Source organism: Callithrix jacchus, chromosome 3 (genome assembly GCF_049354715.1).
Source record: "Callithrix jacchus isolate 240 chromosome 3, calJac240_pri, whole genome shotgun sequence".
NCBI lineage: Eukaryota > Metazoa > Chordata > Mammalia > Primates > Cebidae > Callithrix > Callithrix jacchus.
In genome coordinates, this window is record NC_133504.1 from 62,803,502 (window position 1) to 62,947,680 (window position 144,179).

Genomic DNA, 144,179 nt, shown 5'->3' on the forward strand with positions numbered 1-144,179 from the left:
TTATATTACTTGAGAAACTCTCAGCTATAAGAATAAGTGCTTTTTTTTAAAAAAAAAAAGGTGGTACAAACTCATATTAAATTAAAATAATACTATAGCTGAAAATAGATCTATATTATGGTAGAAAAGAAAATTTTGAAATATTTTGCTGTCCAATAATATGGTACAAGTCTAGCTAATACTCAATTAGGGAAAGCCAAGCACAGACAAATTAAAAAGTATTAAACAATAGCAAATACCTCTCCATGCTTTCAGTAATTATTTATTTTGAATCTGGTAATATATCAGCTCATTCTCACACTGCTATAAAGACACTACCTGAGAATGGGTAATTTATAAACAAGCAAAAAAAAGGTTTAACTGACTCACAGTTCTGCATGGGTGGGAAGGCCTCAGAAAACTTACAGTCATGGTGGAATGCAAAGGGGAAGCAAGGTGCATCTTACATGGCATCAGGAGCGAGAGAGATAAGCGGGAAGCGCCAGACACTTATCAAATAACCAGATCTCATGAGAACTCACTCACTAACAACATGAGAGGTACCATCCTCATGATCCAATCAACTGCACCATACCCCTACATGAATATCTACAGATTACAATTCCAGAGAGATGTGGGTAGGACACAGTGAAACCATATAAAGTAAATACCAATTATTACTGTTCATATGCTGGGAGACAAAATAAAATTGTGTCAAGAGCTGAGGTGAGCTGGAGAGAGTTAAGCTGCCAAATATAAGAGTAGCTGATTAAAGCACCATGCCAGCATGGAAGGGAGAAGGAAGCCTTTAATTACTGCCATAAGATGAGCAAGAGGCTACACAGAAAAAGCTCCTCCATCACCATTCCATTTCTCTACATGGACAGGAGGTGAGGACCAGAGGGATATGCACAGACCTAGAGAATGCCTCATTAATTAAAGAGTCAAGAAAAGCATTCTTCTCCTGCCATTTGATAGGCCTAGAGGGGCAGAGGAAGGGGAGGTGAGCTACAAGGATAAACATACTGAAACTGAATGGAGAAAAATGTCTCCACCCCCTCCCACTCCTCCTGTAAGGCGTTCTCAGGAAAGAAACCTAAGCAAGACCTTGGTCTAAGCATGAGGTAGCTGGGCTAGTAATTCAGATATATGTAAATGTATAGCATAGGAGTACAGGACTGCTTGTGTCCTTGACTGCAACTTTCTTCAGAGACTGCACTACATAGTGGTGTACCAAGTCTGGTAGGCAGGTAGCAGCTTTCTCCAGGGAAGGTCTGCCAGGTAAAACTTTTGCAATTGCCTATAGAGGGGCATGAAAACACATACACACACACAAGCACAGTTTCTTGGTCTGGAGCTAGACTACTTACTATCCACAAACAACTCAATAATAATTTTTAAAAGAAAAGTATTTATAATTATTTCATTTATCTTTTAAGCAATATTTGATAATACTTTATCAAAATAAATTTGCACAGATAAATATATAGTTGCAGATGAAATTAAAGCAAAATAAATATAGCTTCTGTAACCTATAAATATTTTGTAAATATTTATAAATTCAGCTTAATAAAATGGACAAAATTACATATGACTATCAATGTTATGATGAAGCCAAAACACTGCCTTGAAAATTATTCAACCAAAAAAATAATCTCTCTGAATGGCGATTTAGAGCCAAAAATAAAATAATATGGCAATATATGCTAAATTCTACTTAACATTCAATAGTTTCACATCACTGCTACTTGATTTGTTTCATAAATAAAAATAAAAGTGCCTGCTGCTTTGATAATTAAGAGATCATCATAAAAAGTAGTGCTCAACCAAGAAGATATTGGGAAATAGCATGTGATGCTTGAAAAAAAATGAAGAGACCATACTGGATAGTAGAAAATTTACATTTGGGGATTATATTGGTTTTAAGGAGAGGGGCATTAAATGACAGAATGAAAAATTTGAATTTTATTTGAAAGACAAGTACAAGACCTGATAAATATTTTGTTTAAAGAAACAAAATAATAAAGTGGATATGTGTATATATAAAAATAGATTCAATATAATATATATATATATTTAAATATACATACTACTTAATAAAACATTTATCTATGTATAATTAAAATGCAATTCACATACCATAAAATTCACTTTTAAAATGTATAATTAGGTGATTTTTAATGTAAATATACAGTTATGCGACCATCACAACTGTCTAATTTCAGAAAATTGTTATCACTATGAAGGAAATATTTTAGAAAAGTTAATCTGGTAGCAGAATACTTAGGCAGAAGAAATTATAGCAGGTGTATTAAAAATAATAGAAATGCAACTGAATGGCCCTTGACATAATTGCTCATGAACTGCAAGGAACAGTTGCACATTCATTGAAAGGGCAGGAATTTACTTGGTTTTAGCAACAACTGGTCTTTACGACTCATACTGCACCAAGACTTTCAGTTCCACTGCTACTTCTCTGTTTAATCAAGTCCCTCTTTTCTCACTGCTTTTCCATGTCTTCCTTCATTTGTTAAGAATAGGACTGCAGAAAGGACACACATTATATACCTTAAATTCTAGTAGAAAGAGAGACCTATGATTTTCTTTGTTGTAGTTAAAATCTGTCAGTGAGAAGATGCACTTTGGGAGATGTCCTAGTGATGAATGCACTTGTCCACTATAGGCAAGGGTACAGGATGGATAACGAGTAATATAATGTAAGAAAGTGGCAGAATTCACAAAACTCACAGACTGTAGTGAGAAAAGGCATATTTTCTGTAAAAAGAATGTTGCTAATTAAAGAAAGGTGCATGTTTCTGGGGGTGGAAGGGTGAAGAACAGCTTTGACATAAAACGGTAGGTAGACAATAGCTTAAATAAATTAATAAACTGTATTCATGTCATGAAATCATGACATTGTGAAATCCATATGCAAATACAGAAAATGTTAATACAAGGGTTATTATTACCTGTTACAACTTTTCATTTGATTGGTAGTTTTTGTATTTTTTTAAATTTTTTATTGGATTTTAGGTTTTGGGGTACATGAGCAGAGCATGCAAGACAGTTGCATAGGAACACACATGGCAGTGTGCTTTCCTTTCCTTCTCCCCTTCACCCACATTTGGCATTTCTCCCCAGGCTATCCCTCCCCACCTCCCCCTCCCACTGGCCCTCCCCTTTTCCCCCAATAGACCCCAGTGTTTAGTACTCCCCTTTCTGTGTCCATGTGTTCTCATTTTTCATCACCCGCCTATGAGTGAGAATATGCGGTGTTTCATTTTCTGTTCTTGTGTCAGTTTGCTGAGGATGACGTTCTCCAGATTCATCCATGTCCCTACAAACGACACAAACTCATCATTTCTGATTGCTGCATAATATTCCATGGTGTATATGTGCCACATTTTTCCAATCCAGTCTATTTTCAATGGGTATTTTGGTTGATTCCAGGTCTTTGCTATTGTAAACAGTGCTGCAATGAACATTCGTGTACATGTGTCCTTGTAGTAGAACGATTTATAGTCTTTTGGATATATACCCATTGGCAACAAAAGCCAAAATAGACAAATGGGACCTAATGAAACTCCACATCTTCTGCACGGCAAAAGAAACAGTCACTAGAGTGGATCGGCAACCAACAGAATGGGAAAAAATTGTTGCAGTTTACCCATCTGACAAAGGGCTGATATCCAGAATTTACAAAGAACTCAAATGGATTTACAGGAAAAAAACAAACAAGCCCATTCAAAAGTGGGCAAAGGATATGAACAGACACTTTACGAAAGAAGACATATATGAGGCCAACAATCATATGAAAAAATGCTCATCGTCACTGGTCATCAGAGAGATGCAAATCAAAACCACATTGAGATACCATCTCACGCCAGTTAGAATGGCGATCATTAAAAAATCTGGAGACAACAGATGCTGGAGAGGATGTGGAGAAAAAGGAACACTTTTACACTGTTGGTGGGAGTGTAAATTAGTTCAACCATTGTGGGAGACAGTGTGGCGATTCCTCAAGGCCTTAGAAATAGAAATTCCATTTGACCCAGCAATCCCATTACTAGTTTTTGTATTTTTATGTAAAGAAAACTGGTTGGCAAGTGAATTTCTAGAGCATTAAAAGAAAGTCTGGCCACTGAGTTTGGTTCTTTGACTAATCCCTAGGATTTTGGAGAGCATGAAGTTACAAAGTTCAAAAAGAATGGTGCTGAGATAGGACCAAGTGAATACTAAATCTAATAATGGTACAGAAAACAGAAACAAAATTACAGTCATAAAGTTGCATGCTGGTAAGTGAATTCCATTCAGCAGCGTTATGTAGTTGTACCAAATAATATCAAAACGAACAAGTAATATAATGAGCTGTTGAACTGGGGCCACTTGGTTAGATATCCAGAAATGATTATGATCAATTAGTAATATGTTAATGTGTTAATCATCAAAAAGGTAAGAAATTGTCTGAAATCTTCCCCTGGGTAATTTGGGAAAAATAATATCTTGGGATATTCACTGCAGTTTTTAAAACCTAGCTTTACTTTTAATAGGTAACATATGATCATGGCAACATTTTACATTTGTTTTGAAAAAATTTAGGCTATTTTATAATCTAAGGAAGCTGCTGGGAGAATGGGGTATGTTGCAATTTGCACACAAAAATGGACTGCCAAGTATGCTTAACATTAATAGCAATTGCTACCTAATTTTGTAATAGAAACAAGAATATGAGAAGACCTATTTTAGTAGTTAATTTTATGAACATTATGACTTGTACAAAGTAACAACTCAGAAAATATTTGTAAATGGAGCTCAATACAGTGAATTGATATGAAACTACATATAAATATGTATACATTAATGGAGTAAAAAATGTGACTGCCTTTTCAAAATACAAAAGCATATTTTGTCTCTGAATGAAATTTCTTAGCCAAGAATAACATGTGACAATTAACATACACTAAATTCCAGTTGGTGTTAGTTTCATATCATTGCTGTTTGATTCATTTAATAAATAAAAATGAAAATAGAAATACTTTCTGCTTTGATTATCCTCTGTATAATATTTAGCTTTTTTAAAAAGTCTTTAATTTACTTGGAGCATTAAAAAATAATTTGTGTGTTCCCGTGCTTTGGAAAATATGCTATTACAATTTAGTCTTGTTAAATATGTGTTCACAAGTATTGCTATTCATGTCAAATTTACTTGTTTCCTTAGCACTTCTCCATTTAAGTAAAAAACAAACAGCTTCTTTTATCCATTTATTTAAATTTTTATCTATGTATTGCCAAAACATGAAAATTTAACACTTTTGAATTGATGCAGGCTGCTTGTAAGTGAAAAATATGCACATAAAGGGCAATGCAATTTATTCTTACTTTAGAGAGTCTAAGTGGAGGAGAGGTGGAATATACTGCTATTTTGCTCAGATCTGAATAAGCAATCTGACCATATAACAACAAGCATCCATCACTGTTACACACGGTGATCTGAGCGAGCTCTTGTTTAGGACATACACTTTGGTCATCTTTAAAATAGGGATTTCTTGGTTAAAGTGTGTTAAGAAAATGTTTCCTTTAAAAATCTATCCTTACATTAGGGAGAATGATGGATTTAGAAAAATGCTAATTTCAGAATATTTCTGGGAAAGTTTTGTTAGTTCTCCACTGGTTTATAATTGCTATATGTGAGGATAATTAGAGAATAAAAGCTAACTCCATGCTAAAAAAGAAATCTATCCTTACCTTAGGAACACATCAGAATTTTACGCATTTGACTTTTTTCTATTGCTGATTTAATTTCCAATCGAAGCATTGCTAAAGTGAGTAGGGCAGATATATCAGGAAGCAAACTTCTTGTCCTACAACATTAAGGCATGATTTTTTACATGTTAAGCATCTTGATTTGTAAGTGTCTGTGAGGTGGAGAATCTGGGATGTGGAGTAGAAATATACTTTCCCTAATAGGTAAAATATGGTATAAAGGATACTTAAATTATGTATATAAAATGACATTATTTTCTCTAATATATAATAAAAACATAAATGTCATTGAGTTAAGAATGAAGATAAGAGATTTGAGAATATAATGAGTTTAGACCATCTCCATGTTTTTATTGACTTATTTTTAAAATTTGTTACCACTTTGATGTAATGGCTTTCAATCATTACTAGGCAATCCTGTAGTCAATACAGAATTATTCAGTTACTGCATATGTACTCTTAAAGTTAATAATAAACCAGAATTACATGTTTTATATGCCCTAAGATTTCTCCAGAATTCCCAACATAAAAAGACTTTAATCAGTTTAGTTGACTTCAATGTTTTTTAAAAAGGCAAAAGCCAAGAGGGTTTTATGAAACTGTTATGTATCCATCTACAAATATTTCAGAAGTGCACTGCTCTTACATATTTAAAAAAGTTATTTTGATTGCACTTTGGAATCCAGGCGTTAAAATGTACAGCTTGTATGACTTCAGTTTAATGGGCTGTCAACTGTCCAGGCAACTGCAGTACAAAGCTAGGCATGTCTTTAATCTTCAAAGAAAAAAAAAGTAAAGAGAATAAATTCAGCTATTAGCTTGAAGGTAAAAACAAATGAAAGGAGAAGGTGAAAGTAAGCAGTATTAGAGTTCATAGATTTCTTATTAGAAATGTGAAATTATATTATCAGTGTATGGTAATTATATATGTACACACATACATGCATACACATGCACTCACATACAAGCACAATCATGGATCACTTAGTGACAGAGACATGTTCTGAGGAATGAATATGAATACCTGGATGACTTCCTTGCTTATATAAACATCATGGAGTGTACTTGCACAAACCTAGATGATATAGTTTACCATACAACTAGACTACATGGTATAGCCTATTACTCCCAGCTACAAACCTGTATATGGTATTTGTGAATCTAAACATATCTAGGCATAGAAGAGACATAGTAAAAATATAATACAGAAGATGAAAAATGGTAAATATGTATAGGGCACTTACCATGGATGGGAACTGTAGGACTAGAAGTTGCTCTGGGTGAGTCCATGAGTGAGTGGTGAGTGCATGTGAAGACCTAGGACACTAATTTACACTACTGTAGAATTTATAAATACCATCCACTGAGGCTACATTTATTCAAAAAGCACTATCTTTGTTTAATAATAAATTAAACTTAACTTTTGCAACTTCTTTACAAACTGTAATTTTTTTCTTTTGCCTTTTTTGCAATAACAATTTAAAACACAAACATTGTACAGCTATACAAATTTTTTTCTGTATTTTCTTATCTTATAAGCATTTTTCTATTTTGAATCTTTTTTTTACTTCTTAAACTTTCCTGTTAAAAACTAACACACATACTCATTAGTCTAGGCCCATATAGGATCAGGGTTATGAATGTCACTGTCTTCCCACTCCAAATCTTGTATCAGTAGGAACCCTTCAAGGGCAAGAACGTACATGGAGCTATCATCTTCTATGATAACAATGCCTTCTTCTGAAAGACTTCCTGAACAGCTTGTCTGAGGCTATTGTATACTTTTTTTTTCAAATAAATAGAAGTATACTCTAAAATAACAATAAAAATCATAGTATAGTAAGTACATAAATCAGTAACATAGTCATTTATTTTCATTTTCAAATATTATGTACGGTGCCTAATTGCATGGGTTATACTTTTATATGACTGGCAGAGCAGTGGATTTGTTTATACTAGCATCACCACAAGCCCGAGAGTTTGTGCTACAACAATCTGACGATTACATTGTCACTAGGCAAGAGGAATTTTTCAGCTCCATTATAATCTTATAGGACCACTGTCACATATGCAGTCAATCACTGACCAAAACATCATATGGACCGCATGACTTATCATTTTCCAACAATGAATTACATAATGAAGGAAATTCTTAGCAACAGAACTAATCGTATAATTCTGAACATCTAATTAAAATATTTGATCTGAGAATATTTAAGTTAGTTCTGGTTTGATTATTTTTTTTGTACTTATGAAAATATTTGTTTTACTTTCATAACTTGCATAGCTATTGTTTTGCATAGTTTTGATATAGCCATAAAATTAATTATATCAAACTTCTGATGTCCTTGCATTGTTTATAATGTCTTATTTATTAGAATTATTTGGTCTTTATAACACTTTCAATTCAAGAAAATCTTACTTTTTAAAAATGTGTTTATTTTTAGCTAATTTATTCTTTAGATTTCAAATGCACCTTTGAGATTAACTTAGTAGTTTATGCATTTCAAAAATAATTCTTTTGGTGGGTATATGTGCCAAGACAAATTAGTTTTTTTACTGAATATTTCCCATTTTTTAATCTTTTAAATACTTCATCACTATACTTAATGTTTTTGTATTTTTATTAGAAACTACAATTATGCATTGCTTGTGTTTAATTTAAATTTTGTGTATTAAACTATATATATATATATACATATATATATATATATATATATATATATATATATATATATATTTTAGTCCAGTAATTTCACATAGCTATCCCATTTGACATGGACATTTGTATGCCTAGACACAATTTCTTCCAACATATTTAAATAATATATTTAACAACTTATTTTAGTTAACTTTAGAGTTTGATACAAAATCAACTATTTTGCGGCTAAGGTAAAATTTAGTTATTTTACTATTGCACCCAATAAACTCACATACACAAACACATAATTTTTTTTCCTATTCATCTAATACAGATATAATTTTTTTTAACCTCAATCTCCATCATGGTTACATAGGTGTTTAGATTTTTTTTAACTTTTATTGTACCCTTTTATTGTACTCTATTCTTTAAAGATGTACAATATGCTACAGGTTTGTTATACTTCAATAACAGAGAAATGAATTAAATTAATTGAATTAATAAATTAAATGACTTTTAGTGAATCTATTTCTTTTCTTTGCAATTGGCTGCAAAAGTCCAGATGTTTAATAACCATTGCTACCACATCCTCAATCCATCACAGCGCCCTGAGAATCATGGAACTCACTGTCTGGGAGGGAGCTGTGGAAATCTAGGGTTAATGGGGACAGTATGTGAGGCGGCTGGTCAGGCCCCCGCACCTCGTGTCACTGGCTTCTGGGAGCACAAGATTAGGCTGCGCACAGAGGCCTCTTCTCTACCCAGGCACCAGCAGGAGAGCTCCATCCAAAGGAAGCCAGTGCTGCCCACCAGTCTAGCCGTAGAGCATAAGGGGCAAGGACTGGCTGGAGGAAGGAAGAGGAGAAGAGAAGTGCCTCTGGTCTGTCACCACACTTAGGTCCCCTGGCTTGCTTCTGCCACCTCCCTTGGCTAGGGAGCTGGCCTCAGCCCTCCGAGAGGCCACTGGCATTCAAACCGGTCTTGACTTCTCAGCCTTCTTCTCAGATCTCACTGCCTCATCATGGGCTTTCTGCTACTTGGTAGCTTTTTGGCCTCTTGACATTTTCACCTTTTGCCAAACATGATCTTCAGGTACAGGTACTTCTCTGGCTTCTTCATCATCATAAGGGCCAGTCGCTTGGCCTCTCTATCTCCTCCTCCTGGGCCAGCTGCTGCTTCTCCTCCAGCTTCACGCATCCTGCTATTGCCCTGAGCTTCCTCCTCTACATCCTCTCTTCCTCCAGAGCTGCCAGCCAGGCCTCCTTGTCCTTTTCTGAACCAACCTCCTCTTCATTCCCTCACCTTCATCGCCATCACCTTTGCTGTCTTCCTCCTCCTTCTCTACTTACTCATTCAATTTCACTGGGTCCTCTCCAGAAACTTCAACTTCTCAGGTGAGATGTAGTCTCCTTCCTCCTTAATCACAAAGGGTGAAGGGTGTAGGGGTAGCTGCACTGCGGAGAAGTACTCTGCTACAGGGAAGTACAGCTTAGCGTTTATGAAGTCAAACACCCACTGGGGCTGCATGTAGTGTCTGCCAATAATGGAGGTCTGCTGCCCAGGCCAGTCGACAATCTGGTGGGTGCTGCATAAATGGCACCGATACACAAAGGCTTGTCCCAGGATATTTCTCCAAAAAAACTCCTGATGACGAAGGCTAGGGCCTCATGGGGCACCTGTTGGTTAAGGAAGAACTTCAAGCCCTCGAAAAGCTTCTTGTGCTTCTCCTGCACCTCCAGCTTCTTCCTGTGGTCCTCTCCTGTGCAGCCATCTCCCCATCAGCAGGAAACTCATCCACCTCTGCCTCCTCTTCTCTGGCAGCCAGCACCATGTGGGCCAAGCTGGCACAGAGGGCTGTCAGTTTCTCCATTGGGTTCTAGGAGCCCAGCGTGTTGGTGTCCTCACTGGTCTTCACCTCTTCTTGGGCCTGACCTTCAGCTTGAGGGAATAGTGAACGTTTAGCTACTGGTAGAGGCTGAAGTTCATTGACGAAGCCCAGCAGGGTGGTATAGAACTAGGCAAAGGTGGCCATTCCTCTGTAATCCAAGTCTGTCGAGTGGTCGTGGGAGAAAGCATAGGTGGTGATCCACACGATGGGCTGCTCTAGCACCTCAGCCTGGTAGTAAATGCCTTTGATGAACAGGAAGACCTTGCGCAGGGCACAGGCAGCGATGATGTAATGCGTGAACTCCACTGCGAGCCCGAGGCACAGCTGAAGGGTCTGCACATTGCACTTGCCAGTCCGGGGAAAGGTGGAAAGAGAGAAGAATATGGAAAAGGCGGCGCCCAGGTTCCCCTGGGCGTCAATAGATGTGGGGTACCGTTCCTTGATGATGTGGTCATGTTTCTAGTCGGCCTTATTTTTCTTCAGATGTTCCTCGGCGTTCCGCTCGCTCTTCCCATACAACTTCCGGGGCTTCCAGACAGACGCCTTGTATTCCCGGAACTTGTTGACGATGGGTTCTAGGAGGAGAAACCCGGTGTCTTCAGTAAGGTAAAAAGTTTGGGCCGCTGTAGAACTGTTGTTAATCTAATTCATCTGTTTGTGCTCATGAGGATAAATGCCCATTAGGATGCGCGGCCGCCTCGTGTCAGCCGTGCTCAGCTGGAGCTTCTTCCCTGCTTTGCTTCCAGTGCTGTGGTTGGCCGATGAGCCGCGTTCCTGCTGCTGCTTCTCAAGGCCCCCTGTGGCTTCACGTTGAGGAGCCCTGGAGCGCCGCGGACTGACAGCGCCACTGTCCCCGTTAGCCTGTATTTGTCCTCTGGTAAAAATATTTTACTCTCTAAATATAAACAAAACCTTACATTAATTAATTTTGGAACATTTAAAAATTAGTCTTCAGTTTTAAAATTTATATATTTCAACTTTGGGGATAAAAATATGTATTACAAAAAATGTTTACATTGCCTTTTAATGACCTCTGGGCTATTCTATTATGGTTCAAGTAACTGTTATTGGAAAAAAAATTATTTAATGGTCTCATTCCTGTAAAGTTCAAACAACATGATATTCACCGTCGTGGTCTTTCTGAAACTGCAAGCAGTTTTTGTGTTTGTTTTCTATCCCACTGGGTACATAAAGAGATAATTAGCCATATCTACAATGTACTCTTCCCTCTATATCCAACCCAATATGTGAGCACCTTTAACTTATTTTTAGAAAAATTATTTCACAAATAGCAAAGCAAAAACAATGCATATACTGAAGCACAAACAATAAAATAATATATTGCATGCAATAAATAGAGTGTTCCCTGAGACATCTCATTTGCCGTGTAAATCTCTTCCTTGGAGTTAACCATTGTTAGCATTTTGGTGCATGTCATGTTTACCTTTTAGACCATTTAAATTGCATTCACACAATTTATGTGCATATACGCTCATATATTTTATTTTGCAACTTTCTTTTTTTTGCTAAGCAAAATGCCACTGATGTATTTCTAGGTCAGTGCTACCCATCTACCTTGCGTGTATAATGGTTCCAGAGTATTTCTTACTATGACCAGATAATACTTTTTTAATTACTTCTCTACTTATAAATATTTATTTTTTTCTATACCAAACATTCAGGAATTTTTTCATACAGAATTGACTAAAAAATTTTCTATGGGCAAATTCTTAAATATTTCTCAAATGCTGCATAGGATTCCCTTATTATTTATGCTTTCAGTGTCTCTTCTGAATTTCTCCATTGAAACATCTTTCCCTTTGATTCAATGATACATTTATAAGTTTATATGCTACATTAGTGAAAGTTCTTTTTTGGCAACTGAGTTTCCAAAACGCTATCTACTCTCAGGAAATGTATTTTGAGTTCAAAGATAAATAAATAAATGAATTTCTCATCACAAAGTGACTTTTGTTCAGTTGCCAAATACATTATCCATTTTCTCTTAGTTAAGGCTATCAAAATTAACCATTGCTATATAATTTTTACTTTATTCTTTTATGCATAGCCTGGTAATCTTTCCCTCTGTGTTTTTATAATTCATTTGGAACCAGTTGGGCTACAGGCTGGAGAAAGTGGCTAGGGTCAGAACTGCAAGCTCTCTGTCCTTATAACCTTAAGTGCAAGAGATAAGAGACAAACACATAGGTATGTGTGTGTAAATGTCCATATATTTTATTAAGAAAAACTGAAGCATTATAGTAACCTATAATGAAGAGACATAATTTGTCAGTTACCATATTGTGCAGAACCTTGTATGTAATAGTTTGTGGGGTTTTATGCTAATAACACTGAGATCAGCTTAATGTTTTTATGCAGTGAGGGGACATGTTCAGGTTGTCATTTTAAAAATCTAACTCTAGCTATAAAGGAAGCTGAAAAGGGTAAAAATAAATGCAGGAATGTATGAGGATGGTGCATCAATACAGAAAAAATGAGACAATAGTTTGGATACAAGTAGTAAAAATGGGGATGGAGAGAAGTTCTTAAATACATGGGTGATATTGGCAGGATTTGATGTGAGGCTAACTATGGGCCTATCAAGGAAAGAGAATTTGGCAAGGACTGGCTGCATCTTTTTAGATTTTGGCTTTAGTATCTGAACAGATGACAGAACAAAGATTGGTTTGATTGAAAAGATAATGACCTCAGATATGTAGTTGGGTTTTGGGTTTAAGGAATTCAAGTTGTAGATGCTTAATAAGTAGTTGTATACACTGATCTGAAATTCAGTAGGCTTTCATATGCATGAGAGGAGTGTGAAAACCCTAGTTTCAAGAATTAACAAAAATTTAAATATACAATGATAATTAATAGAGAAGGATTAGGAGTATGGACAAAATTATTCATATAATTGTGACAAAATTATAGTTCCTTCTAAAACTTCCCACAGATAAGTAATTATCAAAAAGTCTATATAAAAACAATTAGATAACATTAAAATACTATTTTAATATATCTGTATTTTTGACAAATAAAATTAAAATATGAAGTTTTGGTGTTTATTTTTATTTTCTGTGTTTTTAAAATAAGCTTTAAGCCCACCTTATGGAGTTCTTTCTTTGTTATTTTGCATTTCATAAATATGAGTTCATGATAACAAAATAACTTTCAATTCGTGGTACATTGGTGAAAAGGAAAAAAAGTGAGAGGATAATATGACATAATTTGATTTAGAGATGCATGGATGATTTTATTTTTATTTTAACTTTTATTTGAAAACTGAAACCGGTTAAGGCCATATTTACTCTACTCCATGTAGAGTAGTTCAAAGATAGGATTTCTCAAAGCAGAGCTTTGATGCTCACTCTGAATCAGCAGAAAGACATTTTATTCAGAGTCGAAAGTGTGCTTTCACTTCTGTTATTTATGACTGCTGTCTCACAGTGTCATCACCCTGCATGAAGCACTGTATCCCTCTGACTTGTTGCAGTACGTAATAATGCAAAAATATGTGTAATAAAAATTGCTACATAGTTCCCCCAAAAGTATAAAAAAAAATTAGCTTTTTACATTGCACAATTTTCCACACACTCAGTTTCCATTCAAATTACTGATCAAGTTTCAATAATTTGTTCAAATTTAAGCTTAATGCTCTCTGGGATGTCTACCTAATCTTTAATAAAAGAAGAAGGTAATTGGTTCATTTACAGTTTTATTCATTTAGATTTCTTCAAGTATGCTTTAATAAGAATTGTATTTTATTTGAAGGAAAATTATTTTTCTTCTTAATAGGTGATTTCACTTTAAATTTTAAATAGGAACTACAATTAACCCTTCTTCAAAGGAATGGGATTTGTATTTAAAAATCTGAGTCCTCTTTTGAAAAACAAGCATTACATTTTTTTCCTAAAGTGTATTACACACACACACATTTATACATTCATATATATACATATTTTATATATTTATATATACATTTTATGTATTTATATTATAAACACAAACCTATTTTATATATTTATATATGAGATTTGTTTACATTTATATACGTTTGTGTGTGTGTGTATTATATGAGGTCGGTGAGAGAACAGACTTCAGCTTATATTCTTAATGCTCTGATATACAAATTGAAGATTTGATCAATGTATCAGTTATTTGAATTTTTAAAATGCACACTGGATATTCATAACTGAAATTCTAATGCTGAATATGTTACTGATAATAGGCAATAAAATAAAAGGAAGAATGAATTTTTGAAATAAAGAAAGAGCAAAGGTCAATCGTTTTTGTTTTAAGCTCGCTCGTTGTCTCAAATTGACACAGAGAATTCACTCTTCTTGAAGAGGACTGTGAATGTGAATGATTTGAATTACAGGAAAACCTACAAGCTAGAGCAATCCCTGAGTACAGCATTCTTATTTGCATTCTATCTAAAATTATACTCTGATAGCTGTTCAGACTCTCGTCCTGTGCTGCAAAATTTCTCCAAATATTTGTCCTGCTCCTGTTAATGCCTATAAAATACAACTCAATCGATATTTTATGCCGACCTCTGTTATGTTTATGACAGAATATACAGAGCAGCAAATAATTTCAACAACTCAATGAGAAGAGAACCCCTAACACCTCAGCAGTATAGAAAATCCCCAGAATCTATCTTATCATATATTCATCCATTCACTAATTTAACACCTGTTACCTGTCAGGCTATATTCTACATGCTTGGGATACATTGGTGAACTAAATAATAGTTTATATACATGTGGAACTTAAATTCTAGCATGGCATAGAAAATATTTCAAGTTCTGATATTTCCTGGTTATACTGAAATATATAGACAATAGCAAATTTAACAATCACTATCGTGACCACGGAATCTTTTCTTCAGTTGGCCACATTTAAGAACATCTTTCTGTATTTGGACATCATTCAAAGTTCATCCATATCAGGTGATTGCTGTCACACTAAAGAAAAAGTATGCACATTCGAAGGCATATGTAGTGAATCTCTGTATATTGCCCAAAACCCATGCACCAGAATCCCTAGTATTCAGTAATGGCCATTTGGAATTTTCTTTACAATAATGTTACAAATCCTTGCTTTAGATGTATTTCTTTTCCAGTGGGTGGGGGTTGTTTGTTTTGTTTAAGTCCGTCATCTGTGTTCACAGTCTAACACAGTGTTTTGTAGGATAACATTGAAGACATATTGTATGGTCCAGGGGGTGGAAGGAATGAATATTTGACTGTATATATTCTTATGTTATTCCTGAAACTTGTGAAAAGCAAGAGGAGAAAGAAATTATGAAGCCAGAAATCTTTAAAAATCACTATTTACAATGTCAATAATATACAGCATGATGCTCTGTGTTTTTATTATGTTGTAGGAAAAGATGTTTAAGAAGAGATAAATTTATGTGAACTGCTGAGATTTTCTGACAATTTTTATCTCTTTTACCTTCCAAGTGTAAACAAGATAAAAGAAATATTATGCTTGCATTACTGTAGCATTGGCAGGGATAGGTTTTATGAATGTTATTGCAACTAAAGTTTTTGGTCATTGGAAGCAAATTGATCAAGTTCAGCATTTTGAATTTTAAAAACCAAAGAAGCAAGAGAGTACTTTCCTATTATGCCATCCTTCCACTTAATTATAGAGGCAATGAAGTAACTTCATTTATGTGATGATGGTAAACTAATTTATATAGTAAATACCAATGCCTATTATGTGGCAAAAATGATGATTACTTGCAAATGTTTCTTACGAACAGTTTCATAGAGCTTAGAAGGCTTCTATTCTTAAATTACTACTTTTTTCTTGTATGAACTATATTAATTGGCACAAACAAACTCAAATAACTCTTTTGGAAGAGCTCTGATATTTGGTATGATTCTTTACCATACCATTTGTGAGAACCACATGGAATTAATGAGATTGATGGAATTTCAGTTCCCAGATTTGATTGCCTGAAGGATAATAGATTTTAGGAATGGAAAACAATGGGAACAATGTGGAAAATAGGTTACCTGAAAACGGATGCACACATTTTGGAGTCAAACTGCTTGCATTATAATCAAAGCCCTTTATTCTGCCACTTCAAACTGTTACCTTACATAAAAATAGAGATAAGGATTAACTCAAAGGATATTTTGTGAACCTATAGATAATATAGATAAAGTCCTTAGCACCGTATCAGGAAGTGGTAATAAATTTTACTGTGTTATTACTGTTATTTTTGTTGGAATTCCAGGAAAAATTCTAATAATGATTTTATTTTAAATTTCCTTAGCTTTGGGGTATTCACAACACTATGGAAACTTAGACTTAACATTTAACTAAAATTTTCTAGATGTTTCATGTTTATCCACTCATTCAATCATTTAGCAAGATATTTGTTAAGTATCCACTGTGCCAAGTGCCGTAACAGAAAATGAAATTGTAGAGATAAAAGACGTAGTCCCTTGCTTACAAATAACTTACAGTTACTTGCCACAGATTGGCTTATCAAGCAGTAAAATGAGTGTTATGGTTACATTCTGTAAGTACAGTTAAGAATTATACTGGCATGAAAACATGGTAAAAGTATTGCTGATATGAAAGATATAACTTAAAGTTACAAATCAGGTATGTACAAAAATAAAATCAACTTCATTGTATAATTGCTCATATTTACTTTGATTAGGAACTCTTTTCTTTTGAGATGGAGTCTTTTTCTGTTGCCCAGGCTGGAGTGCAGTGGTGCGATCTTGGCTCACTGCAACCTCCACCTCCTGAGTTCAAGCAGTTTTCCTGGCTTGGCCTTCCAAGTACATCAGATTTACAGGCACACACACCACCATGCCTGGCTAGGCTAATAGTTTTGTATTTTTAGTAGAGATGGGGTTTTCTGTATGTGTTTGGATCTGGTTTAATTTTCATCCTTGCATAGTTCATGGGTTCTTTTCCTTGACACATGTGGTATGGTTTCTACTTATGGCTCTATTGTGGAGAATATGAACAGTTATCCTCCTGGATGACCTGAGCAGCTTCCTAGTATGAATGATTTGTTTCTGTCTTCCAACACATTACAGATTATTCACACCACAGCCTTAGGTTTCTGAGGTCCTCTGGGTTTACTTGGCAGCTTCTCTAGTGACAGGAAAACCAATCCGTGTTTCTAACTAATATTCCTGGATTGCTCATGGGAAAACTGATGACATTTATACTCTATGTGGCTCTTGGGGATCCCTGGGAACTATATGTGGCCACTCCTCCTTACCTAGCAGTATCACTCTGTCATCTCTCAGGTCCGCCCATACATCATGGGAAGACAATCCTTCTCAAAGGAATAATGTAACTCACTCAGTCTCTAAGTACATTCTTTCCTAATTTTTTACTTTAACTTCTTTTTGTCTCCAGCTTAAAGGGCTTCTCAATATTTTGGGTATACTTAATAGAACCTGATAAAGGAGTGGAGCATCTTAGGACAACTCTTTCTGTAGGATAACTGCCAAAATAAGTAGTGGCTAAAATTGACTTTAGGATTCTGTAGGTTGGTAATTTGGGATGGGTTCACTAGGGAATTCTGATTTGATCGAGGCATAGATTATCTCATACTCATGCATCTGCAGTTGAATGGTGGGCCAGCTGTGACTTGTTGGTTAGGATGGATGGGACATCTGGGACTAACTTGGTCTTTGCTCTATGTGTTCTTTTATTTTACATTAGCTTTGTCTAGACTCATTCACTTGGTAGCCCTAGAGTTCCAAAGCCTCATTGTGCCAGCACTTTAAATACCTACTTGCATCAGGTTTTCTACTGTTCCTCTGGCCTAAGCAAGTCATAAGCCTTGCCAAGTTTCAAGAGATTTTAACATAAATAAACTTGACTTCTTGGTAAGTGGAGCTGCAGAGCATTTATCTTTTTTTTTCCCAATCTACCATATTTCATTTGAATAAAGCCAGTAGGAATTTAATATTTAAGTCTCAGCAGTTCCTGTATTGAAGTGGTCACATGAGGGTAGGAGGGACGCTGAATTTTTCAATGTATATGTCAACATATTGACATAAGACACAGGTTTCAGCATGGGCAAAAATGCTAAGGAATAAGCATAACATTTTTAGGGAAATTCAAATATTTTTATACTCTACTAGTAAAGGAAGTAAATTAGGGTTTGGACATAGAAAATGCTATTTGGGGTCATGAATAAGTAATGAGTATCTAGAGAGGCCAGGTCATGGGTGACTTAACAGATAGACAAAGAGGACTCTCAAAGGTTTCTAATCAAATAGCTGCTGAGGTTTGCACTTTGGAAAGATCATTCTGGATGCATCATTTGGTAGTTATCAAGACTGAAATCGAGTAGACATTTAGTAGACTGTTATTTGAGTAAGATTCTGTAGTAGATGCTGTTGGTTCTCCACTGGATCTCCTGATAGCAGGCCAATGTGCCTATCTCCTAGCTGTTGGTAAGTGCTGCCTGCTAATGGCTGACAGCTACCCCATTTCCTAGATAACTGCTTCAGCTAGCAGAAGCCAACTTTGTTGGAATGTTTTGCACCCACCTACTCATACTGGGGCAGTATCCATCCATGAATGACTGACATAGGGCACCTTTCCCTCAAAGTGGCAAAACACCACAGTAAGATTTCTATTCCAGAGACCTCATCCTCCAAGGTAGATTCAGCCAAGGCTGTACTTTATCATAATTAATATCCTTGCTTGACTCTTCCCTTTTCCCCTCACCCTTCAGACTATATATATATATTTTTTTATAAAAAACTATCCTTTAATATATAACTAGTACCCAAATTTCTGTCTCAGGCCCTGCTTTTAGATATCCTAATTTGAGATACATATTATTACTTCCTGAAGTAAGCAACATGCATATTTTTTATCATAAAACAAAATATAAGCATAGTAGCACAGAGCACTTTCTCAGACCTTTTCTTGTGTTCGCTCTTTGTTTGATGCTGTGAAGATTCCTTATAAAGCATTACTTATCTGACTTACTGAGCACATGTTCTGTGATGGGGACATCAATTTTTTTTTCTGTAAAGGTCAAATAGTATGTTTTTGGCCTTATAGAACATAAAATCTTAGTCATAATTATACAACTCTTCTATTTTGGTGTGAGGAAAGCCTTAGATAATAGATATAGAAAATAACAAATGAATGGTACAAGTAAATAGTGGTATAGAACTATTTCTTATACTATTGTTCTTTTTTCTTATTTAAATTTCTATGACAATACCCTCATAAACAGGTAGCATCTATCCCATTCATATTGCTGTTGCTACATTAAAATTTATGCATAGTTTATATATAATATCACAACTGTGCAAAGAATTCTCATTTTTCTCTATTCTACTTCATAGATCGAAGATTTGTGACAAACTTGTGTCAACCAAGTCTATCAGCATCATTTTTTTCCACTGCATATGTTCACTGTGTATCTCTGTATAACATTTTAGTAATTCTTGGAATGTTTCAAAAGTTTTTATTATATCTGCTATAATGATCTGTGTGATCAGTGATCTCTGATGTTACTATTGTAATTGTTTTGGAAAGCCAAAAACTATGCCCATATAAGACAGGAAAATGAATCGTTTAATGTGTGTGTTCTGACTGCTCCACTGATCACATGTTGTTCCAATAGCTCTCATTCTTCTCTGACCTCCCTATTCCCTGAGTCACAACAGTATTGAAATGAAGTCAGTTAATAACCCTACACTGGCCTCTAAGTGTTAAAGTCAAAGGCAGAGTAGCATGTCTGTCACTTTATTTTGAAAGCTGTAAATGATTAAGCTTAGTGAGAAAGGCAGGTCAGAAACCAAGATAGACCAAAAGGTAGGCCTCCTGCAGCAAACAGTTATCCATGTTGTAAATGCAAGAGGAAAGCTCATAAGGGAAATTAAAAGTGCTACTCCAGTGAACACACAAATGATAACAAAGTGAAACAACTTTATTGCTGATATGAAGAAAGTTTTAGTGTTAAATCCTTAAGCCAAATCTTAAACCAGAGCAGGACCCTAATTCTCTTCAAGTCTTGGAAAATTGAAAGAGATATGGAAGCTTCAGAAGAAAAGTTGGAATCTAAGAGAGATTGGTTCATGAGTTCAGGAAATGATCCATCTCTATACATAAAAGTGTAAAGTGAAGCAGCAAATGCTGATGTAGAAGCGGTATCAAATTATTTAGAAGCTAAGATAATTAATGAAGGTGGATACACTTATCTACAAATTTTCAGTGTAAATGTAACAGCCTTATGCTGAAAGAAGATGTTATTGAGGACTTTCATAGCTAGAGAGGAAAAGTCAGTGTTCAAAGTTTCAAGTGGCAGGTTGAATCTTTTCTTAGGGATTAATACAAATGTTGACTTTAAGTTGAAACTAATACTCATTTACCATTCTGAAAATCTTAGCACCCTTAATTATTATGTTAAATCTACCCTGTGCTCTAGAAATGGAATAACAAAACCTGAATGACAGCACATCTATTAAATCCAATGTTAAGACCTACTGCTCAGAAGAAAAGATTCCTTTCAAAATATTACTGCTAACTAACACTGTGTCTGGTCATCCCAGTGTTCAGGTGAAGATGTATAAGAAAATCATGATTTCTAACACAACACCAATTCTTTATTCCATGTATTAAGCTATAATTCTGACTTTCAATTCCTATTACTCAAGAAATACCCTTTGTTCAGGCTGTCCCTGCCATAGAGAGTGATTCTGCTGTCGGATCTAGGTGGAGTAAATTGAATCCCTACAGAAAAAGATTCACCATTTCAGATGTCATTAGGAACATTCATGATTCATGAGAAAAGGACAAAATATTAACATTAACAGGAATTTGGAAGACATTCATTCCAACCCTCAGAATTGACTTTGGTGTTCAAAACTTTAATAGAGAATATGTTAATAAGTACAGATGTGGTGGGAATAGCAAAAGAACTAGAATTAGAAGTGGAGCCTGAAGATGTGACTGAATTCCTAAAATCTCATTTTAAAACTTGAATGGATAAAGAGTTGCTTCTTATGGATGACCAAAGAAAATGATCTCCTAAGAGATAATTTACTATTGGCGAAGACACTATGAACCTTGTTAAAATGACAGCAAATGATTTCGACTTTGTTAATAAAATGTGACAAAGTCTGGGAGAATTTACACCAACATTGAGGTAAGTTCTACCATGGGTAAATTCTCTCAAACAGCATGATATGCTACAGAGAAATCTTTCATAAAATAAAAAGTCAATTGATGTGACAACCTTGCTGTCTTAAGAAATTGCCACAGCCACCCCAACCTTCAACGACCAACACAATAATCAGTCAGCGGCCATCAAGGTAAGATCCTCCACCAGCAGAAATACTATGCTTGGCCGAAGGGTCAGATGATTATTATTATTTTCAGTAATAAAATACAGTTCAATTAAGATATATACTTTTAAGATATACTGCTACTGCACAGTTACAATAAAATATAATGTAAACATAACTTTTATGTGTAATAGGAAATAAAAACGTGTGACTCAATTGTGATATTTGTTTTATTGTGGTGATCTGAATCTGAAATCACAGTATCTCAGAGCTAGTCTTTTACATAATGTCAGACTTAATAAGTTAGTTTTTCCTCTGTTTCTGCTTGTCTTCTTTCTGATTCCCTTTGTGAGACTAAACCTTTGAATGATTTCCAAGATGATAGATAAAACTGAGGGAATATTCAGTGACAAATTCAAAATATTCTAATATAAATGTATGTTTGCAGGCCTCACTTAAAAACATTTAGCACAATTGTACTGTTTAATACTACTTTCTGACAAATCTTATTAAGCTTCTTGATTGATTTTCACTTGAATTGTTAAATACAAATTTTACATTTTATGTTTTTCTAATAGCTTAATAATCCCCTTTTACATTAAGGCCAAGCTAAATAAATCACAGTAGTAATATTTTTCTCTCAATTCACTTTTTTGATGAATATGAAATGTTGCTAAGCCGATGTTAGGGCAAAAAAAGTCTAAAATAGTATGTTTTGAAACCTTGTGAGACACAGTTTAGTAACTGTGTGGTTTTTGATATGGTATTTCATATTATGAGATATTTTTATTTTGTTCATTAATTTATTTCTACAACCAAGTATATATTGACAATTATTTAGATGTTACTTGTTATAGATGCCAAAATGTGAAAAAAAGATAAGAAATACAAAAATAGATAAAACATAATTTATTTCCCAGAGGAACTTAAAATCAAAGGCAGGGAAAAGAATGAAAAAGAACAACTCCATACTAAAGCAAAGGTATGTGACTAGACAGATTTGAAATAAAGACTCATGGACTAAATATCGAGAAGAACACACCAAGTTGAGAAATCAAGAAACCCCCTTAAAGAAAATAATGCTTAAACTTCATCTAAAAAATAATATTTTATCAAGTAATGATATTTAAAAAGGAACACAAGGTAAAACAGTGACCCTAAATTAGAGCATAGAATAAATTCAGCTTGAAACATCTTAAGAAATAAGACTTATTCCAGTTTGGTATACAATACTGATAGAGAAAGATAGTATTTTTGGAATGGTGGCATCAAGAGGTCAGCAGATTCTCCCTAGAGTAACAACCATAATTGGTAGAAATTATGAAAACAAAACAAAAACAAAAAAGAACTTCTAGTTTTTTGAATTATTGTATTTACATTATTAGATACTTGATTACTTATCTCTAAATGAGAATTATAAATGTCCCAGCACCATATCCCTATGATCTTTAAAAACATGGCTATTTTTCAGATCTTTTTTTCATAATACAAAATATTATATATGGTCACACTTTATAAATTTATAAAAATCATATTTAAAAATCCTAGATTCTAGCTGCCAGGAATGAAATTTAAATGTACTATCTTGCTAGATGCAGGTGTTCCCTGGCCCATGTTTTATATATAATGATTTATCTGATTTGAATCAATAACTGCTGTTGAAGATAAAATTGGATTAGATGGTCATACAAGGCTGAGGACCCTAAAGGAAACTGCTTGGCAAAATAAGTTGTTTCACCTGCATAGCCTGGGAGGCCTTAAAGCCTCTTCAAGCAGCTGTGACGTCTCACTTGAGCAATCGATTACTTTTTGCTCTGTGTCTCCATGACACCTATTAGCATAGTTTTTATGTGTTTCTGTGCTGTCTAATAACATAGTGTGGAGATACAGAGGCAGGAAGCTTTTGGAATGGTAGAGAAGTCAGTCTTCCTTTTTCTGTCAGTTGGCAGTATTTTAGCTGAAAAAATGTATGGATCAAAGTTTGGTATGTGCTGTTTGATTTGATTGATCCTGAAAAAATAAAATCATACGTTAGTAGGCCTAATCATTTGCTGGTAAAATTAAGTTGGATTTTCTAAGCTTGACTAAACACTTTTATAGTGACATGTACCTTGTTTTATAATAACTTTAAGGTCAGAGGATTGTAATGTTCTATGTTTAGAGCATATGGCCGTCTTGAATAAGAGTAAAGTAGATAGGTCTTTCGCGTAATTTGCAGCAAGCACTTTCTGTTTACCCAGTAAATCTTGCTTATTTATTGTATATTATGAGTGTTTTAAAAGTTCTATTAATTCAGATATTTAGTATTATTTTAAATGTAATCTTAACATTTATCACTATTACTTAGAAATCAGACTAAGAAAAAAGTATTATTCTGACTCTGATGCTAAGCATTTTGGTTACATTAAATAAGTCTGTATTTCCTGGAATATAGTTTATTCTGTACAATAGAAGAGAGTTTACATTGGATAATTTCTACCATTTTTCCCATTCTAAAAAGTTATTTTTCTATAAGCTTTTCTAAAAAAGTAAAAGTTAAAATATCTTAGGTAAATTTTGTTCTAAGTCGATGGGATAAGTACTTTCCTTGGCTAGACAATTCTCTCCCCCTTGTGGGTTATTTTTAGAACTATAAGTGGACAGTGAGTGATATCTTAAGAGAATGGCATCAATAAGAATGGCTCTTAGTAAAACATCATTATAATTGTCACCTGCTATACAAGATATAGTTTCTAATGTATTTTCTTTGCTCTGTTTACAAAGATACTTAATACTTTCACCAACTTAGATAAACAACAAGGGGATCTGACACCAGATAAGTTCTCTGGACCAAAATTTTTTTCCTCAATTTTCTCTTTTCCAGGGTACTATTTCCTTCACACATGAAATGCTCAACAGTGATGCCACTCAGTTTTAACTTTTTAATCGTTATTCTTATTTGTGCCACTGAGTGTCAGGGTTTTTTTTTACTTCTTGAAAAAAGTACATATGTACTTTTTTACAAGTACTTTTTTACATAAAGTAAACAAAAAAGGTAAAAAAATTTCTTAACATTTTTATGTCATTATATAAACAAAATATCACATAATTGAACTCCTTCCTTAGTTCTAAATTACCTCTTGTGAATCAATAGCCTAAACCATGGTAGTTTCACTAATCCAAATGTTCACCCATGAGGGAAATATTGTCATATGGCAAATGGACAAGGAAGGGCCTTCAGCCTAACTGGGCAGGATTGTGCAAAGGCTTTCTGGCATAGGCATGTAGCAGGGAAAAATAAATAAAAAGCATAGCTATTACTTTCAAGGAATTCACCACACAATCTGGGGAGATAACACTAACATACACTAAAAAATATTCAATAGAATAATGTAAGATGAGTTGGTGAATTGTACGGTACAAACTTTAAGAATTTCTCATCTTAGAAAACAATTCCAAGGCCAGCCACGGAGACTCATGCCTGTAGTCCTAGTACTTTGGGAGGCTTAAGCAGGAGTATTGCTTGAGGCCAGGAGTTCAAGACCAATCTAGGCAACCTAGTGAGAGCCCTTTTCTACAATAATAATAAGCCAGATGTTCTCTCTCTCTCTCTCTCTCTCTTTTTTTTGAGACGGAGTTTCACTCTTGTTACCCAGGCTGGAGTGCAATGGCGCAATCTCGGCTCACCACAACCTCCGCCTCCTGGGTTCAGGCAATTCTCCTGCCTCAGCCTCCTGAGTACCTGGGATTACAGGCGCGCGCCATCATGCCCAGCTAATTTTTTGCATTTTTAGTAGAGACAGGGTTTCACCATGTTGACCAGGATGGTCTCGATCTCTTGACCTTGTGATCAGCCCACCTCGGTCTCCCAAAGTGCTGGGATTACAGGCTTGAGCCACCGCGCCCGGCCCCTGATGTGCTCTTATAATCCCAGCTACTTGGGAGGCTGAGGAAGGAGGATCACTTTAGCCTGGGAGCTCCAGACTGCAGTGAGCTGTGATCATGCCACTGGGAGCTAGAGACTGCAGTGAGCTATGATCATGCCACTGTACTGCAGCCTGGGCAACAGAGTGAGATCCTGTCAGCTCCAAGTTAAATTTAATTTTTATTTGTATACTTAATGTTATATCTATATGGGTTAAGTTTATATTTTCCAATATGTATCAGCCACATGAGGCTATTTAAAGTTAGTTTCTAATTAAATAAAATTAGATTTAAGTTCTGTGAAGAAGGTCATTGGTAGCTTGATGGGGATAGCATTGAATCTGTAAATTACTTTGGGCAGTATGGCCATTTTCATGATATTGATTCTTTCTTACCATGAACTTGGAATGTTTCTCCATCTGTTTGTGTCCTCTCTTATTTCATTGAGCAGTGGTTTGTAGTTCTCCTTGAAGAAATCCTTTACCCTTTGTTAGTTGTATTCCCAGGTATTTTATTCTCTTTGTAGCAATTGTGAATGGCAGTTCATTCTTCATTTGGCTCTCTTTAAGTCTCTAATTGGTGTATAGGAATGCTTGTGATTTTTGCACATTGATTTTGTATCCTGAGACTTTGCTGATGTTGCTTATCAGTTTCAGGAGATTTTGGGCTGAGATGATGGGGTCTTCTAGATATACAATCATGTCATCTGCAAATAGCGACAATTTGGCTTCCTCCTTTCCTATTCGAATACCCTTTATTTCTTTTTCTTGCCTGATTGCTCTGGCTAGAACTTCCAGTACTATATTGAATAGGAGTGGTGAGAGAGGGCATCCTTGTCGAGTGCCAGATTTCAAAGGGAATGCTTCCAGTTTTTGCCCATTCAGTATGATACTGTCTGTTGGTTTGTCGTAAATAGCTTTTATTATTTTGAGATATGTTTCATCAATACCTAGTTTATTGAGAATTTTTAGCATAAAGCGCTGATCAGTTTTATCGAAGGCCTTCTCTGCATCCATTGAGATAATCATGTGGTTTATGTCATTGGCTCTGTTTATGTGGTGAATTACATTTATAGACTTGCATATGTTGAACCAGCCTTGCATCCCCGGCAAGAGTCCTACTTGATCATGGTGGATAAGCTTTTTAATGTGTTGTTGCAGTTTGCCAGTATTTTAATGAAGATGTTTGCATCTATGTTCATCATGGATATTGGCCTGAGGTTTTCTTTTCTTGCCGAATCTCTGCCAGATTTTGGTATCAGCATGATGTTGGTCTCACAATATGATTAGGGAAGGATTACCTCTTTTTGGATTGTTTGCAAAACTTTCATAAGAAATGGTACCAGCTCCTCTTTGTATGTCTGGTAGAATTCGGCTGTGAATCCGCCTGGACCTGGGCTTCTTTGGATGCTCGACTCTTAATTGCTGCCACAACTTCAGACCTTGTTATTGGTCTATTCAGGGTTTTGACTTCTTCCTGGGTTAGGCTTGGGAGGATGCAAATGTCCAGGAATTTATCCATTTCTTCCAGGTTTACTAGTTTATGTGCATAGAGATGTTTGTAATAATCTCTGATGATGGTTTGGATTTCTGTGGAATCTGTGGTGATGTCCCCTTTATTGGTTTTTATTGAATCTATTTGGTTATTCTCTCTTTTCTTTTTTATTAATCTGGCTAATCGTCTGTGTATTTTGTTGATCTTTTTGTAAAACCTTAAACTTCTAATGGAACCAAAAGAGAGCCCACATAGCCAAGTCAATTCTAAGCAAAAAAAAAAAAACAAAAAACAAAGCAGGAGGCATCACACTACCAGACTTCAAACTATGCTAGAAGTCTACGGTAATCAAAACAGCATGGTACTGGTATCAAAACTGAGATATATACCAATGGAACAGAACAGAGGCCTCAGAGGCAAGACTACACGTCTACAACTATCTGATCTTTGACAATCCCAACAAAAACAAGCAATGGGGAAAGGATTCCCTGTTTAATAAATGGTGTTGAGAAAACTGGCTAGCAGTGTGCAGAAAGCAGAAACTGGACCCCTTTCTGACACCTTACACTAAAATTAACTCCAGATGGATTAAAGACTTAAACATAAGACCTAACACCATAAAAACCCTAGAAGAAAGCCTAGGCAAAACCATTCAGGACATAGGCGTAGGCAAGGACTTCATGACCAAAACACCAAAATCATTGGCAACAAAAGCCAAAATACACAAATGGGACCTAATCAAACTCCACAGCTTTCACACAGCAAAAGAAACTGTCATTAGAGTGAATCAGCAACCAACAAAATAGGAAAAATTTTTTGCAATCTACCCATCTGACAAAGAGTTGATATCCAGAATCTACAAAGAACTAAACAGATTTACCATAAGAAAACAAACAAGCCCATTCAAAAGTGGGCAAAGGATATGAATAGACACTTTAGAAAAGAAGACATACATGAGGCCAACAAACATGAAAAAATGCTCATCATCACTTATCATTAGAGAAATGCAAATCAAAACTACATTGAGATACCATCTCACACCAGTTAGAATGGCGATCATTAAAATATCTGGAGACAACAGATGCTGGAGAGGATGTGGAGAAATAGGAATACTTTTACACTGCTGGTGGGAATGTAAATTAGTTCAACCATCGTGGAAGACAGTGTGGCAATTCCTCAAGGACCTAGAAATAGAAATTCCATTTGACCCAGAAATCCCATTACTGGGTATATATCCAAAGGATTATAAATCGCTCCACTATAAGGACATATGCACACAAATGTTCATAGCAGCACTGTTTACAATAGCAAAGACCTGGAACCAACCCAAATGCCCATCGATGATAGACTGGACTGGGAAAATTTGGCACATATACACCATAGAATACTATGCAGCCATTAAAAATGATGAGTTTTTGTGTCCTTTTAGGGGCATGGCTGAACCTGGAAACCATCATTCTCAGCAAGCTGACACAAGAACAGAAAATCAAACACCGCATGTTCTCACTCATAGGCAGGTGTTGAACAATGAGAGCACATGGACACAGGGAGGGGAGCATCACACACTGGGGTCTGTTGGGGAGAAATAGGGGAGGGACAGTGGGGGTGGGAAGTTGGGGAGAGATACCATGGGGAGAAATGCCAGATCTAGGTGATGGGGAGGAAGGCAGCACATCACACTGCCATGTGTGTACCCATGCAACAATCTTGCACATTCTTCACATGTACCCAAAAATCTAAAATGCAATAAAAAAATTAGATTTAAAAACAAAATTTAGTTGTACTACCCATACTGTATGTTCTACATATATAGCTAGTAGCTACCACATTAGAGAAGACAAAAAGAAAAAATCTTTAAACTTCTATCATTGAGGAAAGTTCTGTTGAACTTAATTAAATATTTTTTAAAATTTGAGAAACAAAGATAGTAGTGATTAATTGAGTAATAAACTAGATGACATATGTAAAGTACTTAGCACAGTGTTAGAAAGCAAAAGCTGTATAGGTGTATATATATATATATATATATATATATATATCACATATATATTTAGTTATTGCCAATTATGTGTCAAATAATATGTTAGAAGAGTGATACATATTTCCCTGTTGACCATCATTGCATTTTTATATAACAGAAAATTTGAAATACATCTTGCAGTTATGGAAATTATACATGGAAAGATCATTGTGTTAGGGTGCTGTAAAGGGACAAAACTAATGGAATATATATATTTATATATATTTAAATATATATATATATTGGAATATATTATATATACATATAAATTTATTAAATATTATCTCACATGATTACAGGGACCCACAATAGGCCATCTACATGCTGAGGAGCAAGGAGAGCCAGTCTGAGTTCCAAAACTGAAGAACATGGAGTCTGATATTCAAGGGCAGGAAGCATTCAGCACAGGAGAAATGTGTAGGCTGGGAAGCTAGTCCAGTCTTCCTTTTCACATTTTTCTGCCTGCTTATATCTAGCCATACTGGCAGCTGATTAGTTTGTGCCCACCCACATTAACCCAGATTAAGGGTGGATCTGCCTTTCCTAGCCCACTGACTTAAATGTTAATCTCCTTTGGCACCACCCTCACAGATAAACCCAGGATCAATACTGTGTATCCTTCAATCCAATCAAGTTGGAGTTTTAACCATCAAAATCATTCACATTAAATCCTAAGCACAGACTAAGATTTGAATTTATACTTCACTAACACACAAACCCTTGTTCTTGTCCTCTGGATTTTATTCTCTTCCTGGTTAAAAAGAATGAGCAAAGCCTTGCATCAATTTTGAAAAAATGCTGAGGAAAGAAACCCCTGCATATTGACCGTCTCCTATCTGCCAGAATTTCTTATAAATTTAATCACAGAAGCATGAGAGAAAAGTTTTATATTCTTGAATCTAAAGATTATTTAGACTCAAGAGTTTAAATCACTTTTTAAGCTAACACAACTTTCTTACACACCACACTTTGTTCTCTTTTCTCAACTTCATTCTTTTTTCCTGGCTGATTTTAAAATTTTTGTATAGGTCAAACCTTTTCTCATTTTATCCTAAATCTTCCAAATATTTCACATTACTATTATAGTATTGCTCTATCACATCATATTATATCAGACAGTATATATTAAATGTAAGTTGTGAAAACATAACACAAATTCATTAAAATATATATAGGTATGTTTTTATATTTATATACACAAATATATATTCATACACAGTCATGTACTGCATAACAACATTTCAGCAACAATGGAGCACATATGTGCTGGTAGTCTCATAGCATTATAATACTGCATTGTTGCTCTTTTTTATGTTTAGCTATACAAATAGTTAATATTTTATTACAATTGTCTATAGTATTCAGTACAGTAACATGCTGTACAAGTTTGTTGCGTAGGTGTGTAGCAATCTGTAACATCGAGGTAAATACACCTCATCATGTTCACACAAAAAAATCACCTAACAATGTATTTCTTGAAAACTATCTCTGTTATGAAACAACACAGGACTCAATATGCGTATACACAAACATAAATTGTACATGTTCAAATAGAATATCAACTGCAGAAATATGCACAGCAATCCTTTATTAAATGGAATGGAGTACCCAATATTTTACTCTAACATTGTTTAGAATTCCATAAATAAAAACAGGCAATTTGAATTGATGAATAGGAAATGTGCTAAGGTGAACAAATACAAAACATTGTCATTAAATGGAAATGAAATAGATTTTTTTTAACCCTCCAGAATTTATTTGGACGCAAGTTAAAAAGAAAATAGACATATTCAGCTAAACAAAATGAAGATGAATATCTGTTACATTTTTAATTTTAGTAAGTTTATGTCAACATATTTTAACACTAGATGTCAATATTTTAAATTCACAGACCAATGTTTGCTAAAAGGTATTTTCATGATATTTTTATAGCACTCATATTCACTGCTAGACAATATAATAAAACATGTAATGTTAGTAAATGACTATTATAAACATGTAACTTGTTTTGTTTTTTTATTAAGTAATTACATGTTTAGATGCTTCCAAAGATGGGCATTTGACCACTGAGACTGACCGTAATGACCAAAGTTAGAAAGGCTGTGTTTGACAGGGAGTAATATTCCCCATATTATTGTGTAGTTTTGTATTTTTCTCCCGTATCAACCACAGGGGTTAGTCTCAGAAAACAGTCTCCTGGTAGGCAAGTCTCTCTCATTTCCCACTTTGCTTTTACTGACTAGTTTTGAAAAAGAAGCATGTGCTTTTAGCTGCTTCATTCATCTCAACCTTTGTACCAACTATGTGGGAAGGGCCTACTTAGCCTTCCCACCTGCTCTGCTTTTAGCCTGCTTAATAAATCCTGCCTCACTAACAAAATCTGAGGACACACTCTTTCCTGCTTTGCATTTTTGTCCTATGTCTGCTATAGTTTCCAACCATGCAATTTAGACATAGGAATACTTGGAAGGAAATTATAAGTGTATTTATTGTGTTGGTGGTTCTGTGTGTAGCAGATAAATGTCACATTAATTTTCCAGTTAAAAAAAAATCTCTGGAGCCACATTTCAAATAGACCTTTCTCAAAGCTTTCAATATAATGAACAGAAATACAAAGTTAATGAAATTAATTGGCAAACTAACAACTTAAATCTTAGTGAGTATAAATAAAGCTACCATTAAAGGAGGAGAGCAATGGCTTATCTATTTCTCACTGTGATTCCTAGTTGAAAACAAAATTTCTATTTTAGCTAAGCAATTTTGACATGTAAAAGATGTTCTCATATAATATCTGTTATTATCATTGTTTGCCAGAGCAAAAGCATTGTATAAGCTTACAAGTATTGCACTTATTGACAAAAGTTTATACAGGACTAGAGATGGTGTCATGTGCAGATCTTTATTATTTCTCATATACTTTGACAAGGAATAAGGAAGCCATCCCTGGGTTCTAGCAAGTCCTCTACTGCCTTTTAAAAAAAGGGAAATAAAAGCATTGGTGTTTATTAAGCATTTTCAAGAAATGGTCTTATACAGAGTCAGCTTTCTGCTTTGAAATATTCCATTTGGATTAATTGTTTCAACAAGTTCACAGCAATAATTACTAGTGAGGAAAGAAAATAAGAGACAGATGGAAGTGTTACAGGAAGAAGAAGACTCCACATCTTTCAAATACATTAAATCAGGCTGTGGATTTTGATAAATAATTTTCCCTTAAAGATTGCATCCTGGAATTTTGCCCTCAGGAATATTTCACTCTATGCCTTTTTGGGAAGGCATTCCCAAATTTTGGGACATCTAAGAAAGGCAAATATTTCACTTATTTGCCTTTCTTAGATGTCCCAAAATTTTTAGATATGTGAAATTTATAATTATAAGAATAAATACTTGAAAACAAATTCCAAATTCAGATACATGTATTTAATGAATGAATATGAATTTTTCCAGTTAAAAAAGATATAAATTAGCCTGCATGGTGACTCATGCCTGTAATCCAAACACTTTGGGACACCGAGGTAGGCGGATCACGAGTTCTGGAGTTCAAGACTAGCCTGACTAATATCATGAAAACCTATCTCTACTAAAAATACAAAAATTAGCCAGTTGTGGTGCTGTGTGCCTGTAATCCCAGCCACTCAGGAGGCTGAGGCAGGAGAATTGCTTGAATCTGGGAGGTTAAGGTTGCAGTGAGCTGAGATCACGACACTGCACTCCAGCCTGGGTGTCAGACCCAGAATCTGTCTCAAAACCAAACAAAAATTAAAATTAAATAAATAGAATCAAATGTCTTGTATATCCCCATGTAGGGCAATCAACTATTATGAAACAAACTTCTGGGCATCTTTTATCTCATTGTTTCATTATGAATTTTTTTTAATAAAATGTTCTAGCTACATTGTTACATCTTTTTAAGTGTCCCTGTTCTCAAGTTCAGCTTTCCTCAGTTAGCCATGTGAATATATTAGGAAATCATGCTGCTTCCCCTTTCAGTACTTTTAGAGTTTTGTTTGGCAATCTTTTATTGAGGTCTTGTTTTGTGAATGCTTGCTCTACCAATACTCTGAATACCAATGGCACAAGGATGATTAATAACTGATCATGTTCTTATTTCTTATCATTTTGCAAGAAAGCAGTCACAAATCATTATATAAATATATCATTTTAATATATTATAAAAATTATATAAATCATGTAAGAATGTGATAAGTATAATGATAAGGGATAAAAAGGTACAAAATGGGAACCCTTGGCTTAGCTTCAGTTGACTTTGGGTATGCCAGGGATGCTTCTGGAAGAGGACTTGGTTTAGTCTAGCTGATGTCACCTGATTGGAAGGTGGTCATCATCAAATGCTCTCGTTCCAGCCAGACAGGGAGTTGGTTTCCCATTCCCTTGAATGCAGGCTGGTTCTGAGTCTTGCTTTGTGCAATAGAAAATGGCAGAGGTCACACTGTATGACTTTTAGGCCTAGAAGTGAAGAGGCCTAACAACCACTCTTTTCTCTTGGAAGGCAATCATCATAGAAAAAGTCTTAATACTTTGGTTGAGAGCTAGCCTTTGGAAACAGAGAAGCCCTATATAATAACAGACTAAGAAGTAAGGAAGACGTGCCCCACCAGCCCCCTATCATTACATTTATACCAGGTAAAGCAACAGACCTGTCATTGAAGCATCTTGGATCCTCTAGCTTTAGGTGAATTGTCCCAGATTTCACCATGTGAAGCAGATGTACATGAGCTATGTGTATCTGCCTAAGCTGCAAAATCGTTAGCAAATATGTTTTTGCCATTTGAAGCAATTGATTGTGATGATTTGTTATATAACAATAAACCAGTGAAAATATGAGTATTCCATGTAGGAATGGAGGAAGTAGACATTTAAGATACAGTGAGAAAGGGCATTCCAGAGGGAAAATCAAAAATGAAGGCATAGAAGCATGAAACCACTCCGTAGGCCTGAATACATTCAAATAGTCTATTAGTCAAAGTGATAAGATGATTAACTTGAAAAGGCTGTTTTTTTTTAACACAAGGAAATTTTCTAGGAGCAAAGTAAAGAAATGACATCTCTGATAATTTTATTGCTAAGATGAGATTGTTGCTGATACCACAACAATTGATGGAAACACTGTATCTTACCAGTAACGTTTTTGCATGTGTGTGAAAATAATATAAAACATCCAATTCAGCAGGGATTATAAAGTGTAAAATGTGGCCTAAAGACTAAACTTTTGGCCCAGTTTGTTATGTGACTATAAGCAAGTTACTTAAATTTGCTGTGCTGCAGTATGTTTTAATCTATAAAATAGGGGAACGAAAATAAGTTATCCTTAAAACCTTAAAGGATCTTTGAATGCTAAGATTTAAACTCCATATGGACACACATGACTATATACCTAATATAACCAGTTATTTGCCCTCAACTATCATCTTTGTCTTATTTGGGTAACTTAAACTTATTTGTCCTGCGTTGGAAGAGAGGCAAAACTATCTGGCTGTTTTTCCCCATAAACATATATTTTTTTTTTTGCTTCACATTATAAATGAATTCACTGGTAAGACACATCTGTCCTGAGAACTTCCAGGTGTTCAGGTGAGGTGGCCTAGAGAAAAAGGAAGTAGTACAGATTTGCATTCTAAAATGTTATCTTGAAAACTAATAAATCTAACCTTTCTAAGCGGATGTATGGAGTTAAAAGTACTAATTGATCATGTTGGCACTAAGGTGTTGTTCATTCTGCAAAGGCCACATTAATTCAAATTGATGTGATTCAAATTAACCTTAATCAGCTTCTACACAGACTGTGATTCCATTACAGGATATATTGCAATTAGACTTCTCCTGTCTTTATCTGTCCCATGGCCCTATGAAAGGGTTTAAAATTTTTATTTTGATTCTTTTGATGTAAAAAAATTATAGTAACCATTCATTTACAACTTATCCTATTATCATTGCTGGCTTAAAGACTGACTTTTTGCCTGTTTACTTTTTGGTTCTGTTTACTCCAAAAATATCAAAACAAACAGGTTAGTGTGACCTACATTAATCTTAAACATGTTTTCTTTGACTGAATGATAGGTTGCTGTATGAGAAGACAAGTAAGAAACAATGTATACCAGCTCTCATTTTATATTAATAAACTAAATGCACTATATTTAGGGTATCAAGTAATTAAGAAATGTGTAAACTTGAACATAAATAGTAATAGGAGATAAATTCACTTTGAAAACGTGAGTGTAAGTAGGTTAAGAGGTATACGGCCGGCCTTAAAGAAGCATAGTTATTTCAATTTAATTAAATAAAGTAGACAATATTTTGTTATTCTATTTTGTTCTTAGTGCAGTGTCCTTGGAGTAATTTTGGAAGTCAATATTTTCCTTCAGAATACTAAAGTTTTCTTTCAGAAAAAGGGAAAAACTGAGGAGAGGAAACAATCTGCTCTCTTATCACCTTCCATGATCAGTGCATGAAGATTAAGTTATGGGCCTCCAGAGTACGCTAGCCTCATTTGGATAATACTCTATCCTAAGCAGTATGATTTCGAGTAAGTTGATGAGACTTTCTGTGCTTCCATCCGTAAGTGGTATAATAATACCTATTTCATGGAATTGTTGTGAGAATGACATAAGTGAAAGCATATGTATTTTCATTTTCTATATAAACTTGTTTTTCACAAATTATAAAGCAGCAACTAATCAAGTTAATTGAAATTCAGTACTTTATTCAAATAATAAAGATCTGATATTTGTAAATCAAAATTGAAAACCATAGTATATAACAAAAAAATTTATATGTATAGATATACAAATATAGTAATTTCAGACACTTTTTCCTTTGGCCTATGTATCTGTTTCTGTACCAGTACCATACTGTTTTGTTACTACAGCCCTATAGTATAGTTTGAAGTTGGGTAATATGATGCCGCCAACTTTGTCCTTTTTGCATAGAATTGCCTTGGATATTTGGCCTCTTTTCTCATGCCATATGCATTATGAAATAATTTTTTCCTAGTTCTGTGAAGAGTATAATTGATAGTTTGTTAGAAATAGCATTAAATGTTTAAATTCCTTTTGGTAGTATAAACATTTTAATGATATTGATTCTTCTGTCCATGAACATGGGATGTTTTCCATTTGTTTCTGTTATTGCTGATTTCTTTAAGGAGTGTTTTGTAATTCACATTGTAGAGATCTTTTGAATCCCTGGTTAGCTGTATTTCTGGGTATTTAATTGTTTTTGTAGCTACTATGAATGTCAGTGCATTCCTGGTTTGTCTCTCGGCTATTGTTGGTGTGTAAGATTAACAGTGATTTTTGTACACTGAATTTGTATCCTGAAACTTGCTTGAATTGTTTACCAGTTTAAGAAACTTTTGGGCTAAGACTATGGGATTTCCCAGATATAGAATCTTGTCATCTACAAACAGGGATAGGTTGACTTCTCTTCTTATTTGGATGTACTTAATTTCTTTCTCTTGCCTGGCTGCTCCGGCAAGAACTTTCATAGTTGTGTTGAATAGCAGTGGTGAGAATAGAGTACCCAGAAATAAAGCTGAACACCTACAACCTCCCAGTCTTCAACAAAGCTGACCAAAACAAACAATGGAGAAATGATTCCCTTCAATAAATGGTTCTGGGATAACTGGCTAACCATATGCAAAAAATTGAAACTGGAACCATATACAAAAATAAATCCAAGATGGGTTAAAGACTTACATGTAAAACCCAAAAGTGTAAAAACTCTGAAAGACAATCTAGGAAATATCATCTTGAACATTGGAAGTGGCAAATATTTCATGGCAAAGATGCCAAAAGCAATCATAACAAAATCAAAAATTGACAAATGGGATCTAATTAATTAAGTTTCTACATAGCAAAATAAATTATCAACAAAGGAAACAGACCTACACAATGGGGGCAAATTTTTTGCCAACGATGCATCTGTCAAAAGTCTAGTATCCAGCATCTCTAAGGAACTTAAATTTACAAGAAAAAAATGAATAGCCCTATTAAAAGTGGGCAAAGGACATGAATAGAGACTTTTCTAAAAAAGACATCATGTGGCCAACAAGCATCTGAAAAAAAAAAAAAGTTCATTATTACTGATCTGTATCTGGAGAGATAATTAAGGTTGAACTGGTCACTGGTATGGGCCCTAATTCAATATGACTAGTGTCCTTCTAAGAAGAGAAGATTAGGATACACACACACAGAGGAAAGCCATGTGAAGATACATAAAAAAGATGACTATTTACAAGGAGACAGGCTTTCAGAAGAAACTAACCCTACTGACATCTTGATCATAGACTTCTAGCCTCTAGAACTGTGCCATATGCGAGAAAATAAGTCCTTAGTGGTGCAGTACATTTTATCACAGACCTAGAAAATTAATACACAACATAGCAAATGCTCTTGTTCATTAGATATTTATACACATCCCATTTTACAACATTGACCTCTTTGCAGCTCTCAATCAGCTGCATTCAAGCCTGTGCATGCAAACAAGACTCACTGTGTAGCAGTAATAAACAACTGGAGAACAGTCACTGAGCATACATTTAAAATTTTATTCTATTTAGTTTAGGTTTTTTTTAATTAAGCAAAACATATCAACTTGAAAATGTTCTGGAAAGATTTATCTTCTGGTAACTTTGTGCTTCTCTGGATTTCTCCTGGCTCCATGATTTTCTAGTTTTGCACTGATCTAACATGGTACCTTATGCATAGTAAATACTAAATAAGAGATTAATGAATGGGTGCTTCAATCAATATATGCCATGGTAATTTTCAAAACTAGAGCACAAGATAAAAGATATTATCATTTTCTCACTTATTTCCAAACTGTGCATATTTCACTGAAGCTTGTTACTTTTTGCTCTTTTCTAGATTATTTGCCTGTCATATTGTGCCAATTTTCATCATAGCAATACGTTGGAGTTTTAATTAAATGGAAAAATAGCATACCAGGTCAAATTGCAAGTGGCAAACTGTTCAAAAGTGTACATAATACATTCAACAAATAAACATGAAAATTAATTATAAAAACAACTTCAAATTCAATTATATTATAGCCTACTTAAGTGATGGAATCAAAACTATAATACATATTTATAAATTAACAAAAATACATTTATATAATAATAGCACAGAAATATTTTAGGCAACATAATGACAAGAAAAATGATTACTTTTGACATAAATTAAGAAAGGTAACCATCCACCAAATATTTTTGAGTTCATTTTCTTAAAGTAAATAATTTACAGTTTACAGTAAAATTTTTCAATAGTAGTTTGGGTTAAAAAGAAGTATTCAAATGCAAACAAGAAAATAAACATACAAAAGCAACATACTGGCAAATGAGATAAATTCGTAATAGTTTTTTTAAAATAAAATTTGCCCAAGAGCTATAGCGTTTTTTTGTTGTTGTTGTTGCTGTTTTGTTTTTTTTTGTTTTTGTTTGTTTGTTTGTTTGTTTGTTTGTTTGTTTGTTTGTTTGTTTTTGGTAGAGCCTCTAGTGATTTCTGGTGACCTACTCAATTTAGTTAATAAATAGAAAATCAGTTTTAAAACTTATATTTACATATGTGTGCCTGTGTATGTATGGATTGTATTTATATTTAAACAGCATATGTTTAAGTGTGTGTGTGCGTGTGTGTGTATTTATATATAGTGTGTATGTGTGTACATATATATTAAGTACAGTTCAATAGAACTTTCTATGATGAGGACTATTGAACACTTAAAATGTGCCTAGTATAGCTGAGTAACTGAAATTTTAATTTTAATTAATTTGAATTAATAACAGATGGAGTTAGTGAATATCATATTGGAGAATAAAACATATCTATATACTGGTATTATATATGTAATTATGTATAAAATGTACATATATAATCTAAATTTATATTGGTATTTTATATATAATGTATGAATATATGCTTATATGCATATGTGTATGTATATATATATCAAATGATACTAAACAATATAATTACAGGTTTATACTACAATAGAATAAGGCAAGCCCAGGTTGAGCTACTCACCATTCAAAGGCCAAACACAAAAGCAGAGTGTGGGCAAAAAAGCAGTTTTATTCAGAAAGCCATCAAACCAAAAAGGTGGTGGATTAGTATCCTAAAATACCATCATAAGTCAATACAAATTACAGGCTTTTTCAATGTTAAGGGCAGGGAGAAGAAGAGCTTGTTGGGATCAAGAGGTAACTGATAATTACAGACATCTGGGCACCGGGAAGGGTCTAGAGAGGCTGGGAATTTCTTTGCCCTTGGTCAAGTCACAATGCTCCGATAAATCTTTCCCAAAATATAGTCATTTATATACTTCTCCTTTAATCTCAGAGTTAGTTCTAAATATTTCATAATGGCTGTTTTTACGTATTTTCTTAGTGCTCTAAAATTATACTAGCCTAACTGCAGGAATGAGTAAAGGCCACTTAAAAAAAAAAAAAAAAGTTAGTTATTTTGCTGTTTCATTGTTACAACATCTTACAAAACTTACAATTGAAAAATTGAAAAATTTGAAGTCTCTCTTATCAACTTTAATAAACTTAATTCCCTGTGGATTAAGTTTGTTTGTTAACAAGTAAATAATTAGACAAAGAGCAGGTAGGACCAAGCAAATTCTGGGTCTGCTGGTTTCTGTAGATTCTAATAAAGTGAAATGTCTAACAATCCTCAATTTTAATGAAGAAACAGTGTACCAGAATCTCTGCGACACATTTAAAGCAGTGTTTAGAGGGAAATTTATAGCACTAAATGCCCACCTGAGAAGCGAAGAAAGATCTAAAATCGACCCCCTAATGTCACAATTAAAGAAATAGAGAAGCAAGATCAAACAAACTCAAAAACTAGCAGCAGACAAGAAATAACTAAGATCAGAGCAGAACTGAAGAAGATACGGACCCAAAAAACTCTTCAAAAAATCAATAAATACAGGAGCTGTTTTTTTTTTTTTAAAGAGCAACAAAATACATAGACCTCTAGCCAGACTAATAAAGAAGAGAGAGAAGAATCAAATAGATGCAATTAAAAATGATAAAGGGGATACCACCAATTCCAGAGAAATACAAACTAATGTCAGAGATTACTACAAACACGTTTATGCACATAAACCAGTAAATCAAGAAGAAATGAATAAATTCCTGGACACTTAAATCATCCCAAGACTAAACCAGGAAGAAACTGAATCCCTTAATAGACCAATAACAAGGTCCCAAGTTGAGGCAGCAATTAATAGCCTACCAACCAAAAAAAGTCCAGGATGAGATGGGTTCACAGCCAAATTCTAACACATGTTTAAAGAGGAGCTGGTACCATTCCTTCTGAAACTATTCCAAACAATACAAAAAGAGGGAATCCTCCCTAACTCATTTTATGAGACCAACAGAGACACAACTAAAAAAGAAAATTTAAGGCCAATATTCATAATGAACATTGATGCAAAAATCTTCAATAAAATACTGGCAAACTGAATCCAACAGCACATCAGAAAGTTTATCCGTCATGACAAGTCAGCTTCATCCCTGGGGCAAGGCTGGTTCAATGTATAATAACGTGTAATCTATAAACGTGTAATCCATCACATAAACAGAACCAAAGAAAAAAAAACACATGATTTTCTCAATAGATGTAGAGAAGTCCTTTAACAGACTTCAACAACCCTTTATGCTAAAAACTCTTAATAAACTAGATATCCATGGAAGATATCTCAAAATAATAAAAGGTATTTATGACAAACCCACAGCCAATATCATACAGAATGGGCAAAAACTGGAAGCATTCCCTTGAAAACTGGCACAAGACAAGGATGCCCTCTCTCACCACTCCTATTCTACATAGTATTGGAAGTTCTGGCCAGGTCAATCAGGCGAGAAAAATAAATAAAGGGCATTCAGTTAGGAAAACAGGAAGTCAGATTATCTCTATTTGCAGACAACATGATTGTGTATTTAGAAGACCCCATCATCTCACCCCAGAATCTCCTTAACCTGATAAGTAACTTCAACAAACTCTCAGGATACGTAATCAATATGCAAAAATCACAAGCATTCTTATACACCAATAACAGACAAACAGCCAAATCATGAGGGAACTCCCATTCAGAATTGCTTCAAAGAGAATAAAATACCTAGGAATACAACTGAGAAGGGATGTGAAGGACCTCCTCAAGTAGAACTACAAACCTCTGCTCAAGGAAATAAGAGAGGACAAAAACATGAAAAACCAGTCCATGTTATGGGTAGGAAAAAATCAGTGTCATAAAAATGGCCATACTGCACAAAGTAATTTATAGTTTCAGTGCTTTCCCCATCAAGCTAACATTGACCGTCTTCACCAAACTGGAAAAAAAAACTTTAAACTTTATATGGAACCAAAAGAGAGCCCACATACCATCACACTACCTGACTTCAAATTATACTGCAAAGCTACAGTAATCAAACAGCATGGTACTGGTACCAAAACAGAGATGTAGTTCAATGGAACAGAATAGAGACCTCAGAAGTAACACCACACATCTATAACCATCTGATCTTTGACAAACCTGACGAAAACAAGCAATGGGTAAATAATTCCCTATTTAATAAATGGTGTTGGGAAAATTGGCTATCCATATGCAGAAAGCTGAAACTGGATCCCTTCCTTACACCTTATAGAAAAAGTAAATCCAGATGGAACCCAGGAGGTGGAGATAGCAGTGAGCTGATATTACTCTATTGCACTCCAGCCTGGGCAATAGAGTGAGACTCTATATCAAAAGAAATAAAAATTAATGAGGCAGAGGTTGCAGTGAGCCAAAATTGTGCTATTATACTCCAGCCTGGGCAACAGAGTGAGACTCCATATCAAAAAAATAAAAAATAAACAAAAGGAATGGAGAGAATCTTTAAAAATATCTTATATAGAACTCCAGGATTATTGCTAAATTAAAAAGCAAGGTGTTGGCTATTGTATATAATATTTTCTTTATTTGTGAAAAAAGCGGAAGGGAGAGAATGAATACAGTTTGCTTCTATATACATAAAATATTCTGGAAACACACATACAAGAAACAGATAATAGTATTTCATTCAGAGGGAAAGTAATAGACAAAATTGGTTACACAGGTGATAAAGAGTTAAGACACCAAGTAGAAGATTGTGAATTAACCTTGAAATTATTAATATCAAGAAATAACTACAAGCCTTAGGGCTGAGGAACACAGGGAAGAGGTGTTGTTACCAGATCCCAGAAGCTGGGCAAATTCAGCAGTAGTAGAAGCATCGTGGGGGTTGCCCAGAGGGAAGCTGTAGCCAAGAAGTTGCAGCAACTTCGGGAAACCCTACACAAAGCATGGGTGGGGGGACACAGAGGGAGAAATACCTTGGCTCTGCCTTCCTTGCACCCTCCTGTCTGTACCAGTGCCTGCCCTTCCCCCATTGCCTGAAGCTAGCCAGAAGTCACCAGGCAAAGGAACTTGGGAAAGGTAGCTTTCTGCAATAGAAAGCAGAGCTAACAAAGAGCAGGGAATGGATTTGTGAAGAAACAGGCAAATATATGACAAGCTCAGAAGGAAATATGTTGATCTGGGAGACAGCAGTGGCAGGGGGATATTTTAATGTTTACCCCCTTGTGCTTCCTGAATTATGAACCCTGTGACTATATTGCCTATTAAAATATGTATAATTAAAACAAACAATATGTGAAATTTAAAAAAAAAGATTTAAACATAAGACCTAACACCATAAAAACTCTAGAAGAAAACCTAGGCGGTACCATTCAGGACATAGGCATAGGCAAGTACTTCATGACTAAAACACCAAAAGCAATAGCAACAAAATCCAAAATAGACAAATGGGATCTAATTAAACTGAAGAGCTTCTGCACAGCAAACAAAATCAATTTTTACTTTTCAATTTCATTACAAGATATTTACATAAAAATTATTTAACAAAATTGGTAGAATTACCAAAACTTGTGTACTTCTACTTCTGGAAATAACAAGTAATAGAAATTTTTGAAGTCTGCCTAGATGGAACCCTAAATGTCAAAGAATCTCTACCATCTTTATAACATTAAATAATTTATAAGACTTGCCAAAATTTACCAGATAACAGGCTAACAGACAAATTAAACTTTACAGATGATAATCAAGGTAATCAAACAGAGGAGTATGTCTGCTCTGTAATAGAAATGTGTAATACCTATGCAATGCCTTTGTTAGTATGATGATATATATAACTTGATTAAAACCAGCCAACAACATTTCAAATATAAAATAAACAATGCCTCTCATACAGCATTATTGTTTCATTTGCATTTCGGTACAGTTTCCAAAGCCATGTATGCAAACCCAAATTTAAGAATAAAACAGATAAATATGAAGGATTTTTTTTCTGCAAGAGATGATATTTAAGAAGCACGACACAACAGGATATGAATGATGATATAATAATTCACATCCTTTGAATGGTTAGATATAAGGTCACACTGAGCTCCATTTAATGTACAAGGTGTAGATTATTACCCCATAATTCACATACAGAATAGTTTATTGTGCTTATAAACAAGTCCCTATACAAATTTTTATTTAAAAAACTAAAATGTTAATTGAAGTATGTTTTTAAAAAGATATGTGAAGAAACAATAAAAATGGGAATTAACATTAAACATCTTGAGTTTTAAACACAGTACTTTAAGGAATCAAAAGCATTTTTCTTTTTTTTTTCGCTTTTCTCGACTGATGTTCAGACACAGCAGGTATTTTAGCAGCCAAGTCAGTTTAACTATGCTGTAGTTACCAGAGATCCTCTTAGAGTCAGCCCCATTTTTCACCATTCATCTCCCTTTCTAGGTCTTTTACCATTACTTCAGAGCTTTGAGGTTTCACTTACAGTTTTTAAAGCCTTCCAGTTTAGTTCTTGTGCACATGAAAATTATAAAAGCCTTCCAGCTTTCTTCTATCCAGTTCTAGATAGCATGAAGCAGAGTGGATGTTTACTTCTGAATTTGGGATTCCCGTAAATTCTCTTGATTGTGAACAGTTAACTCCACTAAAAAGCAAGCTTTCTGCAACCCATTCTTACAGCTTGTTGTTAAGAAATTTGGTTTATAGTGGGGTTTGCTCATTTAGAAATGAGTCTGTATTTAAAAATGGGGCTGCATTTGGATAGTAAGCACAGGTTAAACATAAATCTTATTGAGCAATGGCTTGGAGTAATTGCTCAGATAATTCTAGAAAACTTCCCTGAAATTTTTTTTCTTTAACTTTTATTTAGGTTCAGAGATATATGTGCATGATTGTTATATAGATAAACTTATGTCTTGGTGGTTTGTTATACAGATTATTTCATCCCCCAGGTATTAAGCCCAAGACCCATTGTTTTTCTGGATCATCTCCATCCTCCAAAACTCCACCCTCTGATAGGCTTCAGTGCATTTTGTTCCCCTCTGTGTGTCTATATGTTCACATCATTTAGCTTCCACTAATAAATGAAAACATGTGGTATTAGTTTTTCTGTTCCTGCATTAGTTTGCTAAGGATATTGGCCTCCAGCACCATCAATTTTCCTGAAAAGGACAGGATCTTGTTATATTTTTATACCTGCATACTATTCCATGGTATATATGTACCAGATTTTCTTTATTCAGTCTACTATTGATGGGCATTTGGTTAATTCTATCTTTGCTATTGTGAATAGTGCTGCAATGAACATATAGGTGGGTGCATCTGTCTTTATAATTTAATGGTTTATGTTCTTTTGGGCATATGCCCAATAATGGATTTGCTGGGTGAATGATATTTCTGTCTTTAATTCCCTGAGGAATCACCACAGTGTCTTTCACAATGATTGAACTAATTTACACTCTTACCAAAAATGTATAAGCATTCCTTTTTCTTCACAGCTTTGTCAGCAGCTGTTATTTTTTGACTTTTTAATAAAAGCCATTCGGACTGGTGTGAGATTATATCTAATTGTGGTTTTGATATGCGTTTCTCTAATTATCAGTGATTCTGAGCTTGAGCTTTTGTCTCCCCCATGTTTGTTGGCTGCATATATGTGTTCTTTGGAGAAATTTCTGTTCATGTTCTTTGCCCACTCTTCAATGAGGTTGTTTTCCTCTTGTATATTTGTTTAAGTTCCTTATAGGTACTGGGTATTAGACCTTTGTCGGCAGCACAGCTTGCAGAAATTTGCTCCCATTATGTAGATTGTCTGTTCACTCTGTTGATAGTTTCTTTTGCTGTGCAGAAGTCCTTTAGTTTAAATAACTTGTCAATTTTTACTTCTGATGCAATTGCTTTAAGTGTCTTCATCATGAAATCTTTGCCTGTATCTATGTCCTGAATGGTATAAGTTAGGTTTCTAGTTTTGAGTTTTACATCTAAGCCTTTCATCCATCTTGAATTTATTTTTGTATATGGTGTAAGGTAGGAGTTAAGTTTGAATTTTCTGCCTTATGTAGACCCATTTGGACATACTCAATTTTTTTTTTTTTTTTTGAGAGAGAGGGACTTGCTCTGTTACCCAGGCTAGAGTGCAGTGGCATGATGATAGCTCACTGTAACCTCAAACACTTAGGCTCTAGCAATCCTCCCACCTTTGCTTCCCAAAACACTGAGATTACAAGTGTTAACCAATGTGCTCAGCTTCAATTTTGATATAATTTCTAATAGCCATATCATTCATATAAGTTTAAGTATCAGATGGCCTCTTCCTATTTTCATATTGGTGGCATTCAACTAACATTTTAAAATGAAATTAGTCATTAAATATTATCTAGAATGATCTCAACATGTGAGAAAATTAGTTTTGAATTTTTACTCTATATCTTACTATTATTTTAGTCAATGAAAATCTACTTTATATTGTTTCTAAGTTTTCTAGTATTCTATGGTATTGAAAAAATTATGGTATTAAAAACAATTAAAGAATTTCTTCTGCATGAATATGACTGCCACTAAAACTTTCTATAAAATTTTCACTTCTGTTATTGCATTTTTTAGCTCTAGGATTTCTATTGGGCTCTTTTTATGGTTTCCATTTCTTTATTAAACTTATTTTGCCCATGCATTGTTTTTCTAGTTTTATTTAGCTGTCTGTTTGAGCATCTTATTCAGCTTAAGATGATTATTGTTTTGTTTTGTTTTAAAAATTCATAGATCTCTATATCTAGTGGAAGTAGGTTACTAGGATTTTTTTGCTTTCCTTTGGTGGTGTGACAGTTGTGTGATACTTTATGATCTACATCGTCTTGCATTAGTGTCTGTGCATTTGAAGGAGCAAACGCCTCCTCCACTCTTTACAAACTGGGTTTGGTAGGTAAAGATCTTTTGGGTTCATAAGCTGAAGATCTTACCTCCAGAAGAGAGGTCTTATGGGATTGGAGCCAGGTCACATGGCTACTGCTGAGTCTGCAGTGAGGTCCACAGCCTGTTACCAGATGTTTGAAGTGGGATGGATCCTGGCTGGTTCCTGGGTGTACCAGATTTGGCTTTCTGGTACATTACTTCAAATGTAGATTAGGTTTCATGAATATCAGCCAAAACCACAAAATTATTGCGTTATGTGATCAGATAAGAAAACCCATATTTTTGAAAGTCCTTTTAAAATAACATTTTTATATCTTGATAAAATATATTAATAGAGTTGAAATTCTGACTCCAGTGGAAACATTTTTCAGCCTAAATGTCTGCTTAGTAAAACAGGAATTTATAATATTCTGAGCAATATATGAACTAATTTATATAAAGTTCTTGGAACATTAGATAGATATTCCTAGCACACAGGAGATACATATATATTCTAATAGCCATATAACTTTTCTAACTTACTTTAAAGTGTATAGCTTTGATTATTTCTTTCTTTATATTGATATCACTGTGCTAAAATATTTTAAAATTAAATATGTAGTCACTGTTAAATATCAATAATTATCTCAAAATATGAAAAAAATAGTTTCAAGTTTTACTAGGATTTCATGTGTTACTTTTATTTTAGTCAATTAAAACATTTATATTTGTTTTCTTCTCTATATAAATATTACCTATCACCATCATCATTATTGTAGACTCTTCTAATATGGTCATCTATTAGATATTATTATAATCAACTTACTGAATTTTTCCTTTAATTTTCTTTTCAAGTTTAAGATAATAGGCTTTTAAACCAAAATATATTTGAATATTTGCCTTGGAAAACTGTCCTTTATCCTGATATTTGGCTAGTTATAGGTTTGTATGAAAGCTGGTGTTGGGTTACACATGATTAGATTTAATACAAAAATATTCATTTACTGAATAATACTTATTGATATTAAAAAAGTGAGTAACTTCCAAGTGGCCTTTTAAAAATATGCTAACAGCATTAATCCATGTAGATGTACATTCTTTTCTGTACCTAGAGTTTTCTAAACATTAAATCTTAGATAGTCCAAAAGCAACTCACCTCAAAATCTACAAAATTACATACTGTGTTTCATACTTTCTTCTCCAGCCCTAAAAACCTGCCATTCTGTTTTATTCTTAACTAAAGTAGAAGTAGATCTAAGACTGTTACATATCCCAGATTCTATGGAAATTATCACTGTATCCTGTCCATTTAATCATGATGTTCCCCCGTTGCTACCTCTGAAATACCCCTAGTCATTCTCCATATTGCCATTCTGAATATGCTTTGGTTGTATTTTCTATAATTCTTTATAGAATTATAGAAATTTCCTGATTTCTCCATTTCCCAATGTATATACTCCTACTTTTCCATAAAACTAAGTTTATTATGCCTTATTCACCTTTTACCCATAGTTTATAAAGTCAGGTTGGAACTGTGCAAAGTGCTAACTGAATAATTATTAACATTGAATACAATATTATCATGATATTTACTTTTTGGAATAGGGATGAATAATTTCCAATGAATATATATTTTAATTAAAACAGTCAAAATTAGATTGGAATACTTTTAAAAGCAAGACAAGTATAATTCAACATGCAGCCTATTTTTTCCAGTAATATCCATCCTTGGGAGTCATAATTATTGCTTCTTTCTGTTAAGTATATATTTAGTAAAGCATTATAGTATCTAGTAAAGTTTTATAGTGTTCTTTCATGTACAGAAGTTTCACTTACAAGCCTCTAGGCCTCAAAAATTAAGACAAAGTTTTTGATATAATAAATTATTAGTTTTCAAGCAACTGGACAGAAGTAAATAATTTATGCAGTTAGAAACCTGAAAATATGTTCATTTGAGCCTAGTTATTTTAGAAGTGTTTGCATAAATCCCATTACTTATTTTCAACTATATGTTCAGTAGAAATACATGTTTTATTCTTTTAATTATTTGAAAGCTGTGTTCAAATTGAAATTTTTGCAAGGTCTTTATGTTTGAACTATGTTTACAAAAATGTTGAAGATATGGATACTTCTTTGTAAGCTCACAAAGCACCTATTTTATGCTGAAAATTATTAAAAACTAAACATTATTTGTCAAAATTATGATATCTTGCTTCATATAGAAACATTGAAATAGGCCCTAGTGAGTTCCAAGCCATAAATGAAATACAAAACATATTGTAGCTTATTTCATCTAACATGTCATAGACTTCTATTATTTTGTACTAAAATTAAGAACCTTGAAACTTGATATGAGAAGTCCATTTAAAACCATAATATTGGGGGATATCCAAGATGGCCAAACAGGAACAGCTCTTTAGTGCAGTTCCCAGTGAGAACAATGCAGAGGGTGAATAATCACCTCATTTCCAAACGAGTTGTTACTGCCCACAGACCAGGAGATTCCCAAGCCAAAAAGCACCACAAGTTTCCAGCACCACTGTTTCAGCTGGTGCTGCAGGTTTCCACACAAAAACTCACGCAAATCTGGGCAACCATTTCAACTGGCGCCTGGAATGCCTGGGAGACAAAGCTGCCCATTCAACTGAAAAACAGTCTGCCATTACTGAGGAAGTCCACCATTACTGAGGCAATCCACCATTACTGAGGCAGTTTGTCATTACCAAGGCAGTCCGTCATTACCAAGGCAGTCTGCCATTATTGAGGCAGATCACGATTACTGATGCAGTTCTGACTGTACCTCTGTAAATGAAACCACAAGGAAATTTGCATAGCAGCTGGGAAGAACCCATGGTAGCTCAGTAACACCTCTGCTGGCAGACTGTGACTAGACTACCTCTTTGCTGGGCAGAGCATTTCTGAAAAAAGGCAGCAGCATCTCTGAAAAAAGGGCATCTCTGAAAAAAGGAACTTATAAATAAGGCCCTACCTTCCCAAGACAGAGCACCTGGGGAAATAGGCAATTATAAGTTCCACTACAGCAGACATAAACATACTTACCCAGCAGCTCTGAACAGAACAACAGAGCTCCCAGAACAGGACTTAAGCTCCTATAAGAGAAAAAGCTGTGTCCTCAAGCAGCTTGCTCACCCCATATATCCAAAGAGATACCTCATAAAGGAGGACTCAGGCTGACATCTGGCAGGTAGCCTTCTGGGACAAAGATAATGGAAGAAACCAGCAGCAACCCTTACTGTTCTGCAGCCCCAGTGGGAGATCCCCAGGCAAGCAGGGTCTGGAGTGGACCTCCAGCAGTCTTACTGCAGAGGGGCCCTACTGTTTGAAGGAAAACTAAAAATCAGAAAGAAATAGCTTCAATATCAACAAAACAGACGTCCATTCAGAGACCCCCATCCAAAAGGCACCAACTACAAAGACCACAGGTAGATAAATCCAAGAAGATGGGAAGAAACCAGTGCAAAAAATGAAAACACCAAAAACCAGAATACCTCTTCTCCTCCAGGGGATCACAACTCCTCACCAGCAAGGGAACAAAGCTGGATGGCGAATGAGTCTGATGAATTGACAGAAACAGGCTTCAGAAGGTGGGTAATATCAAACTTATCTGAGCTAAAAGCACATGTTCTAACCCAATGCAAAGAAACTAGGAAGCTTGAAAAAAGATTAGATGAAATACTAACTAGAATAAAAAGCTAAGAGAAGAATATAAACAACATGATGGAGCTGTAAAACACAGCACAAGAACTTTGCAAAGCATACACAAGTTTCAATAGCCAAATCGACCAAGCAGAAAAAGGATATCAGAGATTGAAGATGTATTCAATGAAATAAAATGAGAAGGGAAGTTAATAGGAAAAACAGTGAAAAGAAATGAACAAAGCCTGCATCAAATATGGAATTATGTGATAAGACCTAATTTATGTTTGATAGGTGTACCTGAATGTGACTGAGAGAATGAATCCAAGCTGGAAAATACTCGTCAGGATATTTTCCAGGAGAACTTCCCCAACCTAGCAAGGCAAGCCAACATTCAAATCCAGAAAATAAAGAGTACACCACAAAGATATTCCTCAAGAAGAGCAACCCCAAGGCACATAATTGTCCGATTCACCAGGGTTGAATGAAGGAAAAAATGCTAAGGGCAACCAGAGAGAAAGGTTGTGTTACCCACAATGGGAAGCCAATCAGACTCATACAGTGGATCTCTCAGCAGAAACCCTTCAACCCAGAAGACAGTGAGGGCCAATATTAAACATCATTAAACAAAAGGACTTTCAACCTAGAATTTCATATCCAGCCAAACGAAGCTTCATAAGCAAAGGAGAAATAAAATCCTTTATGGACAAGCAGTTGCTGAGTGATTTTGTCACCACCAAGCCTGCCTTACAAGAGTTCCTGAAAGAAGCACTAAACATGGAAAGGAACAAACAGTACCCGCCACTCCAAAAACATACTAAATGGTAAAGACCATCGACACAATGAAGAAACTAATTCAACTAATGGGCAAAACAACCAGCTAGCATCAAAATGGCAGGAACAAATTCACATATAACAATATTAACCTTAAATGTTAATCAGCTAAATGCCCCAATCAAAAGGCACAGACTGGCAAGTTGGATAAAAAGTCAAAAAACATCCATGTGCTGTATTCAGGAAACCCATCTCACGTGCAAGGACACACATAATCTCAAAATAAATGGTTGGAAGAGGGTTTACCAAGCAAATGGAGAGCCAGAGAAAGCAGAAATTGCAATTTTAGTCTCTGATAAAATGGACTTTAAACCAACAAAGATCAAAAGAGACAAAGAAGGGCATTACATAATGGTAAAAGAATCAATGCAACAGGAAGAGCTAATGATCCTAAATATATATGCATGGAATACAGGAGCACCCAGATACATACAGCAAGTTTTTAATGATGTACAAAGTGACTTAGACTCCAACACAATAATAGGGAGAGACTTTAACACTCCACTGTCAATATCAGATCAACAAGACAGAAAATTAACAAGTATATCTAGGACTTGAACTCAGATCTGGACCAATCAGACCTAATGGATATGTATAGAATTCTATACCCCAAATCCACGGAATAAACATTCTTCTAAGCACCACATTCCACCAACTCTAAAAATGACCACATAATTGGAAGTAAATCACTCCTCAGCAAATGCAAAACAATGGAAATCGTAACAACAAGTCTCTCAGACAACATTGCAATCAAATTAGAGCTCAGGATTAAGAAAGTAACTCAGAACAGCAGAACTTCTTGGAAACTGAACAACTGGCTCCTGAATATTGACTGGATAAACAATGAAATGAAGGCAGAAATAAAGATACTTTTTGAAACCAGCGAGAATGAAGACACAATGTTCCAGAATCTCAGGGACACATTTAAAGCAATTTCTAGAGGAAAATTTACAGCAATAAATGCCCACATGAGAAGCAAGTAAACATCTAAAATTGACACCATATCATCAAAATTGAAAGGGCTAGAGGAGTAAGATCAAACAAACTCACAAGCTAGCAGAAGACAAGAAATAACTAAGATCAGAGCAGAACTGAAGGAGATAGAGACACAAAAACCCTTTAAAAAATTAATAAAACCAGGAGCTGGTTTTTTGAAAAGGTAAACAATATAGATAGACCACTAGCTATATTAATAAAAAAGAAGAGAGAAGAATCAAACCAATGCAATCAAAAACAATAAAGGGGATATCACCACTGATTCCACAGAAATACAAACCACCGTCAGAGATTACTACAAACAGCATAGAGTTGTTTGTAGTAATCTCTGACAGTGATTTGTATTTCTGGAACCAGTAAACCTAGAAGAAATGGGTAAATTCCTGGACACTTGGACCCTCCCAAGCCTAAACCAGGAAGAAGGTGAAACCCTCAATAGACCAATAACAAGGGCTGAAACTGAGGCAGCAGTTAATAGCCTACTAACCAAAAAAGTCCAGATCCAGAAGGGTTCACAGCTGAATTCTATCAGAAATACAAAAAGGAGCTGGTACCACTCCATTCGAAACTATTACAAACAATACAAAAAGAGGGAATCCTTCCCAAATCATTCTATGAGACCAGCATCATCCTGATACCAAAACCAGGCAGAGTCTGAACAAAAAAAGAATACTTCAGGCCAATATCCATGATCAACATAGATGCAAAAATCATCATTAAAATACTGGGAAACCAATTGCAACAGCACATCAAAAAGCTTATCCATCACAATCAAGTAGACTTCATTCTGGGGATGCAAGGGTGGTTCACCATATGCAAGTCTATAAACATAATCCACCGCATACACAGAACCAAAGCAAAAACCACATGATTATTTCAATATGTGAAGAGAAGGAATACGTACTTCAACAAAATTCAACAGCCCTTTATGCTAAAAACTCTCAATAAACTAGGTATCAATGGAATGTATCTCAAAATAATAAAAGCTGTTTATGACAAACCCAGAGCCAATATCATACTGAATGGGCAGAAACTAGAAGCATTCCTTTTGAAATCTGGCACAAGACAGGGATGCCCTCTCTCACCACTCCTATTCAATATAGTATTGGAAGTTCAAGCCAGAGCAATCAGGCAAGAAAAAGAAATAAAGGGCATTGAGTTAGCAAAGGAGGAAGTCAAATTGTTTCTATTTGCAGATGAAATGATTGTATATTTAGAAGAACCCCAAAATCTCAGCCCAAAATGTCCTTAAACTGGTAAGCAACTTCAGCAAAGTCTCAGGATACAAAATCAATGTGCAAAAATCAAAAGTAATCCTATACACCAATAACAGACAAACAGAGAGCCAAATCAAGAGTGAACTCCAATTCACAATTGCTACAAAGAGAATAAAATGCCTAGGAATACAACTACCGAAGGATGTGAATGACCTCTTTAAGGAGAACTACAAACCACTGCTCAAGGAAATAACAGAAGACCTAAACAGATGGATAAACATTCCACGTTTGTGGTTAGTAAGAATCAATATCATAAAAGTGGCCATACTGCCCAAAGTAATTTATGGATTTAACACTATCCCCATCAAGCTACAAATGTCCCTCTTCACAGAACTGGAGAAAACCTCCTTAAACTTCATATGGAACCAAAAGAGATCCCACATAGCCAAAACAATCCTAAGCAAAAGAAAAAGCTGGAGGTATCACGCTACCTGACTTCAAACTATACTGAAGGCTCCAGTAATCAAAACAGTATAGTACTAGTATCAAAAAAGAGATAGAGACCAATGGAACAGAACAGAGGGCTTGAAGGCAATGCCACACATCTACAATCATCTGATCTTTGATAAACCTGATAAAAATAAGCAATGGGGAAAGGATTCCCTGTTTAATAAATGGTGTTGGGAAAACGGGCTAGCCATGTGCCGAAAGCAGAAACTGGACCCCTTCCTGACACCTTAAACTAAAATTAACTCCAGAAGGATTAAAGACTTAAACATAAGACCTAACACCATAAAAAAAAGCCTAGGAGAAAACCTGGACAAAACCATTCAGAACATAGGTATAGGCAAGGACTTCATGACTAAAACACCAAAAGCAATGGCAACAAAAGCCAAAATAGACAAATTGGATCTAATTAAAATTCAGAGCTTCTGTACAGCAAAAGAAACTATCATTAGAGTAATAGTTTCCAGCACCCAACAGAAAAGGAAAAAAAAATTGCAATCTACCCATGTGAAATGAGCTAATATCCAGAATCTACAAAGAACTAAAACAGATTTACAAGAAACAAGTAAATGCATTTAAAAGTGGGTGAAGGATAGGAACAGACACTTCTCAGGAGAAGACATATATGAGGCCAACAAACGTATGAAAAAATGCTCATCACCACTGGTCATTAGAGAAATGCAAATCAAAACCACATTGAAATGTCATCTCTCACCAGTTAGAATGGTGATCATTTAAAAATTTGGAGACAACAGATAGTGGAGAGGATGTGGAGAAATCGGAACACTTTTACACTGTTCGTGGGAGTGTAAGTTAGTTCGACCATTGTGGAAGGCAGTGTGGCAATTCCCCAAGGACCTATAAATAGAAATTCCATTTGACCCAGCAATCAATCCCATTACTGGGTATATACCCAAAGGGTTATAAATTGTTCTGTTATAAAGACACATGCACACGTATGTTCATTGTGGCATTGTTTACAATAGCAACCAACCCAAATTTCCATCATTGATAGACTGGACAAAGAAAATGTTGCACATATACACCATGGAATACTATGGAGCCATAAAATCTATGACTTTGTGTCCTTTGTAGGGACATTATGAATCTGGAAACCATCATTCTCAGCAAACTGATACAAGAACAGAAAATCAAACACTGCCTGTTCTCACTCATAGGTCGGTGTTAAACAATGAGAACACATGGATGCAGGGAGGGGAGCATCCCACAGTGGGGTCTGTTGGAGGGTGTAGGGGTGGGACAGCAGGGGGTGGGGGTGTTGGGGAGGGATAACATGAGGAGAAATGCCACATAAGGTGACAGGGGGAATGGAGGCAGTAAACCACATTGCCATGTATGTACTTACACAACAATGCTACCTGATCTGCACATATAACTCAGAACCTAAAGTACAATAAAACAACAACAACAAAAAAGTATATCTCTGTCTCTCAAATTATTTATTAAACAAAGCATTGAAAATGGGTTCTTCTCATTTTTTTTTATTATACTTTAAGTTCTGAGGTACATGTGTGGAATGTGAGGATTTGTTACATAGGTATACACGTGCCATGGTGGTTTGCTCCATCCATCCCCCTGTCATCTACATTAGGTATTTCTCCTACTGCTATCCCTTCCCTAGTGTCCCACCCCACTACGGGCTCAGGTGTATGATGTTCCCCTCCCTATGTCCATGTGTTCTCATTGTTCAACTCCCATTTATGAGTGAGAACATGCGGTGTTTGGTTTTGTGTTCTTGTGTTAGGTTGCTGAGAATTATAGTTTCCACCTTCATCCATGTCCCTGAAAAGGACATGAACTCATTCTTTTTTATGGCTTCATAGTATTGCATTTTGTATATGTGCCACATTTTCTTTATCCAGTTTATGATTGATGGACATTTGGATTGGTTCCAAGTCTTTGCTACTGTGAACAGTGCCACAATAAACTTATGTGTGCATGTGTCTTTATAGTAGAATGATTTATTATCCTTTGGGTATATACCCAGTAAAGGGATTGCTGGGTCAAATGGTATTTCTAGTTCTAAATCCTTGAGGAATTGCCACATAGTTGTCTACAATGGTTGAACTAATTTACACTCCCACCAACAATGTAAAAGTGTTTCTGTGTCTCCACATCCTCTCCAGCATCTATTGTTTCCTGACTTTTTAATGATCGCCAATCTAACTGGTGTGAGATGGTTTCCCCTTGTGGTTTTGATTTGTATTTCTGTAATGACCAGTGATGAGCTTTTATTCATGTTTGTTGGCTACATAAAAGTCTTCTTTTGAGAAGTGTCTGCTCATATCCTTCACCCACTTTTTGATGGGGTTGTTTGTTTGTTTCTTGTAAATTTCTTTAAGTTCTTTGAAGATTCTGGATATTAACCCTTTGTCAGATGGATAGATTGCAAAAATTTTCTTCCATTCTGTAGATTGCCTGTTCACTCTGATGGTAGTTTCTTTTGCTGTGCAGAAGCTGATTAGTTTAATTAGATCCTATTTGTCTATTTTGGCTTTTGTTGCCATTGCTTTTGGTATCTTAGTCATGATCTTTGCCCATCCCTATGTCCTGAATGGTATTGCCTAGGTTTTCTTCTAGGGGTTTTATTTATTAATTTTTTGAAAATATATTAATTATAATAAATTAGTAAATTAAATGGACCTTATTTTTCCAATTAAAGCAATGTAATTAAAAACAATCATTTTCTCATTTGTAGTCTTATGCAATATAGCCAAGAACAGTGTTTTGTAGTAGAAGCTATTAGAAAATTTGTTGTGGTTAAATGGAGATGTATTTGTATAATATAGTAAAACCATTTTAAAGTACTGTATTCCCAGACTTATTCTCAATTGCATATAGCAAAATCAATATATTGAATAATTCATGAATACTTAACTAATATTTTGTTTTACACAATTATTGTGTATTAACATTTAAATATGAGTACTAACCCAGATAAAATTTTACTACTAATCAATGTCTTGTTTTATATTGCATTTTTCTAAATTAACATATTTTTCATATGTTAATTTCATTTTAAAAAATATATTAACATATATTTAACATATATTTTTCAGTGTTTTGTTTGTTGCATAACAAGTTTATAGGAACCATTCAGCTTAAAAAAATCATAGCATGAATGTACTAGCTTGAAGTTCCTTTTCTTGTTTTCTCTGAAAATGTATACTGTATTTTAGATAGAAATTTTTTAATTTTATTATTGCGAGAGTCTCTTTTAACATATTTAAAATAATCTGTCAGTAAGTTACCATAAAAATAAATGTAAAGAAGAATAAACAGTCTCTAGCAAAGTGTTTCTGCTCTTATCTATTTTTAATTCACATCCATTAATACTACATTTTGAAGTCTGAAATTAATCATTTTCCCTGTAGCACAACCCTTTGGTTGACAGCAGCAAAAGGAATTACTGAGAAAATCTGACAGGGATTATTGAGGAAGCACATCTACTAATTGCTTATGTTTTCATGAGTTTGTTCATGTTAGGTAACAATAGCTCAAAAGAAACTTCATGTTTATTAAGGAAAGATTATGAAATTGTACTGAAACTGCTATTTCTAACTGAAATAATTTGAAATTTTTAATGTAAGGTAGTTTAGATCAATGTGTTTATATAATGTTGTCTCATTCCCTTCTTTCAAATGTAATATGCAGGTGCTCTAACACAGGCTGGACCTATAGTCATAAGTGATCTAAGATTTAGATAAACATTTGTTTGCTTGATTTAAGTTATGTTTTCTAAAGTCCTAATAATAGTCACTCACATTATATTAGCAACATATATAAATTTTTCTGAGAGTAGCGCAAGGAATAGTCAATAGATTTGTCATTTAATTAATTTTCTCTCATTTTTCTACAACTAGAACATTTGATTATTCTTTATATGAAGAAGGATCATTTCTTCAGGTCTTTGCTCTTGTAGTCTCTCCAAAGATGAAAAGCCTTCCTTTCTTCTGTAAGCTAATTTTCTTTAACATCTATCTGTGTTGAATCTTTGTGGATTTAACCCTTATTACTCCAACCTCCAGTTGTCTTTGAAATTATCCATTAAACCTACAATCTCTGGAGCATGGCAATTAGCAGCACACACTTTTAATTCATGTAACCCTAAGTTTATTTAGTTTTGTTTTATATGTCAGAATTTGAGGGAGGGGTACAAATTAGTTTTCTAATTTTTTAAATTGACAAATAGTAATTGTACATACATATATGTATACGTTGTATAATGATAAAATCAGTGTGGTTAACATATACATCGCCTCAAGCATTTATCATTTCTTTATAGTGAGACCATTCAAAGGCCTCTCTTCTAGCTGTTTTTTTTTTTTTTTGCCAATCAGTTTGAGCTTATGAGGTTAGCCTTGAACTGATGACCTCGCCTTCGCGAGCTCCATGACCTCCGGCGGGAGCCACTTTGGACCTCTCTAGCTATTTTGTACTATGCAATACCTTACTGTTAACCATAGTAATAGAACACCATAAACTATTCATCTTATCTAAGTGTAATGTTATACCCATTGACCAACCTCTCCCCATTCTTCCTTGTCTCCCTTACCCTAGTCTCTGGTGACTAATCTACCTCTATGATAAGAACTTTTTTTAAAGATTCCAAACATAAATAAGATCATGTTATATTTGTCTGTTTATCTGGCTTATTTCACTTAAAATGATGTCCTCCAGGTAATTATGTATGACAATATTTTATTATTTTTATGGCCGAATAGTATTCCTTTGTGTGTATATACCATATTTTCTTTATTCATTTATCTGTTGTTGGACACTCAGATTGATTCATGTCTTGGCTGTTGTAAAGAGTACCACAATAAACATAGGAGTGCAGATGTCTCGTTGACATATTGATTTCATTTCTTTTGCATATATACCCAGTAACGGGACTTTTGGATCATATGGTTGTTGTATTCTTAGTGTTTAAGGAACCTCCATAGTGTTTTCTATAATGTCTGTACTAATTTACAATTCCTCCAAAAATGTGTACATGTTTATTTTTCTCCACATCCTTACCAATTGTTTTCTTTTGTCTTTTTTATAATGGCCATTTCTAATAAAGTGAGATGGTATGTCTCATTGTGCTTTAATTTGCATTTCCCTGGTGGTTACTGATGCTGAACATTTTTTCATATACCTGTGGGTTATGTGTATTTTCTCTTTTGAGAAATTTCTGTTGGGATATTTTGTGCATTTTTTAATTAAGCAATTTGAGGGGTTTTCTTGTTTTGTTTTGTTTTTGCTTTGTTTTTAGCTTTTGAGTTGTTTAAGTCCCTTATAAGTTTTGGATATTAACCCCTGGTCTAATGTGTAGTTTGTAAATATTTTCCCTGTAGATTACCTTCTCACCTTCTCACTCTGTGAGTTCTTTCTTTCTTTCTTTCTTTCTTTCTTTCTTTCTTTCTTTCTTTCTTTCTTTCTTTCTTTCTTTCTTTCTTTTTCTTTCATGTTGCTTTCAGGATGATATAATATTTTCATCAAGACAAAGTAGTGGTAATGAAGATGGAGAGAAAGTAGTTGTGATCAAGATGGAGGGAGGTAGGAGTTGATTTGCCAATGAATTATGATACGTGAAGGAGAAAGTGAGAGATAATAATGATGACACCTATGGCTCTTAAGCAGATGGTCAGATGGTGTAATATATACAGAGAGAGGAAAGACTGGAAGTACCTAACTTAGGTAGTAAATGAAAACTTTAATAATAAATATGTTAAGGTTAAGATGATTATAATATATTAAGTGGGATAAATGGAATAGGCTACTATGTATAAATTTGAGAACTCAAAGGAGAAGTTAGAGATGGAGAAATAAATTTGAAAGAAGTAAATTTGAGATTCCTCAATGTATAAAGTTGTGTAAAATGTTAACATTATTTCTCTCATTTTAGAGATAAAGTGAAACACACAATTAAATCATGTAGGTAGTTATTCCAGGTTTTAATTTCTTAACCACTATAGCATATTACAATAAAAATTTTCTGATAATTATAAGAAGATTGCATTTAATACAGTCAAAGAGTTTAGCCTACTGATATTTCCCTCACAAATGTTACAGAGGATGTTACCTCCAGGACCTTTAATGTATTTAACTTAGATTCAAGTATCTTAGTTAACCACTTATTTTTTTTATTTTTCTCAATTTGGGATGAGTGATGTATAACTGTGCCATAGTTGACAAAATAAACCTGTATATAAAAAAAGCAAAAATAATTTTCAGCCACACAGCCTTAAACTTTATTCTTAAACTACTTGTTTGACAATCTTTCAAAACAGAAAGTACCAATGTCAATTAGAGCAATAATTTCCCCTTTGTGACCAGAAACTTCCAAACCTCTTCTTGAACATGGTAGAAAAATTATGTTAATTTATATGACTTTTCTCACCCATAAAATCATAATATCATTGTTTTTACCTAGATTATGTATCTCCTTTTTGCATTTCATTGTTGTTGCATTTTATTGTTGTTGGCTTATAACATCAGTAGTTCACTCAAGAACATTTCGGTTGAACGTATGTACCATCAATATTTTTTTTTATCTGTGATGTTTATGTATCCTGTCATCTTTTGCTTGTAAATATGTATATACATGTTTGTAATTATATGTATACAGTTTTACTACATCTTTGGCACCCTCACTTTTTAGAATTTCATTAGTTATTTCAGGATCATCATGTAAAACTTTGAACATGAAAAATGCAGTGTGACATAGTGAATGGAGTAGAATCTCAGAGTCATGCTGATTGAATATAAATTCTGACCCCAAAACTTACTATCCCAATGTTTTAGGCAAATTTTTAACCTCCCTTAAGAGTCACTTTCCTCATTCATAAAATGGGCATAATGAATAACGTATACATTGTCCTGAGGATCACATGAGGTAATTTGTTTGGAACATGTAACCGAATACCTGGCACAGAGTAAGTACTCAATATGTGCTCAAATGTTGTGTACTTTATTTAAATTATTATCAAGATAATTCTTTGTACAATATATTGCTTATTGATAATGGTTTTCTAAATGTAATGCATTAAGGCTGTTGACTTCAGTTGAAAGTGAATTTTTTTTTTCTTCATACAATTGAATAAGTAATCAATGACATTTTTTAAGTTAAAGTATTATGTCAAAAGTAAGGTTTTTGTTTATTTCCTGAATTAATTATGGGTTATAATTTTAAAATATGTATTTTCTTTGTTCAGAACACTTGCAAACACTTTTTACTGCACACTTAATTTAGGACAAAGTTTTATCAGTTGTTAATATTGCTTTTACCAGTTGCTATGGTTTGGATATTTGACCCTTCCAAATCTCAAGGTGAAATTTGATCATTTAGGAGGTATAACCTAATTGGAGATGTTTTGTTCATGGGGGCATTTCTCTCATTAATAGCTTCATGCTGTCCTTCAGTAACTAGTGAGTTCTCACTCTGTTCTCAAAAGAGTTGGCTGTTAAAAACCCTGGCACCTCCCTCCCCTCTCTCTCTCACTTTCTTTCTTACCATGTGATCTCTGCACACTCTTGCTCCCATTTGCTTTTTGGCATGAGTGGAAGTAGTTCAGAAGAGCAATTGGCACCATGATCCTCACAAAACCTGAGGATCTGTGAGACAAATCTTTTTCTTTATATATTACACTCTTAGGTATTGTATTTCTGTTTTAGCAACCCATAAAGTGGTTGAAGATACCAGTTCTTGCCAATTTTTGATAACTTTTAAAAGTTGTAATGCAATCATTGTCAAGAGATGATTCACCACTTCTTTCAAACCTAACACCAATTCCTGCCTTGTATGGAGTTTGTAAGTACATTTTCAAGATGACAGCAAACATCTATGGTTAAAATGTATTAGTCTGCTTTGTTCCTTTGCTGAGAATTATTACCATGAAATGAAACATCATAAAATTCAGAATAATATTATAGCATATGACTAATAAATGTTCTATAGTATTAAATCAATTCTGATTTCTCAGAATATTTACTACAGAATTTTCAAATTCATCAGACTCTTTCTTGCCTTTAAAAAATGTGAAAGTGATTGAATATAATGTTCTCAGAATGTAGTTGTTATCCAAAAATTTTTAAAGTGATGTGCCATGAGTAAAATCTGATTTGTAGGAAAAAATAAAGATAAAATAATTTTTTCAGTGTTTACTATGTGCCAAATTCTGTGTAAAATCTTTTTATATATAACCTATTATGAACAAAATATGGTGATCTCACATGTTAACAAGTGCTATTGTTCCTAGTTCATAGAGGATACTAGTATACAAAGAAGATACTTAACTTGCCTAATGTAAATCAGCTAGAAAACAATGGAATTTAAATTCATATATGTGTGTTGGTTGCAATCTTCATTCTTTCCACTGCTGTATACTGCATATGTTTTAATTATTTGGAAAAATTGTTGATAAATATTTAATATATTCCTGAAGTGATTAGTCCTCTGTATCCTCTTTCCACCCCTCTCCATTGCTTTAGGTTTAATGAGTTTGTCTTGTATAGACTGTATCACTTCAGACTTGCAAAAGGATTTGGCCAATAGAAGTTATTAGAAGAATGTAAACAAATAGATGAATAGTGAGGTCATGATACATATTTCCTCTATTCAGTTTCTTCAGGTTACTATTACTTGACTGTATCTAAGTTCACAGTGCATTCTGAACACCCCTTTCCATATAGCTCTCGTTTTTGGTTTCTAGTGATTACTTTCCTACTTTCCCTTCAAACTTAGGATTACTTACAGATCTCTTCACTCTCCTTATTAGCCCAAAAGTACTAAAACACCACCATTGGTGGTTTTTCTAAATGCTACCCATATATTAGATTTATCACTTTATGAATTGCCCTCAATTCTACATTGTTTGTTCAATTATTACCTTTTGGGACTTTTAATAACATAATTAATTATACTTTGATATTTTAATACATGAGATACATTAATCATTGTTATGTACATTGTCGTAGGATGTCATTTGTATATGGATGGTATTGTGCTTAGTAAAAAGGGGTTGAACTTCTTCAGGGTCAAGTAAAGTTAATAGAGTTTATAGTTAAATCATCCCAGAATTCTGTACAGATGTGTACATACTATGGTTTTAGAATAACTTACACAACAAATAGCATTTCTGTTTGATAAACAAAAAAAATTGAATCCCAAGAAGTTAGGCAACCCTGAGATCACAGAGTTAAAGTGTATGTAAATCTATATACCACTCTCTTCTCATTTAAGCTTTTTTATATTTTATCTGAATTATTTTATAGGTTTTGATTTATCAGAATATCATAAAATATTTTTCAATAATCCTCCTAATTTACTTTCTAAAAATGGTCTTGCAAGTCTAGTGCCATGATTTCTGAAATCATCTTCTATCTACCACCAGAGTGAATGTTTAATTTTGCATTGCTGAGTTGACATAGCAAAGTGCTCAACACTTTACTTCTTTATTGGTTACTTTATTAAAAATATGCTTCAGACTTAATCAATCTGATCAAGTCCATATATGCAGTTATTCCTTAAATTGACAATTTCATTTTTTCTGAATTCCCTTTCTATAGTTTATGGTAAAATAATGCTTATTGTAAATTTTATTATTCAATAATCTGATCTCATGAAGATGGTGACTTGTTACATCTGGTGATCTATGACTGGTTACCAAGACATAACTGATATTAATTTTTAAGAAATATTTATAGTATAAAACCAATCAACTCAGAAAGTATTGCTTGAGCTTAGTAACTGTTTTTTAAGATTAAAATTTTAAAGTATGGTGCAAAAATTAAAATGTTATATAAATATTTACTTATAAATAATTAAATTTAGTATATCAGAAATTATAATTATTCAATCTCACATGATTGAGAAAGAAATTCACTTGTAAATTTTCTTACAAATAAATCTATGGCCTGTGTATCTGATTTATGAAAGAAAGAAATGCATATACATATGTATATGTATATAATGAGATGAATGAGTAAAATTTTTTTAATGGAAATTTATTTTAACATAGACATTCATAATAAAAAATACTGACATATTCTTGCTAATAATAGTACAGAAATTTCTAATGTGTAATTCAAATCATAATAATAATAGGTAAATGCCATTGATTTATTTTCATTTTGTAAAGTTTGACATTTGGCTCCTATTTTATTTAACAAAATTTAATGATCAGTCTGAAAGATCTGTGATCTTCATCAAAGAGTATTTTACCTAAGTTTAATTCTTAACTCTTTATAGCTTGTACTTCCGATGCCTTTCTGATTATTTGAATTTGCTGTATTGATTCAGAATAGATGTCATGAATTAAGCTAAGGAAGTAAATATCAAATACCTTTTGCTTCTTCTTTCACCAAAGAACACTTTTGAGATAAGATTGTCTTATTCTTAATATAAAACATACTTTTATGGAAATATTTCATATATTTTGAAATAACATTATTTAATTCTGATTTTTTTATTCATTTCTAAGGTGAGATTAAAATAAGATTTAAAAACCCAAAAGATATTTTGTCATTAACTGTTTTAGTGTTTATCCATATTCAATGATAATTCAACTTCCATTACAAAGTAAGGCTACTTATTATACTGTGTTTAGATACTTTTATTTCAAAATAGTTGTATAAACATAAATCTGTGTTGAAAATGGGTGATGCCACCATAAGGTACTAATACATAATTTATTAACTTATCAGCTGATAAGAAGTCCATAATATGCCCAAATTTTAATGGGTACATGTTTAATGTTTATAATAACCAAAAAAACTCCACTGTTTTTTGATCTCTCATTTGACACAGTTTTATCTGCACTGAAACCCTAACTCTGAAGCTTTAACAAAATAGCAAATAGTGAAACACTCAAATTTCATTACTTTTTACATAGGGAAAATATTTCTGCTCATTAAAGATTTTTTTTCAAAGGTTTTGTTGCAGGTTGGGCTCAAGTAGAAATTACAGTGAAGGCTAAAAATAAAATGTACTGGATATTTACAATGTTATTATTTCTTCCTTATCTTTCCTGTTTCAAGCCTCTACTCTCCAAAGCCTTTTTTTTTCTTACAGGAGAGTTTATCTGAGCATCATTTATATTTTATGTACTGTGCTAGATGCTGTGGAAATAAAGAAAAAATGTACTCCCTGTTTTCATATTGCTTTGGTCCAGAAGCAAATACATATATACACACATATACATATATATAAGCAAATATATATATATATACACACATACATACACACTGTCAATTAGAATACTCTGTGACACGTTTTATAATAAATATATGCCATGAAGAAATATTACATATAACTAATTATTAATTACACTGAGGTCATAGAGATACAGGTCAAAGAGATTATGAGTAGTTCAATGGAGGTGCAACATTTTGCAAGATAATGACAGATAAGAAAAAAAACCTTTCTAAAGACAGATTAATGGTGATAAGAAGGTGGCTGTTGCCTTCCAGGAAACTCAAAGTGGTTCACCATTGTTGGAAGACGAACTTTAAGAGGAAGTGATGGGAGGAAGGGCAGGAAAGAAACATAGAGTGCAGGAAAACCAAGAAATCTCATGGTTTATGTGTGAAACTAACGGGTGTGTTTTGTATCACTCTTTAAAGGATTTTGAAACACAGAAATGATATCATCAGATTACTGCTTTGACAAAAGTATTCATATGACAGCATAATGAATAAAATTGGTAGAGAGTCGTAGTAAACAACCTAGAAGGTACAGCAAACATTGAAGCTGGTAATGATGAGAGTCAAGAAATGGACTTGAACTGAAAGCAGAAAAAAGTATTAGCCTTTGGGTGGTGAATTTAAAAAATATATATACTTAAGATGATGGCCTGATTTTATTTTTGAGCAACTGAATGCATAATCAAAGAGAATGAATAAGAGAAATATCTTATCTGGGATCTTGGTAAATGAATCTAGTTTGGGGCACATTGAGGTTCCGGTAAGTAATTCAATGGCAAGTGAGTATCATGAGCAAGCTTTCTTAAGAATAATCTACTTTTCAGAGTAAGGAAAAAAATTTGACCACTAATTTTAAATTTGTAATTTCTGACATAACGGAGTACATCAAATACACATTAAAAATCTGTAAATGTGTCTAGTCTATTTCCAGAGACCATGGGGGAGAATAAAGTTTAGTGAGAGGCTCTTCTCACTTGATTTTAACCTCAACATTGTTGTAAGATAAATTTTTGTTATGCAAACTCAGATTATGTTATACATACCTTGGCTTTTTTTTTTTTAAACAATACCTACCTCATAGGGTGGTTCTGAGAATTTTTTTTTCTGGAAAAAAAAAAAAAGAAAGAAACATAAAGAATGAAGGAGAGGAGGAAAGAGGAAGAGGAAGAGGGAGAGAGAATGGGAATGTTGCTTTATTGCCCAGGCTAGAATGCAGTGCTATCTGTGTCTCTATATATTATAAATTTTCTATCTGACTCCATGGAGCAACTGCTGTTATATCTCAAAAGACTAAACCCACAGTGACTTCTAATTTATGAAGCCCTAAATCAAAGTTTTCAACTTAGAGATACTATCAGTTTAAATCCAAACAGTTTAATATGATTTTTAACAAATGACTCATTTAGAGTGTTTTACTTATTCTGACCGTTAAGAATTATAGTAATAACCAAATCGTTTTATTTAAAACACATTACATGTTACCTTATCTTGACTTTTTACTTTTATTTCTTTTCTAATTCAGACAGCAAAACTTGTTCATTGTTAACAATTAGACACTTTGCAAAAGTGTACATACACACACACACACACAAACTGTAACATTAGTTAGTTTATCTACCCTTGAGAAAGTCATGGGTATTATTCTAGTTAAAGAAATAATATAGGTAAACTTTCTAAAATACAGGTAACTCTTGAACTATCCAGGTTTGAACTGTGTGAGCCCACTTATTTACACAAAGGTTTTTTTTCCAGTGAGTATATCAACTTTTCAAAGATTTTCAAAACTTGAAAACATTCACAAATGATCCCACATAGCCTGAAAACTTTAAAAAAAATAAGAAAATATAAGATATGTCATGAATGCATAAAATATTCATACATATTAGTATATTTTATCATTTACTATCATAAAATACATACAAATCTATTACAAAAATTTAAAATCAAAACTTGTGCCCACATTTACAGATAGTAATGGTGTCATTGGCTGTTGAGAAAAATGAAAAAAAAAGTACTGTATTATAATTGTATAAAATTAATTATAATGTTATACTAGTGTAATAAGTTTGTAGACACCTCGTGTTATTCCAGTGAACCCTTGGTGTATTCACTTAAAGCACCATGTGATGCTAATCATCTCCAAGTGAGCAGCTTGTCTTTCCAATAAATTGCATATTGCAGTTAAAAAAGTGATCTCTCATAGTTCTCATCTATTTTCTATGGTGTTTAGTGCGGTACAGTAATCTTAAATAACACCATGAGGTCCACATGCTATGCCACTAATATGCTAGAAGTGCTTCCAAGAAGCAGAGAAGAATTATGACATTATAAGAAAAAGCTGAATAGCTACATATGTACAATAGAACAATGTCTGCAGTTGCGGTAGTTGCGCATCACTTCAATATAAAGAAATTCAGCTTTGCTGAAGTTCCTTATCAGTTTCAGGAGATTTGGGGCTGAGACGATAGGGTCTTCTAGATATACAATCATGTCATCTGCAAATAGAGACAATTTGGCTTCCTCCTTTCCTATTTGAAACCCTTTATTTCTTTTTCTTGCCTGATTGCTCTGGCTGGAACTTCCAGTACTATACTGAATAGGAGTGGTGAGAAAGGGCATCCTTGTCTAGTGCCAGATTTCAAAGGGAATGCTTCCAGTTTTTGCCCATTCTGTATGATATTGGCTGTTGGTTTGTCATAAATAGCTTTTATTATTTTGAGATAGTTCCATCAATACCTAGTTTATTGAGGGTTTTTAGCATAAAGGACTGTTGAATTTTGTCAAAGGCCTTCTCTGCATCCATTGAGATAATCATGTGGTTTTTGTCTTTGATTCTGTTTATGTGATGAATTACGTTTATAGACTTGCATATGTTGAACCAGCCTTGCATTGCCGGGATGAATCCCACCTGGATTCCATGTTTAATAAATGGTGTTGGGAAAACTGGCTAGCCATGTGCAGAAAGCAGAAACTGGACCCCTTCCTGACACCTTACACTAAAATTAACTCCAGATGGATTAAAGACTTAAACATAAGACCTGGCACCATAAAAACCCTAGAAGAAAATCTAGGCAAAACCATTCAGGACATAGGCGTAGGCAAGGACTTCATGACCAAAACACCAAAAGCATTGGCAACAAAAGCCAAAATAGACAAATGGGACCTAATCAAACTCCGCAGCTTCTGCACGGCAAAAGAAACCGTCATTAGAGTAAATCAGCAACCAACAGAATGGGAAGAAATTTTTGCAGTTGGCCCATCTGACAAAGGGCTGATATCCAGAATTTACAAATAACTAAAACAGATTTACAAGAACAAAACAAACAAGCTCATTCAAAAGTGGGCAAAGGATATGAAAAGACATTTCACAAAAGAAGACATACATGAGGCCAACAATCATGAAAAAATGCTCATCATCACTGGTCATTAGAGAAATGCAAATCGAAACTACGTTGAGATACCATCTCATGCCAGTTAGAATAGCGATCATTAAAAAATCTGGAGACAACAGATGCTGGAGTGGATGTAGAGAAATAGGAGCACTTTTACACTGTTGGTGGGAGTGTAAATTAGTTCAACCATTGTGGAAGACAGTGTGGTGATTCCTCAAGGACTTAGAAATAGAAATTCCATTTGACCCAGTGATCCAGTTACTGGGTATATGCCCAAAGAGTTATAAATTGTTCTATTATAAAGACACATGTACACATATGTTCATAGCAGCACTATTTACAATAGCAAAGACCTGGAACCAACCTAAATGTCCATTGATGGTAGAGTGGAAAGGGAAAATGTGGCACATATACACCATGGAATATTATGCAGCCATCAAAAATGATGAGTTCATGTCCTTTGTAGGGACATGGATTAACCTGGTGACCATCATTCTGAGCAAACTGACACAAGAACAAAAAATGAAATACTGCTTGTTCTCATTCATAGGTGGGTGTTGAACAATGAGAACACATGGACACAGGCCGGGGAGCACTACGCACTGGGGTCTGTTAGGGGGAATAAGAGAAGGACAGTGGTGGGTGGGGAGGTGGGGAGAGATGGCATGGGGAGAAATGCCAGATATAGGTGAAGGAGAGGAAGGCAGCAAATCACACTGCCACTTGTGCATCTATGCAACTATCTTGCATGTTCTTCATATGTACCCCAAAACCTAAAATGCAAAAAAAAAAAAAAAAAATCAGCTTAAGGACCATTGTAAAAAAGAATAGAAAATTTGAAAACCCATTGCTGCAATTCTTCCAGCAGGCACAAACACTTTGCACTTCTTGTGAAACATGTGCCTCTATATCTTGTATTCAAAATGCAGCTTTTATGTAGGTGCAGATTGCTATAAATAAGGCATACCTGTCAACTCACAACATTTGAGAAAAAGTGAAGTCATTATAAAAAGCAAAAGGAAGCATTATAAAAGCAAAAGGAAGGCGAAGGATCTAAAGCTGGAAAATGTAATGCCAGCAAAGGATGGCTTGATAATTCTAGAAAGAGATTTGACTTTAAAAAGTGTCAAGATAACAAGAGAAACAGCTTCTGCTGACCAAAAGGTAGCAGAAAAGTTTCCAGACACTATTAAAGGAATTCTTGAGGAGAAAAGATACCTTCCTCAACAGACTTTTAATGCAGTTTAAAGTAGGCTATCCTGGAAAAAAGATGGCACAGAGGATGTTTATTAGTAAGGAAGAGAAGCCATCACCAGAATTTAAGGCAGGAAGGGATAGCCTCGCTCTGCTGTTTTATGTAAATGTCTTCAAACTTTTGATCAGGACAGCCCTTATCTATAAAGCTCCTTATCTCCAGGAATTAAGGGAAAATGATAAACATCAGCTGCTAATCTTTTGTCTATATGACAAGAGTTCTTGGACAATGAGAATACTTTTACTGGATTGGTTGGATTAATTATTTGTCCCTGAAGTCAGAAAGTACCTTGCTAGTAAGGGAATGCATTTTAAAGTTCTTTTAATAGTGGATATTGCCCCTGGCCACCCAGAACCCCATGAGTTCAACACTAAAGGCATTGCAGTGGTCTACTTACCCCTAAACACAAAGTCTGACTCAACCTCTAGACCAAGGAGTCATAAGAACCTTTAAGACTTATTCCATACATTACTTTATGAAAAGTCTTTTCAATGCTGTAGAAGAGAACCCCAATAAGGAGAACATCATGAAAGTCTAGAAGAATCACTCCATTAAAGATTCCCTGATTGTTATGGAAAAAGCCATAAAAGTCATCAAGCCTGAAACAATAAATTTCTGCTAGAGAAAACTGTATTCGGATGTTTTGCATGACTTCACAGGATTTACAACAGAAATTAATTTCCAATTAAGGACATTATGAAAGTGATTATAGCTATGGCAAAAAAGTAGAGGTGAAGGTTTTCAAGATCTACTTCTTAGAAAAATGCAAGAGCTAATAGACATCATACCAGAGGAATTCACAGAAAACAGCTTGAAAGTGAGTGCTTCCAAACCAGGGTCAGATGATGAGGAAGAAGATACAGAAGAAGCAGTGTCATAAAACATACTGGCATTAGACAATCTGACAGAAGGTTTTTATTTTTCAGGATTTCTTTTTACTTCTTTCATGATATGGACCCTTCTATTATATGGATAGTAGAATTAAAGCAAATGGTGGAAGAAGGATTGGCACTATATAGAAATGTTTGTAAATACATGAAAAAACAAAAATATCAGACTGAAATTACAATGAATTTTCATAAAGTTACAATGACTGTACCTGCCTCTTTTGACCCTTCTTTTTCAAGTCTGCCACCTCTGAGACAGCAAGGCCAATTCATCCTCTTCCTTTTCTGATTTCCCAGCCCATTCAGTGTGAAGACAGTCAGGATGAAGACCTTTATGATGTTCTACTTTTACTTAATGAATAGCAAATACTTTCTCTTCCTTATGATTTTCTCAATAACATTGTTTTCTCTAACTTATTTTCTTATAAGAATACAGTATATAACCCTAAAAGTATATGTTAGGCTGGGCACAGTAGCTCACACCTGTAATCCCTGTACTTTGGGAGGCCAAGGCGGTTGGATCACGAGGTCAGGAGTTCGAGACCAGCCTGACCAACATGGTGAAACCCTGTCTCTACTAAAAATACAAAAATTAGCTGGGCATGGTGGCACACACCTGTAATCCCAGCTACTCAGGAGGTTGAGGCAGGAGAATTGCCTCAACCTGGGAGGTGGAGGTTGCAGTGAGCCAAGATCGTGCCACTGCATTCCAGCCTGGACGACAGAGTGAGACTTTATCCCCCCCACCCAAAAAAAGTGTATGTTGATTGGCAGTTTATGTTATTTGTAAAGCTTCTGGTTTGCAGTAGGCAGTTAGCAGTTACATTTTGAGAAGTCTAAAATTTTATGCAGAATTTTGACTGTAGGAGAGTGAGCTAGGACTCCCAGCCCTAACCCCGTGTTGCTCAAAGGTCAATTATACTTAAACAGTGTTGAAGTATTAAATGTGGACAAAGGTTCAAGCAGTATTTATAGATTAAACTATTTGGAAAACTACATGTGAAGCCCAAAATCCAGGTCAGCATATTCTTATTATTTATCCTTAAAAATTAAATCAAGGGTAAATGTATATTATAAGCAATTATCAGCATATATTATAAAAATTCCAGGAAAAAAATAAACATTTAAAGGGAAAATTACATTTTAAAAAGTTAACGGTGTCTTCTGTGCCTTAGATTTTCATTGGAATTTGTTCTAGTAGAATAATGACGTTTTGTTTATTTTTAAAAAACTAAATTTAATAAAGTTTTGGATTTATAATAAAAATTACACAATTGGTATATTAGGCAACTACTATAATACCTATTTAACATCTTAGAGCATACAAATGTATATCATTATAGTTTGTAGGTGTTAATATTTTCAGATTTGTAACTTTGTGATCTGTTGCTTTATGTAAGCATCACAAAAATTTGTCAAATAAGCAAAGGTAAATTTGTTACTGTGCTCTAAATGAAGAAACTGGAATGGCCGGGTGCGGTGGCTCAGGCCTGTAATCCCAGCACTTTGGGAGGCCGAGGCGGGTGGATCACGAGGTCAAGAGATCGAGACCATCCTGGTCAACATGGTGAAACACTGTCTCTACTAAAAAAATACAAAAAATTAGCTGGGCACAGTGGCGCGTGTCTGTAATCCCAGCTACTCAGGAGGCTGAGGCAGGAGAATTTCCTGAACCCAGGAGGTGGAGGTTGCGGTGAGCCAAGATGGCACCATTGCACTCCAGCCTGGGTAACAAAAGCGAAACTCCGTCTCAAAAAAAAGAAAAAAAAAGTCAGAAAAAAAAGTAAGAAGTCAGAACTGAACCATTAGACAATTTTAGGATGCCCCAATATTTTCAGAACTAATTGCTCCTATTGAGTCAATATACTATTTGGACTTTATCTTTCCTGTATACTTGTGTTTTTTTTTGTCATAGTGTATTATATGTCGTTTTGAAAACTGCCAAAAAAAATGAAGATACAGATTAGAAACCAGGTATCTCAATAAATTCAAAGCTTGGACTTTATACACTTCAAAGTGTATAAAGTGTATATTTATACACTTATGAAAATTTCTAGATTTAAATATGTTTCTTTGTGAAGACATTTTAAAACATTAAAATTATATGTGATAAATGACAGGCATTCCTTGGATCTGAATGTTGTTGACATAAACAGTGTATTAATATTAAATAATTTAACAAAGAACATTGTTAGAGCTGTTACTGTATAATTTTACTATAACCAAGTATTGCATTGATCTTCTCACTCTTTCATTTTCAACACTTCCGAAAGGATAGCCACCAAGGTGCTAGCTCAAACTTCTTTCCACAAGTATGAATTTGGCATATTTTAACAGCGATGTAGTGTACAGATATAGTACTTCTTGGGACTCATTTCTTGCTCATGCTAATTTCATGTTTTTAAAAAACTAATAAAAGCTGTAAGTATTTCACTTAGTATAGGTATTCTTTCTATTCCCAGTGTTTGTTCAAGTCATATGGTGGAGCTGGCCTCTAAACTTTATTACATCATGCATATATGTAAAATGATGCCAGCACTATGTGCAGGGGGAATTGGAGAAGGCCTTTGGAAGCTGGAGCAAACAGGCCTGGGACATAGGCCACAGTTATAGGGACTGACCGAAGAGAAAAATATCTCAGCATACTTCTAATGCATCAAATGCACCAGATCTGAGTTGCATATCATACTTAAGGGTGTGAGATTTAAATTTATTATTATTATTATTATTATACTTTAATTTCTGGGGTACATGTTTAGAGCTTGCAGGTTTGTTACATAGGTATACATGTGTGATAGTGGTTCACTGCATCCATCAACCTGTCATCTACGTTAGAGATTTCTCCTGATGTTATCCCTCCCCTAGCCCCTCACCCCCTGACAAGCCCTAGTGTGTGATGTTCCCTCCCTGTGTCTATGTGTTCTCACTGTTCAACTCTCACTTATGAGTGAGAACATGTGGTATTTGGTGTTTTTTGTGTGTGTTACTTTGCTGAGGATAATGGTTTCCAGCTTCATCTGTGTCCCTGCAGAGGACATGAACTCATTCTTTTTTATGGATACATAGTATTCCACGGTGTGTATGTGCCACATTTTCTTTATCCAATCCATCCTTGATGGACATTTGTGTTGGTTCCAAGTCTTTGCTATTGTCAACAGTGCTACAATAAACATACGTGTGCATGTGTCTTTATAGTAGAATGATTTATCATACTTTGGGTATATACCTAGTAATGTGATTACTGGGGCAGTTGGTATTTCTGATTCTTGAAGAATCACCAAACTGTTTTTCACAATGGTTGAACTAATTTACCCTACCACCAACCATGTGAAAGCATTCCTATTTCTCCACATCCTCTCCAGCATCTGTTCTTTCCTGACGTTTTAATGATTGCCATTCTAACTGGCTTCAGATGGTATCTCAATGTGGTTTTGATTTGAATTTGTCTAATGACCAGTGATGATGAGCTTTTTTTCTTATGTTTGTTGACTGCATAAATGTCTTCTTTTGAGAAGTGTCTGTTCACCCACTTTTTGATGTGGTTGTTTTTTCTTATAAATTTCTTTAAGTTCTTTGCAGATTCTGTATAGTAGCCCTTTGTCAGTTGGATAGATTGCAAAAATTTTCTCCCATTCTATAGCTTACCTATTCACTCTGATGACAGTTTCTTTTGTCATTCAGAAGCTCTTTAGTTTAATTAGATTCCATTTATCAATTTTGGCTTTTCTTGCCATTGCTTTTGATGTTTTAGTCATGAAGTCATTGCCCATTCCTATGTCCTGAATGATAATGCCTAGGTTTTCTTCTAGAATTTTTATGGTTTTAGATCTTACATTTAAGTCTTAATACAACCTGAGTTAAGTTTCATACAAGGTGTAAGGAAGGGGTTCAGTTTCATTTTTCTGCATATGACTACCCTGTTTTCCCAATACCATTTATTAAATAGGGATTCCTTTTCCCCATTGCTTGTTTTTTTCAGGTTTTTCAAATATCAGATTGTTGTAGATATGTGATATTATTTCTGAGGCCTCTGTTCTGTTCCATTAATCTATATATCTGTTTTGGTACCAATACCATGCTGTTTTGATTACTATAATCTTGTAGTATAATTTGAAGTCAGGTAGTGTGATGCCTCCAGCTTTGTTCTTTTTGTTTTGGATTGTCTTGCCTATGCAGGCTCTTCTTTGGTTCAGCCCAGAATTTAATATCCAGCCAAACTAAGCTTCAAAAGTGAAGGAGAAATAAAATCCTTTACAGACAAGCAAATGCTGAGAGATTTCATCTCCACTAGGGCTGCCTTAATTTTTTTTTTTTAAATGGATGTTCACATTGAGGCACAGATACCTACTAACCCTATTATATTGAGTAAGTAACTTCATTTTTTTGACACTCAGTTTTTACATCTGTAAAATGAAGCTGATGAGGCTAACTACTTCAGGTACTATCTATGATTAAATCAGAATATTGAGTTCTTACCAAATTCCTTGGCAAGTACTCAATAAGTTTCATTTTTACCCACCCCTCACTCCTATGCTACTGAGTTCAGATCTACTTGGAACAGATTTGGAAAAGGGCCACTATAAGTGTATGGAGTACTCTTAGTCAGAAATGAATATAAGTCTTGAAAGTAGCATAAGAAGCACATGTGTGAAGGAAACTTGTGTCATCAAGGTGCAAATGAAATCTATTCATTGAACAGAAAGAAGTTATTCATCTTCTTTTTGTCCAGGTTTCTCTGTCAGCTCTTACAGTACTTTGGCAACTGAAAATAAATCTCTTTACTCTGGCAATAAAACTTCCCCATTGATCTATCTTTGATAGTTTGACAATGTTGCCGTTGTGCTTCTAATACATCTCAATAAAGGAAAGTGTCATTTTCCATCATTATTTAGTTTTGCCATCTCTGTACTCAGTTTATAACCAACATTGGCCTTTTAATGTTTAAGAAGATTTGCTATGTAAACTCTATATTTGCAAAGAGAAAGGCAAATCCACAGGGAACAGAGAAGAGAATATTGGAGATAAATGGAATGAGGTAAATTAACTCATTCACTTCCAAACAAGATACTATGTTCCAGATGGAATAAATAATTTGACAGAGACTGTATAATTATTGAGTGGCAGAACAAGGTCTGAAGCCTGAAATTCCATCTCATTGGTCAGTGTCTTTTCTAAACCATAGTCACCTTCCTATTAATGAGTATGTTTTCTCCCAAGGGTAGTTGAGGGAAAAGTGTTGCCTTCACAAAGTCTGTCATGAAAGGGCCACACCCCTGGATATAAAGAGCAGTCACTGGAGTATAGTGAATATCTTCTGCAACATATAGGCATACCTCAAAGATATTGCAAGTTCAGTTTCTGACCACCAAATTAAAGTGAATATCATAATAAAGCAAGTCATACAAATTTCTTGGTTTCCAAGTGCATTAAGTGTTTACACTGTAATATACTCTATTAAGTGTACAATAGCATTATGTATAAAAATATATATAACTTAAAAAATACTAAGAAAGTATTTTTTAAAAATACAGAGGAAAGAGATTTGATTTTCAGTTGTTGAAGTACTAGAAAATGGTAAAATAATCTGAGCTTTCAGCAAGTCATAATCTTCTTGCTAGTAGAGGGTCTTGCCTCAGTGTTGATTACTGCTGACTCATCTGGGTGATGATTATAATAGGCTGGGGTTGGCTGGGGTTATCTTTTAAACAAGATGACAGTAAGCTTTTCCATATCAATTAACTCTTTCAAGATTTATTTGAAGCATGCAAGGCTCTTTCATAGCATTCTACCCACAGTAGAAATTATTTCAAGATTAGAGTTTATCCTTCAAACCCTGTCATTTTTATTGCACCTAAGTTTATGCAAGGTTCTAAATCCTTTGTTGCCATTTCAACAATGTGGACAGCATCTTTGCCAGAAGTAGATTTCATCTCACAAAATCTCTTTGCTCATCTCTAAGAAGCAACTCCTCATCCATTTAAATTTTGTCATAAGATTGTAGCAATTCAGTTTTATTGTCAGGCTCCACTTCAAGTTCTAGTTATCTTGCTATTTCCACTACATCTGTGGTTACTTCTTAGACTAAAATATTGAATCCCTCAAAGTCATCCATGAGGGTTGGAATCAGCTTCTTCCATATTTTGTTGATATTTGATGTCCTTCCTTGAATAACAAATGTTCTTACTAGTATCTAGAATAGTTAATCCTTTCCAGAAGGTTTTCAATTTACTTTGTCCAAATTCATCAAAGAGATCACTATCTGTGGTTTCTATTGCCTTGCAAAAGATATTTCTCAAATAATAAAACTTGAAAGTTGAAATTGCTCCTTGATCTATGGGCTGCAGAATGGATGTTGTGCTAGCAGGTGTGAAAACAAGATTCATCATTTGTACATCTTCATTAGAAATTTTGGCTGACTAGGGACATTGTCAATGAGCAGTAACATTTTAAAGGAATTTATGTTTTGAGCAGTAGGACTCACTAGTGAGCTTAAAATATTTAGTAAGCATGCTATAACCAGATGTGCTGTGATCTGGGCTCTTTGGTGTTCTATTTCTAGAACTAATAAATATTGACTTCAACCTGAAGTCACCTGCTGCATTAGCTCCAAACAAGAGATTAAGCCTGTCCTTTGAAGCTTTGAGGCTAATCATTGACTTCTCCTCTCTAGCTATGAAAGACTATTGCATTATCCTCTCTAGCTATGAAAGACTATTGCATTATCCTGCAATAAAAGGCGCTTATCCTCATTTAAAATCTGTTGTTTAGTATAGCCACCTTCAGCATTTATCTTAGCTAGATCTTATGCATTACTTCATAATTACCTGCTGCTTGACTTTGCACTTTACATTGTGGAGACAGCTTCTTTCCTTAAACCTCATGAACCAACTTCTGCTAGCCTTTAACTTTTCTTCAGCTCCATTACCTCTGCAAGCTTCCCTAGAATTGAAGAGAGTTAGGGCCTTGCTCTGGATTGGTAGTTGGCTTAAGGGAATTTTGTGACTGGTTTGATCTTCTATCCAGACTATTCAAATTTAGTCCATATCAGATATAAGGCTGTTTTCACTTTCTTATCATTTTTGTCTTCACTTGAGTAGCACTTTTAATTTCCTATAAGAATTTTTCCTTTGCATTCACAGCTCGACTATTTGAGTCATGAGCCCTAGCTTTTAGCCCATCTCAATCTTGGCATGCCTTCCTCACTAAGTTTAATTATTTCTAGCTTTTGATTTAAAGTTCTCTTTCTTTCACTTGATCACCTAAATGCCATTATTGGGTTATTAATTAGCCTAATTTCAAGAGATCAGTATATTTCAATATTGTTGTGTCTCAAAGAACAGGGAAGCCCAAGGGGAGGGAGGAGGACTGACTGACAGCTGGTTAGTGGAACAGTGAGAACATATGTAACATTTATCAATTAAGTTTGTCAACGTATATGGTCACAGTTCATGGAGTCCCTAAACAAACACAATAGAAATATCAAAGATCACTGATTTCAGATCACCATAACAGATAAAATAATAATAAAAACACTTTAAATATTGCAAGAATTGCCAAAATGTGACACAGAGATGGGAAGTGAGCACCTGCTGTTGAAAAAATGGTATCTGGCCAGGTGTGGTGGCTTACGCCCGTAACCCTACCACTTTGGGAGGCCAAGGGGGGCAAATCACCTGAAATCCGGAGTTTGAGACCAGCCTGACCAACATGGAGAAACTGTGTCTCTTCTAAAAATACAAAAAATTCGCTGGGGGTGGTGGCACACGCCTATAATCCCAGCTACTCCAGTGGCTGAGGCAGGAGAATCACTTCAACCCCAGAGGCAGAAGTTGTGATAAGCCAGGATCGCCCCATTGCACTCCAGCCTGGGCAACAAGATTGAAACTCTGTCTCAAAAAAAAAAAAAAAAGAATAGTACCTATAGACTTGCTTGACACACTGTTGAAACAATTGTTCAATTGGTTAAAAATGAAACATTTGGCTGGACATGGTGGCTCATGTCTGTATTCCTATCACTTTGGGAGGCCGAGGCAGATGGATCACATGAGGTCAGGAGTTCCAGACCAGCCTGACCAACATGGTGAAACCCTGTCTCTACTAAAATACAAAAAAAAAAAAAAAAAAAAAATAGCCTGGTGTGAGGTTGGGTACAGTGCTGGGCACCTGTAATCCCAGCTACTCAGGAGGCTGAGGCAGGTGGATCACCTGAGTTCAGGAGTTTGAGCCAACCAATATGGTAAAACCCATCTCTACTAAAACTGCAAAAATTTTCAGGTGTAGTGGTGTGCAGCTGTAGTCCCAGCTACTCAGGAGGCTGAGGGAGGAGACTCGGGAGGCAGAGCTTGCAGTGAGTGCAGATTGTGCCACTGCACTTCAGCCTGGGCAACTCCATCTCAAAAAATAAAAAATAAAAAGCAACATTTGTGAAGTTCAATAAAACATGGCATGCCTGTATTCTTTAAAATTACAAAATAGAGCAGATGAAAATGCACATTCTTTACACATTTGTAGATTTGTAGTATCATATATAATTTGAATAAGCTGTACATTTTAATGTAACAGCAGTATGAATAGGATATATGGTATCCATTTATTTGGGTAGTAGAGCAATTCAAGTAAGAAAAAAAGTCAATAGTGTAAGAAATATCTGTATAGCTACCATTTACTTGTACTGTTAATTTATCATTTACTACATGTTACTCACTGGATTAAGCTGTTTACACAAATCTCATCCAATAATTACAAGAATTCAGTGAAGCAGTCTTGTAAGTAATATCATTTTAATGATGAGAAAACTGAGCCAAGTTGGAGAAGTTAAATGACATGCTCCAGTTTATACAGATATAAGAAGTAAATTCAAAATTTGGACACAATCCTCTCCGACTACAAGTACAACATTTCTATCACAGTGCATACCATGTCACAAATATTAGAATATTTAAAAGAAGCCTCAGCTAAGGGTCAACTTGTCTACCTTTGACTCATTTCCTATTTTGTGTCTTTATACAATCTGTGTATATGTTTAGGTATTTTTCTTTTGTTCTTTAAATGGCTGCTACTACTGTTAATTCTCAATGAATTAACTTTTACAGATTTGTCAGAAGACTGTTAGTGTCCAACCAACTCAGTCTAGGCAGTATCATCATGGCCATCTCTTCCCCTTTATTGCGGTCTCAAATGGGTCATCTTTCTCCTATTATGTCTAAAATAATCTGTATAAGCATGCCACTTTTAAAGGTTAATGCAGAGAGTCAAAAATTATATGCCAATAATCAAGACTGACAAGTTTTATGATGCAAATTTACTAAAAATGTATGAAAATAACATATTTTTCTACACTAGGTGAAACAGTGCCTTTCCTACAAGAATCACCTCAGGAGAAGCATGGCATATTTTAACCTTATTTAAAAATCTTTCTGAGATGCTGTGCAGCTACTTTTTTGGAAATGTGTTCTAGAAGAAATACATGAAGTGGTATTACCAGATTATGTAATAATATTTTAAAATATCAATGGCAAAGAGCTACATGAAAGATGGCATAAAACCAATAAAATTCAAAGCACACTAAGATTGTAAGTGACCAAGTGGCAACAATTGAAAGTCCTAAGAATGAGTAGGTAACAAATAGATTTCCTTTGCAAGGAAACTTCTATTCACAAAGTTTAACCAAACAGGAGTAATAACTAAAATGTAATATGCAAAGAAGTTCCTTCTAAGGCAGAGGATAATAAAATTGAGAAAAAAACTATAAAATGAAGTCAGTTGTGAGATTTCAGATATATAGAGTAAATTAGTTTTGTGTAGTCAGGTCATTTTGTATTAATATATTGAAAAGGTAGTATATATTTTGCCTGAATTACAAGATTTGACAAATTAGGTAGGGTACATTCTCCATATAATTGTGAGTAATACATTTTAATGTCTCTGAAATAAAATAATTTTTGAAGGAAGGTTTTAGGTACATTTTGTTAGATTTCTTTTAATAATGCAGTTGTCTTTTACTTTCAGATGAAAACGAACAAAAAAAGAAAAAAAAATGCTTACTTTATAGGATCACTATATCTCTGCAGGTCAAGACAAATCTGAAAAAAGAAATTCTAAACTTTTTCCTCTTTAAATAACTCTAAAGTCAAGGAGAGACTTTTTGAATTCCAGAATTGTCATGTCTCTAATGGGCACTTCTCATTTGAAAATTCCCAAATCAAGATGTTCCTCCATAATCTCTTCCTAATTGGTAAATTATGCAAACATCCACTGAACTGTTACAAATAAAAAGCTGTAAGTTATTTCTGCCACCTCTGTCTCTCTTACCTCCTATACTTCCTAAACCAAGTATACTTGATTCATCACCAAGTTTCCTAAGTCTGATCACGAACTCCACCTTCCTCATGCAAGGTGATAATAAAGCCATACCTGGAGCACTTTGGTAATAGCCTCCTAAGGTGTCTCACTTCATATGTTCTTGCCTTACTCCCATTTTTCACATAAAATTTAAGCCATAGGTTAGTACTACTTAAAAAAAATTCTTCACTGTGTTTTCTTTGTACATATAATAAAATGAAAACACAGTGCAGTGTCCTACATGGTCTTGTCTGATCTGGCCCCTTATTAGGTCTGCACCTCATTTTGAACCCAACTCCTTTTCTGTCTTTATGGCCAACCACATACTGTCCTCCTTTAAGCCTTTAGCAACTTTAGAACTAGCCAATGTGGCCTCAGGACCTCTGCATCATGATGTCATCTCTGTTTCCAATTTTCTTTTCCCTCCAATGCCCTTCACCCCCTCATCACTGTCTAATGTACTCTTCAATTGACCTTCTCATTGTACACTTCAGGTTTTGCTTAAAAATGGCAGTGGTGGATAACATCATGTCAGTTTCTCAAAAAAACAAACAAGCATAGAATATGATCCAGCAATCCACTTCTGAGTATATACCCAAAATAATTGAAAGCAAAAATATAAACACTGATGTTGATACCAGCTTTATAATAGCCAGAAAATAGAAGAAACCCAAATGTTCATCAACATATGAATGGATAAACAAAATAGCATATATATAAAATAGGATATTAGCCTTAAAAAGGAATGATTTTCTGATATGTGCTACAACATGGATGAAGGTTGAAAACATTATTAAATAAGCTAGACACAAAATAACAAATATTGTACAATTCCACTTATGATGAATAGAGGTGAATAGAAAGAGAAAGTAGAATAGTGGTGACCAGGAGCTGGGGAGAGGAAGAAATAGGGAGTTATTGTTTAATGAGTAGAGAATTTCAGTTTGGCATGTTAAAAAAGTTTTGGAGAATGATAGGAATGATGGTTACATAACAATGTGAATATACTTATGCTACTGAATTGTACACATAAAACTTGTTAAGTTTGTGTTGTTGATATTTACCACAATTTTTATAAAAACTTAAATATTACAGTGACATTTCTTAATTTTCTCTCTCAGCAACAAGCATTTGCCATATTAAAATTATTAAAATTTAATACTAAAATAATTAGAATTTATCATTTATCTGTATTTTTTCATATGATTACCAAATATTTACTCTATGACTCTGTAAGTTTCATGAGGGCCATCACCTTGGTCTCTATATATTTTTTTCTTTTTAATGTTTTTTGTATGTTACTCAGCCTAAACTCTTGGCCTCAAGCAATCCTCCTACCTCAGCCTCACTAGTAGCTGGGGCTACAGGTGTGCACTACTATGCCAATTAATAAAAAAAAAAGATTAGGGCTGGGCATGGTGGCTCACTCATGTAATCCCAGCACTTTGGGAGGCTGAAGCAGGTGGATCATGAGGTCAGGAGTTTGAAACCAGACCGAACAACATGGTGAAAGCCTGTCTCTTCTAAAAATACAAAAATTAGCCAAATGTGGTGGTGCGCACCTGTTATCCTAGCTACTCAGGAAGCTGAGGCAGGAGAATTGCTTGAACCTGGGAGGTGAAGGTTGCAGTGAGCTGAAATTGATCGTGCCACTGCACTCCAGCCTGGGAGACAAAGCGAGACCGATTCAAAAAATCAAAAAAAAATTAGATATGAGATCTCACCATGTTGCCCAGGCTGGTCTCAAACTCCTGGCCTCAAGAAGTTCTCCTGTCTGAACCTCTCAAAGTACTGGATATACAAACATGAACCACTGCACTCAGCTTGTTTCTGTATTTTCTGAATTATGTAGTTTGCTTTTAATTATCTCACTGCCCACTTTGTGCCAAGTTGAGGGACGTGCACCAGTAGACATTGAATCAACCTCTGCTAAATGAATGGATAAAGGCTACATCTCTAATACAACAAAATATGACATATTTTTAAACATTTCATTTTGGCATATTTTTAGATTTACAGCAGCTTTCCATATAGTATTCACTATTTTCCCTATGTTGACATCTTATATTGCTATGATACATTCATTTTCAAACTAAGAAAAGCAGTCTTGATATATCACAATTCAGTAAGCTTGAGATATCATTTCTATTCCACTACTTTTCTACTTACCCCCAAGATTTATTCCAGAACAATGATACTTTTGTTATAGCCATGCCAAGTGAGTTTTCTGAATTTACCTGAATAGTTTCCAGAATAAGAATGTAATACTTATATGGAAAATATATATATTTCATTTCATATATATATAATGTAAATATATCATTTTGCAGCACTCTATTATGACTTTTTTTTTGTTAGTTACCCAATAGTATATATTTTTTCTATATTTCTTAACTTGGTGTTTCTTCATGTGTTCATAGAAAGAAAAGAAATTCACTTAAGTAGTTTCCAAAAGAAAAAAATGTATCTCCTCTGGAAATGTAGTTTAGTATTCAACTCTTGTTTTTTTCTCTTTCCTTCTTCACTTTCTTTAAATATATACATATATTTTGTGCTCACACATTTTAAATATCCTTAAACTCCAAGACCAGAATGTAGAAAGCAACTATTATAGTATACTTTATTTCAAAGCACTTTTATCCTTATTTTTAAATTATTTATCATTTAAGTATTTGTTTCTATTAATATATATCCATGCATTACACATTCTGATTGTCTCAGATTGGCAGACACTCAGTAGAACAAACAGGTGTGGGCAGAATCATGCAGAAACATCTGTGAGCAAATGTCACACAAAACAAAGAACATTTTCCAACAGCTGAACATCAGTTTGGAGACATCAGAGGAATCACATGAACTTCATATATTTTAGAGACAAACGTCAGTTCCAAGTTTCTTTTAAGAAAAGAAAACAATTCTATCATAATTTTCTTTCTTAAAGAAACAAACAAGACCCACCAAAAACCAATTGGGTATTTTATATGTAGTTAATAAAATGTTTTAATATAAAAATAAATAAAAATATTTCAGTGTCCTCGCCTAGAACACTGGATAAAAATCCAGAACAATGCTATATAACTTATGTTAGAATTGATATTTACTTATATATTTATTGACACACAAACATTTTAATTACTTGAAGGAATATTCTATGTGTATAATGTTCAAAGCTGACAAATGATAATTTCTACACATAGTAATGTTTTTATTTCATTAAGACATTCTAACCTATATGTTTAAATATTTTTAAATGTTATACTTGCAAGAAAATCAACATCCTTCATAACTGTATGAAATACTATTTTTAAAATGATTTTAAAAACATTTCCTCCTAAATGTGTCATTAAGATGCATGTATATGTATTATGGCTTGATAGTACTAATTCTTTGACAATGGCTCCAAAATTTTAACTTGGCATCATTTTACAACTAAATAAAAATAATCTGTATTTTACTGCTACCAGTAAACTAATTTATCATAGTAAATCTAATTTTTCATTAACTAGATCTTACAATATGCATTGAGTTATTCAACACATAGATCATTTATTCTAAGACTGTGGGAATAAAACAAGTTAATGTGAAAAATGTATTTAAGAAAGAAATGGACTTTTTTTTATCCTGAAAATATTACAGATACTACTCAGGATCCTTCAGTGTTTATGTGTAAACAATTAAAAGGAATGATACTTACAACAATGCAAGTCAGTGACACCTGAAATTATCCAATAAAAATAAAATTTGAATCAGCATATTTTATTTCCTAAAAGTGAAAAATATATTTTGTACACAATCTTAAAAAAGTCTAAATTTTTTAAAAAGGTATTTGCTAATTCCAATTTAAAGAAGATATCCCAGTATTCAGACTCATTAACTCCATTACATATTAGCTATTCACCTATTGCTTTGCTCTCAGAAGTAATGTAATATTTGATCATTTTATTCTGTAGATAACATCTTTTTATGTGAGTGATTCTAATTTTAGTTCAATGCATTCCTTCAAAAGTTTATGTGTGTATTTATCAACAAAATATCATCTAATACCAGAAATAATAATAGATGTGAGACTTTTACTCTTTTGTGGAAAGTGTTATATTGAAGTATATTCCAGTATACACTACTGAAATAATAACTTCTATTAATGATTGCATTTTATTATATTTAGAGCAAGTGGGCACAAAATGAACACTACTTGGTATTTAGAAAATAAAATATATTACAGAATGGAGACTTCCATTTAATTTTGCGTTTTAAATATTTTGTCAAGTAATTTAGCTTAGATTCTGGAAACATTTTGCAAATTTTCATTGAGCTTTTCTAGCTTTTCCATGATATGACAAATGCAATGTTAAAATATTAGAAAAGAAATCAGTGTCATTTTCCATATTCTGTAATTCCCTCTACAAAGTAAAGAATTCTTAATCCCAATTCTATTACTTTTCTTTTGTTATTAAATGGTTAGTTATAGCTACACTTTAAAAATATCTAGGTACTGGCTCTTGAAATTCTGAATTGAGACATTGCTTTGCTTAGTATTTTGATCATGCCTAACTGTACAAGGGCAATAGTCAAGTTACCTTAATAATAGCCAGAAGAAATGCCTCTAATCCAATTGGTCATAGGGCAGCTATCACCAAAACCAATTTCTTTATAATTAAATGGTGCTCCCAGGCACTATAAAAACTTGGAAGTTGCCCATGGATTTAGATGAAGTATGGGGATTTTTTTCTTCATAGACAGCAACCTACATTGAAGCAATTTCTGAAACACACTGATAAGCTCTGCTTTTGAATTTACATTAAAGAGCTCAATAGTTGCTACCTGTGAGAACAGCACACGCTTCTAAACTGACTTATGTCCTGTAGAGATTAAGGACAGAGGCCTCTAGAAGATTAGCATGTCACTTGGTTTAAGTGACACCCAATCCATTTTATTGACATGGACTCCATCCTGCAAAACAAGCACTTTTTGACTGAAACATAATGAAAATTTGGTGTGCCTCTATAGACCAGCATACAATATGTTTTTACACATTAGTGCTAGCTAATGTAGCCAGTGTCTGTAAATGAAACCAACAGTCCTCATTATGGATGGTGTGTAGACACATGCCTCAGAATACAAATTTAGTAGAGCATACCAAAGAGCTTTTCATTACTTTTTAATTTTACTCAAGTCTTGCTATGGTCCAAAGGTATTAAACCACATTCATTGAATTCGGCAGGCTATTACTTTGCATTGTTACTATTCCTATTACTTTGCATTGTTACTATTCAAATCAAAGCCTGTTCGGCTTCACAATTGAATGCATCTCAGCATTCAATTGTGAAGCCGAACAGGCTTTGATTTGATTTCTAATTGTTTGTTTTCAGCAACTTTAACCTGGGTTTGTTGCTTCTGTGTATAGCAGAAAGAATATCAGTGAGTAGGTGAAGAGTTCTCTCATTTTACTTTCAAGGCCATTCTAACACAGATTGCGGTCTGGATTCTACCTCTGTTTGGATAGAACTGCATAACAGATACGTGAAATATGACTGAATTTAAACTGTGCTGCTACATTGGAGAGCTAACATTTTATAATGTTTCTATCAGCTACCTGAACTCCATTATTATGGGAAAATAAACCTTTGCTAACATCTTGGAAAATAATGCGGCCATGCTCTTTTGTTTTTGATATGCAACGTAAAAACACTGCACGATCATGGCATTATGGGAAGATTCACTAAGGAAAGCACATTACACAGCACATAAACTATTATTTTCAAAGTTTTCCACAATTTAAAAATGTTTGTAAATCCATTTATAGACACAGAATAAGGAAAAATAAAACATGCTATACCAGACTTTGTTAATCACTTTAAATCACTTTAAAATAAGTTAAAATTTAATTACAATAAAATATTATTAAAAATTAGTTTTAATAATTGAAGTTTGATAGAAAAGCCCTTTCATAAAATGCATACTATGTTTGCAATATAGTAATTGCTTACTTTGGTTATTTTTCATAATGAAATGTATGTTTTGTTTCCTGTTTCACTTTATTTATTGCATCAACATATAGAAATTTATCTTTAAAGCTACTGATGGCCTGAATGCTAGCAAGCATTTACTACTTGTTACTACTTTTGTTTTAGTTCTATCTTGAGAACTAAAGTTGATTAGCAGAAAAACTAAATCTGGACAAGTGAGAACAAACTGGTTGAAATAAGTGCTTCACATTTCATTTTCCTTTCAGTTTAATCCTTAAAATATAAACACTAAAGACAAGATGGCTGTATTTCTCAGTCTTCTTATGATCTTTCCAGATTTAGGTTTACCTTGGACTATTGCTTGATGTAGTTCACTGTTTCTATGGAATCTGTCTCATGAGATACATGGTTATTTGTGGATGTTCACCAGTATGGTTTTGCTCAGAGGAAATATTATAAGACCACAGAAAAATCTAAGTTTTACCATAAAATATGTCTATTATTACACAGATGCCATGTAACATCTCTGATTCTCATTTTCCTGTGTACAAAATTAGCAGATTTTATTATGTGACATTTTCAGGTGACAAAACTCTATTATCAATCTTTAAGTCTTGTCATAAACCAAATGAGAGTATTGTTGAGTACATCAATGAGGGTCACTGTCTTGGTGGCCTCGTGATAAGCACCATTTAAATTTATCTATGCAGTTTATTCTGATAATCTCATCAACCATGATGTAAGTATTCAGTTAGTATAACGGATGATATGATTTGACTCTGTCCCCACCCAAATTTCATCTTGAATTGTAGCTCCCATAATCTCCACAGGTCACATGGGAGGGACCCAGTGGGAGGTAATTAAATCATGGGGGCAGATTTTTCCATGCTGTTGTCATGATGGTGAATAAAACTCATGAGATCTCATGGTTTTATAAAGGGAAGTCCCCCTACACAGGTTCTCTTGTCTCTTGCCATTTAAGATGTGCCTTTGTTGTTCCACCTTCAGCCATTATTGTGAGGCCTCCCAAGCTATATGGAATAAGGAGTCTATTAAATCTCTTTTTAAAAATAATTACCCAGTCTTGGGTATTTCTTCATAACAGTATAGAAATTGACTAATACAGTAAATTGGTATTGGTAGAGTAAGAAACTGCCATTAAGATAACCCAAAATGTGGAAGTAACATTGTAACTTGGTAACAAGCAGGTATTAAACAGTTTGGAGAGCTCAGAAGAAGACAGGAGGAAGATGTGGGAAAGTTTAGAGCTTTGTGGAGACTGGTTGAGTGGTTTTGAACAAAAAGTCCAGACTGAGGCCGTCTTAAATGGAGATAAGGAACATACTGGAGCAAAGGTGATTCTTGCTATGTTTTAACATAAAGACTGGTGGCATTTTGCCCATCCCCTAGAGATCTGTAGAACTCTGAACTTCAGAGAGATGATTTAGATTACTGGCAGAAAAAAAGTTCTAAGTAGCAAAGCATTCAAGACATGACTTAAAAACATTCAGTTTTATTTACTTACGAAGATATGCTTAGGAGTTGGAACTTATGTTTAAAAGGAAGCAGAGCATAAATGTTCAGAAAATTTGTAGCCTGGCAATGTGAAAGAAATGAAAATCCCATTTTCTGAGGAGAAATTCAAGCTGTCTGCAAAAATTTGTATATGTAACCAGGAGTCAAATGTTAATCACTAAAAACAATGGGGAAAATATCTCCAGGGCATGTCAGAGGGCTTCATGGCAGCACTTCCCATCACAAGCTGGAAAGTCTATGAGGAAAAAGTGGTTTCATAGGCCAGACCCCCAAATCTTGCTGCTTTATACAGTCTTAGGACTTGGTGGCCTGCATTTAGGAACCTCTGCCTAGATTTAAGAGGATGAATGGAAACACCTAGATGTCCAGACAGAGTTGTGCTGCCAATTCTCCCTCATGGAGAACCTCTGTTAGGGCAGTGCAGACTCCACAATGGTAGATCTACCAACAACTTGCACCATGCACCTAGAAAAGCTACAGACACTCAACAACAGCCTGTGAAAGCAACTGTGAGGAGGGATGTACCCTGCAAAACCACAGGGGAGGAGCTGCCAAAGGTCATGGGAGCGCACCTCTTGCATCAGTTTAACCTGGAAGTGAAACATGGAGTCAAAGGAGATCATTGTAGACCTTTAAGATCTGGTTGCCCCACTGCATTTTGGACTTGCATGGGACCTGTAGCCCCTTTGTTTTGGCAAATTTCTCCAATTTGGAATGGGTGTGTTTACCAATGCCTTTACCCCTATTGTAGCTAGGAAGTAACTAACTGCTTTTGATTTTACAGACTTACAGGCAGAAGGAACTTGTCTCAAGTGAGGCTTTGTACCATGGACTTCTGAGTTAATGCTAAAATGAGTTAAGACTTTGGGCAACTTTGGCAAGGCATGATTGGTTTTGACATGTGATGACATGAGATTTGGAAGGGGTCAGGAGTGGAATGATATGGTTTGGCTATGTCCCTAACCAAATCTCCTCTTGATTTGTAGCTCCCATAATCTCCATGTGTCATGGGAAGGACCCATTAGGAGGTACTTGAATCATAGGGGCACGTATTTCCTGTGCTATTCTCCTGATAGTGATTAAGTCTCACAAGATCTGATGGTTTTGTAAAGGACAGTTCCCCTATACAAATTCTCTTGGGTGACATCGTGTAAGGTATACTTTTGCTCCTCCTTCGCCTTCCACCATGATAGTGAGACGTCCCCTGTCATGTGGAACTATGAGTTCATTAAACCTCCTTTTCCTAATATATTACCCAGTTTCAGATTTTTCTTCACAGCAGTATGAAAATGGAGTAATGCAAGAGAAAGCCATGCAGTGCAACAACTTCAGGCATTTTTAACTATAACTTTTAGGAGATGTTTTTCTTTCTTTGGTAAAAAATGATATAATGTAACAGAAAGAGCACATGCAGAGACTTTGAGAAAATTGCTTAAGCACTCTAAGTCCAGTTTCTCACCTGCACTAAATTTTATTTAAAAATAGCTATATTATACAATGTTGTAAGTATTCAATGATATCAAGCATTCAAGATTTTGTGCAGAGTAGAATTTGACTCATTTATTCCATCAGCTATTTCCTTACTCTTTCCATCCAAATATTTTATTTTGAGTTAGTGAGGATTTGGTAGAAATAGCCTACGAGCCAAAACTGGAGTTCTGACCTTAAGAAACTGAGAATTGGATATTTTGAGGGAAGATAAAACTTTCAGAGAAATGATCAGGAATTAGTATATATTTATCCTCCTCTGGTAAGCAATTATATTAATGGATAATGCTTGTTGTGTTTGGAAAAAGCGTTTGGTCTTGGGATATCCTCCTATGCCATAAGCTCTTGATAGACCTCCTTTTCCTGGCTGCATGCATACACACACACAGGCACAATGCACAAGGAAATTCTTCAGGTATTCACATGATTTTGCCAAATAATGAGACAGTAAATGAGGAAGCAGGACAAGGAGATAGGATAATGGTAAGCATTTGTCATTGTTTCATTAAATGATTTAATACTCTGCCACTGTTAAACACTAAAATTTTAGATGCAGATACAAATGTATGTCTAAGATTCATATTTGAAGAAACCTTGCAAAATGTTTTTGTATGCACTGAGATTTTATTCAACAATACAATAAATTGTTAAGCACTGGATAGTCATAATGTGTTGGAAAGAAAGTGGCAGAGGAGGAAAATATTCACTTTTGATTCTATATCCCTTTATATATATGTTAAAATTCAAATAATGCAAGTATCACTTTTATAATTACAACAAAGGAGAGAGGAAATTCTATTTACAAGAACCAGAATTTCTCTTTACGTTTTTTATATTTGCTTGGGAAAAGGGTTGTTTTGTGATGGTAGAAGGTAGAATGTGTACTTGACCCCTGATAACTCCTCCACCAAGACCTGTTTGTCAGGAAAGGGGGACTTGCTGTATAGGGTAAGAGGATTAAATTTTGCTTTTTACATGGAGCTTACATGGAAGGAAAGACAAAAAGTAGCAGAATCTGTGAAGACCCAGTGAAATAGGAAGAAGACCTTTGGAATTTAGAGCAATGTTGGAACCTGACAGGCAGCATTAATTTTATGATGCAAGAAAAAGAAGTTGTGAGCTACATAAGTTTGAATATAAAATTATGAAAAAGAGGAGAAGAATGCTTTATGTGTTCGTGAATATATCCCTTTGGATATATGTTAGATATATGAGATATATGTTACCTTGCAAGGTGCTTTCTTTAGGAATTAAATGAGTAAACCTAGTTAGATAAAATCTAAGATTTCTTTAGTACTTATGGACCTATGAGAGGTTGTTTCTACCCAATTTAGATACACAAATCAATGATTATAACCTAGTTATCAGGGAGTTCACTTTATCGTGATAGAGAAGAAAAAGGATGCTTAAAAAAAAGGGTTATCCTAGAATACTGATCTTTAAAAATAAAAACGTGTAATTTTGCTACTTATTTTTAGTAATTTTTATAAATGAAACAATTATCAGTGTTTTATAGGCACAGGATAATTTTGATAAAGTGTTTTTCTTCCTCATTCTCAAATTCCATACGTATTCTATCTTAAAACATCTTCATGACATGCCTTCTTCATTCTACCAAATAAAAATATTATATGGTTGCATTAAAAATTTTACTATAAAATATTGTCCAGAGTCGAAAGGTATGCCACAAAGGATTAATGTTATATACGTATAAGTATTGAAGGCATGAGAGATATGAAGAGTGTTATACATGAATGAATATCTTCAAGATATATATCTGAAATGAAAATTATGATCCATAAAGTCTGTATGTCTTCTACTCCACAAAACCAATCCTAACATCTTTAAAGTGCCTATAGCAGTCTACCCTTTAAGTAATAGTGTATAAAAGTTTCTGATGCAGTTTCATCAGTGATGTCAGCAAGACAGTGTAACAGAAAATCAGGCATCACTTCCCCAACAAAAGTACAATTAGAAACTATTTAAAGACAGAAATACTACTCTGAATACACCGTAACTCAGGAGAGAAGCCAAGAAAGTTTTTAAGTACATCGAACTGACAAAATCCATGAATAGTAAGATATAAATGGTCATTTCAAAGTGTGCTACTCACTCCCCAAAACTGGCATAACACCTCTCACAGAGAATTTCTCTAGACCACTCAGGCATGATGGATCACACCTGTAATCCCTGCAATTTGGGGAACCAAGGTGGGTGTATCACTTGAGGTCAGGTGCTCAAGACCAGCCTGGCAAACATGGTGAAACCCCATCTCTAATAAATATACAAAAAAAAGTTTATCCGGGCATGGTGGCAGGTGCCTGTAATCCCAGTTACTCAGGAGTCAGAGGATCACTTGAACTTGGGAAGAAGAGGTTGCAGTGAGCTAAGATCACGCCACTGCACTCCAGCCTGGGTGACTGAGTGAGACTCCATCTAAACAATAAAAATAAAGAATAACAGTTTCTCTAGATCTGTGGTCACTGGGGTGAGAGGAGGGAATTAAAAGTGGAAGTACAGTCTCCCCATTGCTCTGCGAATCTTCACAGATAATTTACTTGAGTCCTGTCCTGTGGAAACTATTGGGAGTGCCAGGAAACCTAACCATCTGAGGTGAATTGAAAAGAAAAAGCAGGATGATGATTGCATGGATCTTGATGGCTACTCTGTACTGTAGTAAGTTGTGACACCATGTTGAGGGCCATAGCAACACAGGAGGCACAATTTTAGGGAAGGTTCAAATTCCTAGCTGGATTTTCCACAAAGCCCAGGTGCTTGCATAGAGCCTTACCCTTAACTAGAAACAACTAAATGGTGGGGATTAAGTTCAATGTCTACTTAAAATTTCCCTAGAATGGGACATAATGTCACGGCAGCAATATAGTTTAGGACAGTATTTAAGATATAGTGCTCAGCTTAACATAAGTGATCTTCAGACTGAGAAAAAAATGGCAGGCAATAATTCAGTTTCAGTACAGTATTTTAGTTCCAATGTTCACAATAAATCCTTCCCAGGATTAGAAATAACATTCAAGAGTTTAACTTTAATACTGAGACATAAAGACCTAACATCACCAAAGAATACCTGCAAAAACTGCAAGAGGTGGATGTCTCCTCAAATGTGCAGGCATCAAAATAACCACCTAAGGATTGTGAAAACTCAGGTAAATATGGCAACATCAAAAGGCCTTATTGAGGCTCCAGCAATGGATCCAGAATAATTAAAGATCTGTGAAATGTCTGACAGATCATTCAGAAAAATTCTCTTCCTCTCTTTATATAAGGAAATAATTGCTAGGAATTCAGCAATTCTAAATATGGAGAACCTCTAAAGAAATTTAGAAAATCACAAATAAATATGGATAGAAACTAAATAAAAATTTAAAAAACAATCAACAAAATGAGAAACTTGTAAAAATAGGAACAATTTTAAGAGTGTGAGGAATAAAAAATAAAATAACTGAACTGGATAACTCATTAGAAAGCTTTCACATCACATTTACCAAAAAAAAAAAAAAGGGACTTAGTGAATTTAAAGTTGGAATATACAAAATTACCCAATCAGAGAAGCAAAAAAAATAAATGTTTAAAAAGAGTGAAGAAGGCATACAAGAATTATGGGAAATTATAAAGTAAACTAATCTCCACATAATTGGAATATTTGGGGAATATGAGAGAGAAAAAGGCCTATAAGCACATTTAAGCAAATAATGGCCAAAAAAGTTTTTAAATCGGGAAAAATATGACAGTATCCAGGTATGGGAAACTCAGAAGTCACTGTCAAATTCAACTATAAGTGGGATTTCCCAAAGCACATTATAATCAAATTAGCAAAACTCAAACACATAGAAAAAATACTCAAACTAGCAAGAGAAAAGAAACATTTTACTTTCAACAGATTCCCAGTGTGGTACTGAACATATTTCTCAGCAGAAACACTGTAGGCCAGGAGAGACTGAAATGCTGTTTTGAAAGTGCTGAAGAGAGAAACAACAATAACTAAAAAAACAAACAAAAACACACCCCCTCTGCCAATCAAGAATACTGTCTTCAGCAAATCTATCCTTCAACCATGAATGGGAGATAAAAGACTTTCCTAGATAAGCAAAAACTGATGGAATTCATTAACACCAGATCTACCTCATAAAATGTGGTACGTATTTCCTATGGAATACCACACAGCCATAAAAAAAGAATAAAATTGTTTCCTCTGCAGCAGCTTGGTTGCAGTTGGAGGCTATAATGTTAAGCAAATTAATCCAGGAACAGCAAACCAAGTACTAAAAATCCTAATTTATAAGAGGAAGCTAAACATTTAACACACATGGACATAAATATTAGAACACTAGATGCTACATACTGTTAGATGGGAGGGGAGAGTAAGGCATGGGTTGAAAAACTACATATTGGGTACTATGCTCACCAAGTGGGTGAGGAGATCTGTATCCCAAACTTTAGCATCATGCAATATTCTCATATAACAAACCTATACATGGAGAACCCTGTCTTTATTAAAAATACAAAATCAACTGGGCATGGTTGTGCATGCCTATAAACTTAGCTACTTGGGAGGCTAAGGCAGGAGAATTACTTGAAGCTGGGAAGTGGAGGTTGTGGTGAGCTGAGATAGCACCATTACACTCCAGCCTGGGCAATAAAAGTGAAATTCTGTTTAAAAAAAGGTGAAATTTTAAAAATAAATGAATAATATGTTTTTTAAATGAAATGCTGGAGAGAGTTCTTCCATCTGAAAGAAGTGGACACTAATCTGTAACAATAAACATCTAAAGGAACTCACTGGTTAAAAAGAAAACAAAGTTAGAATACTCCAGATATTACAATTGTGATAAGTAAATCAGAGTCTGTCTACTTAATATATTAAGTATGAAGACTAAAAGTCAAAACTATTAAATATGACAATAACTGAAACAACTGGTTAAGAGATAGGCAACATAATAACTTGTAAATTGAAACATTAGTAAATCCAAATGGAGACTGTAATTGTGTTATAGAGTTTGCTTTTAAGACTTATATTTTCTTTGAGATCAAAGTTATATCATTATAAGTTTAAAATAACTTGTTATAACTATAGGATTCTGTTGTAAGCCTCATGGTAACCACAAAGCAAAAATCTATAATAATTACACTACAAATAAATAAAACAGAATCAAAAAATAATATTAGAGAAAATTACTTAACCATAAAAGAAGACATGAAAAGAAGAGAAAAGGAAGAAAGGATCTTCAAAACAATTAAAAAATAAGTAACAAAAGGGTAGCAGTAAGCCTTTAACTATAGATAATAACCTTGAATGGAAGTGGATCAAATTATCAAATTAAAAAACAGAGGGACTGAATAGATCTGTAAGAACCAAACCCAACTATATTCTACCGACAAGAAACTCATTTTGTCTGCAAAGAAACACAGACTGAAAATGAAAGTTGAAAAAAGTAACTCCATACAAGGAAACCGAAAAAGAACAAGAATAGTTATACTCACAGCAGATGAAAGAGACTTTAAGTAAAAAATGATAAAATGAAATAAAAAAAACACAAGGAAAGCCATTGCATAATGATAAAGGAGTCAGTATAGTAAGAACTTATAACAATTATGAATATATTGAACCCAACCCCCAATCACCCAAAAATGTGAAATAAATACTGATGGACATAAACTGAGAAATTGACTGTAATACAGTAGTACTAGGACAGAGACTTTGGTACCCCACTTTCATTAATGGATAGATAATCGAGACAGCAAGTCAACAAAGAAAAATCAAACTGTATAATGGACCAAATGATGTAACAGACATTTGCAGAACATTTCATCAAACAGCTGCAGAATATACATATTCTTTTTTCTTTTTCTTTTTTTTTTTTTTTTTTTTTGAGACGGAGTTTCGCTCTTGTTACCCAGGCTGGAGTGCAACGGCGCGATCTCGGCTCACCGCAATCTCCGCCTCCTGGGTTCAGGCAATTCTCCTGCCTCAGCCTCCCAAGCAGCTGGGATTACAGGCACGCACCACTGTGCCCAGCTAATTTTTTGTAATTTTAGTAGAGACGGGGTTTCACCATGTTGACCAAGATGGTCTCGATCTGTTGACCTCGTGATCCACCTGCCTCGGCCTCCCAAAGTGCTGGGATTACAGGCTTGAGCCACCGCGCCCAGCCCAGAATATACATATTCTTATGAGCACATGGAAGATTTTTCACGATAGACCATCTATGAGGTCACAAAACAAGTGTTAAAAAATGTTTAAAAATCAAAATCTTAGCAAATATATTTTCTGACAATTGAATAAAACTATAAATCAATAGCCAAGGGAATACTGGAAACTGTCCAAATGTACAGGACTTAAACCATGTTGTTTAATTTTGGGCAACAAATGGGCCAATAAAGAAATTGAGAAAATTATTTGAGACAAATGAAAATGGAAATACAGTATATCAAAACAAGCAAAAACAGTTTTTGGAAGGTTTTTAGCAATAAACATCTACATCAAAAAAGTAGAAAACCTTCAAATAACAATGCAACTTTTAGAATTAGCAAGCCTATAATCCCAGCTACTCAGGAGGCTGAGGCAAGAGAATTGCCTGAACCCAAGAGGCGGAGGTTGTGGTGAGCCGAGATCACACCATTGAACTCCAGCCTGGGTAACAAAAACGAAACTTCATCTCAAAAAAAAAAAAAAGAAGCAAGAGTAAGTCAAATGCAAAATTAATAGGAGGGAAGAAATAATAAGGAATCATGGAAGAAATAAATGAAATTCAGAGTAAAATAACAGTATGGAATATCAACAAAGCAAAAACTTGATTATTTGTAAAGATAAACGATATATCTTTAGTTAGTTACTTTTTGTTAGAAAACAAAAGAGAATGCTCGAACAAAATCAGAGATACAAAAAGAGGAAACATTACAACTGGTATCTCAAAAACACAAATAATTATTAGCTAATGTTATGATCAACTATATACCAACAAATTGGAAAACCTGAAGAAACTGATAAATTCCTGGAAAAGTACAATTTCCCAGGATTGAACCATGAAAAAACAGAAAACCTGAAGAGACCAATAATAACTAGAGATTGAAGTAGTAGTAAAAAAGTCCTCCATCAGAGAAAAGTTCAGGACCTTGTGGCTTTACAGCTAAATTCTACCAAACTATTCAATAAAAATAAAAAATAGTTCTACTCAACTATTCCAAACAATTAAGGAGGAAGGAATACTTTCAAACTTATTTTTTAATGCTGGGATTGCCCTGACACTAAACCCAGAAAAGAAGATAACAAAGAGAAAACTACAGGCCAATGTCCCTGATGAACATAGATGCAAAAATTCTCAACAAAATATGAGCAAACTGAATTCAACAACACAATAAAAATATCACTGACCATTATTTTTCATATCAGCATATGCAAATTAATAAATATGATACATCATGTTAACAGAATGAAGAAGAAAATATCATGTAATCATTTCAACTGATGTTGAAAGGTCATTCAATAAAATTTAACATTTCTTCATGATTAGAAAATCTCAACTGGGTGTAGAAGGAACAGGCCTCTAAACAGTAAAGGCCATATATATCAAAATCACAGTTAATATCATACTGAATAGGAAAAAAACTGAAAGACTTTGCTTAAGATCTGGAAAAAGACAAGGATGCCTATTTTCACTATTACTCAACATGGTCCTGGAAGTCCTACCTATAGCAGTTAGACAAGATAAAGAAATAAAAGGCATCTGAATTAGAAAGAAGAAAGTCAAATTGTCCCTGTTTCCATATAACATGATCTTATACACAAAAAAACCGAAAGTGTCTGACATAACTGTCAACAACACATAAACCAGTCCCATAATGTTTCATAGTATAAAATCAACATACAAAAATTAGTAACATTTTATATGCTAATAGTGAACTTTCTAAAAGATAACAAAGGCCCCAAGAATATACATTGTGGAAAGGACAGTCTCAGTGAAGATGCAGAGAAAGGGGTGTGTTAGAGCACTGTTGGTAGGAATGTAAATTAGTGCAGCTACCACGGAAAATAGTGTGGATGTTTCATGAAAAACTAAAAATAGACATTTCCAGCAATCCCACTGCTAGGTATATATCCAAAATAAAAGAAATTGCTATAGTGAAGGAATATCTGCACTTCCATATTTACTGCAGCTGTATTCACAATAGCTAAGATATGAAATTAACCTAAGTATCTATCCATCAATAGAAGAATAAAGAAAATGTGGTATATACACGTAATGGCATAGTATTCAGCCATAAAAAAGAATAAAATCATGTCACTTGCAACAACATAATTGGAACTTCAGATCATTTTGTTACATTTAGTAAGCCAGGCAGAAAAGACCGAATGGTACATATTGTCATTAACATGTGGAAGCTACAAAAAATTGATCTTCTAGAAGTAGAAGGTAGAATTATCATTATCAGAGGCTGGAAAGTATAGGGAAGAGAGGGATGAGGTCAGTTAATGGATACAAAGATACAGTTAAATAGAATGAATAAGTTCTAGTGTTTGAGAGCACAGTAGGATGATTATAGTTAACAATAATTTATTGCATATTTCAAGATTTAGATGGTTCTCAACACAAAGAAATGATAAATGTTGGAGGTGATGATATTGATATTCTAATTACTCTGATTTGATCATGAGATTGTATGCATGTATCAAAATAGCATATGCACTCCACAGATACATACAATTGTTATGTATCAATTTAAAAATTGAAAAAAGAGCTTCTGTTCAACATCCTTTCAACCAATGTGATAGGCATGCAATGCTATTTCATTGTATTTCATTTTTATGATAAAATTGGCCATTTACTCTCGGTTTATTGGCCATTTGTTTTTCTATTTTTGATGAAATGCTTTGTCAGTTTCTTGTCCAGTTTTCCATTGTAATATTTACCTTTTTATTATTTATCTTAGGTGTTCTCTGTATTTTCTAAATCTGAATTCACGACTGCTAAATGTGTTTCAAATATCTTTTCAGATTCAAGGGGTTTGGTGTTCACTTTGAGTCTTTTCATGAATATAAGTACTTACATTTAAAGTGTTTCAATGTATCTGTTTTATCCATTAAGCTATGTGAAATTAATTTTGGGTAAGGTATGAATGTTATTTCAATTTGAAAAAGCTATATTATGAGGTAATCCATAAATATTTAAATAGTTTATTCAGGTCCTCTGATTGGAACAAACCCTTCTGTTATATTCATCTTCTGTAAATATATAGGTCCATAGCTTTCTATTCTGTTCCCCTTTTTTATTTGCCTTTTTTTGTACTATTTCCTCACTGTCCTAAATATTCAGAGCTTTATAATAAGTCATTATATTTAAAATAAGAATTGCTTTTTACTTCTTTGTCTGTTTGCAGGAATTCTTTCGTTTTTCATGGTCCTTTACATTTTTAAATAATTCGTAATAATGTCAAGTAGAAAAATATATAATTATAAATAGAATCATATTAAATATATATCTCAGTCTAGAGACAATCATCATCATTGTAATATTTTTCTATGAATATGATAGAACTTTTTATACCATCTTTCATTTCTTTCAATATATAACATGGTATAATTTTATTTAAGAAGCTTTTGTAGAATGTTAGGTTTATTCATAATTCATTTCTGATAGTATTCTTAAAGTTCAAACTTCATTTGCTTTTGTATATTGACCTTGTGTATGTCAAACTTAACTTTATTTATTTTAATCATTTGATTTTGTAAACTTTTTGTAAACTTGAGTTTTATTTCTGTCTAGAATCATAACATCTGGGAACATTGATATTTTTGTTTTCATTTCTAATGAATTTTATTTCTTTTTGTTTTCTTATATTTATGGCTCAATAATCAATCTTATGTTGAATGTAAAGGCTAATAAGAAATATTCTTTTATAACTTATGATGTTAAAATGCATTATTTTAAAATAATATGTTAACACATACATTTTTATATTTTGGCTTTGCTTTTTAAAGTTATTTATTTTGAAAGAAATGTAGAAAGTGCAGTTTTAAGAACTAATTAAGAGACATTCAATGTATCCTTTTTAGGTCTTCTGCAATGGTAGCATCTTTTAACACCAGTACAATACCATAACCAAGATACTTACGTTAGTAAAATGAACTGATCTTATTCAGCTTTTTCTAGTTATACAAGTACTGATTTCTTTACACAAGTTTCTATTAAGTTCTATGAAATTTTAGAACATGTGCACGCTTGTGTATCCACCACCACAGTCAAGGTGCAGAACAGTTCCAGCACCACAGTGATTTCTCTGTAACTTTTTAATAACACATTCTCATACCATTTCTTTCCTCATCCCTTACCCCTGTAAATAACTAGTATGTTCTTTATTTCTATAATTTGTCATTCAAATAGTATTTTATAAATTGGATTCTGCTTTGATACTGATATTTTCCCACACAATATAATTCTCTAGAGATTCTTCCAAGTTTTTGCATCATTCATCATTTGTTTTTATTGTCAAAGAGCATTTTATGGTAAAAATGTACCACAGCATATGTGGTGTATAGCCAGTGTTTGATTATTATGAATTAAGCTGCAATTAATGTTTATATATTGGTTTTTGTTTGACATAACTTTTCATTTTTCTTGTTTAAACACTCAAGAGTGAAAGTGTTGGATTGCATGAAAATTGATTATTTAGTTTCATGGAAAAAAAACTGCAAAATTGTTTTTGAATGTCTATACTATTCTATATTCCCACCAACAATATCAGTTTCTTTCCAGGTAATTTGTAATACCTGTTATTGAAATGTTAGCTCTTAGGAAAGTAAGCCATTATAAATAACTGACCTGAAATTGCCATTCTGTGAAAAGCCCAAGTCCATGAAGAAGTCTTGGAAGAGAAATATCACATGGAAAAATATAGAAGCCAAGGGGCATTGGCCTGTCAGACTGTGAATGAAGAAGCCAACTTTGAAGTAGGTCCTCCAGCCCCAGGTACCATGCTAATTTCATGTGTACCAGAGTTGAAAACATAGCTAAGTCCTTCAATTCTTGAGTCATGCAATTATGAACAAATTAAAATGATGATTTTAAGTCACTAAGTTATAGTTTTCATTTGATATACAAGTTAGAACAGCATGGGGTTGGGGGACTAATGGAGGAATAGCAGCGGGTGGGGGGATTGGGGAAGGATAGCATTAGGAGAAATACTCAATGTAGATGACCAGAGGATGGATGCAGCCAACCACCACCGTGATACGTGTATACATATATAACAAAACTGCACAATCTGCACATGTACCCCAGAACTTAAACTATAAATAAATACATTTTTTAAAAAGAAGTTAGAACAGCAAAAGATGTAAAAAATTTATCAAATCTTAGTTATGATCATTTTAAGAATTAATAATACCCCTTATATTATGAAATTACAATGGATAAGAAAGTATCTGAAAATCAAATATAAAAATGGATGAATGGTAGATACACATAATTAAGAAACAGGACCAATAAACTCAGGCTTATTGCTTTTGTCCTAAAATATTGACAAAGTTTTCTTTGTGAGGATATGAAAAAAAAATGTTACATCTATATAGGTATGTATAATATGTATACGTATTCATAGATACAAACAAATTAAAATTAATATATAATAAAATTTAAGGCCGGGCGCGGTGGCTCACACCAGTAATCCCAGCACTTTGGGAGGCCGAGGCGGGTGGATCACGAGTTCAAGAGATCGAGACCATTCTGGTCAACATGGTGAAACCCCATCTCTACTAAAAATACAAAAAATTAGCTGGGCGTGGTGTCGCGTGCCTGTAATCCCAGCTACTCAGGAAGCTGAGGCAGGAGAATTGCCTGAACCCAGGAAGCGGAGGTTGCCGTGAGCCGAGATCGCTCCATTGCCCTCCAGCCTGGGTAAGAAGGCGAAACTACATCTCAAAATAAATAAATAAATAAATAAATAAATAAATAAATAAATAAATAAATAAAATTTAAGATTTTATACTGAATGATGGATCTTTCTCTTGTTTAAATTTTTAATTTTTTAAAAATCTTAAAATAAGCAAGACACAAATTCAGAAAAATATGTAATATTTTGGGGGTTCTTGATAAATTCCACAATTATATTTATTTAATATTTTAAATGTATGAATATTTTCACATTTAAACTCAACTTCATTAAAATTTATAAATGCCAATTTAAGCCAATAGCAATAATTGTTTTCAGAGGACAGGCTGGTAAATGTTGGGCTAGTATTGTAAATGGACAGAATAATGTGTTAAGGGGAATATATTAAAGCTGTTAGAATTTACTAAGAGTTTTTAAAACTTTTAAACTTTTTTCTCATTATAAGGGGAAAAAAGAATGTGTTTTTCTGGAGGAACAAGGTATAAACCTTTTTGCAGGTAATTACATTAGCAATTAATTACCAGCAAATTATAGTTTCCATTCTACTTACTACTCATATAAGTCTGAAAAAGTTTCTGTATCTCCCACCCTTGCTGATAGAAGATTGTGTATATTATTTTACTTAGATTATTTTAATATAATAATTCATGCTCATTTTTTTATAGATAGGAACAAATGAAATATTTGTTCCAGTATAGTGTACATTTACAAAATTATTATTGTTACATTTATTTATTACACATTTGCTCTAAAGTTAATATGTTTTTCAGTTTAAAAGTCTTTTTGGGTATGCATCATTTAACATTATCTCAATTTATGCCTCTGTGACCAATATAGCTAGTAATAACTTAAAAGAATTAAAACAGAAGAAGGAAAATGTGTCACCTCTTTACATTTTAAGTCTCCCTTCCTTTATCATGGATATTTGTTAGCAATTATTTTCTTTTCATTTCCACTTTTTTCCCTTCTTTTATTTTTGTGGTATTGTGTATGTATCTTAAACACAAAACTATTTACAGTATGTAAAAAGGGTAAAACATTTTACTTCTCTCCATTTGCCTTTATCTTATTAATTATTACATATTTTATTTTTTAAAAACAAAAAATGAACAAAACAACACCTTTACCAGAAAAGAAAGTAAACAAATTTAATTCTATCTGGTGCCATTGTTTAAACAACACTGTTTTTTCCCTTTACTCAGCCATTCATTTTTTCTTTCATGTTGAAAATATTTATAGAGTTCCTATCATGGATAAGGCACTAAAGAAACCATTTGTTGTATGGTGCTAATGAGTAGAAAAATAAATTCATGCTCCAATGGGAGCTTACATTTCCACAGAGTGCTAAATTTAAATAAATGTTTTCATAAGTATGTCTTACAATTTTGGTAAGCAATAAATGTGTTTGCTATGTGTGTTTTATGTTTACCATTTATTTAACAAATATTTATTGGCCACTGCTCTGTTCCACCATGCCCACCACTGAAGAGAATGGAGTTTTTAGAGTGATTATTTTGAATAGGGGGATGCTTCCTCTCCTTCCTATCACGTGAGGTTAATTTGCTAAAATTAAATTGCTGGTACATGACGCAGAGCACTCTAGGCCACAGATTTTACCTAGAACTACAGCCCAGCCCCCAGGCTTCAGCCCATCCCTGACTTGAAGATCGGGCTGGGATGGCCCTTTTCCATTCAGGAACCTGTCTGCTAACTGCTGCCATCAATCATGTTGTCCACTGGGTCAAGGCTGTTCATTCCGATGGCCGCCTGCAGGCTGGTACTACGCTGCCGCCCCCAGTCCCCTTCAACCGCCCTCCTAGGCTTGTTGGTGCCCAAAGCCCTGACGGGGATTGAGGCATGGGGGTCAGGGAGCTGGCGTGTCAGCACCACCCCCAAGGACATGCACACCCAGCCAGGTTGCAACGTCACACAGGCTTGGTTTCAACTTTGCCCCAAAATTGGCGTGGGCACCAAAAGCAGGGAGAGGCCAAGCAGTGGGAACAGGCACTTCCGAGCCTGCAGAGCCAAGGGGGTTCTGGAGGAAGAAGAGTACAGGCATGCTGGGTCCAGCTGCAGCTAAGTGGCTGCAGGTCCGGAACTCCAGGCTCCGGACTGCCAACTCAGAAGGGGGTGTAACTCCTGCCTCTTCCTGGCTCCCTCTTGCTTCACAGATCATGCAGCCCCAGCTACGCTCCCCATGCTGCAGCTGGTATCCTGCAGTGGATTCTCCAGATGGGCCTCCGCTGCCTTCACTACCTGCTGCAGGCTTTTGGCATGAAAAGGTCTTTAAGGTGAGCGTCAACAATTGGGAAACTATGTCCAAATCTGGCCTGCTGCCTACTTTTTGTAAATCAAGTTTTATTGGAACTTAGTCATCAACATTTATTTATGTATTGTCTATGACTTCTTTTGTACTACAATGGCAGAGTAGCTGCGATTGAGACCGTATGACTCAATAAGGCTTATATATTTAACATCTGGACCTATTCAGAAAAATTTGCCAATGCTTAACTTTAGTTTCTGATTTAAGACTTTTCTTTTTTCTAATGCTATTATTTTACTTCAGTTACTGCTAAACTGCATCCCACAAATTTTGGTATGGATATTTATATTTTTGTTCAGCTTGTGTTTTAAAATATTTATATTTAAGACATATTTTTTAAAATAAGTTTAAATTAAAATATGTGTGAGTTTTTCAAGGTCTGTTATCAGTTTCGAGTTTAATTTCATTGTTGTCAGAAAACATAATTTGCATGACAAATCATTTAAATTTATTGAGGTTTGTCTTGTGTCTCAAAATATGGTTTATCTTGGCAAATACTCTATCTTTTACTTAAGAAGAATTCATGTCTGCCATTGTTTTGTATAGTGTTCTATAAATATTTTAAAATGTCAATTACCCCAAGTTTGTTGATAGTGTTATCCAAGTTTATCCAATATCTTTGCTAACTTTCTGACAGGATAATCTATCAGTTTTTAAGAAAGAGGTATTTGTTAACTGTGAATTTGTCTAAATCCTATGCAGTTCTATCAAGTTCTTATGTAGTTTTAAGTAATGTTACTAAAAGTATAGGTGTTTTGAATTATAATGTCCTTTTAATTAGTTGGAACTTTACTGTTATGAAATAACCTTTATACCTGGTCATATTATTTATACTTTGAAAATACCTTAATATTAAAATGTAAGTTATTTTTATATTTGTACTTTAACATCTCTATATCATTGTATTTAAAGTATATGCATTGTTTTTTTAATATGTAATATAATATTTTTATTTGATATATTTAATATAACATTGAAATACTAGACTTAGGTTTGTTTTCTGTTTGTAACCTTGGTGTTTTGTTCTCTTCTCTTTTCTGCTTTCTTTTTTATTGTTTGGATATTTTTAGTAATCGATTTTAACTTATCTACTGACTTTTAACAATATCTCTTTCTATTATTTTTTAATGGATGTACTAGGGATTAAAATACAAATAAGTAATCTTCCACAGAGATAATGTTTTACTCCTTTACATAAAATATAGAAGAGTTAAAATAATATTATTCATTTTACTGCCTCCTCTTTATGTTATAGTTGTCATAAATATTGTATCTACATACATTTTAAACTTCCCCCCATTTGATTATATAATCTATGCTTTAAACTGTTTTACATATTTTAGTAAACACTCTGGAAAGAAATCGTCTACTACATTTGCTCAATATTTATCATTTTCTTCATTCTTGATGTTTCTTGTTTTCTCCTTGGTAGCATTTCTATTTTGGTTGAAGAAACTTAATCAGCACTTCATTAAAGCATGTCTTCTAAAAATTTTTCATCCTTAAAAAATGCCTTTGTTCTATCTTTCTACATAAAGTATCTTTCCTTTGTATATAGAATTCTGGGTTGGCATTCTTATATATCAGTCATTTGAACATATTTTCTCACTTTCTTCTGGCCTTTGTGGTTTTTGATGAGAAATTGCAGACTTTCACAACATTGTTATCTTGTTTTTAATGTCTTGTTTTTCTCTGGGAATTTCAAAGTTTAATTATTTTAGCAACTTAATTATGCTATATATGAGCAAAGTCTTTCTGAATTTTTCTTCTTTGGCATTCACCAAGAAGTGAATCTGTAAATTGTGTCTTTCACCAAATTTTGGAAATATTAGGCCAGGTTTTGTTCCGATTTTGTCTTGTTAGCTTTTCTGTCTTACCCCTTTCTCTTCTTCATCGAGGCTTTCAAAATCATGATATAGTTTATGCTTTCAAAATGCGATATATTTTCTGCTGTCCCATTGGCTCCTGAAGCTTCATTTATGCTTATTTTTCATGCATTTTCTTTCTAATTCTCAGATTTGATAATTTCTGTTAATCTTTCTTTGCATTCACTGATTCATTTCACTGTGATCATCATTCTAATATGGACCTCATTGAAAAATTCTTTATGACTATTACATTTCTTTTTAGTTCTAAAGTTACCACTGTGTTTTATAGTTTCTAACTCTCTGCTGAGAACTTCTATCCTTCCATTTATTTTAAGATTATTAGTTTGATCTCAAGGAATATGGTTTTTATAGGTGTTTTAACTATTCATTGATAATTTCAACATATGATTTATCTTGGAGTTGGGGTTTGTACTATATATAGCCTTTCCTCTTGTAAATAACTTTGAAATAAATAACATTTTTCTTGTTGTTTAAACATTAAGTAAATTTTAAAATTATGTTGCGAGATTATTGTTCTTGCTAAATTCTCTGGAGAAATGCTGTGGGGTTTTCTGGTTTTCAGGCACTCAACATTTTTCAACAGACTGCAGACACTGTTTTGATGTTTGTATTTCCAAAAACTTTTCACGTTTTTTTTTTTTGAGACGAAGTTTCGCTCTTGTTACCCAGGCTGGAATGCAATGGCGCGATCTCGGCTCATCGCAACCTCCGCCTCCTGGGTTCAGGCAATTCTCCTGCCTCAGCCTCCTGAGTAGCTGATTACAGGCACGCGCCACCATGCCCAGCTAATTTTTTGTATCTTTAGTAGAGACGAGGTTTCACCAGGTTGATCAGGATGGTCTCGATCTCTTAACCTCGTGATCCACCCGCCTCGGCCTCCCAAAGAGCTGGGATTACAGGCGTGAGTCACCGCGCCCAGCCAACTTTTCAGTTTTTTCAGTTTTTGCTGTGTGGCTTTTTGTGTGTCCCATACGTGTTCCACTCAGGGATTAATCTGAGATATTGGCAGTAGTCTATGTCACAGTTTAGTTCAGTTCTCCGAGCCTTTGCTATGCTGCTTTGGCCTTGCATGTCATTTTACTTAATCTTCAAATCTGTTCCATGAAGTAGGTATTCATATTCTCGCTTTGAGGTAATAAAAGTGAGGCTTAGAAATGTTAAATTATTTGCCCAAAGTTTCTCATCAAGTAAGTGGGAGATACAAGACGGAACTCAGAACTGACTCTGTGAATACACATCACTTCTACATTAATACCCCAAAATGTCTTCCTTTCTTTGTGCTTCATTAAAGAGAAATTGATTAAGATTTGCATACTAGTACACACATCCCTTATTTTCAGCGTTTTCTGGTTTATAGCTCTATTCACTACTTCAGTGTTGTAAGCCTTTTGAGAGACTATGTCAAGTTCTAGTAAGTATATATAATGTTTATATATAGTCGACTCTGAATTAAATTACATTGGTTCAAATCTGTTTTATATCACTTCTACCTTTGTAATCCTGAACAAATGACTTACCTAAATCTCAGTTTTCATGTGTGTAAAAATCAGGCTTCTAATACAGTGTCTGGTGTAGAATAGAAAACAATACTTAAAAAGTTAATCACCACAAGTACAAATTTTGGTATGTGCAGGTACGTAATTTATGATTTGTGAATGACTAAATGAATCAAATATAAAATTGCCAGAGTAACTTCTTCAAACATATACTGGCTTATACTGTATATTCTATTTAATACTTTAATTCAGTGCAGTGATTCACAATAAAATGAATTTATTCCCCCACAAAACTATATTAAAAATAAATTGTGACTTTTTATTTGCTTTTATTCTCAGTTCATTAAACAAGTAAGTCAGTGCTAATACTGTATGTTAACATAATGTTTTATTATCTCAAATTATGTTATATACTTTTTTCTTTATTTTTATTCATTCAGATTGTAGTCCCTAAATTCAGGTTTTAGTACAGTCAAATCATTTGCAACTATCAAATACTCAAATATTACAAAAAGAAAAATGTTGTAGCTTTGAAAATACTCCTAAAATAGTTGATTACCTTAATCAACCCATTCAGACTAATTAAAACATATATGGGCTCTAAAAATAACAATCTTCCTATTCATCTCTTCTACCTAGTTACCTTTACTAAATATGCACTTTCAATACCCCTTGATTAAAGTTAAAAAGTGATCATTTTACATTTAATCATATTGTGTTTTTACAACATTGATTCTATCTAACCATGAGCATGGGTGTGTTTCCATTTCTTTGTGTCATCTATGATTACTTTCAGAAGAGTTTTGTAGTTTTCTTTGTAAAGGTCTATCTTTTGTAGCTGTTGTCAAAGAAGTTGAGTTCTTGATTCGATTCTCAGCTTGGTCATTGTTGGTGTATAGCAGGACTACTGATTTGTGAACACTAATTTTGTATCCTGACTCCTTGTTTAATCAATTTACCAGTTCAGGGAGCTTTTTGGTTGAGGATTTATGGTTTTCTAGGTATTAAAGTCATGTCATAATCAAAGAGTGGATGTTTATTTCCTCATTATCAATTTGGATGTGCTTTATTTATTTCTCGTGTTTGATTGCTATAGGTAGGACTTCCAGTACTATGTTGAACAGCAGTTGTGAAAGTGGATATCGTTGTCTTGTTCTAATGCTCGGGGGGAAATGCTTTCAAACTTTCCCCCTTCAGTATAATGTTGGCTGTGAGTTTGTCATAGATGGCTTTTATTACCTTGAGATATGTCCCTTCTAAACCGATTTTGCTGAGGGTTTTAATCATAAATAGATGCTGGTTGGTCATACTGCCAAAATACAATCTACAAATTGAGTGCAATTCCCATCAAAATGCCACCATAATTCTTCACAAAACTAGAAAAAACAATCCTAAAATTTACATGGAAGAACAAAAGAGCCCACATAACCAAAGCAAGATGAAACAAAAAGAACAAATCTGGAGGCATTACATTAACCAGACTTCAAACGAAACTATAAAGCCATAGGCACCAAAACAGGGTGGTACTGATATATAAATAGACATATGGACGGATTGAACGAAATAGAGATTCCCACAACAAAGCCAAATATTTACAGTCAACTGATCTTCAACAAAGCAAACAAAAATTTAAATTGGGTAAGGGACACTCTATTCAACAAATAATGCTGGGATGATTGGCAAGCCACATATAAAAGAATGAAACTGGATCCTCATCTCTCACACTATATAAAAATCAACTTAAGATAGATCAAAAACTTAAATCACAGATGGGAAACTGTAAAAATTCTAGAAGATAACATTGGAAAAACCCTTCTAATCACTGGCTTAGGCAAAGACTTCATGACCATGAACCCAAAAGCAAATGCAACAAAAGCATACATAGGTGGGACTTAATTAAACTGAAAAACTTCTACACAGCAAAAGAAATAATCAGCAGAGCAAACAGACAACTCACAGAGTTGGGGAAAATCTTTGCAATGTATACATCTGACAAAAGACTGATATCCAGAATCTACAAAAAACTCAAATAAATCAGCAAAAAAAAAAAAAAAAAAAAGCAAATAGTTGACTAAGGACATGAATAGGTGGATCTCAACAGAAAATATATAAATGGACAACAAACACATAAAAATGCTTAACATCACTAATGATCAGGGAAATGCAAATCAAAACCACAGTGTTTTACCACCTCACTCCTGCAAGAATTGCCATAAATCAAAAAATAATAATAATAAAAAATAGAAGCTGGTGTGGATGTGGTGAAAAGGGAATGCTTTTACACTGTTGGTGGGAGTGTAAACTAGTACAACCACTATGGAAAACAGTGTGGAGATCCCTAAAATAATTAAAAGTAGATCTACCATTTGATCCAGTAATCCTACTCCTGGGTATCTGCCCAGAAGAAAATAAGTTATTATATGAAGAGGATAACCACGCACCCATGTTTATAGCAGCATAATTCACAATTGCAAAAATATGGTACCAGCCTAAATGTCCATCAATCAATGAGTGGATAAAGAAAATGTGATATATGTATACACACACACACATAAAACATGTGATATATGTTATAAAACATATATGTAATATATATACACACACACACAGATATACATACCATGGAATACTATTCAGCCATAAAAAGAAGCAAAATAATGGCATTCACAGCAACCTGGATGGAATTGGAGACCATTATTCTTAGTGAAGTAACTCAGGAATGGAAAATCAAACATCACATCTTCTCACTCAGTAGTGGGGGCTAAGCTATGAGGACACAAAGACATAAGAATGATACAATGGGCTTTGTGGACTCAAGGGAAAGAGTTGACTACCCATTGGGTAGAGTGTACACTGCTCAGGTGATGGGTAAACTAGAATCTCAGAAATCACCACAAAAGAACTTATATATGTAAACAAAATACTTGTTCCCTCAACAACTATCGAAATAAAAAATACTGTTTTACGAATTTTATTTGTTAAACACATACCTCAAAGAAGAAATTAGTGTCTTCAGTTTCTTATTATAAGTCACCTCAATTTGAAGGAAGCCTAGAGAAATTGATTTTTAGAATACCATCATTTTGTCCACTAATTTGAACCTCTCCTGACAGCCTTTTTGAGGTTTCCCACAGTTAATTTTTATATGCCAACAATGTGTTTAGGTTACTTTCATGTGACTTGTGAAATGATACCAGCCAAAAGACTTGTGTTAGTTCAGAAAACCTGAGAATAAAAGTCTGTACAAGGCAAGCAATAATATACAGCCTTAATGTTCTTCATTTAGAAAATGTGAAGAACAAATATTTCTTCTGGTATCCTTTCAAGGAATAGCACACTATTCATAGACGACTCATTAAGTCCTCACTATGTGCTAAATATTGTGCTAAATGCTTAAATTTTCATATTATTGAATTGTTTTGCTTACTTAAAAGAATTATATAATGTATGTATTAAGAAAATAAATAAGATATTTCCCTGTTACTATCTTCAACACATAGTCTCAAATCTGAGAGGACATCATTATTGTATTTTTGTAGTTTTAAAATTTTATTTTCAAACTTAACAAAGATTCAAAATAGCACAAGGAAATTTTAGGTATCCTTCACTGAGATTTATCAATTCTAACTCTTCACAATGATATTTTGTTATTCTATATATATATTTATACATAGATAATATTCTTTCTATATATATATATTATTGCGCTTTAGGTTCTGAGGTACATGTGCAAAACATGCAGGATTGTTGCATACATACATTTATGGCAAAGTGGTTTGCTGTCTCCATCTCCCTGTCACCTATATCTATTCTTTCTTAACTGTTTGAGATTAATTTCAGGATATTGTATCATTTTACTTATTAATATACTACTTTACATTTGTTTCTTATCAACAACATATTCTCATATGTAGGTACAATACAATTATCGAAATCCAGAAATTTAACACCAATGCACTATTCTCAAATCCACAATGCACATTTTTAAAGTATCTACCCACAAATTACTTATTACTTACAATGGGGAGTGACTTGACAGTTGAAAACCTTGATTTTTATCACCCTAAATAAGTGATTAAAGTTAGCATCAATACTATTGAAAGAAATTGTGCACAAATTTGACAGTATATACTTCCTTAAATGATGACATAGTGTTTCTGTGGCAATGCTGCTAAAAATGATACCTGAATCTAAATATGAGGAAACATTGAATAAAGCAAAATTAGAAGTTGTTTCGATTAATAGCTTGCTGTACTTGTCAGATATATAAAGGGGTTAAGAAGACAACAGATAGTGACAAATTATTCCACATAAAATACTTTAAGTGGTAATTCTTGTAAGTACAAATATGATATTCAGTTTTCTCTTCATTTATCAGTGTATTATTGACGTCTTCATCCCTTATTTTGTTTTGACTGCTTGTTTTAATTACTATCTTTATTAGTGTACAAATAATACTTTACATCCTTATCTTGACTCATGTAAATGTTAAAGATTACATTGATTCTCAAATATAAAAAATGAGGATATTTAAAATATTCATTTTTTTCTGTTTGTACTATATTATTTTACTTTTTAAATACAGATTGCAACATTTACATTCTGTATTTCACCTATGATTAAGTTCAGGATTTTTCTTTATGTTACATTTGAAAATTAAACATTGATAAATAGCATTTGCATTATTAGAATTGTAAAAATACTACTAATTGTAAAAGCTAATTAGATTAATTTGATCAACTACCATCTGCCTTTTTTCTGGGAATTTCTCCAAACTTTTTGTATTTTTTATTTTTTTGTGCTTCATGATTTTTTACATTTATTTACTCAGTTTATTTTACGTGTTTTCTATGACTTCAATGTGACCTTTTATAAATGGAAGTTATTTATAATAAGTCTAACAGTTTAAACCAGAATCTCTCTATATATTATGTTATTTAATTTTTAGGTTTTTATCAAAATCTCAGTAATTCATCTGCAAAGAAGTGAAAACTTAAGCTATGATATTATTTATAACATGGTTTCTCTTTTGCCTTTATAACGCTAATACTTTTATTAAATGTACCCTGCCTGATAATGTAATGCAGAAAGGATAATGAGAATATAATTTTAGATTTATTCATTTAATATATTTTTTACACAAAATAATGATTCAAGTAAAATCCCTATAAGTTATCTAAAATGCTAAGTAGTATGTTGCTGATACTGGGTCTAATGTTCATAAAGTCTGCAGATTTGGTCAACTTCTTAGTTTTCAGCTGCTGAGGACATGAACTATATCTCTGTTTCTCCCTCAACTTGTTCTCATCAATTCCTAAAGTGTTTAATATTTTCTACTGGAATGAGAACCAGCAAGTGGGAAAGTTAAAAAAACAAATGAGAGAGCAATGTAAGGAGGGAGTGAGGGAAGTCAGGGTAAAAAGATTGATATTTAGGTAAATAGTTAACAGGCAAGCTCTGTATGTTCAGTGGTTCACCACTGCTCTATTAAGCTGTTAAACTTTAATAGAGATTTAATGTGATGAATGATGGCATCCATCCAAAAGTCTAAAAGACTTAATAATGATTTTTAAAATTTATTTGTATTATAGACATTCTTTAAAAAATTAATGATAGTAACAGTACTTCCTTGGCAAGATTGTTCTAAATTTTTTGATTTCTAACAGATCCATTGGGATAATGATTAATCTAGAAGAATAATTAACATCATGCAAAGATGAATATTTGTATACCTTTTGAGGGTAACAGCTCATTTGCCCAAGAATCATCACATCTTGTTAGATAGAAGTATGAAGTAAATATTGGATGGAGGTTTTGTTATGCTTGTAAGAATATCCATGGATACTGCATAACAGGGGGATGGCCTAGGCCAGTTATTTATCATTGCTGCCAACAATTGGACAGCATCCTGTCCTCAGAGTTCTGAGCCTCAACCCCATAGGGATTGTTCAAATAGTTGTTTCTCCATTTCTACAAAATTATTCAAAGGGCAATAACTATTTTTAATGTTTCATATTGTATATTTTTTCAAACAGTAATAACTCAGCACCTACATTCCCTTAGCAATATTATATCTATATTCTTTGAGTAATTTGACTCTAAAAATAGTTATTTAACCCAGTATAAATATTTAAAGCCAGATCAGGTGTTCAAGACTAGTCTGCCTAATATGGTGAAACCCCATCTCTACTAAAAGTACAAAAAAATTGGCTGGGTGTAGTAGTGGGTGTCTGTAATCCCAGCTACTGGGGAAGCCGAGGCAGGAGAATCACTTGAACCTGGGAGGCAGAGGTTGCAGTGAGTTGAGATCACATCATTGCACTCCAGCCTGGGGAACAAGTGTGAAATTCCATCTCAAAAAAAAAAATTATATATATATATTTAAAGTCAGTTATTCAAAGGTAGAACATTGTATGGAGATAAACACTTCAGTTATGAAAACCAAGATCAAATCACCAAATTGAATTGCATCTTAAATCTTTAGCTAGAATGGTTTGAAGATTGATTTCTCTCATTCTGGGTCATCTTGAAAATTCACATATTATTCAAGTATTTCTATGGAAGATAAATGAACAAATAAGCTCTGAGAATTATGTTTCTGAAATTCTGATTTGGAAACTTTCTGTAACAAAGGAAAACTTAGTATAAGACAACATTTCTGGCATATTTTATCTAATATAATTCCTTATGAACTATACTACAACCAGAATATTTATTTATATATAATTTGGGGCAGAGTTCTCCATTGTAAATACACAAAATATTGATCAGCCATTATTAATACCCATTTTTAGAATGAAGCAATATTCCTGTTTTCTCTCCCTCTTTTTCTTCCTCTTTCTTTCTCTCCTTCTCTCCTTTTTTTACTTTTCAACATCCTAGTTCCTCACCTCTACTCAATACATTCCTCTGAACACCTGATTCCTTGTGATTCTCCCGTCCCACTGAAACCTCCAAAAAAAAAAATAAAGAAATTCCTAGATACCTTTCACGCTGATTCCTGTATTTGCTTTAACACACACACACACACACACACACACACACACACACACACACACACTGAGTAATTTGCAGACAAAATGTCTCTTTACTTCTAAATTCTTATGTATATTTCCTATAAACATAGACCTCTCTTATATAACCATGCCATGGAATTGAAAGCAGGAAATTAAAATAGATACAATACTATTTTCTAATCTAGAGGCCTTAGTTGGGTTTTAGCCTATCTTCAAATCTCTACTTCCCATAGACTGTAGAATGCCTTTAACCCACTATGATTAATAATCCTTTTCTCATTAATGAGAAGACAAATAATTATCACTGTTACCTGTTAAATATCAGCAATCACTAGAGCTTGTAATATAATGTTTTATCATTCTTAACAATATTTCTATGTTTTCCATAAGAAATAAAGAAAAAAAAATGTGTAAACGACAAGTACTAAAAGCAGTTTTAGTACTTGATTGAATTTTGAAGCAGGAGTTTGGTTCTGTAAAGCATTAAAAGCTTCTCTAAAAGCAAGATAAACTTCTTAAAATTGGAAACATATTTAATCAACTGTACTTTGTACCATTCCACAAAAAATATGATGTGACTTACAAAAAGGTACACAATACAAAAAATACGAAACTTCTGATGAAGAAAAATAAATAAATCCAGTAAACCAAGAGGTAAAGTTAGCACCTAAGAATTCATGGCTTATGGACTTACATGGTTTTCTAGAGATAAGGCACTTATTTTATTGAATTTTCTTATTCTTGCACCTTGTTTTCTTTTTAGAGTTGTGTGAGTAAATCACCTTCACATTCCAATTAATCTGAAAATTATGTTTTACGTTGTCTGAAACAGCTACCCCACTTTTGCAAAAATTGCTTGCTAGCTGTAAAACACCTTTGGCTCCTATGTAGTACACAGATATGTTAGAATATAAGAAACTAAACCGGTAATTGTTTGGTGTTTTAGAAAAATTTCTACATGTTAAGCTAGCATAGAGTGATGTTAGACTACATATATATTTTGATATTAAAGATGTAAGATATTTTATTTTCTGACTTGCCTTTTTTGTCTTTGGTTGCCAATCAACCTAAGAAAAATGGGAGTAAAATTTTGAAAATAAATATTAACATTTGAATATTATCCAAAATATATTGAATAGTACCTTCTTCCCATACCCTCCCTCAGTCCAACAAATCAAAATGTCAACTTCATAACACATTTTTAAAGTTGTAAGAATAAATAATAAAATGATCACTTTCCCAATGTTATATTGCTCCCTCACTTAATAAAATACGATGGAGGAAAAGAAAAGAAGGGTGAAGATTTAGATACATTACAAAGAGGTGGAATTATGTGAGTATTCAAGAATCAATTCCTCTCTCCTTTAAAGTTTTTACAAACTAAAAAAGAATACTAGGGCAGAATATCGAATAATATACAGTGTTAATGACATTAATGCACAAGGTAAGCCCTCAGTAACACTAAAAGTACAAGGACTTCCTGTTGTAGCTAAAGTGGAGAATGCAGTTTGTATTCTATTCAAAAGAAGAACTTCCTTCAATGTCTATGTTCTCCTACCAAATTATGAAACCCAAGTGAATGAAATTATGGGATTATCTTCTTGAAAATGTTAGGCCTGAATAGCAGACACTTAACTAGACCACTATATGAAGGATTTCAGCTGCTAACAAAGTAACACAGCAGAAAGTACAGAAAAGAAAGGAGAAGGCTGTTGCGGGCTTGTTGAATGTAGGGAACCAGCCCGACATCACACCTGTGGGTACCCTGACTTCGGTGGCGACAAAGGAATGAGAAAAAGGTTAAGAGTGAAAATAGGACCAGGGAGCCATCACTTATTACTGGAGAAGACAGTGTAGGCCTGGAACTCTGATCATCCACACTATTGGTTACAATCTCTTTGATCTATAGGGTAGAGGTAGAGTGATGGTGGAGAGAAGGTGACATGATGGTGGAGTGAATCAGTGAGCCAGAACGGGTGTGTCATTCTAAAGATTGATAACAGTGGTGGTTTGGGAGTTTCACAAAACAAGAACATGTGGTTATCTTTAGCTTATCTATGTGGAATGCAGGCCTTACAAGGAGCCTACAAGTCTGGTTATGTCATAGTGCTACAAAGTGGTTTATGTCCTTGAGCACAATGTTTATGGTAACAGAGCCTAGGGCACCCTGCACCAGAACATGAGGCATGGAGAAGTTTGCCTTCCCAGGGCTTCCCACAGTTTGCTATGGTTTGTTGTTCCCAGTTTATATGCTACTCATAACTAATTTATATAGGCACTCTGTAAGTCCTTTCTTCTTTGCTGCTTCTCCCAACATCAGAATCCTAGCAGGCTTCATAGATTTGATGCATACTATTTCTGGTGGTACTAGAAACAGAGTCAGGGCTCTTTCTGCTCTTCAGACAAATTATAAATTAGTGTCCATAGCTATGCACACTACTCATGTAGTGATATGCACACTACATACCATAGATATGAGTCAGTGGATATCAGTGTCTTGACAATTCCACAATTAGATAAATAATTTCTCTTTCATAAGAAGAAATGTGGGAGAGTGGGGAAAAGGCATAGAGAATACCAAGCCTGACATGACACCTTTCTGAAGAATGGTGTCTACTCCCTTACTCCAAACGATAAAGTTGATCATTGTTCCCCACACCTACCCACAATTACAACAGCATAATGCTCTAATCAATTAGGTGTTGTTATGGAGAAAATGTTACTTTAAACACTTTTCAATATTAATATGTTACCTCTTTTTTTTTTTTTTTTTTGAGATGGAGTCTTGCTCTGTTGCCGGGCTGAAGTGCCATGGTGCAATCTCAGCTCACTGCAAACTCTGCCTCCCGAGTTCAAGTGATTCTCCTGCTTCAGCCTCCCAAGTAGTTGGGACTACAGTCACACATCACCACCACACCCAACTAATTTTTGTGTTTTTAGTAGGGATGAGGTTTCACCATGTTGGCCAGGATGGTCTTGCTTTCTTGACCTTGTGATCCACCCACCTCAGCCTCCCAAAGTGCTGGGATTACAGGTGTGAGCCACTGCGCCCAGCCTAATATTTTATCTTAACCAAAAAAAAGAGGGAAAAAAAACCAAATAAACTCAACTAAAAATGAAACAGGCAATATTACAACTAGCACCACAGAAATGCAAAAGATTATTCAACACTACTATGAAAACCTTTGTACACGTAAACTAGAAAACCTAGAGGAGATGGATAAATTTCTGGAAAGATGCCACCCTCTTAGCTTAAATCAGGAAGAATTAGATACCCTGAACAGACCAATAACAAGCAGCAAGATTGAAATGGTAATTTAAAAAAATTACCAACAATAAAAAAGTCCAGGACCATATTAATTCACAGCTGAATTCTGCCAGACATTCAAAGAAGAACTGGTACCAATCCAATGGACACTATTCCACAAGACAGGAAAACAAGAAATCCTCCCTTAATCGTTATGCGAAGCCAATATCACCCTAATACAAAAACCAGGAAAGGACATAACCAAAATAGAGAACTACAGACCAATATTCTAATGAACATAGATGCAAAAATACTCAACAAATGCTATCTAACCAAATCCAACAACATATCAAGAAGATAATGTACCATTATCAACTTGGTTTCAGACCATGGATACAGGGATGGTTTAACATACCCAAGTCAGTTAATGTGATACACCACATAGACAGAATTAAAAACAAAAATCACATGATCATCTCAATAGATGCAAAAAATGATTTGACAAAATCCAGGATCCTTTTGTGATTAAAACTCTCAGCAAAGTCACTATGCAAGGGACATACCTCAATGTAACAAAAGCCATCTATAACAAACCTACAGCCAGCATTGTACTGGACAAGGAAAAGTTGAAAGCATTACCTCTGAGAACTGGAACAAGACAAGGATGCCCACTTGCACCACTTCTATTCAACATAGTACCAGAAGTCCTAGCCAGAGCAATCAGACAAGAGAAAGAAACAAGGGGCATTAAACTGGTAAAGAATAGGTCCAACTGTCGCTGTTTGCAGGTGATATGATTGTATACCTAGAAAACCCTAAGGACTCCTCCAAAAATCTCCTAGAACTGATAAAAGAATTCAGTAAAGTTTCTGGATTCAAAATTAATGTACACAAATCAGTTTTTCTATAAACCAACAGCAACCAAACTGAGAATCAAATCAAGAACTCAACTCTTTTTACAATAACTGAAAAAAAAAACCTTAGGAATATACCTAATCAAAAAGGTGAAAGATCTCTACAAGGAAAACTACAAAACATTGCTGAAAGAAACCATAGATGACACAAACAAATGGAAACATGTCCCATTCTCATGGATGGGTAGAATCAATGTTGTGAAAATGACCATATTGCCAAAAGCAAACTACAAATTTAATGCAATTCCCATTAAAATGCCACCATCATTCTTCACAGAATTGTAAAAACCATTCTAAAATTTACATAGAATCAAACGATAACCCACAGCCAAAGCAAAACTAAGCAAAAAAAAAAAAAAAAAAAAAACCAGGAGACATCACATTACCTGATTTCAAACTATACTATAAGGCCACAGTCACCAAAATAGCATGGTTCTCATATACAATAGGCATACAGATCAATGGAATGGAATGGAGAACCCAGAAATAAACCCAAATTTTTACAGCTAACTGATCTTCAACACAGCAAACAAAAACATAAAGTGGGGAAAGGACATTCTATTCAACAAATGGTGCTGGGATACTCAGCAAGCCACATGTAGAAAGAATGAAACTGGATCCTCATCTCTCACCTTATACAAAAAAACTCAAGATGAATCAAGGACTTAAATCTAAGACATGAAACTATAAAAATTCTAGAAGATAACATTGGAAAAGCCTTCTAGACATTGACTTAGGCATGAGTTTCATAACCAAGAACCCAAACAGAAATGCAATAGAAACAAAGATAAACATCTAAGCAATTTGAAAGAAAACACTTAAAAATATTAATCTTATTTAAAATAAAACCTATATTTTTTAAAAATATTATTCAATTTTAAAATTGTATTCAAATACTAAACAGAAATGCTAAAGCATTATATTTTAATACGCATACTTATTTTAGCAAGCATATTTCAAATCAGAATGTTAACTTTTTAAACTGATACTGACAAAAGTATCCTATCTTGAACTTCATTTTGTAATTAGCTGTGCATAGTAATCCATGATGTATATGTACCGCATTTTCTTCATCCAATCACAGTTGATGGGCACCTAGGTTGATTCATGTGTTTGCTATTGCAAATAGTGCAGCATTGAACATATGCATGCGTCATTGTGGTAGAATGATTTATATTCTTCTGGGCATATACCCAGTAATGGGATTGCTGAGTCAAGTGAGAGTTATGCTTTTAGCTCTTTGAGGAATCACACTACTGCTTTCCACAGTGGCTGAACTAATTTACCTTCCCATAGACAGTGTATTAGTGTTCCCCTTTCTCTTCAGCCTCACCAGCATCTGTTGTTTTTTGACTTTTTAATAGTAGCTATTCTAACTGGCATAAGATAGTATCTCATTGTAGGATTGATTTGCATTTCTCTGATGATTAGTGATGTGAAACATTTTTCTATGTTTGTTGACCACTTTTATGTCTTCTTTTGAGAAGTGTTTGTTCATGTCTTTTGCCTACTTTTTAATGGGGTTACTTGCTTTTTGCTTGTTGAATTGTTTAAGTTACTTATACATACTGGATATTAGACCTTTGTTGTATACATCATTTATGAATATTTCCTCCTATTTTGTAGGTTTTCTGTTTATTCTGTTGATAATTTCTTTTGCTATGCAGAAATTCTAATTTGAATTAGGTCCCACTTGTCAAATTTGATTTTGTTGCAATTGCTTTTGAGGATTTGGTCATAAATTATTTTGCAAGGTTCATTTCCTGAAAGGTATTTCCTAGGTTTTCTTCTAGGATTCTTGTAGTTTGTGGTCTTACATTTAAGTTTTTAGTTCATCTTAAGTTAATTTTTTAATATGGTAAAGAGAGGTTCAGTTTCATTCTCTGTATATGGCTAGTCATCTATCCCAGCTCCATTTAATGAATATGGTGTCTTTCCCCATTGCTTATTTGTATAGACTTTGTCAAAGGTCAGACATCTGCAAGTGTGTGGTTTTATTTGGAGTCCCTGTTCTAGTCCATTGGTCTATGTGTTTATTTTGTTCTGGTATCATGCTGTTTTGGTTACCATAACCTTATAGAATAGTTTGAAGTCAAACTATTGTTTTGGTTTTGCTCTTTTTGCTTAGGATTCCTTTGACAGTTTTGGCTCTTTTTTGATTCCATATGAATTTTAGAATAGTTTTTCTCTAATTCTGTGAGAAATGACAGTAGTTGGGTAGGAATATTTTTGAATTTGTAGATTTCTTTGGACAGTATGGCAATTTTAATGATACTGATTTTTCCAATTCATGAGCATGAAATATTTTTCTATTTGTTTGTGCCAATTCCGATTTCTTTCAGCAGTGATTGTATTTCTTCTTGTAGAGATTGTTACCTTTTTGGTTATATGTATTCCTAGTTTTATGTTATTTTTTAATGGCTGTTGTAAATGGCATTGTGTTCTTGAGTTGGTGTTCAGTTTGAACATTGCTAGTGTATAAAAATGCTGCTGAATTTTATATGTTGATTCTTATATTCTTAAACTTTACTGAAGTCATTTTTAATGTCTAATTTATATTGAAAATATCTGTTTTTTCCAAAATAATATTTTCTAGCTATATAATTCTGAGGGTCCAATAAAAGTTCACGTAACATATTCACCTAAGTGTCTTCTTTGTCATTTTGATGCAGAAAAATCATCTTAGTTTTTACATTTTAAAAATAGTATTAACTCTTTGAAAAGTCCTAGCAAGTTTTTCTATAAAATGCCTCACACAGTGAATTTATCTAAGTGTTCCCTTGTGGTGTCTTCCATCTTCCTTTAAAACTTTATTCTTGTAAACTAAAAGTTAAGTCACAAGGCTTTATTGCATTCAAGTTAAACATTTTTTTTGCATGAATATTTCATGTGCAATGATCTCTCTTCGTTCTGCAACACAAGAAGAGAGAAAGGTAATATTGAGTGTCCTTTTATTAGTTATAATTATTCATACTAACCTCCAAACTTCTCTAATTTACAGGTACAGTGTTTCACTTTGAATTTATTAAATGTGTGAGGTCTCACTTTGGAACTGAACATCTATTGTTTCCCAACAACATAATCTACTCTTTTTAGTATTTATTTGTAACTCTTGCCTGAATCCATCATTGAAATGCAAATATTCCTTCTGCATTTATTAGGAGACATTTTTCTATAGTGGGGTTTTTCTACAACAATGAAGACAATTTACAGTTGGTCCTAAAAGGCAGAGAAATTCTTGATTTTTTAAAAATTACCAAGTTTCAGGGGAAAAATATTGTAATAATTTGGACATTTGATTTCTTTTATTTGTTCATATATGTTAGTTGATTGTATTACTGCTCACAAAATTGATACCTCTCCTTGCTGGAGGATTATATATGTTCTCCGTGAGGAACTCATCCAGAGCTACAATGAAATATGAGCAAGTGCCATATTTTTTCTTAGATGAAGGAATTATTATAGAATGCTATAGATCAAGGCCACTCTGTCAGCTTCACTCAAGAATACAGACAATGTAAGACAACTGATTTACAGTGGATATCTTGGGTAATCTGGCCTATTTGGTGAGTGACATAATGTGGACTCATAGATTTTAATTGTTTTACCTTCACTTTAAATTTCATTCAGTATGTATTTATTGATCATATTTAATAAATTATGGACCAATATGTTTAAAAATACATTTTACTAGAGGAAGGACAAAGGAAAAGAACCCAGAAACAGAAACCTAGGTAGGAGAAATGGAAAATAGTGTATGAAATGCTACTGAGATGCTGAGGAAAAGTAAAATTGAAAACTGACTGTAGAATTTGTGTGATAGAAGTATGAAAGCCTTTAAAAAGCCAACTATTACTAACTACTAGTTGCAGTGTAGTATTCTGTGCATAGATTTAGGAGACTGAAAGCGAGACAGTTTTTACACACCATCCTGGTTTGAACATTTTTTTTTCTGTGAAGTTGAGAATATATACATTGGCTAGAGTAAGCCCTGTGAAAAGGGGAGTTGTATTTGTTGTGTTGTTTAATTTGGAAACTTAGACAATGTTGCTGGCAGTATTAGTGAGTACATTTGCCAGATATATACAATTTTCTTCAAGTTTTGATTTGATTTTCTTACACTGATAGATGAAAAAAGAACATGTTTCAGGTTTATCTATAAATTACAATTACTGTGACAGAAAAGCAAAAACAAAACTCTCTAAATGTTAAAAAGAATGAACGGTAAAATGTCAGAAATTTAAATTAATTTCTGACATCTTATATAATATGAAGCTTTTGAGTCAATGTTAATTAAAACCCCTGTTAGGGAAAAACCACAGATAAAAGGTGTTGTTGAGAAACAGATCCCATTTCTCATATCATGTGTAGGGTCAGAAACTACTTTACGTCCATTGAACTGCAGTCCCACAGAGTGACCATAGTGATTGACATAGTCCATTCCGCTTTCCAAAGATGCTCTGAAACATAACACCATTTTTTATGGTTTTACCTGGGATGGGTGATTTTTATGGTGACCTAACATATCCAAATTGTTCTCATCATAAATATTGTCATGACAAATTTCCTCAGGCAAATCCACCTGGAGGGAGAATGCACAGACCTTGAAGAGAGGGGAGTGGACATGAGAGGAGAGGGGTATGTACATTAGATTTTCCCAAAGTCCTCAATAATAGGCCTATGTTCTGTCTTGATATCCTCGTTTGAGTAATCAATATATTAATTCATTGTGTTTCTGTGAGTTTGTATTTTGGGAGGTTAGCCATAATTTTAGGTTCTCTGTTTAATGGAAGGGTTTGTAATGTAAGTCAAGAAAAGCATGATTTTTTAATGTACTGTACCATTCTCAGATACAATATCATACCCTGCAACTTAAGTTTTCTAATAAACTTTTGGCCACATAATAGAATTTTCCAGTGATTATTAGAATAATCATTGCTAGATGAACACAGACAAAACTCCATGTCTACTTTCTCCTACCATTTTCAGAAAGCATGGGAGAAGAAAAGATTTTGGGTATTTATTCCATGAGCTGTGTACCTAGAATGAAAATTTTCTCAGCCAACAGGATGAGTAATGGTACTCTTTTTTTCTTAACCAACCCAACCTTCTTCAAAGAGTTCTTCCATCCCCCTGGTCTCCTGACTATGTCACAATTGTTGTACAGCTTCAATGAAATCCCCATAAATCATCTGGTCCCTCAAGGTCATTCCACTTTGCTCTATCATTGTTTTTCTCACTTCTCCTTCTCTTCTTTCTTTTTAAATTTACTTTGTTACAACTTCTCTACCTCATAAAGACAGATGTCTATCTTTTATTTTATGTTGTTTTTTCTATCAGAAAAGAAAAATGGTAGAATTCTGAATAGATTCTTACTCTCTTTGTTAGGAAAATCCAAGTCCTAATTCACTAGTTTGAAGTGTAGCCAGATAATTAGGCTGACATTGATAAAATAGCCTCACTGTTTACTTTCAGTGAAGACTCCTAGTTCCTCTACTCTACATACCAAGTATTTAGCATGTTGTTAGCCACTGCACTTAACTGTTGTGTGGCTAGATTTGCAATGAGAGCATGGAGTTCGAGGCACATTTCAAGTAAGAAGGATTAAATGTAATATATTGATGTGTGTGTGTGTGTGTGTGTGTGTGTATATATACACAAATATACATATATGTACCTGTCAGCTATGTAACCATTGGCAAGTCACTTTACTTTTGTCAGCCTCACATTTCTAATTTGTAAATTTAGGTTAGGGTCAGCCCTTCCTATCTCATGCACTATGTTTAGCATATATATATATGGGGGGTGTGTGTGTGTGTGCATGCGTGCATGCTTCCATATATGTCACATTGGTAAAGTGACATACCAATGGTTACATAGCTCACAGGTGTTGAGCTGGTTTTCAGACTAAGAACTTTTAAGAATTTTAGAGTTTCAAGGCCTTTATCTTCTGCAATGAACCCCCAAAACACCATGTCTCTTTTTCTTTTCTCCTGCCATCACAATCTACTTATTGGCAACAAAGCGTATTCAAAATCTGACTTATTTGTTTCTGATAAGAACTGAAGAGTTAAATTAGATAATGCATGAGAGTCAGTAATTGAGAAAAATTAAGTTAATATACCAATCCTTGGTATCTTGTGGACATTTTGAAGCCTACTTTTTTGACCTACACTTTATCATTCAGGGAAAACAAAACACATTTTTAATTAAATTGCTTGGGAAGTCACAGATTTTTGTTGCCACAATTTAATCACCTCTCATATAAATTAGTTTTAACTTTTTGTGTTTCTGTCAGTCTTCAGAATCTTAAATCTTTATAAAATAAATATCGGGGTATGAAGAGACAATTTCAACACAGTGTATTGGGGAAAGGTGCTGGAGGATAATAGATCTCCTTGGCAATAGAAAGAATAATATTTGGAATTTTGTTTGTTTCTCAGCCAGAGTTGGTTACTCTAAGTTAAATGCATTTATGTTTCATTGCTACAGATAAGGAACTTTCATTTTCTTATTCTATGTTAGATAAACTGCTCACAATTCTTTTCAACTAATACTGTGTTACATTGTATCTTGTGGGACTAATTTAGCATTTCAGAACAAAAATTTTTACATGGGAAATCTAAGTGTCATCCTTCAGAAACCTGTTTTTACCAATAATTTGCAACACATTTCAAAAATACTTTTTATTTATTTTTATTCACTAATACCCTTTATCAGCTTTGCTGAATATAAAAAAAGGTACTGTTTGAGTGATGTAACTGTTCATTTAATCAATAATTTTACTTAGACATTTACTTTGCCAAGATTGCTCAATTAACCACTGATCATTACAATAAAATACAAATGGAAGCATATTAAACCATTTGTGAAAGGATAAGTACTACTAATTAAGAAATATTAATTCATATTTTATTATAACTTATTTAGATATTTGTGTCTACTTCCCTCCTTCCATTAGGCTACATGTACCTGTGGGTAAGAACTGTGACTAGCATCATTATTTTCCAGTATTTAATACAATGCTTGACAAGTACCAAACATTGTTAGAAGCATGTCTGAGTTGATTAAAATTGCTTTACATATGTATTAAAAATCACTTTAAATAGCATATCCTCAAATAACAGGGGATTTAACATTCAGATACACTTTTACACGTCCTAATTTTTACACTGTTCCGTGTGAAAATATACACACAAACATATAGCTGTTTATAACACATAAATATCCATGAATAAAAAAAAATGTGCATATAGATTTTTGAAGACTTTTGCTCTTCTAAACCCAGAATCTATACTCAAGAGAAGAATTATACTAATGGTTCTTGCAAAAATGAAGAATATTTACTCAAGTAATCTGAAGATATTTAAATGTAGGTTCCAAGAATTACACATGTTGATGATATTCCTTCCTGGTATATGTGAAAATGAAGATAAGGTACAAATAAAATTTTGCTATCATATTTTAATTTTAATGATAGTTATTAATACAATTGTTTTCATAGATATTTTAAGAAAAATTTTGAATATGCATCTATAGCTCAGATTTACTAAAAAGACCATAAACAGATAAAAAGGTGTAATTAACAACAAAAAACAATATGTACTGATTACATACCGAACATTCTTAAAAATATATTTCTACAGTAACTATTCAGAACATCACATAGAAATGAAACATCCTTGTACACAGTTTAAACTTCCACAGATTTTGGTCAATTCTAATTATTTCATATCATGCCTCCATAATATTGTAAAACATGTTATGAATAATAAAGTAGGAATCAATCTCAAAGATTATCTATTTAGTCTCCCCCAAAGGAATTTAAAATTCTTCTAATTTGTAGTTGTTTCTCAAATTATGCTATAATATTCCTCATATAATAGTTACTAGTTCTGTCCTTTAACAGAAAGACATTAAGTCAAAATTTATTTCCCAAGACAATGGAAATATTCCCCATGAATCTCCTGTTTTCCAAGCCAAAACCTCTTGTTTCTACAAATATGTTTCTTATGATAAGCCCTATTTTTATCTTGTTCTACTCTCATTTATAAATAAGTCATAATAATTAATTAAGATTTCTAAGAAGAAAAAAGCAATCTAATCACTATCTAATGCTAAAAAAGGGCAAATATCAACTATAATAATCTTAGACTATGATTTGCAAAATTGTGCTTTTTTGCAGTATTTTTGATCTTCATGATAGCTAAATGAATTGTTATTGCAAAAAGCACTTAGATAAGACAAACAGAGAAGGGAGAGATAATTTTATGATTGTTAGCAACATAAAAAATGTGATAGGAAGACTAAAGAATTTCTCTTTGGGAGCTGAGTTACTAGAAGGGTTTTACATTTTGACAAATGAGACTGTGGCACAGGATGAGGTAAGTCAATGATCAGGTAATGCATACTTTGAGTAGAAATAGGTGGTTTATACCTTCAATCCCAACACTTTGGGAGGCCAAGATGGGAGTGTCAGTTAAAGCCAGGAATTTCATACGAACCTGCACAACATAGAGACCTCATCTCTACAAAAATAAAGGGACACAAATAGCCAGGTATGGTGACATGTGCTTATAATCCCAACTACTCAGAAGGCTGATGTGGGAGAATCATTTGAGCCCAGGTGAGGCTGCAGTGAGCTATGATTGTGCCACTGTGCTGGCTCTAGCCTGGGTGATAGAGTAGGACCCTGGATGGAGAAAAATAAAATAAAATAAAATAAAATAAAATAAATATAAACAAATGGCTAATCAGCAGTGTCTGAAGTGAAAGGTTAACTGCTGACATTTCTCACCAGTAATGCTGAGAAGAGAACTGACCATGGCGTGAGACTTCTGAGGTAATCCATATAACCTAATGCAAGTTATTCAAACGCTCTGAACCTCACTACCTGTATCTGTAAATGGAGCTAGTAAGAGTATTCACCATATACTGTCTCATAAAATTTAAATAAGATAATTTATGTAATGTGCTTTTAAGAGAATATGGCTTATAGTAGGTATTCAGTAATTGTTGACCTTTATACTTAAATCAGATAATTTTACATTACTATATGTGTCATAATTTCCTTTTCACAAATGTAAAAAGAATCCCAGAAAAGTTCATAAACATGATTGGCCTTACATCACTAGAGAAACAACCTTGTTCTTCAAGTTCCTCTAAAATATTTCATATCCATTTATTATATTTCTGAAACGTGTTTATTCTAAATTGTTCTTTTCTCACACTCTTTCTCCTAGATCATCTCCTCTGAAATTTTCCCAAGTAGAGGGCTTTTTGTGGGTCATCTAAAGTTAGCCCATATCTCTTCTGGGAGCAGAACAGCTGGAGAGGATTTCAGCTGTATCCATATGTGCATTCCAAAGGGTCAGGGAGATCTCTAAGGACTTTATTAGCTCAAAATGCCTGTCTATCAAAGTGGCAGATCTTTCCAGCATTTCCCTACACTTCATCCATGGCCTCCAATGTCTCCTTGACACACTGTCTATTGGGAACTCATATTATATAGTCTAGCAAATTTTTAATTAGCTATCTGAGGAGAGGGAGAGATGGGTTGTCAAGATATAAGAGGAAGATAAATTAGAGAAATACTGAGATTAAAGGTATAAAGAATAAATACAGGACATTGTAAATGACAACTGGATTGAGTCAACAAGTGGGAATGTGAATCAGAATGATGGCAGAAACTATGAAAATTACTTGAAACTTTGTTTATATTGGCTTTGTTGTGAAAATGTCTGCTTAGGCAGTTTAGATATTGTTAAAAAATAGAAAGACATGTTCACTTAGACATCAAAGTTATTCTTAAAGTGACTCCAGTATAAACAAAAGCATGAGTAAAAAAGCATGACTTTGAAAATTAGAGACATAGACTAAAATACTCACCTTTTTAAAAAAAAAATTCCGATTACTCAGACAAGTTAAACTTTCTGAGTCTGATGTCCAAATCAAAAACAATTAGACTAAAATATCCACTTTAAGATTATTGCCAGAAATGAGTAGGCATCACTATGTAAAGCTGATATAACAGTATAATACTGTTTTCATAGTCGGTTTTATATGAGTACTTGCTCTGTGTTTAATACTTTATATTACAGTGTTTGGGGCATAGATGCTGGTCATTAGGTAGTTGCTTTTAATAGTTAAATACTACAACTTTAGCAGGGTAACTTTAGGAAACAAATTATAACTTCAGGTTACATACCAGTTTGAACTCTTGCATATACAACCCAGTTATTTTAATTCCCATTGCTACTGCCTTAATTCAGACCCTCATCAATCATTATCCAAATGACTGTGTGGTTGGCCCAGGTGCTATATCACCTTAGGATTTTGTTCTTCCCATCCTCACCTCCGGTAGGGTGGAGTCTTTAACAATGTAGAAACATTGCATTGTTCTAAAAAATATTATAATATTAAGAGTAAATCAATATTAGCATGAAATAAATTGTTTTGTTTTACATGTGTTCCTCCTGGAGGAATATCAGGATCCAGGCACAACAGGTTTTTCTGGCCCTGAAAATAAACAGTTGTACAGAATAAACCAGGGATTCTGAAGAAATAAAGATAGATATGGAATAAGAGAAGAGATCAGTGAGAAAGAGCTTCTAGCTTTCCGTCTGAGACTGACTCCATGTGTCTTGAAAGGTATTATGATTTGTTATAGACAAGACTGCATTTTTTTCCGGTAATGTACTAGATTTGCACATGGTTGCAGAACTTTGCATGACATAAGGGCAGGCTGGTATTTATCAGGTCTCTCCTTTGGGATTGTTTAACTCTGATGCAGTAAGTGATTGCCCTGAATCTACTTACTATTGTTTGAAACCATTACACTAGTAGCCTTAGAATCATGCATTCTAAGGCTGAGATATACATTCAGCCTTAGAATGTATGATCCCTGACTCTTTAGGAAAGAAGAATCTAAAAAAGCAGATACCTTAGCACTAGGACAGCTGTAGTTACGTAGATTTTAAAAAGGGATTTTTCTAACTAGATTTTCTAACTAGAAAGCCAGCCAAGACGGTGCCTTTTAGTTTAAGTTTATTAGGATGAGCCATACAGCAAATGACATATTAGGAGAGGGAGCCCATGATGAGTAATGCTAAGACTACAGACATTAAAGACATTCCAATGTCTCATTCCTGGGAAAAGAGACAAGTGACATATAGGCAATGATAGAGCTAATGGAAGGATTCCAGTCAACCCTGTATTGTATCCCATTCACCAAGGGATCATTTGCTATCAGTGTTAAGATGGCAATAGGATAAGCTAACCAGACATTCTTTTATATCATCAGATTGCAAAAGTCCAGAATTTTTATAGGGCATATTAGCAGATGCTTGGATTTACAGAGTGAAATGAAGTGTTCCAGATACTGCAAAACAAGAACGTTATGGAGACTTTCAAGGCTTTCTTTTAGGTTGTTGTGGACAGGCTGAACATCATATTTGACTGCTCAAATATAAGTTTTTGATGAAGTAGAAAAACCAGGAATGTTCTCTAAATCCAATTTGTTTTTAATTTCACTGTCAAATTAAAGATAATTTTACTAAGAGCAATAGCAACCAAGGAAGCTAAAGAAACCTAGTGAAACTTGTGACATGGGGAACTTACAAAAGAAAGAGGGATCAAAGAAAGGTGGCACATCAGGCAGCTTCCTGTGTTACTGATAAAGTCTTAAGTACATTACTACTTCAGTAACTGGGGATATAGGAGTACTGCTTAGTATGAGGATGTGCAGATAAAAGAGAAAATAATACCAGTAAAATAAATATATTCTTTTTTCAAAGTCATGAGAGTTCTGCTGTAAGCATGAGAGATTATTCTTAATTCATTTATTTGTTCAATGTCAAGAACTGTGAAGACTTTGATATTTTTACCCTACTTACAAACTACCAAGTTAGCATGCCACTTTCATGGATGCTGCCCGGAGACATGAGACTTTTGAGACAGAGACAAATGACTTCATCACTCACGACAACAATGGGAGCCAGAACATAAGCATTTTCTTGTGCCAGTTCCTCAAGCACAATGCCATGTGAAGAAAGCCAGATGACACATATATATCTGGTAGATTGCATTAAAGGAGGGAAATACAAGTTTGGGGATCACAGATATTTTTAAGAAATAGGATGAATGCTTGCTCTTTCTTTAGCTGGAGACACCGTCACTTTTCCCTGCTTGTTTGCCATGAAAACATCTCAGAAAAGAAAGTCTGAAAAAAATGACAGTCAGTGATTCTGCTCATAAATCATACAGAAACACAAAAGAATCATGGATAATTTTTCCCTATCAATATCCACCTCTTATTTACGTTATCTTGTATTTTGTCAAATTTTCCCATGAGCACACCACTCTGTTGGCCATTGTAAGTAACAGAGGCAGGGAGGAAATTGAGGCTGCTTGATTTGTCCCATATTTATTGTTGATAGGCTACTATCAACAGGACCTCAAGTAGCAGGATGAGGTAAATCTTGTATATTAGGTTTCTAGACCCAACCAACTCAGCAACTCCTTTAAAGCATCAGGGTCTACCAGAGAGGAATAATAATAATGAATTTCTTCTTTTTTTCTGTATTGACCTTTCCACCTGGCCTGAGACAACAATCCAAGTGCAGTAGGATATATGTGAGATTGCACAGAAGCTGTCTTGATTTGCAAACACAAAGTCTAGGGTAATTCTTTCTTCCATAAAAACTTTGGACAGTGAAATGAGGCCTGAATATCTTCCAGGGCCAAAATAGTGTTACTGATCATTTTAGACAAAATCAGGAGCAAATTTTATATTACCATTTTAAATTGTATGACACCCATTATAGGGATAATTGTATACAGGTTTCACATAAATAAGTCACTTGCCACTGGAAAAATCACCAAAGGGTTGCCTCGCTTCAGGGAACTCTCCATAGATATTTGAAAGCTACATGATATACTAACGTGATTTTGTTAAATACTTGAAAATATTTTATGGTCATTCATAAAGGGCAAGTTACCATGATTTCAGAGGGTAGTTAATCTAATACCTAGATTGTAAGCAGAGGTACAATCTCACAGATCTACTTAGTATCCATAGAGAAAAGTATAATTAGGAATTTTGTGCCCCACATGGGACCTATATCATGAGGGTCACAGGTTGATAGTGGCTATAACTCCTCCCAGCTAGCTGGCACATTTTAGAATTCTCAATTCAGTTCAAATAGAATGTTTCTTGAGGGATTGCCTGACACGTCACTACAACTATAGTCTTTTTTCTGTGTCAACAGCAAGGTGGCATTCATCTACTTTATGGAATAACTGAATAGTATCTGTGGAAAGTGGAGTGCAAAAAACATCCCAAGGTGTGGGCAGTTATTTTGCATGGGAAATGCAGGAGCTGAGGACATCCTCTGCTGTTTTCCCGTTGACTTCACAGTGAATTTTAGGAAAGCAGTATTCAAATCATGGTCATATTTTCATGTGGTAGACAATGAAAAGACTCTGCTTATATTGAAAGCACTTTCCACAGTTTGGGAGAGGCACACCATGAAGTTGCTTTTAATCATGAGCAACTCCCCAAGGCGATTCTGAAAGATGGTTGTCATTGGTCTTCCTTTCTTCCACGTAATTTCTGAACTCTGAGATATTTCCTGGGTACTTAGTTTGTTCTTTTTTCTTTGCCACAGAATTGCTGCATATCAATTCAGGAGCTAAAAATTCACCTTTCCCGAATCATACTCTACTTGGACCTATAACTTTTATCCGTAAGGGCCAACGACATAAGAGACAAGGACTACATCCATATGTCTGCTATTTTGGTCACCTTGGACAACAATACAGAGATTAGTGAGTCGAACAAATGATCATTATTGTTATGATACAGGAATATGCCAATCTAAGAAGAGTATCCAGCTGGCTGAATTACAATAGAATTTAAATCCTTTGGGTCTGTATTGGCCAGTCTACTCCTTGGAGAGCACATGAGCCAGTCTGCCATGGTGATGACATTAGGGGAAAGAAAAGGCATCATGATCAGGAATGAACAGGACAGAATGTCAACTATTCATAATAGGTCTATGTAACCCACTCGTTTTGTCCTGATCATTACCCAGGAAGTAGGCAAATCAGATAGGCACTTTCTGAGGATAACCACTGAACTCCCTTGCTAAAAGTTGGGGACTGAGAGGTTTTGAGGGAAATAGACTCAGAATCCTTTTGAATGGATTTTTTTAAGGACATTCCAATTTTCAGCCAAAATCTGACTTCTACAGATAGTGTGGCATAAGGAAAGTCTATTGAATGTCTTGATTGTCAAGGTGTTATAGAGTGGTTTTGTGATAGAACATATTCCATCGTCAGACTGTAAATATTTCTGGTTCAAAAAACTAAAAATGTAAGACTTCAGTTCCAGAGACCACAATAGTGTAATCGCAGTGGGCTGATTGAATTTAAACCCTAACACTGCAACCTAAAAATGGATCAATGGTGGTGGGACAGCACTGATAACCTCAAGAAATGTTATCCCACTAAAGCTTTCCAGGAGTCTGGAGAAGTCAATGCAATGTAGCCTTCATTGCCTCAGAAGCAATTAGAAAAGGTACCATATATTGATGGACCCAGTTAGCAATGGTGGCAATCTGAGTGGTGCAAGGTCAATCCCCAGCTTAATTGCTATCGATCTTATGAGGGAAAAACCCTTAACATGGGCATCTACATGAAGGACCAAGATGTTTCTATAAGGGACAGCAATTTATTTCCAAAGTTCAGTGCCCTAGAATCTGCCAATTTGTAGGAATGTATAAGCTTCTAACATATAAATTCCTAATATACACTTGGTTGTAAAATTGGTTATAAACTCAGCTGTAAAATAAGTAAAAATGGTACATTAAATTGGTCCAATGGACTAGCCCACAAGGTTCATTCAGCTTCTTTCCCTACTGTGAACAATGTCTAAACCCCACCAGTTGTATTTGGGCACCTTAACCTACCAAGGAGGCAGTATAATGACGTGGACATCAGTATCCCACAAAACCATTAAAATTTGACTCTATTTCCTGAAATATAGTACCTCAGTATGATTAAATCAGTCTGAATGATGTTATTTCTCCTTCTCTTAAATAGGTCATCACAATGTTATTTCTCTTAGGAGCCTTGGCCCTATCTCTAATTATCTTTCTCATTGAAATGACTGAGGTTGAGGTGGGACACAAAGGAGTATCAGGGGATGTACATAAACAAAGCAGCCTTTTATCATAAAGTAAGTCTTCACATCAGTTTCTACTGGTGTAATGGCCACTTGGGATTCAAGTAAATGAATTTCCAATGTTTTCATTCTGCTCAAAGCTGTATATCAGGTGACATGTGATGATTGACATTATCTATTTCAGCCTAGGAGACATTTACCTTTCATCAAGATTTACTAGCAATCAAGCATTACTTATTGAGAATTTTCTATATGTGCCATATACAGAGAGGTAACTCTGAAACATAAATCATATACCTCATTCTAAAGAAATTAATACTATATTTGGGTAAGAAAAACAAAACAAAAAAAAACACAAACAACAACAAAATAGAAAGAGATAATTGTTGTCAAACAAAATTGAAGCAAATAATCTAAAAGATACAATATTATATTTTGTAGTAAATTGAACATGGTAGATTCATCAGACAACAAAAGCAAGTTTCCTTTATTTAATCAGTATGTATTAAGACAGTAAAGACCATTTTGAACAAAAATAAGAAAAATTTTATTAATAGTTAACTACATCAAAACAATGATTCATGACTTCAGAAACTAATTTTACCTAATTAGTGTAACAGATTTTTATTTTAAAATTCATTCCCATACTCAAAATAACTACTTATTAATTTCTTTACAATAAATACCAAAGTAAGCAATGACCTCCATTGCTACCAATATCAATGAATAGAAATACTGACAGTTTTCCTGCCATTTAAGCAAAACAGCAATCTCATCCTCTCCTAATTCTGTGAGCAACCCGCATAACAAACTTGTACATTGGAGAGCAATTGAACTAAAAAACATAAGGTATGCAGAATTACAATTTTGTTTCAAAATTAGGTGAAACACTGAAAATGGAAATAATTTCAGAATATTTGAAGAATTTAGAAGATATACAAGTCAGCAATACACAGAACTACCACTGGCTAAGGAAGGTATAAGATAGCTAACATCATAAGCTACAATTTTAAGTCAAGTTCCTTCAAAGCCAGTGAACTAATGACAAAATTAGGTACATGTGTGTAGTAAATATATTAAATAAATTACTTCAGAAAAGCAAAAGTAATCGATATTAGCTAGACTATTAAAAGAAAAAAATTATTGGAGAAAACATGCCTCAAGAATGGTAGAATGTAGATAAAATCAAAGAAAAAAAGATTATTTTGAGAACATGCTTTTTTATTGTTTTTAATTCATATATAGTAAATGTGCACATTTTTGGTGTCCATGTAAATGTTTTGATGCATTCATACAATGTATAATGATCTAATCAGGGTAACTGAGACATCTAGCACATTAAATGTTTATCTGTTCTTTATGCTGGGAACACTAAGATTACTATCTTTCAGCTATTTTGAAATATAAAAATAATTATTAATTTGTTTTAATATAAGAAGTCCTTTCTCAAAACCCTATAAAGCTATTCAATTCATATGAAGCACTCTGGGCTTTATCCACTTATTTCTGGTAAAGAGACCAGCAGAACAATTTAACAATATCCTCCCTGAAAGTCAACCATTAGATATCAAATGGCTTAGAATGAGCCTCGGAACAACAGCTATAGGTTTCCATAAATTCCATTCGTTTTGCTTTAGTTGACTTCTCTGAAAATATATTTTAAAATAAATTATAATAACTCACTGAAAAAATAGTAATTATTGTTTACTACAGTTATAATTATCCAAATTATACAAATTTATCAAACGCTAGTCTTACTTCTTCTCTCGGGCTGTATATTTGAATCCATTAATACACCTCTTTTCATTCCTCCCTCCCCTATCTTTCCCTCCCTCTAAAAACCACCAATCTACTCTCTATTTTCATGAGATTCATTTTTTTAGCTCTCAAAGAACATGTAACATTTCTCTCTCTTTACCTGGCTTATGTCATTTAAAATAATGACTTCCTGTTCCATCCATGTTGCTGCAAATGACAGGATTTCATTCTTTTTAACGGTTGAATAATATTCCATTGTGTGTGTGTGTACACGTATGCATATATATGTATATGCATATACATATGCATATATATGTATACACATACACACACATTTTCTTTATTCATTCATCCACTGGTGGACACTTAAGTTGATTCCATATATCTTGGCTATTGTGAATAGTACTGTGATAAACATAAAAATGCAGATAATCTCTTCAAATATATTAAATTTTCTTTCTAGTTTTTTTTTTTGGATGGAGTCTTGCTCTGGCACCCAGGCTACAAGATAGGCTGAAAGAAAAGATTACTCCATTTATGTATTTGAACAAATGATGCTATAGAAACAACATATATTGAAATAAATTTTACAAACAGCCAGGCACAGTGACTTACGCCTCTAATCCTAGCATTCTGAGAGGCCAAGGCAGGAGGATCACTTGAGCCCAGGAACTGGAGATAGGCCTGCTCAACAGGTAAGACCTATCTCTACAATAAATAAAAAAATAAAAAAATAGCCTGGCATGGTGGCACGTGCCTGTTGTTCCAACTATTAGAGAGGCGGAGGTGGAGGAATTGCTTGAGCCCGTGTAGTTCATGGTGCAAAGAACCCTGTTTGCACCACTGCATTCAGCTTGGTTAACAGAGTGAGATCCTGCCTAAAAAAAATTACAAACAAAAACAAGAGAAAAACAACTTTATATGTGAGTTAACATGAATATTTAATATATTTTATATATAGACGAGGGATACTCAGATAATGAGTAGTTCTCAAAGAGGTGACTCATCTCTTTGGTGAATTTCAGATTATATGGTATCTTCAAGGGAGAACAGTAAATTCTCGGAGAAGTAGTAAGATGGAAAAGATATAAGAACTTTAAGTTGTTATAGATAGCAACTTGGCAGAAGGTGAATCAATGGTAGAAAAAGGCTAGTTATCTTACTACAATTTGTTAATGTAGATTCCTCTACTACATTCTCACAGCTGATAGGGTCCGAAGATGTCTTCAGTGGTTAACATTCGTGAGTCAGTTTGGGGTGGGCAAGGTAACATTGTTCTTTACAATTCTTTGCCCTGCTTTTAGGCAAATAGATGGTGGGTAGCACACTTTCCTGCATCTGCTCCTTCTTAATTATATTCAGCTCTCATCTCCCATGTAGGAAATTTTAGATAGATTAGAATCAATTTGGATTTTATAGTGAAAATCATGCTCCAGTTTTATTTAATGTATTTCTAAGAATGAATTTTGCTAGAGTATTATCTTCTGCAAGTTAAACATATATTCTTAGTTTTCCAGTTCTTAAATTAGAAAGATCCGTCTAGATGGGGATTCATTTAGTGTTGCTACTCAGTGTGGTTCAGAGACCAGCAGAATTTGTATCACTCAGGAACTTGTTAGAAAAGTTGAATCTCAGGTCCATCTGAAGTTACTGAATCAGAATCTGCTTTTTAAACAAGATCACTAGTTGATTCCTATATCCAGTAAAGTTGCAAAAGTACTAAATTTGCCTTACATTAACTGATCCACCCAATTCAGATCTGCAGATAATGTTTGGTCCTGAAGAGGGGTTGTTTTACCTCAATGGGTCCTTTACTGCCGCTTGCCATTGAGCCAATAGAAAGCGACAAGGTTCTGTTAAGCAGAGCAGAAACTTTATTTGTTGTTCAAGGAGTAGAGAAGGAGAGTGTCCCATTCACGTTCTCCCCAGAGGTATGGAGAAAGGACATTTTTAAGGTCTCTCAGAGCAGGTAGGTAGAGATTAAGGGTGGGAATTCCTGGAAAGAGGTGGAGCTTTCCAGAGAAAACTGGAATGTGTGCAGTCTTGTTCTTTCTTTTGCACTGGGTACTCACTATATGTGCCTAGCAAAGGGCATCTCTCCCTACTGGGCAGAGATTTTAATATGATAAGGAAGTGAGGATTCAGGTCTGTCTGAGTAGCACTGCCAAGCTGAGTTCTTTCTCCTGGCTTGTTTGTGGTTACTGGCTGTTGTTTCTGTAAACAGGTACTACTGAGACCACAGGTTGATTTCATAGGTTCTGGGGCTCTTTAACAGAATCAAGGTCTTGCTACCCTGACAGTAACTTATTGACACCCTAAGATGCATTGTGATTCAAATTTTAAGGATTTGTTAGAATGATACCAAGGAGTTTTATTTAATGCTAAAGAAAATGATATCAATGTTACTGGAAACCCACTTATGTGTCTGATGTGTTATCCATTCCCAAATCTATTAGTTAATAGATTTCACTCTTTCATTTCACACTTAAATACTCTCTAAGGTAAGTGCTACTGCCTCCATGTAGGTAGATGTGAAAACTAACGTGAGGCTAAGATTTGTTCAATAAGTATTGCGCATCCTGTGTCTGCAAGCCCCTGGGAATAAAGTGCACATGGCTTCTACTGTTAATGTAATATGCAATATTTTGTAATTAGACAAAGGCCAGGCAAGCACAGGGTAGTGTAAGAGCTTGTAAGAGGGAAGCCTAAATTGTCAGAAGGGATTTAGAAAACACTTCTATTTGGAAAGAATATTTAAAGTCATGTCTGAAGAACACGTTTTTATAAAGTTGACTCTGTAAAAGGCTAGTATGTCTTGGAGTTTTGTAAGGGGAACTAAGCAGCAGTTGAAGCTGGAACATTTCAGGAATCCTGCAGAACTTTATAGAACAAGGTGCGGACGCTGGACCTTATCCAAAAGTCTAAGGAAGCCACTGGAGGGTTTGAAGCCAGGAAGTGACAGGCCCTGATCCACATTTGGAAAGGCTCCTTCTCTCAGACACAAGGAGAGCCCTGCAAGCGGGTGGGTTTATTGGGGCCACTCCCCTAGGCTGCCTTTCTCCACCCTAATCACCGCCCCCTGCTTCTCTCAGCTTAGCCATCCGAGGTGGGTGGGAAACGAGTAAGAGGGGCGGGGGAAAGAAAAACATTCTCAAAAAAAAAAAAAAAAAAAAAAAATTAAAAAGAAAACATCCCACTTGGCAGCGAGTGCGCGGGAAGTTCAGCGCGCGAGTTCCGGGCTTCCCGCCCGTCCGCAGAGGACTGCAGCCTGGGTGAGCCCTCAGTCCCCGCCTGGCCAGACCCTGTCAGTCCGTCCGTCCGTCCGTCCGTCAGTCGGTCTGTCCGCCTCCCCTTCCCCCACGCCTTCTTCCTCCGGGCGCCGCGCGGGTCGGGAGGTCAGAGGGGCCCCCTAGGTCTTCAGGACGCCCGCGGCCCGCGTCGCTCCCGGCAGCGCCTCAGCGGCGGCGCCTATAGAACCCGGTACCGGGCAGGTTCGGGTCTCGGCAGGGCAGTATCTCGCCGCGCGTACTCCGCGGCTGGGGCCTCTGACGCCTCCACTTGTGGAGTTCTTCCCTGAGCCGCTGTAACTTTAAACCACTCTGAGCGAGGCCTATTTTTATTCGGAAATCAGCGACCAGGGCGTCTGTGGAGAATGCTCAGATGGAGGGCCAGCCCGCCACTTGACGTTTTCTCACAGATCGGACGGGAAATAACCTCTCGTCCTAATGATCTCTCTTTTCGATTTCACTTCTATTGCCACCTCCCAGGGAGAGCCAGATTGTTTGCTGTGGGGTCTTTTTGATGCGGGTGTTGCCTGAGCTGGAGGAGCTGTATCTGAACCCCGCTGCTTGGCCCTTGCGTGGTGATTCCGAGGACCCCGCACTTGAGCCAGGCCAAAGCTGTGGCCTAGTGTCCCCTCACAGGAATTGCTCCAAGAGCTCCAGGGAACAGGCTCACAGTGGCAAGGACGAGGAGATGAATGTAGAAGCCAAGTACCGCATGGCCTCCCTGTATGTGGGTGACTTACATGCAGATGTCACGGAGGACCTGCTGTTCAGGAAGTTCAGCACTGTGGGGCCGGTGCTGTCCATCCGCATCTGCAGGGACCAGGTTACCCGCAGCTCTCTGGGCTATGCCTACGTGAACTTCCTGCATCTCGCTGATGCCCAGAAGGCGCTGGACACAATGAACTTTGACATAATAAAAGGCAAATCTATCCGTCTCATGTGGTCTCAGCGTGATGCCTACTTGAGGAGATCTGGAATTGGGAATGTGTTCATCAAGAATCTGGACAAATCTATTGATAACAAAACCCTTTATGAACATTTTTCAGCTTTTGGAAAGATCCTTTCCTCCAAGGTGATGAGTGATGATCAAGGCTCCAAGGGCTATGCATTTGTGCACTTCCAGAACCAGAGTGCTGCAGACAGGGCCATTGAGGAGATGAATGGAAAACTGCTCCAGGGCTGCAAGGTGTTCGTCGGCAGATTCAAAAGCCGTAAAGATCGTGAAGCTGAACTCAGAAGCAAAGCCAGTGAATTCACCAATGTTTACATCAAAAACTTTGGAGGTGACATGGATGACGAGAGATTGAAGGACGTTTTCAGCAAATATGGCAAAACTCTGAGTGTTAAAGTGATGACAGATTCTAGTGGGAAATCCAAAGGCTTTGGCTTTGTGAGTTTTGATAGCCATGAGGCTGCCAAGAAGGCTGTTGAAGAAATGAATGGAAGGGACATAAATGGACAGCTCATTTTTGTAGCCCGGGCCCAGAAGAAAGTAGAGCGACAGGCTGAGTTAAAGCAAATGTTTGAGCAGCTGAAAAAAGAACGAATTCGTGGGTGCCAGGTGGTAAAGCTCTATGTTAAGAATCTTGATGACACCATTGATGATGAAAAACTACGAAACGAATTCTCTTCATTTGGATCAATTAGCAGAGTTAAGGTAATGCAGGAAGAGGGGCAGAGCAAAGGGTTCGGCTTGATCTGCTTCTCCTCTCCTGAGGATGCTCTTAAAGCAATGACTGAGATGAATGGCCGCATCTTAGGCTCCAAACCTCTTAGCATTGCCTTAGCCCAGAGACACTAGGAAAAAAAAGTACCTTCCCAACTCGTATCTGCAGCAGGTGTGGGAATGATACTGATCTCTGTCCGAACTGACCTCAGTAAACTTAATATTCCACATTATGGGTACTTAGTTTAGTAAACTTTGTGAAAAAGGTTTTTTTAATATACAAAGTCATTTATCTTCGTTTGTAGAAAAATAAATGAAGCTTAGTTCATTTTCCAAAGGCACATTTTCTGATTTCAATAGTATATATATTTTTCTTATTTTGATGTAGTGTTCATAGCAATAAGTATAAATAGATACGTTTTTATTACATTTGAACCAAACGAAGAGGTAATTGTTTGAATGTCTTTATTACTTTAGTAATATTGCTAGCTTTAATTTTGTCTATGAAAATATGCTCAAAGTAGTTATTACACCTTAAGATTCCAAAGTATTTTTACCAACAGAAATTTTCTAATTTTTCATTCAAGTCTTTCATTCAAACTTTTAGAAATTTATAGTTCAAATTTAGTTAAAGATCTAATTTCATTTTGAATTAATGATTAAAGTACTCAGATATAGTTGAATTTCTTTTAAATTTATATCCTGACATGTTTGTTTTTTTCTGATGGTTTAAATTAAGATGCTGGAGGTTTTTCAATGCTGCCTTAAAACCAGCTTTATGTGTTTTGTTATTCTTTCCATTAGTTGACTATAATTCAGGTACTTACTGGTTAATCTAAATTGTAACTTGCACTGTAAAACCTTAACTTCTGCATTCCTTAAGTTATAAATTTGTATCATCTCAGGTGATCCAAAGTTGTTGTTGTCTTAAATCTCTTCATAGCTATATAGTATAATATTACATCTTAAATTTTACCAGATACTAATATTATGAAAATCATATATGCAGATTATAGAAATTCTGTTTATAAACTTTTAAAATCTCTTTTATATTATTTTGTGTAGTGATATTCTCTTAAGTTTCAGAAAAGTAAGTTCCTCTGTTTTTATGAACTCACATCTTTTATTAGACTGCGGCAGCTATGTAACCCACAAGGTTCACTTTTAGCCTCGATTGTTCAGAAACTCACTAATTTTCTGATAAATTGAAGTTACATCACTTATTCTGTTTTCTAGCATAATTTTTAGTTTAGAGCCATTCCCCTATTTTCCTTTCTCTCCTGCCTTTCATCTATATTACTCAGCTTTTTAAAATAATTTTTAAAGAATTTTTTATATTGGTTTTTTAAATACGCTGCTTCAAATCCATTTGGAAATTGAGGCAAGAGTTATGTATTTACATTTAAATAATTGCTTTACAAATTCTGATTCATACCAAAGGTATCTAGCAAATGATTTTGTTATTACTGTTTTCATATTTTTACTTGGATTAGTCATTTCTTATTTCTATTATTCAAATATTCTATTCATATATTACTAATATTAAATAAATAGTAAAATGTTTAAGGCAATACTTCAGCTTATGAATGAGAAAAGCTTGTTACATTTTATTTTTATGGAAATTATATGTATATTCTTTGCACATTTTCTAAAATAAAATTCTTTAAGTCAGTGAAAAAAATATGAACAATAAAAGAATTTTTAAAAGTAGCATATAATTGTGTTATGTCAACCAATTCTCTATTTCAATTTGTTGCATATTTTTCCAATTTTTTCATCTCTCCACATATATACAACTACGTAATTTAAGAAAAATAGGATAATATTATAAATATTGTTTGAAATTGCTGTCTTAATTAGACAATATGCCATGGTCAACCTTAATACTCAAAATAATTATTTTCTTATAATCTGAGTGACTTTTATGTTTTGTTCAATGACTTTACCAAAATATAACTAATTTCTTTTTGATGAACTTATATGTTGCTAGATTATTTATTCCTTTATTCTTTCTTCCTCTATCATAAATAACTTGGAGGTTAACATTCTTGCAAACTGACATATGCAGATATATCTATTTTCTTAAGAAAATGTTTAGAAATGGAATTAATGGTTAAAATAGAATCAATTAAAAAAAATAATTTTGATAAATATTGCTTAAATGCTGTCCAGAAAATCTCTGGCACTTATGTTGTCATTGTAGGAGAATGCCTACTTCCCTGTGCTCCAGGAAACAAGAGGTTTTGTTTAAGCTGTTGGTCAATTCAAAGCAAACTATTTCATCATTGCTTTATTTCACTTTTTTAAATTACAAAAGTTAAACAGCATTCTGTACTTACTGTTTGTATTTTCATTCTTTTGAGTTAATGTCTCATGATCATAATTATTTTTTTGTTGGAGTGTTTTTTATTTACATGGAATTTTAGATTTCTTTGAATATTATGACAACATTTTAGACTTTTCCCCCGATATTTTACTTTCTTTATAGTTTTGAAGGTTATTCCAAAATTAAATGTTAAGCCGGAAAGTTTCAGTATTTTACTTAAATGGCTTTGATGTCATGTTTCAAAATATTTTGAACACTTTAAATATATATATTCACACAAATATATATACACCCACACAATTCATTTGTATTGTACTTATGACTTTCAGAATTTCATATTCTCAATGATTTTAACTAAAATTTTCATTCATAAAAAGTATTATATAAAACATAGTAAATCTTTTAAAAATATTATGCTTTTCCATATTTAATAGCATATATTTTGATAAATACTTGACTCAATTAGTCAATGAATTAGAGTTGGCATATGAGTTTCACATAAATTCTTATATTAGATAAGTATTTACCAAAAGATATATCGGAAGCAGAGAGTTCTTAAAAAGTTTACCAGACAAGAAGACTGGAAAATATATTAAGCGTGCCTGGCCTTGTCATCTTATTCTGGATAATTTAGTCCTCATCTTATTTTGAAAAAGCTAATCTGTAAAACTGTTCAAATATTTGAACAGTATTGATAATGCTTACATATATTTTCAAGATAATATCAGGAAACTGAGTTCTCTTACATATATAAGGAGTTAATAATACATTAACATCAGATGTGTAGGTGAATATAGCTATGGCTTAATTACACAATAATTGCCTTCTTAGTAGACAGTGCTTATTTCAGCATTTACTGTAAGAAGTGACTAAGTTTACAAAAATATACAATCTGTGGATTTCTTTATTTAAATTTTGTTCATTCTCCTTTTTTTGGTGCTTTATAATAGCAAGTTATCTTAGTTGAAAATAGAGATTCATTCTTTAAAGACTATTAAATCTCTTATGACCAAGTGCCTTAATAAATAAGTAGAACCTTAACTTTTCTGATAAACATTCCAGTAAAAGCTAATGTAGGTAGATATGCCTTGAGCCACTGTTTCTACTTTCCCCTTTCTCCCAACACATACTGCCATATCTGCTGTGTAGTTGCCTGCTTACATGTACAGCCATTTCAAGACAAGTATTCTTTTAAATTTCAAATAGGAATTTAGTTTTTAGAAATAAAAATTCTAAAGTGATTTAATGTTGTTATTTTTATGTTCTCAATATTCTTATATATCCAGTGAGAAAATGTCAAATAAAATCTTGATATTTCAAGGTGAAGGCATGTCTGAAAATGTTTTTTATTTATTATAATGTATTTCTGATTTTCCAAAGATCAGTTCTCTTAAGAATGAACTGAAAACAGCTTGTGTTTTTTAGTGAAGATACTTGTATTACAGGTTTTCAAGGCCGATTTCTGTATGAACTATTATGTCCTTTGTATGTTACTCATAATCATGGGCTCACAATCAAAATGAAAACACTAACATAGATCAAGTTTTAATGAGGAATAATCAATTATTTCAAAGACACTTCTGAATTTGTTATTAAATTCAA

General features: G+C 34.2%; 1 protein-coding gene and 1 pseudogene across 1 annotated transcript; one reads left to right on the forward strand and one right to left on the reverse strand.

Moving 5' to 3' along the window:
* Positions 1–8,573: 8,573 nt before the first annotated feature.
* Positions 8,574–103,192, reverse strand: LOC100399999 (pescadillo homolog pseudogene; annotated as a pseudogene).
* A 35,311-nt stretch (positions 103,193–138,503) lies between these two features.
* Positions 138,504–141,961, forward strand: PABPC4L (poly(A) binding protein cytoplasmic 4 like). The gene is made up of 2 exons (XM_078367853.1): positions 138,504–138,570; positions 139,066–141,961. Exon 2 carries the CDS (start codon positions 139,100–139,102, stop codon positions 140,384–140,386), a length of 1,287 nt encoding a protein of 428 aa, XP_078223979.1. The 5' UTR covers positions 138,504–138,570; positions 139,066–139,099; the 3' UTR covers positions 140,387–141,961.
* The last annotated feature ends 2,218 nt before the right edge of the window (positions 141,962–144,179 follow it).

Excerpts from the sequence above, each read along its gene's own strand:
- PABPC4L (XM_078367853.1), top strand. The coding sequence starts at position 139,100 with ATGCGGGTGTTGCCTGAGCTGGAGGAGCTGTATCTGAACCCCGCTGCT.